The sequence below is a fragment of the Mobula hypostoma genome, chromosome 18, assembly GCF_963921235.1.
Source record: "Mobula hypostoma chromosome 18, sMobHyp1.1, whole genome shotgun sequence".
Classification (NCBI taxonomy): domain Eukaryota; kingdom Metazoa; phylum Chordata; class Chondrichthyes; order Myliobatiformes; family Myliobatidae; genus Mobula; species Mobula hypostoma.
The window spans coordinates 21,323,969-21,428,370 of NC_086114.1; the positions used below are offsets into that span (position 1 = coordinate 21,323,969).

Consider the following 104,402-nt stretch of genomic DNA (forward strand, 5'->3'; position numbering starts at 1 on the left):
CCGGTATTGATTCTCATCCAAAACACCCCCAATCTCTGTACTGCAGTAGTCGCAGCATTGAGAGCAAAGAACAAGTAGAAGAAAACAAAGAGATTGGATTCACAAAGAATGTCAAAGAGTGAAGAAGTTATTTGAGCAATTATTAGCCGTCGACAAATATTTTATATAACATCGCCTGGTTGCCTTTTGTAAATATTCTGTCCTGAAGTTCTAATCAAATTTGAAAATATATTGAATCCAAAGCGCGAACGAAAGGTGACTTCATGCCGAAGGGGAATGGGGTTCATTGTGTTGATTAATGCAGGAACGGTGGGCAGCGAACAGCACGGTATCAGCGTCGGGGAGGGTACATTGACATGGTTGTGCTGTGGGAGACTCGTTCGCCTGCAGCGCCTCTCCACCGTTGGAGGACCTCCGGCTCAGCGCCGCCAATGGTCGGAGGACCTCTGGCTCTGTGCCTCTCCTCGGTTGGAGGACCTCCGGCCCAGCGCCCCAGCGGTCGGAGGACCTCTGGCTCAGCGCCTCTCCACGGTTGGAGGACCTCCGGCTCAGCGCCGCCAGCGGTTGAAGGTCCTCCGGCGCAGCGTTGGCGCTTACCGCGGAGTGTGAGAAGCTGCACGTTTTGTACTGGGGGGTGCGGCCGGAAAAGCGAGTTTAGACGACGAGTTTAAGGGGGCGGCGAGAGAGAGTGAGGCTCGCCTCTAGGTAGTGGAGTGATAGTCCAGAAGCGCTGGGAGTACCTTCCTCCCCCAGTGGAAGGAGGCGTAGTTGTGTGAAAGCTAGAATAATCCTAGTTAGGGAGAAGGATTGAGCCGAGCTGTCCGAACAGGCAAGGCCTAGGTACGATTTATGGGAACTTTTTAACTCTCACTGCAAATAATTATCCGAGTTATAACTCAGTGTAAATGTTTAAACAAGCTGTGTCATATTTATACATAAGTTAATCTTCTCTTCGATTGTTTACCAGTCAGAACTAACTTGGAAGTTCAATTTGCTGTTAAGCATCTTAACATGTTTGTAGGAAGTGACCGAATGGAGTTTCCAAATTATACATAGTAACATCCCATTATCAGTCGTGGGATAGATGACTAGCTAATCAAATTTTGATTATTGGTTGAGGGAGAGATGTTAACCAAGACATTACCTTGATTCTCCTGGTGTCTATTAACATCCTCTTTAAAGGTAGGTGGTTTAACTTTTCAAATGACAAGGTTTCTGAATAAATCAAAACTATTCAGTACTACACGGACAACAGGAGTTCTGCAGATGCTGGAAATTCAAGCAACACACATCAAAGTTGCTGGTGAACGCAGCAGGCCAGGCAGCATCTCTAGGAAGAGGTACAGTCAACATTTCAGGCTGAGACCCTTCGTCAGGACTAACTGGAGGAAGAGTTAGTAAGAGATTTGGGAGGGGGAGGGGGAGGGGAGATCCAAAATGATAGGAGAAGACAGGAGGGGGATGGAGCCAAGAGCTGGACAGGTGATTGGCAAAGGGGATATGAGAGAATCATGGGACAGGAGGTCCGGGGAGAAAGACGGGGGCGGGAACCCAGAGTATGGGCAAGGGGTATAGTCAGAGGGACAGAGGGAGGAAAAGGAGAGTGAGAGAAAGAATGTGTATAAAAATAAATAACGGATGGGGTACGAGGGGGAGGTGGGGCATTAGCGGAAGTTAGGGAAGTCGGTGTTCATGTCATCAGGTTGGAGGCTACCCAGATGGAATATAAGGTGGTGTTCCTCCAACCTGAGTGTGGCTTCATCTTTACAGTAGAGGAGGCCGTGGATAGACATGTCAGAATGGGAATGGGATATGGAATTAAAATGTGTGGCCACTGGGAGATCCTGCTTTCTCTGGCGGACAGAGCGTAGGTGTTCAGCAAAGGGGTCTCCCAGTCTGTGTCGGGTCTTGCCAATATATAGAAGGCCACATCGGGAGCACTGGATGCTGTATATCACCCCAGCCGACTCACAGGTGAAGTGTTGCCTCACCTGGAAGGACTGTCTGGGGCCCTGAATGGTGGTAAGGGAGGAAGTGTAAGGGCATGTGTAGCACTTGTTCCGCTTACAAGGATAAGTGCTAGGAGGGAGATCAGTGGGGAGGGATGGGGGGGACGAATGGGCAAGGGAGTGGCGTAGGGAGCGATCCCTGCGGAAAACGGGGGGGGGAGGGAAAGATGTGCTTAGTGGTGGGATCCCGTTGGAGGTGGCGGAAGTTACGGAGAATAATATGTTGGACCCGGAGGCTGGTGGGGTGGTAGGTGAGGACCAGGGGAACCCTATTCCTAGTGGGGTGGTGGGAGGATGGAGTGAGAGCAGATGTACGTGAAATGGGGGAGATGTTTTTGAGAGCAGAGTTGATACTGGAAGAAGAGAAGCCCCTTTCTTTAAAAAAGGAGGACATCTCCTTCATCCTGGAATGAAAAACCTCATCCTGAGAGCAGATACAGTACTGCACTGAAACGTTCTACACGTTCTGTTCAGTACTACACTGAAAATTTATAGGCAAAATGCATGAACCATATATTTATAATCACCTGATCAATAGGTAGGGTAGTTGAGCCAATTGCATTCAAATTAAAGGAAAGATAAATAATTAAGTTTATATGCAACGCACACAGAATGCTGGAGGAACTCAGCAGGCTAAACAGCATCTATGGAAAAGAGTGAACAGTTGACATTTCAGGCAGAGATCCTTCATCAGGACTCGGCCTGAAACGTGGACTGTTTTCTCTTTTCCAAAGATGCCTGACCTGCTGAGTTCCTCAAGCATTTCATGTGTATTGCTTGGATTTCCAGCATCTGCAGATTTTCTCGTCTTCGTGCTACTTAAATTTATGTGTCAGAATGTGGCAAAATGCTATAAAGAGCGCACATTAGAAGTGTTATCCCTGCTGTAAAGTAGGAAAACAACAGCTGATTCATGCATGGCAGGCTCCTTCATACACCAATGTGATAATTATCAGCTAATCTGTCTTTAAATTAGATGCAATTATTGGTCAGGGAAATACATCTGACAGAGAAGATAGGATATTTAGCACATCTGATGATGCATCACGTCCCCATAAGATTATACAGGAATGTTATCCAATCTTTGGGTTGGAATGGGTCTAACTTGGAGAAGTCTAAATAAATTCTATTCTGGCTTCAGCAGGTACAGGTATTGATTTTAACAGTTTCAGTGATAAACTCTGTCATCTTCATCAGGGATGATGCCTGGGCATGTCTAATCCGGTGGTATTTATATCCCTGTTGTCCATCCCTTCTGATTGGTTAGTCCTCATCCAATCAGGTCTCTGCAGTCCCACCTTGTTTACAATCGAATTCCAGTTCTTAATTGGAGCAAGATCTTTGTCTTTGTTAAAATCCTTTTCCTCTAGTTTTATTTCAATGGCTTCCTTCACCAGCTGGTCCCAAAATCCATTGGTGCGGCACAGTAGTTTTGTGCCGTCGAAGTCGAGCCTATGGCCACTGCAAATGCAATGTTCTGCTACCACCAATTTCTCCAGGTAACCCAAATGGATACACCTCCTGTGCTCCTTGATGCAGGTTTTCACGGTGCGTCTTGGTTGGTTCTTGATTCTCTAAAATATTCTGCATGGAATTTAAACTGGAGGTGGCGGAGGGTGGGCTTAAGAAGGAGAGTTTTGAAGAAGAAAAGCTGCCTTAAATTTAAACGCAAACAACAAGAATTCTGCAGATGCTGGAAATTCAAGCAACACACATCAAAGTTGCTGGTGAACGCAGCAGGCCAGGCAGCATCTATAGGAAGAGGCGCAGTCGACGTTTCAGGCCGAGACCCTTCCTATAGATGCTGCCTGGCCTGCTGCGTTCACCAGCAACTTTGATGTGTGTTGCCTTAAATTTAATTGGGTTTGGTTGTGTGACTGTGGTAGGATGAAGATTATTCAATGCTTTAATTGTGCGGGGGAAAAATGAATTGCTTTACTGGATTCCTGTGTGGCATTCACCGGGAATCCAGTGAACACCAGCTGTCCTGAGCCCCAGGTCATCTTTGACCCTCCATGAGGATGACTTGAACATCCTTACGTGTTTGTGGATGATATTAATCCGGTATTTCTTCAGGATCCTGACAATCCTTCCAGAAGCCGTGGAAATATAGGGAAGACAGGAGAATTCTGATTTCTACTGTGGTTAAGAGATATGCAGCATTTGGCAAGTGTTCAGATTCAGAATCAGAACTTTGTTATTTTACACTGCCTTGCTTGAGGAATTAACTATAAGCATGTTGATTTAAAAAAAAAAACAGCTCATCTCTTTTTGATCATACTGTTTAAGAAAGGACTGGTAACTAGATCATGACCCTCATCCTTGTAGTGAGCCCAGCTGAGTAGCTAAATTGTAATGGATTCTGGTGTAGTTTACTTTGTCACTGGCATGATGCTTTGCACAAAAAACAAATGGGCCATAAAGAATTGTGGAATTGTACCCCAAAAGGAGCTTGAAGCTTCTTAAAAAAGAGAAAATTAAAGCTTACAACAAATCAGTGTCTTTCTTCCCATTCATAGAATAATATTAATGCTAAATTAATTGTAAAAAAAAAATCCTGTTAAAAATTCTCATCTTTTTGATCTTGTGAAGGCTCAGCCAGTTACTACCAACCCCATCTTCCCATAAACATAAAGCATGGAAAGAAGTCACACAGCCCAATACTGCTATACTAGTGTTAATTTGCATGATATCCCTTCACTTCCTCTCAACTACCCTTCAACCTATTGTTTTTTTTACCCTTACTTATCTGCTTTAAGGATATCAATTCTCAGAATCAGAATTAGGTTTATTATCAGTGTTACAGGATGTGAAATTGGTTTAGTAGCGGCAGTACAGTGCAAAGATATAGATTACTATAAATTACAAAATAAATGAAGTGCAAAAATTTAAGGTTTGTAGACTGTTCAGAATTATGATGATGGAAGAAATATGATGATTAAGTATGAGTTGTTTCTGAATCATTGGGTGCGAGTCTTCAGGCTTCTGTATCTCCTCCCTGATGGTGGCAAGATGGCATGTCCCAGATCGTGAGGGGCCTCAAAGATGGATGTACCTGCTTGAGGCAGCACCTCTTGAAGATATCCTCAATGTTGGGAAGGGTTGTGCTTGTGGTGGAGTTGGCTGAGTCTGCAATCTCTTTCAATCCTGTGCATTTGAGCCTGCATACCAGGCTGTGGTGCATTAGGGTTAGAATGCTCTCCACCGTACTAAAGGAATTTGCCAAGATCTTTTTTGTTGACATACCAAATCTTCTCAACCTCCTAATGAAGAGTAAGTCATTGATGTGCCTTCTTCATGATTGCTTCAATGATTGTTCTCTGAGATGTTGATGACCAAAAACTTAAAACTGCTCACTCTTTCCACTGCTGACCCCCCCCCCCCCCCCACCATGAGGACTGGTGCATGTTCTTCCATCTTTTGCTTCCTGAAGTCCACAATCAATTTCCTTGGTCTTGCTGGCATTGAGTGCACAGTTGTTGCAACACCACTCAATCCAGCCAATCTATCTCACTCCTGCCGTCATCTGAGAATTTATAAACGACACTTGAACTGTGCTTAGCCACACAGTCATGAATGTAGAACGAGTAGAGCTGCTATAATATGTTACATTTTGGCAACCAACTACTATCTATAGTTTGGTAAGCTATAGTTATCTGCGGTTGTAAGATTGGGAAAATGAGAGGCAAATAAATTTGTTTTAAGAAAGTGAATTATTTGACCATGTTGGCCCTCTAACAAACAAATGAGTGGGACATCAAAGGAAATCTTTCGAAAAGTCTGATAAATTGATTTTGCCTGGTTTCATGAGACAATCTGCAGCATTTACTCGGGGGGGGGGGACACACAGATCTATAATCATTCGTAGCCTCATGTTTAATCAGGGAGGTTTACTGTAATAGCTAGGCCATCTCGGTCCTATGGGAAAATGGTGCTACTTTACACTTATTTTAAATTATTTTCTGGTTTGGTTAATTCTAAGTTATTGGACTTCAGGATTTGGTAAGGGTTACTATAGTGTTGTTCATTGGGAGATGATTTTTAAATAGGAATTCTAAAGTTAGTACAGATAGTGTGAGGTATTTAAAGCCAAAAAATGTAAAACATTTCCTTTATGTGGCCTATAGAGACAAAATACCTTAAGTGAAACTCCTTCCGGTTACTCAGTCTGCCAGGAAAACTAAGCATGTCCCAGTTTATCAGCTGGCAGTAGGATTGTCCTTGACCTCTACAAAGCAATGATCTAACTTTGTAAATCATGTATCTATATAGCCAATGTTCTTGACTTCCTCTTGTTTTACCCCAAGTTCTAAAGAAGTTTCCAAGTATCTTTGGAAAGTGGAGATTAAAAGAAATTGTAAGTATAAATGCATTTGGGTGGTAGTACTGGAAGATTGAGGGATCATCTTGCAACCTAGAAACGTCCTTTCTTAAGTAAAATCTTATTTCTTTCCCACTATAAAAAGTTTGGCCTTGTCTCTTCCCTAAATAGGTTAAACTGTAGATAGGGTGCTGAGCTGAGACTGTAGTGTTGTGGCCCAATATTGTCTAGGACATAGACCAATACCATTAAGCAAGGAGTCCATGGACCACAGGTTTGGAACCACTGGTCTAGGAGCTTCTTAATGATATGAGGTATTTCCCACAGGTGTTGTAGCTGCATGCTGTTTTGTTTCCCCATTAGTTAGCATGCGTATAAACAGATAGAGAGGGCATGATTTTCTTTGTATCGGGTAGTTTGAAGATAGCATAAAATTAATTTTAAGTACTATGAAGTATTATTTAGTTGTTATTTTTATTTGTACAGTTTGCTTCTTTTGTACATAGTTATTTGTCAGTCTTTATGTGTAGTTTCCGTAAAACTCTATTGTACTTTTTCCTATGAGTGCCTGTAAAAATAAATCGCCAGGTAGGATGAACTAGATAATGAATTTACTTTGAACTTTGATATACATATTAAAAGCCTCACATCTAACATGCCAAAAAGAGATGTTATGGAAGTAGTGGGAGGTGCAGACCTCGATACAATCGCTATCACTAAAGAAGTTCAAAGCAGGCTCAAAGTTTGATAAATCCCCTAGTCATCATGCAATGCATCCTAGGGTACTGAAAGCAACAGAGAAAGTTATAGTTGAGGCATTGGTGATAATTTACCAAAATTCTCTCGACACTGGGCAGGTCCAGTGGATTGGAAGACAGTGAATTTCATTCCACTGGCAAAAGGCAGGTAACAGGCTGGTTAGCTTAACATCTGTAGTTGGGAAATTGCTTGAAGCTATCATTAAGGAAGAAAGAGCAAGACGTCTGGATGGAAATGGTTCAATCATATGGATGCAGCATGGATTCACCCTGTATGACAAACCTACTGGAGTTCTTTGAGGATGTAACGAACACAGTGGATAGAGGGGAACAGGTGGATCTCCTACAGTTGGATTTTCAGAAAGCATTCTATAAGATATTGCATAAAAGACTTATCCATAGGTAAGGATGCATGCTGTTGGGGTAAGGTAGTGGCATGGATTGGTTAACCAACAGAAGGCAAAGAGTTAGGATAAACAGCTGTACTCTGGTTGGCAATCATTGATGAGTATTGGTTGGCAATCAAGTTCACTGCTGGATCCACAACCGTTCCCGATCTATTTAAACAACTTGGAAGGGGGCATCGAGTGTAGTGCATCTAAGTATGCTGATGACACTAGGTTGAGTGGAAAAGCTAATTGTGTAGATGCATAGGGTCTGCAAAGAGGACAAGGTAGGTAGAAGATGTTGAGTCTGTAGCCAGATCAGCCATGATTTTATTGAATGACAGAGCAGGCTTGACAGGCAAGTTGGTTACTCCTGCTCCTACTTCTTATGTTTTTACATGTTGCAATTGTAGTGATAAGATTTCATTAGGGATTTGCAACCCATAAAAAGTGGTGAGTGTTGTGAAACATCCTGAAATGGTGACCAATCTATAAATAGAAGTATCAGATTTTTATTTTGACCATTAGTAAGAGTCTTGGATTATTGGTTCAGTGGTAATGGTCTCTTGACTCAAGAAGTTGTAAGTTTAGACTTTACTAAATGGATTTGAACAGGTAATCCAGTTTGATAATTACCGGAAGTTCTGCAATGTTAGAGGTGTTATCTTTCAGATGAAACATTAAACCAAATTTAAGCAGTGATCAAAGCTTGGCTCAGTTCAGGAAATCTAGTCTTGATGCAAATCCAAATGCAAGCTAATGCATTTTCTAACAAAATATACAATTCATCAACAGGATATTTTGAGGTTATTGAAAGGTCTTGCATAAATGCATGATATTTTTAGTTATATCATTGGTAGTGTTGACTAGGATTCATTTTAATGTCTTTCCCATACGCTTAATGAAGAAATACTTAGTGACTTCTTGCCAAGTAGTCTGGTAGTGTAGTGGTTGGCAATCAAGTTCACTGCTGGACCCACAACCGTTCCCGATGTATATTAACAACTTGGAAGATGGAAATTACAGAATTAAACAAACCGTTTTATTTAGTGTAAAACCATTTACTGTAATTTGGGTGATGTATTTGAAAAATCAAATATTCTGAATCATTTTTATCACTACAGTGGGCCATATTCAAAGATTCAAAGTATATTTATTATGTATGTATGTATGTATGCAGTATACAACCCTGAGATTCATCTTCCCACAGACAGCCATGAAACACAGAAAACCATAAAACCCATTCAAAGAAAAGCATCAAAACCCAATGAGCAAAAAAAACAAGGACCGAATCACGCAATTGGCAAAAAAATGAAAAACACAGAATATAAAACATCAACCATAAAGTCAATGAAACAGTCCAGTTTCAGCTCAGTTCAATTCAATCGAGCACTGTGTCATCTATTGACTACAGGCTGTAGAGCCAGTCTGCCCCAATCAACGACACACAAAATAGCTGCGCTAACAAAATGCTACAGTAATATACTACTGTATATAAGCATATGCCAAATATTTACATTTACCTGCAAGAAAGTGAAACTCCATAAAGACCAGAAGACCTAGCAGCGGAATTTGTCCATTCATCCCATGAAGTCGGCTCTGCCATTCCATCGTGGCTCATTTATTATACATCTCAATCCCGTTCTCCTGCCTTCTCCTCATAACGCAATTTCAGTGTCTCTTCACATGGCCTTGGACCACCTGGACAATACAAACACCTATGTCAGGGTGCTGTTCATCGACTATAGCTCAGCATTTAACAGCATCATTCCCACGATCCTGATTGATGAGATACAGAACCTGGGCCTCTGTACCTCCCTCTGCAATTGGATCCTCAGCTTCCTAACTGGAAGACTACAATCTGTGAGGATTGGTGATAATATCTCATCCTCGCTGACGAACAACACTGTTGCACCTCAGGGATGTGTGCTTAGCCCACTGCTTTACTCTCTCTATACCCATAAATCAAATACTGTCTGTAAATTTGCTGATGATACAACCATTGTTGGTGGAATCTCAGATGGAAGTGAGAGGGCGTACAGGAGCGAGATATAACAACTAGCGAAGTGTTGTTGCAGCAACAACCTGCCCCTCAATGTCAGTAAGATGAAAGAGCTGATTGTGGACTTCAGGAAGGGTCAGATGAAGGAACACAAACTAATCCTCTTAGAGGAATCAAAAGAGGAGAGAGTGAGCAGTTTTAAGTTCCTGGGTGTCAAGATCTCTGAGGACCTAACCTGGTCCCATATCGATGCAGCTATAAAGAAGCAAGACAGCAACTATACTTCATTAGGAGTTTGAAGAGATTTGAAATGTCAACAAAAGCATTCAAAAACTTCTATAGATGCACCACGGAGAGCATTCCGACAGGCTGCATCATTGTCTGGTATGGCGGGGGGGGGGGTGTACTGCACAAGATGGAAAGAAGCTGCAGAGGGTGGTAAATTTAGTCGGCTCCATCTTGGGTACTAGCCTACAATGCACCCAAGACAGCTTCAAGGACCAGTGACTCGGAAAGGTAGTGTCCACTATTAAGGACCTCCAGCACCCAGGCCACACCATTTTCTCATTGTTACCATCAGGTAGGAGGTACAGAAGCTGAAGGCACACAGTGATTCAGGAACAGCTTCTTCCCCTCTGCCCTTGAACCCGTGACCACTACCTCACTTTTTTAATATATATTATTTCTGTTTGTGCACTATTTTTAATCTATGCAATATACATATACTGTAATTGATTTACTTTTATTTATCTTTCTTCTATATTATGTATTACATTGAACTGCTGCTGCTAAGTTAACAAATTTCATGACACATGCCAGTGATAATAAACCTGATTCTGATAAAGTTTGACTCTCTTGCTAATTAAGAACCTATCAACTTCTGATTTAAATATACCCAATGATTAGGCCTCCACAACCATCTGTGGCAATGAATTACACAGATTCACCACCCTCTGGCTTAAGAAGTTCCTTCTGATTTCTGTTCTAAAGGACATCCTTGTATTCGGAGACTGTGCTCACTGGTCCTAGACTTCCTCTCCACATCCAGTTTATCTGGACCTTTCAATATTTATTCATTTCCATAGATGCTGCCTGACCTGCTCAGTTCCTTCAGCATTTTGTGTGTGTTGCTTTCAATATTTGAAAGGTTCAAATGAGACCTCCGCCCCACCGCCACCCCACCTTCAAAACTTCAGTGAATACAGGCCCAGGTCCATCAAATACTCCTCATACCTTAACCCTTTCATTCCTGGGCTCATTCTTGTGGTAGTATATGGTAACATATCAATACTTTGCTAACCAATTTTATTTGAATATCTCGTGTTGTTGCTCTGCCTGGAAGTCCATGCTCATCTGAGTCAGAGTCAAGATATCCAGTCTGGATAGCAACAGGCATTGCTGATCTATTGTACAGTACATGAAAATCTTGGAAAATAGAAAAATGAAATTACTCCTTATTTTAAGTAAGTTGATAGGTTCTTACCTAGCGGGGGGGGGGTTAAAATTTACAGGGCGAAGGCAGGAGAATGGGGTTGAGATGGAAAATAAATCAGCCATTTTAAAATGGCAGAACAGACTTGATGCGACAAATGGCCTAATTCTGCTGCAATGTCTTCTGGTCTCTCTGGAGATTCATCTGAAAAATAGAAAATTGAATTAGTTTTCAGAGATCAGTAGAGATGGAAATACTCTCCATTTCTACTTACTGTAGTAAAAATAGGATCTACTTTCTCTTCATATATCCCATTTAAATTGTTAAATGTTCTATTTTCACATTTCCCTGAAAAATGGATATGTGCACTGTCTCCAATACCCAGGTTGTCATACCTGAACTTGACCACAATTCTTTAACCTTTATTTTTCCCAGATCATATTTCAGCAGCAGAGTACTGCTTTAATTTTGTTTTGGCTTCTATTCAAAGTTTCAGAAAGAGAAAAACAGTGTCATTGTTCAAAACTGATCGTGGGAAATTGATACTTGTAATTAATATAATTTCATTATACTGTATCTCAGTTCAGAGGAGGTTTAGTTAAGTTGAACGGAATACCAGTGATTTGGAATGCCAGTGGAGTGTGTGTTGATATTGGAATAAATGATGCTTATTATTGTTGAGAACTACTCTTATGCTGGATTATGCTTCACAGAACCCTTAGAAAACATAATTGTGAAAACAGAATAGACATCTTTTTATTTCGATGATTGGTGTCTTTAAATCATTTCAAATACTCTTTGCCTGACATCTATAGCAAAAGTGTAATTGGGTTTGTTCTCTAGTTATTATTCCAGTTCATTTAATTTAATTGAATCTGGTTTGACTATTTAAAATGCAAGACTCACAGTTGGACTAGAAGGAAGTCGTAAGGGTAGGGAGAAGAAATTAGATGAAGTACACCCCATTGTTTTAATATGCCCTAGCCTAGTCCCTTTGGTCTGTTGTTCGTTGATACTAACTTGTCAGATACAGGAAGGAGCAACACATACAAAATGCTGGCAGAATACTTGGTAGTGTGGAGGAGCAGAGGGATCTGGGGGTACATGTCCACAGATCCCTGAAAGTTGCCTCACAGGTAGATAGGGTAGTTAAGATAGCTTATGGGGTGTTAGCTTTCATAAATCGAGGGATAGAGTTTAAGAGTTGCGAGGTAATGATGCAGCTCTATGAAACTCTGGTTAGGCCACACTTGGAGTACTGTGTCCAATTCTGGTCGCCTCACTATAGGAAGGATGTGGAAGCATTGGAAAGGGTACAGAGGAGATTTACCAGGATGCTGCCTGGTTTAGAGAGTATGGATTATGCTCAGAGATTAAGGGAGCTAGGGTTTTACTCTTTGGAGATGAGGAGGAGGATGAGAGGAGACATGATAGAGGTATACAAGATAATAAGAGGAATAGATAGAGTGGATAGCTAGCACCTCTTCCCCAGGGCACCACTGCTCAATACAAGAGGACATGGCTTTAAGGTAAGGGGTGAGAAGTTCAAGGAGGATACAGTATTAGAGGAAGGTTGTTTACTCAGAGAGTGGTTGGTGCATGGAATGCACTGCCTGAGTCAGTGGTGGAGGCAGATACACTAGTGAAATTTAAGAGACTACTAGACAGGTATATGGAGGAATTTAAGGTGGGAGGTTGTATGGGAGGCAGGGTTTGAGGGTCGGCACAACATTGTGGGCCGAAGGGCCTGTACTGTGCTGTACTATTCTATGTTCAATGAACTCAGTAGGCCAAGCGGCAGCCAAGGAAAAGAGTAAACAATTGACATTCCGGTCGAGACCTTTCATCAGGCCTGCTGAATTCCTCCAGCATCTTGTGTGTATTGCTTTGATTTTCAGCATCTGCAGATTTTCTCCAGTTTGAGATACAGGAAGGAACAAATTACCATAAATCTGGATGGAGAATTCCAGAAGAGAAAAGCATAGGAGTAAAAGGAGTGGACTTGTCCGTCCTTGCACTTGAGCTGGATATGCTTATTTTACCCCTACCTGGTTCCTAACTTCACAGCCACAGAATCTTCTGGCCTGAGCTCTCCCAAATCTGCCTCAACTTGAAGCAAGTTTCCATGTTATCCCTGCACTTGCTGATATATATTGGTTCCTGAAAAAAAAATAACTCTTGAAATTAAAAATTCTCATTTTCAGGCTTAAATCTAGAAGAGGACTGCCTTCTCTTTTGGCTCAAGGTAAATTTTTTCTCTGATTACACTCTGTGGGATGTCCTGGGACATTTTACTGCACTATAAATGCTCATAAGATGAAGAAGCAGAATTAGGCAATTTGACCCATTGAATTTACTCCTCTATTTGATCATGGCTGATTAATTTTCCCTCAATCCCATTCTCCTGTTTTCTTGTAACCTTTGGTTATCTTATTAATAAAGAACCCATCTGTTTTGCTTTAAATATACCCAATGACCTGGCCTCTATAGGCAGCTGTGCCAATGAACTCCACAGGTTCACCACCTTCTTGCTGAGATATTTCTCCCCGTCTTTGGTCTAAAGGGACATTCTTTTATTTTGAGGCTATAGACTCTTCTCACTGTTGGAAACATCTTCTCCATGTCCACTCAGGTCTTTTAGTATTGGGTAGGTATGATCACTTTGATCATTTTGAGTTTGGATGAGTATTCAAGTGGATGAATCCTACAATTTACTGGACCTGTGTGTTAATAATGGATACTGTGGGTTCTACATTGTTTTATTTGTACCTGACTAAACATTTCAATTCAAGGTCAGGTCAAGGTGCACCTTAAAATCATTGTGCTAATCTATTCAACCATTTCTTCATGTGAGATAGTATGTTAAACAATGCTGAAAACATTCCATGTCTAACAGGCAGCATGTTATTCAGGACGTTTAATGGAAACTTATTATTAATAATTTGAGGGACAGATACTTTCGATTCCCACAAAATTGTGTCAAGTTATGTTCACATTGAATAATATATCTATTTAGAAAAATGACACATGCATTTTTTGTTCATTTTGGTCCATTCTTTGGTGGATTTGTGACCCAAAAATTGTTGCACTCTATAATAATACGTCATATAACTGAGTATGAAAAAGATTTGATAACCTAGCCAGAAATGCACAGTAGGAATGCCTCAGGCAATATTGGTAACTGTACAGTCAGAGACAATTTATGTTCCACAATTCCATATCTTGACCAGAAGTATCCTTGTATGCTTTATGAGAACCAAGGTGCTGTGACTATATAAGCTTTGAGAACAATGCCAGGGAGAAACAAAAAGAGCTAGTATTAAGTGCCCATTCTCAGACTACAACATTCACAACACAATGGTCAGATAGAAAATGTCTGCATTTTATCCCACATAGCTTTTAGAGATACTGGCAAGCAGGAGGACAAACGGTCTTCTGCAGGAACTCGGCAGGTCAAGTAGTATTTGTGAGAGAAAGGAATTACTGATGTTTTGGCTTAAAACACCGCATCAGGCCAGTTCTTTCTGCAGACTGTGCGCTGCAGGTTCTGGCATCTGCAGTGTCTTGTGCCTGGCATGCAGAATTCTCTGTTTACAAACTGTGTGGCATTAGTTTGATTAGACTACAAGGAGTAGGTGTTAGCAATTTTTTTAGAAAGTGCTTTTCCGAGTTAAAATGTATCGAATTGTGAATGTATAATTCACTTAAGTTTCCCTCATGCCTAAAACCTGATTGGCTAACCCTACTGTAACTGCTGAGATTTTGTTTAATCATCCAGAATGCCATTCAAAATTATAATTTTGTAACATTAAATATTGTCAAACAGCTACTAGACAGGAAAGGGGAATGAAAGTGTTTGTTTGGGCCACAAGGGAGAGGGTGTGCAAGACTTAATGTTAGATCAAAGTGAACGATGCTATCTCTACTGTCCAATTGGAAATTGGCTTATTATTGTCTCTGAGACACTGTGTAAAACTCTGGGAAGAGGTGCAGTCGACGTTTCAGGCCGAGACCCTTCGTCAGGACTAACTGAAGGAAGAGTGAGTAAGGGATTTGAAAGTTGGAGGGGGAGGGGGAGATCCAAAATGATAGGACAAGACAGGAGGGGGAGGAATGGAGCCAAAAGCTGGACAGCTGATAGGCAAAAGGGATACGAGAAGATCATGGGACAGGAGGTCCGGGAAGAAAGATTCGGGGGAGGGGGAACCCAGAGGATGGGCAAGGGGTATATTCAGAGGGACAGAGGGAGAAAAAGGAGAGAGAGAGAAAGAATGTGTGTATAAAAATAAGTAACAGATGGGGAACGAGGGGGAGGTGGGGCATTAGCGGAAGTTAGAGAAGTCGATGTTCATGCCATCAGGTTGGAGGCTACCCAGACGGAATATAAGGTGTTGTCCTCCAACCTGAGACCTGAGTGTGGCTTCATCTTTACAGTAGAGGAGGCCGTGGATAGACATGTCAGAATGGGAATGGGATATGGAATTAAAATGTGTGGCCACTGGGAGATCCTGCTTTCTCTGGCGGACAGAGCGTAGGTGTTCAGCAAAGCGGTCTCCCAGTCTGCGTCGGGTCTCGCCAATATATGAAAGGCCACATCGGGAGCACCGGACGCAGTACATCACCCCAGCCGACTCACAGGTGAAGTGTTGCCTCACCTGGAAGGACTGTTTGGGGCCCTGAATGGTGGTAAGGGAGGAAGTATAAGGGCATGTGTAGCACTTGTTCCACTTACAAGGATAAGTGCCAGGAGGGAGATCAGTGGGGAGGGATGGGGAGGTCGAATGGACAAGGGAGTCGCGTAGGGAGCGATCCCTGCGGAATGCAGAGAGAGGCGGGGAGGGAAAAATGTGCTTGGTGGTGGGATCCCGTTGGAGGTGGCGGAAGTTACAGAGAATAATATGTTGGACCCGGAGGCTGGTGGGGTGGTAGGTGAGGACCAGGGGAACCCTATTCCTAGTGGGGTGGCGGGAGGATGGAGTGAGAGCAGATGTACGTGAAATGGGGGAGATGCGTTTAAGAGCAGAGTTGATAGTGGAGGAAGGGAAGCCCCTTTCTTTAAAAAAGGAGGACATTTCCCTCGTCCTAAATGAAAAGCCTCATCCTGAGAGCAGATGCGGCGGAGACGGAGGAATTGCGAGAAGGGGATAGCATTTTTGCAAGAGACAGGGTGAGAAGAGGAATAGTCCAGATAGCTGTGAGAGTCAGTAGGCTTATAGTAGACATCAGTGGATAAGCTGTCTCCAGAGACAGAGACAGAAAGATCTAGAAAGGGGAGGGAGGTGTCGGAAATGGACCAGGTAAACTTGAGGGCAGGGTGAAAGTTGGAGGCAAAGTTAATAAAGTCAACGAGCTCAGCATGCGTGCAGGAAGCAGCACCAATGCAGTCGTCGATGTAGCGAAGGAAAAGTGGGGGACAGATACCAGAATAGGCACAGAACATAGATTGTTCCACAAAGCCAACAAAAAGGCAGGCATAGCTAGGACCCATACGGGTGCCCATAGCTACACCTTTAGTTTGGAGGAAGTGGGAGGAGCCAAAGGAGAAATTATTAAGAGTAAGGACTAATTCCGCTAGACGGAGCAGAGTGGTGGTAGAGGGGAACTGATTAGGTCTGGAATCCAAAAAGAAGCGTAGAGCTTTGAGACCTTCCTGATGGGGGATGGAAGTATATAGGGACTGGACATCCATGGTGAAAATAAAGCGGTGGGGGCCAGGGAACTTAAAATCATTGGAAAGTTTAAGAGCGTGAGAAGTGTCACGAACATAGGTAGGAAGGGATTGAACAAGGGGGGATAAAACCGTGTCGAGGTATGCAGAAATGTGTTCGGTGGGGCAGGAGCAAGCTGAGACAATAGGTCTGCCAGGACAGGCAGGTTTGTGGATCTCGGGTAGGACATAGAAACGGGAAGTGCGAGGTGTGTGAACTATAAGGTTGGTAGCAGTGGATGGGAGATCCCCTGAGCGGATAAAGTCGGTGATGGTGTGGGAGACAATGGCCTGGTGCTCCTTAGTGGGGTCATGATCGAGGGGTAAATAAGAGCAGGTATCCACGAGTTGTCGCTGTGCCTCGGCAAGGTAGAGGTCAGTACACCAGACTACAACAGCACCCCCCTTATCGGCGGGTTTAATAATAAGGTTAGGATTAGTGCGGAGGAAGTGGAGAGCAGAGCGTTCCGAAGGAGTGAGGTTGGAATGGGGACAAGGTGCGGTGAAGTTGAGATGGTTGTTGTCCCGTCAGCAGTTAGCGATAAAGAGATCCAGAGCAGGCAGAAGACCAGAGCGGGGTGTCCATGAAGAAGAGGAGGGTTGAAGACTGGAGAAGGGGTCATTGGTGGGGGTGGAAGAGTCCTTGCCGAAGAAGTAAGCTCGGAGACAGAGACGGCAGAAGAAAAGTTCCGCATCTTGGCGAACACAGAACTCGCTGAGGTGTGGGCGAAGGGGGACAAAGGTGAGGCCCTTACTGAGGACTGCACGCATGCAGAGCTCGTTGACTTTATTAACTTTGCCTCCAACTTTCACCCTGCCCTCAAGTTTACCTGGTCCATTTCCGACACCTCCCTCCCCTTTCTAGATCTTTCTGTCTCTGTCTCTGGAGACAGCTTATCCACTGATGTCTACTATAAGCCTACTGACTCTCACAGCTATCTGGACTATTCCTCTTCTCACCCTGTCTCTTGCAAAAATGCCATCCCCTTCTTGCAATTTCTCCGTCTCTGCCGCATCTGCTCTCAGGATGAGGCTTTTCATTCTAACACGAGGGAGATGTCGTCCTTTTTTAAAGAAAGGGGCTTCCCTTCCTCCACTATCAACTCTGCTCTTAAACACATCTCCCCCATTTCACGTACATCTGCTCTCACTCCATCCTCCCGCCACCCCACTAGGAATAGGGTTCCCCTGGTCCTCACCTACCACCCCACCAGCCTCTGGGTCCAACATATTATTCTCCGTAACTTCCTCCACCTCCAACAGGATCCCACCACTAAGCACATCTTTCCCTCCCCGCCTCTCTCTGCATTCCGCAGGGATCGCTCCCTGCGCGACTCCCTTGTCCATTCGTCCTCCCCATCCCTCCCCACTGATCTCCCTCCTGGCACTTATCCTTGTAAGCGGAACAAGTGCTACACATGCCCTTATACTTCCTCCCTTACCACCATTCAGGGCCCCAAACAGTCCTTCCAGGTGAGGCAACACTTCACCTGTGAGTCGGCTGGGGTGATATACTGCGTCCGGTGCTCCCGATGTGGCCTTTTATATATTGGTGAGACCCGACACAGACTGGGAGACCGCTTTGCTGAACACCTACGCTCTGTCCGCCAGAGAAAGCAGGATCTCCCAGTGGCCACACATTTTAATTCCACATCCCATTCCCATTCTGACATGTCTATCCACGGCCTCCTCTACTGTAAAGATAAAGCCACACTCAGGTTGGAGGAACAATACCTTATATTCCGTCTGGGTAGCCTCCAACCTGATGGCATGAACATCGACTTCTCTAACTTCCGCTAATGCCCCACCTCCCCCTCGTACCCCATCCGTTATTTATTTTTATACACACATTCTTTCTCTCACTCTCCTTTTTCTCCCTCTGTCCCTCTGAATATACCCCTTGCCCATCCTCTGGGTCCCCCCGCCCCCCGTCTTTTTTCCCGGACCTCCTGTCCCATGATCCTCTCGTATCCCTTTTGCCAATCACCTGTCCAGCTCTTGGCTCCATCCCTCCCCCTCCTGTCTTCTCCTATCATTTTGGATCTCCCCCTCCCCCTCCAACTTTCAATCCCTTAATCACTCTTCCTTCAGTTAGTCCTGACGAAGGGTCTCGGCCTGAAACGTCGACTGCACCTCTTCCTAGACATGCTGCCTGGCCTGCTGCGTTCACCAGCAACTTTGATGTGTGTTGCTTGAATTTCCAGCATCTGCAGAATTCCTGTTGTTTGTGTGTAAAGCTCTGTTTGCATCCCATCCAGAGAGGTCATTCCATACATAAGTACACTAAGGTAGAATGAAGCTGGGGAGCGGGGGGGAATCCTGAATGCAGAATATAGTGTTGAAGTTACAGACAAAAGGCAGTGCAGGCAAAGTGCAGTGTCCATAGCAAATTATGTTGGGATATCAATTTAACAGAATTCAGCAATTCCAATTATACCTTGGAAGCAAAATGACTGGGCTACAAAGTTACTTCAGCAGGGGGATGTAATTAGCTCAAAAACCTGAAGTTGAGTCTCATAGGATCATTGTTGGATTGATTCTTGGAGTAGTTGTAAGTATATGTTGAGTTAAGTTCATAACAAGGAGCAATGGAGACAAATGAAATGATATTCTAGTGTCAGCTGTTATAGAAAGACTCCCGTGATTTCTCGACTTTAAGTCACTGTAAAATAAGGATTTTTTTGTCATATAATGAATATCCGTCGTCCAACGTTGCTCTTCATAACTCAGGTAGTGATTCACAAACTCTAACTGTTGTTCAGTAAAGACGGGGTTAGGTGTCTCTGGGTTTGAAGGAAGTTTATAGTTGCCATGAAATATTTTCAATTTCGTATAGAATACAATCATTTGCAGTAGAATGGGGTTTTGCATTATTAATAAGAACATTTGGATTGTCACACTACCATTTTTAATTTACTTATTAGTATAGATTTGAATAGGATTATACCCAGAACAACTATGAAACTGGAATCATTCTGCCGGGTAGTGGGGGATAGGGGGAGTGATGTTGGAGTTCTGTGCCAGGTTTACTGATTCCATAAGGCTTTTGTAGTTTTAGATCAGCAATGTTAATGAAAATTTGTATTAGTGTCCAAATAATTAAATAGCAAATAACAATTCTTTGACAAGTCTTTGCTTCAAAGTCTGTCTTGATTTATTTTGCTTTGTATGTCTGAGAGGACTCTGAGCCATGTCCCCATTACTGATGTTGGGTTAAATGATCCTGAAGTTAGGTTGGAGCTTCATTTGTGTATATTGGCTTCTACATTGAGTTTTTGGAGAACTCCTTTTTGAATATTGTATCAATTCTTAATAAGCAGACCTCATCTTTAGGGTTACTGCAAAACAACAAATTTCACATCATACATCGGTGATAATAAACCTGATTTCGATTCATCAGCTTTTGCTCTAATTTCCGTAAGTATATTTGTAAGGCATTTGACAAGGTTCCGCACGGTAGGCTTATTCAGAAAGTCAGAAGTCATGAGATCCAGGGAAGTTTGGCCAGGTGGATTCAGAATTGGATTGCCTGCAGAAAGCAGAGGGTCATGGCGAAGAGAGTACCTTCGGATTGGAGGGTTGTGACTAGTGGTGTCCCACAAGGATCGGTTCTGGGACCTCTACTTTTCGTGATTTTTATTAACGACCTGGATGTGGGGTAGATGGGTGGGTTGGCAAGTTTGCAGACGACACAAAGATTGGTGCTGTTGTGGATAGTGTAGAGGATTGTCGAAGATTGCAGAGCAACATTGATAGGATGCAGAAGTGGGCTGAGAAGTGGCAGATGGAGTTCAACCCAGAGAAGTGTGAGGTGGTACACTTTGGAAGGACAAACTCCAAGGCAGAATACAAAGTAACTGGCAGGATACTTGGTAGTGTGGAGGAGCAGAGGGATCTGGGGATACATGTCCACAGATTCCTGTAAGTTGTCTCACAGGTGGATAGGGTAGTTAAGAAAACTTATGGGGTGTTAGCTTTCATAAATCGAGGGATAGAGTTTAAGAGTTGCGAGGTAATGATGCAGCTCTATAAAACTCTGGTTAGGCCACACTTGGAATACTGTGTCCAGTTCTGGTCGCCTCACTATAGGAAGGATGTAGAAGCATTGGAAAGGGTACAGAGGAGATTTACCAGGGTGCTGCCCGGTTTAGAGAGTGTGGATTATGATCAGAGATTAAGGGAGCTAGGGCTTTACTCTTTGGAGAGGAGGAGGATAAGAGGAGATATGATAGAGGTATACAAGATATTAAGAGGAATAAATAGAGTGGACAGCCAGTGCCTCTTCCCCAGGGCACCACTGCTCAATACAAGAGGACGTGGCTTTAAGGTAAGGGGTGGGAAGTTCAAGGGGAATATTGGAGGGAAGTTTTTTACTCAGAGTGGTTGGTGCGTGGAATGAACTGCCTGAGTCAGTGGTGGAGGCAGATACACTAGTGAAATTTAGGAGAATACTAGACAGGTATATGGAGGAATTTAAGGTGGGGGGGGTTATATGGGAGGCAGGGTTTAAAGGTTGGCACAACATTATGGGCAAAGGGCCTGTACTGTGCTGTACTATTCTATGTTCTATGTATGTAAATCTCATCTGTCTTCGCACTGTCCATAGACATAACAATGTATGACATGATGTACTGATGTTTCTGTGTGGTCCATAATTTAAATCAGCTTTAATATCACTGGCATGTGTTGTTTTGAGGCTGTAGTACATTGCAATACATAATTTTAAAACTATATTATAGTAAGAAATATATACAAAAAGTAACTTAAGATGCAAAAAGAGAGCAAAAATTATAGTGAGTTAGTGTACATGAGTTAGTCTCTATTCAGAAAGCAGATAGTAATGGGGAAGAAGCTGTACTTAAAATGTTGAGTGTATATCTTCAGGCTCCTGTAACTTCTCGATGAGGGTAGAAATGAGGAGTGTGTATGCCGCAGGTGTTGGTGCTGGGCCTGCAGTGTTTACCATTTACATTGATGATTTGGTAGAGGGGACTGAGTGTAGCATAGCAAAACTTGCTGATGACACTAAACTGAGTGGAAAAGCAAATTGTACAGGGGATGTCAAGAGTCTGCAGAGGGATATAGGTAGGTTAAGTGAGTGGGCCAAGGTCTGACAGATGAAATACAATGTTGGTAAATGCAAGATCATCCACTTTGGAAGGAATAATAGAAGAGCAGATTATTATTTAAATGGTGAAAGATTGCAGCATGCTGTTGGGCAGAGGGATTTGGAGTGCTTGTGCATGAATTGCAAGAAGTTGGCTTGCAGGTACAACAGGTTATTAAGAAGGCAAACGGAATGTTGGCCTTCATTGCTAGAGGGATTGAATTCAAGTGCAGGGAAGTCATGCTGCAACTATACAAGGTACTGGTGAGGCCGCACCTGGAATACTGTGTGTTGTTCTGGACTCCTTACTTGAGGAAGGATATACTGGCTTTGGAGGCAGTGCAGAGGAGGTTCACCAGGTTGATTCCAGGGATGAAGGGGTTAACCTGTGAGGAGAGATAGAGTTGCTGGGACTATACTCTCTGGAATTCAGAAGAATGAGAGGGGATCTTATAGAAACATACAAAATTTTGAAAGGGATAGTTAAGAAGTAGGAAAGTTATTTCCATTGGTAGGTGAGACTAGAGCTAGGGGACATTGCCTCAAGATTCAGGGGAGAAGATTTAGGACGGAGATGAGGAGAAACTGTTTTTCCCAGAGTGGTGAATCTGTGGAGTTCTCTGCCCAGCTGAGGCTTCTTTGCTAAATATATTTAAGATACAGTTAGATAGATTTTTACATAGTAGGGGAATTAAGGGTTATGGGGAAAAGGCAGGTAGATGGAGCTGAGTTTACGGACAGATCAGCCATGATCTTATTGAATGGCAGGGCAGGCTCGATGGGCCGGATGGCCTACTCCTGCTCCTATTCCTTATGTTCTTATGTCTTGGCTGATGAGAGTTCTTAATGATGGATGCTGCCTTTTTGAGGCATCGCATTTTGAAGATGTGGAGCTGTCTGAGTTTGCAACTTTCTGCAGCCTTTTCCGATTAAATATAACCAAACTAAATATAACTGGAACATATATACTGATTAATTATGCAACTTTCTGCAAGCTCAGAATTGCCAACAGAAGAATATTTGTTTTCCAGTATTTTCAAATCCTGTACGTCTTCAGAAGTTCTTTTACCTTAGAATTTTTTTTTATCAAGAATGCTGCAAAATTTTGCGGTGAGTTGCCTTAATTAAAAATTACACAGTGCTTGCTTATTCTGAAGTTGTTTCTCTTTTCTACGTCTTTGAATGAGAGACAAAGTGAAATAACAGCGTTGCCTCACTGGTGAAATTTGATTTTGATTTCCCTGCCCTTCCCTTCCTTTCACAGTTTCCCACCTCCTGTTATCCTGGGAATGGGGTGAAATGGCTCCATGTTGCTGCCAGGTAGAGGACTGCAGCATTTTAATTCAGTGATGGTGAAAATACACGTGCTCATGTCCAAGTCATCATTCCATCTAACTTGAAAGCGAGCTGCAAATAGTGAGATGGTTTGGCATGCAATTTTCTATACATTAAGTTCTTGAAAGCATTTGTATTGCTATGTCAGGAAGCAATTATTTATCAGCTGTTATTAAACTCCACCTAGCAATACAAGATACTTCAATCCTCAGCATTTGATAGTAATTGCCTTCAGATCCTATACTTGCCTAAACTGCTTTCTGCTTACCTAATATTCTAAACTACAGCTGTCAACTTTTATTCTGTTAAGAATTCCTTACTGTCTTTAGGAATGCACATATTTCAGAATTAAAATAGTTAAAATCCAAAGGTACAAGTAGTCAAGTGCAGAATTCTAGATTGCCCCTTTTTGCTTGCATGTAGACTTGCAGGATAATGTACCCAGTATGATATATAAATGTTTTAGTCTATTTGTTAATGTTTAATTTTTGCTAAAGGTTCAAAATGAGTCTAGTGATTTTTCAAATATGCCAGTCCTCAAATAAATCGTTGAGTTAGACAAATGCAGAACTTAAATTCCTCCATATTAATTAACACACACAGAATGCTGGAGGAATTCAGCAGGCCAGGCAGCATCTATGGGAAAAAAAGTACAGTCAACGTTTCGAAATCCTTCGGCAGGACTGGAGATAAAAAGTTGAGGAGTAGATTTAAAAGGTGGGGGGAGGGGAGAGAGAAACACCAGGTGATAGGTGAAACTTGAGGGGGAGGGATGAAGTAAAGAGCTGGGAAGTTGATTGGTGAAAGAGACAGAAGGCCATGGAAGAAAGAAAAAGAGGTGGGGGGAGGGGGAAGGAGCACCAGAGGAAGGCAATGGGCGGGCAAGGAAATGTGAGGGTGGGAAAAGGGGATGGGAAATGCTGAAGGGGGGGGATGGTGAGTGGGAGGCATTAACAGAAGTTTGAGAAATCAATGTTCATGCCATCAGGTTGGAAGCTACCCAGACGGAATGTAAGGTGTTGTTCCTCCAACCTAAGTGTGGCCTCATCACGACAGTGGAGGAGGCCATGGATTGATATATCGGAATGGGAAGTGGGATTAAAATGGTTGGCCACTGGGAGATCCTGCTTTTTCTGGCGGATGGGGAGTAGATGCTTGGCAAAGCGGTTTTGCAATCTATGTCGGGTCTCGCCGATATTCAGGAGGCTACACCGGGAGCACTGAACACATTATATGACCCCAACAGACTCGCAGGTGAAGTGTTGCCTCTCCTGGAAGAACTGTTTAGGGCTCTGTTATGGTAGTGAGGGAGGAGGTGTAAGGGCAGGTGTAGCACTTGTTCCGCTTGCAAGGATAAATGCCAGGAGGGAGATTAGTGGGGAAGGACAAATGGACAAGGGAGTCGCGTAGGGAGTGATCCCTGCGGAAAGCAGAAAATGGGGGGGGAGGTTAAGATGTGTTTGGTGGTGGGATCTAGTTGGAGGTGACGGAAATTATGGAGAATTATGTGCTGGACGCGGAGGGTGGTAGGTGATGACAAGAGTAACCCTATCCCTGGTAGAGTGGCGGGAGGATGGGGTAAAAGCAGATGGGTGTGAAATGGAAGAGATGCAGTTGAGGGCAGCATTGATGGTGGAGAAAGGGAAGCCCCTGTCTTTGAAAAGGGAGGACATCTCCTTTGTTCTAGAATGCAAAGCCTCAACCTGAGAGCAGATTACTTTCTTTTGATACCGCAAAAATATAATTTTTGTTCATTACTCATTTTAACAACAATTCAGTTGGGCTCAAATTAACTTGCATTATCACAACACTAGAATTTATAACTGATGTAATCGTTGATCTGATTTCCATGTTTTGGTGCCTTCAGAATCACAATCAGATTTAATATCACCAGCATACGTCAGGAAGTGTGTTTAACTTTGAGCGTGTGCCTTCATGCCTCTGTACCTCTGCTGATGGTAGCAGTGAGAGCAGGCATGGCCTGGGTGATGGAGATCCTTAATGGTGGACACCCACTTTTTGAGGCATCACTTTTGACATCCAATGCCACCACACACAAAAAGTGACAATATCTCAAACTCTTCTTCTTATTTGTTCGAATTGAATTGACGTTATTTCTTACATCCTTCACATACATGAGGAATAAAAATCTTTACATTACTTCTCTGTCTAAAGGTGCAATGTGCAATCATGGTAACTTATAATAATTTATAAATAGAACAGTCAATGTAACATAAAAATCCACTCATGTCAGCGTGAATTAATCAGTCTGATGGCCTGGTGGAAGCAACTGTCCCAGAGCCTGGCTTTTATGCTGTGGTACCGTTTCCTGGATGGTAGCAGCTGGAATAGGTTGTGGTTGGGGTGACTCGGGTTCCCAATGATCCTTCGGGCCTTTTTTTCACATCTGTCTTTGTAAATGTCCTGAATCATGGGAAGTTCACAACTACAGGTGCGTTGGGCTGTCTGCACCACTCTCTGTAGAATCCTGCGATTATGGGAGGTACAGTTCCCATACCATGCAGTGATGCAGCCAATCAGAATGCTCTCAGTTGTGCCCCTGTAGAAGGTTCTTAGGATTTGGGGGCCCATACCAAACTTCCTCAGCCGTCTGAGGTGAAAGAGGCTTATGTAATCTTGAGTTTAGCTATCTCTTCATTTGTAGCCTCAATTCGGCTTTTTGTCTTGTCTGTCTGAACTCTTGACTGTAAGAAACACTTGATTTTAAAAGACCCCTGCATTTCATGACTTGTACAGGTAAATGCCACACCAAGAGAGCGTTAACAGCCAGAGGACATGTTTCTAATTATGTTAGTCCAGAGAATACATCCTTTGAACATTATTGAAAAAGATTGGATTATTGTAATGGTCTCATCTGAAGACCACATATGTGTAGTGGATGGCAGCAACTTGGTCAGTTCTACTTTGGATTATCAGTTTACATAATATGCTCAACTTTTAATTGAGTGAAATCTAATAACTTAGGGGAGGAGCTGGAGGAGTATGATAGTATAGTGACAAACTGATTCATTTTCCAGTGCCTTGGACTAATCTATAGAAATTCACCACCATGGTAGATAGATAATTTAAATTGTTATTAAATGTGATATAAAAGGTAAGTAATAATAATAGCCATGAAGCTTTCATGTTGTTCTGTCTCAACTTACTATCAATGTATCTGAGTATGTGACTCCAGTTGACCTTTAATTGCCCACCTGACCTGGCAAGTCATTCAAGACCAGATAAGGACGTCAGTCTATTTTCATCAGATCCCTTTGAAAATTATCCAGTGTTTAACACGTAATGAATGATACAGAAGTTAAATACACCAGACTCGTCAGACTATCTTGGGATCTCACAGCTGCACTAACACCTAATGAAAATCAGCCAGAAATCTTGTTTGTGGATTGCAGAAAACTGTTCGGATTCGAGATTCTATGAACGACACATCAAATTTACGCGTTTGCATTTCCATTAATCTTATTTTAACCTCCTCCCCCCCTCCCCCACGCGGCATTAAAATTGTGATGTACGTGAAAGAGTTAACGGCTAGACCGAGTGAGTAACTCCCATCTGTACACTCAGGCAGAGCTGTGTGTTTGTGCGCTCCATCCCCGCTCGCCTCTCGTACCCCCGGCACCCAGTCCGCTGCGCAACACGTCGGCCGTTCAACAGGTAAATATCGAGAAACTTTTCTCCTCTGCCCCTTCCCTCTCCCTAACCCGACCTTCCGTCCCCCCATCTCTCCAGCTCTCACCATGATTTGATTATCATTTGGAGTCCTATCCAAGCGCCCGTGGATTATTCGCTGTCCTTTGACTTCGGCCTTGCTCGGAGCGGCGGGCGTGATTTTTGGTTTTTTAGTATTTTATTGTTTTATGTGTTAGTTTGGTCTTTGCACGTCAAATTACTCGTCTTTAGCACCGCATGTTCTAGCACGATCGTTCTAAATGTCCGATAAAGGACGAATAACGTCGTCCCACAATTTTAAAAAAATGGATTATTGGAGTGTGGTGATTGTCTTGGCTCTAACATTTTCGGGGAACTTTTTTTCTTGGTTTAATGAACAAAGTGCACAAACATTTTACCGTCTTTTAACGGCAGAAATAAAGCATCCAACTTGTTGATATGATCATTAAAGGTGGCTATAGTATTGGTAGCAATCAAACAGTAATTTTAACTTTCGTGTACTTTTAACTACTCTGGGAGTCTGTGTATTTCGGCCACCCCTACTTCCCCCCCCCCGCGTTAGATATTTGCTGCTTCATAGCATGGATCGTGTTGGGGTGGGGAGGGGGAAGGAGGAGGGAGAATACGTGGCAACTCTTTCTCTCCCCCATAAGTGCTGCTCTCGCCTTCTGACCCCAAGCTATGTAGGAAAGTGCACGTACTCTGCAGAGCCTATTTGGAACTTGAGCCCAACCCCGCCGCTTTCCACATCTTCGGCACCATAAAGCTCTTCCCACTTCTCGTCTCCACGCATTAAATCAGAGATGTTCAGAATTGATGAACTCTTAATCATCCAAATGGAACCTAGCCACGTTGCATCCGTACTTATTTTTGTAGTCATAATTTAACATCTCAATAAAGAGACTACCTTGCCTTCCTACAAGCATTGTCAACTCTTTTGGATTTTCCTTTTATTCCTGCTATCCTACAATGGTTTTCTCTTGTTTGTGATCCTGTAATGGTAGCGTTAACGCATGGAGACAACAACCACAAAATTCATCACATAATCCCTTTTAAAGCAAAGTTTTAATTGATGGTATGTAAATAACAATTTTAGATTTCTGCTATTTATATTTGGTTCCATCGTTAATTACAGCATAGTTTCAATTTGTATTGAATTATAATGTATAGATATACATTGTCAATTGATTAATTGGATCAAATGATTCTGGAGCTATTATGTGAAAATGTAACCTTTTTAAAAAAAAGTTGCAGAACTGTTATTATATTGAGGGGTACAAAAGTGTATGTGCATATGAGTTCTTCACTTTGAAGTATCATGTTGTGAATGGAAATGGTATCACACTTTTAAAAGAAAACACTCCTCGGAAGTGTGTGATCCACATTTTCATGGTTGGACACCTGCACTGGTGGCATAAGTGAGCCAGCTTCAACATTCTGGAGAGCTGGCCCATTGACATTACAGACCTACAACATCAGAAGCAATTAATATAGCACAGTGAGATGGGTCCAGTTACAGAGCAGAGTTAGCAAAAGTTCTATCTAATCTATGTAATACAAACAGTGTGCCTGTTTAAATTAACTAGTTTACTTGCATAATGAATTTCTTTCCCTCTACCCTTTGCATTTTATTCCAGCAGAGTTAATGTGAGCTCATTAGTGTCAAAACTACATTCACAGAACTCTAAAGATTTTAGTATTTTGATATTTGTTCAAATGTCCTCTCTGTTTAAAGGTTAACAAAATTATTTCAAGAAAACATGAAGGTTACCTTCATTACGTATGTGTCTGTGATAGAGGAACGGCCATGCTTAAATGACACTTTACATAATTTAACTGATTAAGTAAATGATTCAACTTGAATGCATTGTTAGCACTCTTGCATTTTAATCTTTTAAGTTGTGAATCTCAAATTGCAATCCCAGAAGAGTCTTGGAAGTTTGAGGACTTGTCACCTCTCAGAGGAGGTACTTGGCCAGGATTGTGTCTACTGGTTTAAATGGATGCCAAAGGTCCAATGATGTTTGGAAGGATGTCCTGACCAATAATGTTCTCTCAGCTAATACTGCCAAAATTGACCAGCTGTTTGTCACTTATTGAGGCATCTTTGCTGGTTACATCAAATTAACTCCTTATCTCTGAGCAACAATTCCATTTGAATTTTACCATGTTAGTGTTTTTATATGCATATTGCTATGGTTGAAATTATATAAATTTATCTCTTTCAAAAATAAAATTAAGATATGAGAATGAATATTTTAGCTGATATGTCTATGTTTGAAGTGCTGCATCTTTTGTGGTAAAAGAGAAGGACAACCTGTATAATCGATAAGGCCAGTCAAGTAAAAGAATATCAATGTTGCTAGAGTTCATTCAGTATGGGTTTGGCTAGATACCCTTACTCCAGACTGCATTCATTACTATTTAGTGTTTTTTTTAATAAGGAGTCTATACGATCACGGCCAGTATGTTTAAAATTTAACCCAGATGGAGCAGGCAGGTTACTTTCAGGAGGATGTGGTAAGAAACTTAGAATACAAATGTAGGAAGAAAAATGCAATGTGTTTAAAGATTGCTGAGTTGTGATACACTAGAGGTAAAATGTATTACATTGGAACTGATGAATGTGCAAACAGCCTATCTTACCACTGTGACCAAATAATAAACTATTGCTGATATAGGTTGTGAATAGTCTTTGTTTTAGCTCTTAAGACACTCATGAACCAGCCAAGATCAAAAAGAGTGGGAAATATACAAGTATTTCAGGCTCTGTTTCCAGCCACAAACCTGTGTTCTGGGTCACAGCCTTGGATCAGCTGCGGGTCTGGATCTGGCTGTCCTACCTACAGTCCAAGCCCCCAGCTCACATTCCAAACTAATGAATTTTCAGAAGATTTCTGAATAATCAGATGCAGATCATCAGTTCTACTATTCTCAGCAAGTCTGTGACAAGAGAAACAATCTTAATGTTTCAAGTTGTGACCTTTCATCAGAACCTGGAAAATGAGGAGGAGTGGAGAGAAGGGAAAAGGGATGAAACAGAAATCAAGAAAGTAGCAATGGTGCTGGCTGGGAGATGGGTGGTGAAGATTTGTTAATTATAGATGATCTGTCTGGAGGAGATATAAATAGATGAATGAAGAGAGATGTGGTAGGGGAGGGGGGATGGAATAACATTGCCGGAACTATGAGAAGCAAAACACTGCAGTTGCTGGAAATCTGATAAAAGTTGGTGTTGGAAATGTCCATCAGCCAGGCACAGCATGAGTGGAGGGATGAAACCTGATTTAACTTTGCAGATTAATCACCAGTTATGATACCATTTGCAAAGGCTGGTTATCTGAAGTGTTGACTTCATTGTTGAATCCCAAGGGTACATAAATAGGAGATCAAATGATTTTCCTTGTGTTTATTTTGCCCTTTGTTGAAATGGTTTAGGAAACCAAAGACAGAGAGGTCAGAGTGGCAAGCACTATGACGAAGAAGTAAAATGAGAGACAACTAGAATCTCAGGATCAATCTTGTGGACTGAGCAGAGGTGATTTGCAAAGCAGTCGCCCAGTCAACACTTGGTTTGTCCAGTGTCGAGGAGACAACATAGAAAGCATGTGATTTGTAAGAAGTATGAATGATTTGCTGCTTCACCTAGGAATGTTTGGCTCGCTAGATTGTGGGGTGGGTGGTGTGGAAGTGAGAGATGTTTGGCATCTCCTGCAGTTTCATTGGAAAGTGCCATCAAAAAGAGCCAGAGTGATGTCGAAGATGTAAAAGAGACCAGAGAGTCGTAGATGGAACTGTTACTTAATGCTGAAATGGGAGAGTAAAGTGTGCCAAATATCACATTTAATGTGATGGAAATTGTAGAAAGGTATCTTCCTGATTATAGAGGGTTAAGGAGCAGATTGCGGTAGAAGGGGAGCACAAGGGAAACACTGTTCTCACTCAGAGAGGGAGAAGGGGGTGAATGCTGAAATGTGGGTGATGGAACATATGTAGACAAATGCCCAGTCAACCATGGTGAATGGAATGACATAATGAAGGAACAAAGAAAACATTTTGGAAGCACTGTGGAAAGTGTGGTCAGCAGAGAAACTAGGTAAATGGAGTGGGATCTTTTAGGTGCTGTAGTGAAGGTAGTGATGGGAATCTCTGGGCTTTTGCTAGTAGTTTGTTGCTAACCTATCCACCTAGTTTAAGGAAAAGGAAAGAGAGATGGACCATGTGAAAGTGAGATCATGGTAACAAAGGTAAGGACATTTTGGAGCTCGGTATGAATGCAAGAAGCAGCATCAAGACCATCGCTGTACCAGAAAATGAGCTGAGGAAGGAATCCCAAGTAGGATTGTTCTTCACATCCAACAAGGAGACAGCATAGTATGTACTCCTGCAGGTTTCTTTATTCATACCTTTTGATTTGGAGGCAATTAATAATGTAAAGGTGATGACTGTAAGTCCATGAAGGTTAAAGAGGATGGTCATGGTTAGCATCTGTCCAAGAAAGGGTTGGAGGGCTTTAAGGCCATCCTTGTAATGGAGGGTGATGTAGAGGGGCTGAATGTCTAGGGTGAAAATGAGTGTCTGAAAGCTATCAGAATGACAGGAGATGTCAGATGGATGAGAGAACAGTCGGGGTCAGAGAAATTACTGTGGATCAAGAACATTGAAACAGCAGGCTTACTAAGCAGTGCAACTTTTGGAGGAGTTGGAAATGGGATGTTCATGATTGGGGTGTTCAGGGTTGAAACTTTCATGACAGCATAAGAGGGAATTGGGTGATATTAACTGTCTGAGAGACAATAACTTATAGGATGACACTGATCCTCACAAGTTTGTGTTCAGTATCATCAAACCGTGGAATTTTTGTCCATATTCATTCCAGTCTTCTCATTAGGGCTATACCTTTGAAGACAATATTGGATTGGTCCATAGTGGTGAAGTGCAATAACTCCAGAGAAGGACGTTAGTGAGTAAGTGCAGTGTTAAGTGGGTTATAGCAATATGTAGGTGAACACAGAGTAATAGAACAGAGGGGGAGAACCAGGTTGAAGAAAGCATTCTCAATTTGTTTTGACAAGTCCTACCTAAAGAAATGGCCATTGACACAAAGGTGGCAGAAGAAGACCTCGACGTTGTGCTGGACTTGAAAAATTCACTGAGATGGGGAGCATGGCAGGATAAAGTTAGGGCCTCTGGATGACAAGTTTTTTGGGATCGATGAGAAAATCAGAAGGGATAATGGAAACATGTTGAAGAGTATTACTGTAAGGGAGATGGGGGGTCAGAAAAATGAAAAGTGAGAAAGATGCACAAGAGTATTAGAATTTGATATGTTGAAATATGCTTGAAAGAAAAAATATGTTTTTAAGTACTGAGTGCAGCAGATGATGAATTTGGAACTGCTGGCCAAGGCAGCTTTGTGATAGTGAGGCAATGCTGATGGAGAAAATGATGAAGATCATGAATATGTTGGAACAGAGATTCAAACTAGGCTGATTACTTGAAAATATTTGCTATCATGGGCAGATCTGAAATGTAGTGAGTGGAAGCTGGATCAGTCAGTTATTTATTTTGTTTAGCAATACAGCACGGAGTAGGCTTCCAGCCCCAGAGCCACGCTGCCCCAGCAACCCCCTCCCCCCCCCAACAATCCTGATTAACCCTAACCTAATCACAGGACAATTTACCATTTAACCTATCTGGTACGTCTTTAGACTGTGGGAGGAAAGCAGAGGAGCCAGAGAAAACCCGCGCATTCCACAGGGAGGACGTACAGAGTCTCCTTATTGAACTGCGAACTCCAGGACCCCCAAGCTGTAATAGTGTCACACTAAGTGCTACATTGGGCTTTATAATTATTGTGAGTTATACTGTTGTATCCATAAGCATTGATTTATGCATAATTACACATCTGCTTCTGCACTGAAGTAATTGTAGCTTATTTAGCTTTCCTTTGAACATTTGTATTATCTTCCAACAGTAATTTTGCCCTTTCCATTTTGAGAAGGTTCCAGTCTGGTTTGTGAATGGCAAAAGGTTTTTATGGCATTAAGGGAAGGAATGTAAGACTGTAAATTTGGTAGTAAAGAATAAATATTCAGTAACAAAATCTTTGCATTGCTGCATATGGGGGGGTAGGGGGAGAAGGAACATGCAATGGCAGATCATAGTGAAACCAACAGCAATCTTTGTTGAACAACAATACTGACCAGTTACAACCCAATATTCATAGGAGCCATGGACCAAGAAAGTGGACAGTTTAGGCTTACCACCCATACATATGATCTCTGTCATCCAGAAAACAAGGGAAGCAAGTGCCTGGCAGTTGCACTATCTTAAAGTTTTGTCGCTACATGCTGAGACCCTTCATCCAGAACATTGTCCATTTCCCTCCACAGATGCTGCCTGACTTCCTGAGTTCTTCCAGCAGTTTTTTTTGCACCTGATTCTAGCATCTGCAGCTCGTGTGAGTATGTGTGCGTGAGAAGTTCAGTGGGAGAGGAGCTGTTCTGATATATCCTTCTGGATGGGAAAAATCCTATTAAAGTATTTCAAAAAGCCATTGCTTTGAGTGATGTGATAGGATTTCCTGGTATCTAGTTTCGGATGCAAAACAAACAAGTGATCTGGTTATTTATTATGTTGTTGCTGTGGGACTTGCAATGTGCAAAATATTTCTTAGTTTCTTTCCAAAAAGTAATTAGCTTTCTTAAAAACACTTTATCATGGAAAATCTGAATCCATATCTTTCAACACTCTGCTGCCCTTCCTCACAACACAACCCTCCTTCTCTACTTGTATGCTTGCTGTTAGGATAATTATCTTCAGGTGCAGTTGAGTGGGGGTAATAGAGAAAAGAAATTGATTTATGGAAGTCTGGTTGCACAGATGTTTGTGCCCATATCATATTGGTAGTTCTGCTTATTTATTATTTCAAAGGTTAATTTTATTGTCAAACTATGCATGTACAACTCTGATATGTCTTCCCCAGATAGCCATGAAATACAGAAAAACCATGGGAGTTGTTGAAAGAAAATACATCACCCCACCCAATCGAAAAAGAAAAAGCTACAAAACTCGCAAACCCCAAACCCCCACTCCCTCCCTCACACAAAAAAACAGATCACACATAAGGAAAACAGAAGCTGGAACATCAAACCCCAAGCCCCCCAACCCAACCCTCACACCAAAACTAACAGATCATCCATCTGGAAAAAGGCAGCTAGAGCACCAAAAACCCCAAACTCTTAACCCTCTCCCTCGTGAAAAAGAACAGTGACAATAGCATCAAACCCCAACCCCTTTCTCGCACACAAAAATTAACAGATCGCCCACACAGAAAAACACCAACAAGAACATCAGACCCCAAAATGGTACTATATTTATTATTTGTATTCTGCTCATAGCGTTAGAGTTCATCACGTAAACCTTACTGAATTACCTCAAAAATGTAAAATGAGTAGCATGAGATTAAAGTTTTAGCTTTTGTTTTGGAAACCAAGCTATTTCTCTGGCATTAAAGTTTGCTTTTGGAGAGGAAAAATTATACTAACAGTGGCCAGGATCCTAGTGAGAAAATTGGAGTTGTCGTCCATATTCTTTGCAGGGATTGATGTGGTTGAAACATTTGTACAGATGATGAAAAATATTCCCGATGAAAAGTTTGTAAATCCATTCTGAATAGACCAGAGCTGTCATTGATGGGTTGAGTACAATCTAAACTGAACTTATTGGCTGGATTTTGAAGTCTGTAGCTCAATAGAGAAGGTTATTCATTTCTTCTTACAAAGAACAAACAATGTCCTACTAGAGATGAGCCAAAAAATTTCTACTCAAACATATTTATTCATGCAGAGTAAATATTTAGCAAGTTTTCTAGCATCTCAATACTGGAGTTACATTATTCTTTGGAAAAAGAATGGGTCTTTTAGCCCTTGAAATCTCTTGAATCAATCAGTTAGATTATTGTTGGTCTATACTTCAATTCCATTTACTGATGTTCTAGAAGGTTTCAAATCATCCATAACCACAATTATTTTAGAGGGAGATATCCATGTTTCTACTACTATTTGTGTGAAAAGATGTATGATTTTAATTGTGAATGTCCTAGTTCTTATTTAAAGAGCTTCATATTCATTCAGCAGAGAAAATAATGTATTGGTCCTATTGAATTTTGTTATTCTAAATGTTCATATTGGATTTTCTTAATTGCCTGGCCAGTATGTGAACTAGGGGACAGAGCGAATAAGGAACAGCTGGGTCATGAAGCTTGCATCTCAGCAACAGGCCAGGTCTAGGCTGTTGTCATGTCTGCCCCCTTTGTTCGTGGCACCTCTTTATCAGGATACTCCTTTATTTCTTTCTACCTCATAGACTTGTCATTGAATGTCAAGTGTTAAACTGAATATTGGTCCCAGTAGTCAGGTTGTCCCTCTCACATTCCCACCTAGCATCTGTTTATTCCATTCTGCAGTCTTCAAGGATCAAGGACCAACTTTATTCACATTTGCACACATTAGGAATTTGCCGTGGTGTGTTGATGTGACATACAACAAAAAATAACATTCAACGATTATAAGAATATAAAGAATAATACAAAATAAGCTGAGAGGTTAAGGTACAGATATTGAATAAAATATACATAAATACTAGATCAACTGAAAAGGCAGGGTGTTGGTAACAGAGGCAAGGGTTGGGCCCATTTTGCTCATTGTTCTGCAGTGTTTACTCCTCTCTCCATGGTGCTGAGGGTGTGAGACTACTTCGGCTGCTCTGCGCTCTAGGTCTATGGACTCTATTTGGTTCAGAATGCTGTTGCTTTTATTGTTCACGTGATTTGTGTTTTTTTTTCTTTGCGCATTGGGTGTTGGTCTTTTTTAATTGGATTCTTTGGGATTTCTTGCTTTGTGGCTGCCTGTAAGCAGACAAGTCTCAAGGTTGTATAATTTGTATATGCTTTGATATATTCTTTGAATCGTTATAATTTACAATATAAACAGCATTATAACAAGTGTCTTGAAGTGTTTACAGTGCAGTGACTGAGGTGGGGGTTGGCCAACTAGAATGGTTAATCAAATTAACTGGGGGAAGAAACTTTTAAGGTGGTGTGAGTTTTTTGTTAGCAGCCCTATAGCACTTTCTCAAAGGGGGCTTTTAGAAAAGGCAGTTTGGTGGGTGGGTAGTGGCTTCAATGATTTCTTCTGCCCATGTTGTCGTCCTGGACACACAAGTCCTGCAGTGATGATAGGTTGCAGCCATTGACCTTTTTTACTGACCTTATAGATCTCTGTACTTTACCACAATGCAATCAAAAATTCGGAGTTCAAACCCTCCTCTAATTCTTCAGGGAGAGCTCTGCATGTTGCATCCTCACTGCATATAGTGCTCTCTGATAAGATTAAATGTTTTTAAAAAAAATGCAGATGCTACAAATTTGCAAATGGTGGAAACAGTCATCAGGTTGAGCAGCAGCTGTGGAAAGAGAAATAGAGTTAGTGCTTCAGGTTCATAACATTCGGAATATTTACAGCATTTTTCTTAGAAGCGATTAAATGAAAATTTTCTATGTGACTATAAACTAAACTTATCTGAGGTTTTGATGAGTGTTAAAGGAGAAAAGATGTAAACGAAGATTAAGATCATTCTCAACCAAAACTCAAAATCTCTGGTAGGATATTATGACCTAACCTAACTTACAGATTTAATCTATATTGTCCTATGGGCACTGTACGTAAGTTGTTTGTTACTTTTGACCTTTTAATTTTGCTGTGGATCTTAATTATTTAACCTTTCTGCCTATGTTATTTGGTCTCTTTGCTGCATAGAAAATGGAACTAATAGATGCTGTACAATGAGATTTACAGATTGCGTGGCTTTGCCTGTACATCACTGCCAGATTACCAACTGCTTGAACAGCTGTTGCTTCACATAATTAACACTCATCTGTCAATAGGCTGCCATTGCTATGAAACTTTCACCACTGGCAATAGTTCACTGTCTAGAGAGGAATGATGTAGTTAAGATTGTAGCAACACATCAAAGTTGCTGGTGAACGCAGCAGGCCAGGCAGCATCTCTAGGAAGAGGTGCAGTCGACGTTTCAGGCCGAGACCCTTCGTCAGGCTTGTAGTTAAGATTGTATTTGCTTTATCATTGACATCTACAATGAACTTTCTCCACTAAACATCTATAATGGAAGCCTGTGTAGAATAAATGGAAATCCTGGAATCTTCAACTTTTAAGGTCTCTTTGGCAACCTGTCTCCTGCCCCACCCAGTTGTGTACACTACATTTAGTGCCAGCATGATTGCTGAAATGGTATCCTAGTCAGTTGTCAGTCCACTTGGATTCCAGATTTGTTGTTGGGGTCTGGTCCCCGAGAAGCCATCCCTTTCACAAGGGATATTTGCTTTTAGCTGGAGTTTTGATTAATATGTGCCAATGTGTTTATTACATGTCTTTGAAGTCAGATCCCTTTCAAGTTTCATTGAAGTTTAACCTGTGCCAGTCTATGTCATTGTTATTTGAAGGCATAGGAAAGGACTTGCTGAGTGACAAGGTATGTGCGGACAGTGAGAAACTGTTTGATGTCAGTTTGATTTCTACTATGCAATGGCTAAAAGGGACAAGTGTACTAGTATCCTAGTCCTGACGAAGGGTCTTGGCCTGAAACGTCGACTCTGCTTCTTCCTATGGATGCTGTCTGGCCTGTTGTGTTCCACCAGCATTTTGTGTGTGTTGCTTGAATTTCCAGCATCTGCAGATTTCCTCGTGTTTGCGAAGTGTACTAGTACACAGGCATACAAATTGCCTTAGAGTCATGCACAGAAACAGGCCCTTTGGCCCATCTAGGCCATACCAAATTGTCATTATGCCTAGTCCCATTGACCTACACTGGATCATAATCCTCCTTTCCCCTCCCATCCATGTACTTATCCAAACGTATTAAATGTCGAAATCAAACCTGCATCAGCCACTTCCTCTGGTAGCTCATTCCACACTCACACCACCCTCTGAGTGAAAAAGTTCCCCCTCAGTTTCCCTTTAAATATTCCACCTTTCACCTTTAATCTATGACCTCTAGTTCTATTTTCATCCAACCTCAGTGGAAAAAGCTTGCTTGCATTAACCCTATCTATACCTCTCATAATTTTGTATACCTTATCGAATGATCCCTCATTCTACACTCTAGGGAATAGAGTCCTGACCGAGTCAGTCTTCAACATAAAGCAAAGTAATTCTCTTCACCACATACTAATCTTGACTGCATGTTGTGTGTTCAAATGAAAGTACTTCGCTTCAAGCTCAGTAGTTAAACTTTAGTATGAAGATAGAATTACCCAAACATTCACTGTTTAAATAAAATTCAGGCTGTTTCCTTTTCACATCTTACATTACCATTTTTGTGCCAGAATGAATCCAAGTGCATTCCACTTGATTGTTCTTGCCAACTTATTAGGCCCCATTTCATAGGTCGGCGGATGGGGTTGGTTCTGTTGTCTGTGGGCCTTAAATGCTGTAAGTAAATGGCAAGAAGTGAATTCTCCATTGAAGTTTATTTAGTGAAAATAATTGGCCCACATGATTACCTCATGAAAGTTTAGATTACATCTCCTTCTGAAGATTGAATGTTAAAAATGCTTTCTTGGTATACCATTGGTATAAGTACCAGTATTGACCTCAATTTTGATTTGTGAACTTTTTTTTAATCATCAGTCAAGGATTCCTGGATAGGTCAGTGCATTGAGCACTAACAGTCTTCTGTGGAATTTGGATACGAGAGAGTCATGAAGCCAGAGAATTTCACAGTACAAAATGTCTTTCAATCCATTGCTACCCTTACGGAAGCAGTCTGGTCCACTGATTTCCTCATGAGGGAATTTGCCTTTTTTTTTCCTAGTATGTACCTGACCGCAGACCCACATATGTAGTAAGGGCACTCAGGAATGGTGAATATATTTTGATCTTATTAATGATGCCAAGTCCTGAAAAAAAAGAGCTAATCCACTGTTTTACCCTTCATTTGTAGCTTCATATAATTCCTTAGCTTTAGATTTCCAGTTTCCCTTTAAACAGCTATGGGTTCTTGGTTCTTGAATACCATTGAAACTATTCCCCAAAGGTTGTGGAGGGATGTAAATTTCATTCTTTGGACTAGTGGTCCAAATTTTTTGATGCTCCTGCATTCACTTTAGTGTGCACCTCTACCCTAATATTGTATTACAAAACCATTTTGTAAAACCACATCTCAGTTATTACGAGATTACTGGTAACCAAACACTTCCATTTGTATTGTATTTGAATTTGAGGTGAGATTTGAGTGATTAAGGAGGAGCAAAATAGATGGGATGATTTATGTAATCTCACTATAACCAAACTACATACTTTGTAGCCTACTTTGTCCCTAACACCCCTCCTCCTACACACATTAACTAAAAAGAAATGTAAATTGCTCTTCAATGTATTAATTAATAACAAAAACTGAATAAATTAGTATTGAATATCATTAAAATAGAGACCAGCAAAGAATGCCAAGCATGATTTCTGTATTAACGATAGCCTTCTGTTACGCAATGCAGTGCTATTCAGTTTTTCAGAATTGAGAAGTGCTAGTTTTGAGAGGGTGTTACTGGTATATTGTTACCTGAGAGGAGCCAAGATAATTACAGTTTTATTTCTATGAATGAGATCATGAGGTCAAGGAGAGAAGAAAACTGTCAGCACCATTTCTCGCAGTCTGGTGGTGCAGAGACCATTTCTGTTTTCATTTATAAAATTAGTTGCTTTTACGTACTCCTCATGCAAAAACAGAAGGTTGGCTTCTCACACAAAAGCATTAACTGAATGAAAAACTAATTACTGTGTTCCCCTGTATTAGACAGTTCGGGCAATGTATATTTGTCCTTATGGAAGTCCCATCACTCTCAAAATATTTGACATATAGAATAAAAATTAACTGGTATGGAATTCATGTGAGACTAAAATAACTTAAAAAAACGCAAAATACGAAATAAGTAAACATCATAATTCTTTTTTCAAGGGTTCACTATTTTGGTCACAGCTCCAAATATCATACCTATACATGAAAAGTATGTAAGGTGCAGTCATTTCATGTGGATTTTGGTAGCCTCCTCGTTCAGCTCCCCTCAGTGAGGAACCAGACACTTACAAGCTGCCAATCAGAGGTTAACTTCCCAAATGAAAAATACTCATCCACGTGTTGCCTTATCAGGGTATAATTTTCTAAAATTCATCAGTGACCAGTTACGTTCTGACTGAGGGGAAAAAAAGTAGATCTATACAATGTATGATTAAGATTGGACTAGGATTGAAATGTAAACTTTAAGTAAGATTTAAGCATATACTTGCCACATGAGTGGGAGAAGATATATCTGGAATTTCAAATATGATTATAAGGTAAATAGTTAAAGCTATTTGTGCTTAAAATAAATAATTTCAGGAATAATTATAATCTTAAAATTTTAAAGATTGTGATGAATTACTAAGAAAAATGTAACCCATCATAAGACCAAAAGATATGGGAGCAGAATTAAGCCACTCGGCCCATGGAGTCTGCTCTGCCATTCCATTTTGGCTTATTTATTATCCCTCAGAAAACCCTATTCTTCTGCCTTCTTCCTATGACCTTTTATGCCATGACTAACCAAGTACCTATCAACCTGTGCTTTAACTCATTGACTTGGCCTCCACAGCTGTCCATTGCCATGAATTCCACAGATTCACCGTCTTCTGTCAAAAGAAGTTCCTTCTCATCTCTGTTCTAAATGGACATCCCTGTATTCTGAGGCTGTGTCCACTGGTCCGAGACTCACCCGCTATAGGAAACATCCTATGCTCATCCACTCTGTCTAGGCCTTTCAATATTCAATAAGTTTCAATTAGATTCCCCCCCTCATTCTTCTAAACTCCAGTGAGTACAGGCCCAGAGCCGTCAAACACTCCTCATACATTAACCCTTTCATTCTTAGAATCATTCTCGGGATCTTTTCCAATGCCAGCTCGTTTTTTCTTAGATAAGGGGCCCAAAACTGCTCTCAATACTCCAAGGGTGGTCTAACCTGTGCCTTGTAAAGCCTGAGCATTGCATTCTTGCTTTTGTAACCTTTTGATATGAATGGTGACATTGAATTTGCCATCCTTGCCACCAACTAAACCTGCAATCTGCTCAAGGACTCCTAAGTTCCTTTGCTCCTCTGAATTTTGAATTTTCTCCCTGTTGAGGAAATAGTCTACACCTTTAATCCTTCTACCAGAGTGCAAGACCATGCACTTCCCTGCACTGTATTCCATCTTCCACTTTTCCCATTCTCCCAATCTGTCTAGGTCTTTCTGCAGACTCGCTGCTTCCTCAACACTACCTGCCCCTCCACCTGGCTTTGTATCATCTTTAACCTTGGTCATTAATCCATCAATTCCATCATCCAAATTATTGACATATAGCATGAAAAGAAGTAGTTCCGATACAGACCGCTGCAGAACACCACTTCTCACTGGTAGTCAACCAGGATATGCCTCCTTTATTCCATCTCTTTGCCTTCAGCCAATCTTCTAACCATGCTAGTATTTTTCCTGTAATACCATGGGATCTTATCTTGCTAAGTAGCCCTGCGTGTGGCACCTTGTCCAAAGCCTTCTGAAAATCCAAGTAAACAACATCCACTGACTCTCCTTTGTCTATTCTGCCTGTTTCCTCAAATAATTCCAACAAATTTGTCAGGCAAGATTTCCCCTTAAGGAAACCATGTTGACTTTGGCCTATTTCATCATGTGCCTCAAGAACCCTGAAACTTCATCCTTAATGGACTCCAACAAGTCAGGCCAATTGGCCTATGATTTCCTTTCTTCGGTCTTCTTCCCTTCTTAAAGAGTGAAGTGACATTTGCAATTTTCCAGTCCTCTGGAACCATTCCAGAATTTGCTGATTCTTGAAAGATCATTACTAATGCCTCCAAGTGGGCATCAATTATGGACCTAGCATGATCCAAAAAGTAGCAATAATGTGAATAACCAGTTTACACAAAATTATGTTAATACTCTTTGGTATTTTTCAGCAAAATAGAAATGTGTGGTTTTTGGTCTGAAAACGTTACTTTGAATTGTGTGCATTTTGTGTTGTGCAAAACACTGGCAGGGTTAGTTTAGTGCCATCCTTTTTTTAAAAAAATAGTTGCATATTGGTATCACCTGCATTTATTTTTGGGCTTGGCTATCAAGGCTTGAAGCTGTGTATGAGCGTTATTAAAAAGAATGCATTACAGTGGTAGTGTCACTATCTGACAAGTATACCAACAATACGTTTGCAGTTGGACATTGTATATTTTGGAGGGAAAGTGCTATAGTGGCAGAAATGTTATTTGTCACTTTCAGCTCCCGTGTGAATGTGGATTAGTCCTCATTGTATGCAGGCATGGACTGCTTGATTTGCTGAGTGGCTGGAATCCAACACTGAGCAACCCTCAGACCACATCACCACTTCTGAATCTTACGTTGGAAATGTCAGTTGATAGCACTGTCCATTCGCAACTTCCTCCAATTTTCCAAAGGTTGAAAGTAGATTGATGGGGCCGATAGTTGGCCTTTTTTTTTTGAACAAGATATATCTGGGCAATTTTCCACAGTGTTAGGTAGCTACTTGTATTAGTACAACTTGTCCAGACACACAACTAATTTTGGAATGCAAGTATGCAGTTGGCCAATTAGCCTTTACTATATCCAGTGCTCATGAGCCTTTCTTTGTTTCACTCGGATTGAATTGAATCGAATCCAATTGCATCCTTTTTGAACTCCTTTATATTCTCTCTCCAACTCAAAATCCCTCCTAATTGGGAAACCTGAGACATGATATTTGGACCCCTAAGCCATAATATACCTTTAATTGCCTATCACCCTTCATGACTGGATGTGGTAAAACTGCAGAGTTATTGAAGTAAACCTGGTTGCAAACAGCGTTAATTAAACTCCAATAAAAACAGAACATCCAGAGCAAACTCCATAGGTCAGGCAGCATCTATGGAGAGAGAAACATTTCATTTTCAGTGGCCTTCATTTTTTTAATGAATGAAACCAACATCTTGTGTCTCATTTTGAGAAACAGTTCTGTATTTTTTAAAATCCGTGTCTGTAATTATAGAAAGAAAAGGGTTGAGTTGAGGAAAACTATAATTCATGGATCAAGTTGCTATGATCTGGTTTGCTTGAAAGGATAGGTTACAAAAGATTCAATAGAGCTTTCAAAAGTCATTTATATGCATACTTGAAGGTGAAGATTTACCGATATTTGAAGAGTTGGGAACTGATTAAATGAGAGCTCTTAAGTAGAGAGCTTTATCATTGTAAGATTCAATAACCTGTACTCATCAAAATAAGTAATTTCACAGCTTATCAGTGATGTCATGATAAAGATTATGTATTCAGTTACATAATCTAGAACACTGGAACACGAAGCATTTACTGACTGCCCTTAATTGCCCTTGAAATTCTTTCTTTAATCACTATAGTCCTTCAGGTGAAGTACCTCTGCAGTGCAATTGGATAAAGAATTCTGGGATCACTGAAGTTTTTGTAAATATTCAATCAATAGAACCAATATTCTCTTCTGCCAGGTACAGCTGGCTTTCATTATTGATTCTTTTTTTTCAATGAAATAATCGTTTTTCCTCCATTCCTGTTGTAGGATTGAGCATTGAGTCACTAAAGCCATCATGATGTGCGTGAAGGTTTGGTGTGTCGTAGGACTAGGCATCCTGATCTCCATCACCCAGGCACATACTGATTTCTTCACATCAATTGGTAAGCACTTTTTTGTAGTACTTGTTCTTTAAAGATGTTATTTATCAATTAGTATGCTGAAGCTTGGACAGGTGCTGAGGATCAAATATTAAAGTTCACACAGATGGTTCTTTATTTCTCATTATTTGTAGAAGAAAGTAAAACCTCAGGCACAAACAGAAAATACTCAGCAAATCAGGCAGTTAACCCTGTTTGTTCAACTCAACCTGATCTGTTGGGTGTTCGCAGCATTTGCTTTTTTGTGGTAAATGTAAAAGAATCTTTCATGCTGACTGTCCAGGTACATTTTTTTTGTAACTACCAGAATTTTTTGGATATATTGTACAAGTTATGCAAAGACTGAACCTTTCAATTTAATAGGGCAGATTGCACCATTAACGGAAATAGGGAAAATACTACAAATGTTGGAAATCTGAAACAACAACAACAGAAAAAGTCTGAAATACTGACATTTCTGATTCTACAGTTGCTGTCTGACTTACTGAGTTTTTCCAGCATATTTTTGGTCTTTTAGTGAAATTTTCATTACACAATGCTTGGGTCTTTTGTAGATTGCTTTAAACTCAGCAATACTACTACTATGTCGATACTCAGCAATGATCACTTTAAATAGCAAACAACAACTACTGTCATTGCATCAAGCAACGAACAGGATTGTTGAAACTTAGATGAGGGGAACACACAAAATACCAGAGGAACTCAGCAGGTCAGGCGGTATCCATGGAAGTGAATAAACAGTCGATGTCTCAAGCCAAGCCACTTCTTCAGGTCTGGAAAGGAAGGGGGAAGAAGCCAGAATAGAAAAGTCGGGAGAGGGGAAGACAGATAGTTGGAAGGCGATAGGTGAAGCCAGGTGGGTAGGAAAGGTAAAGGGCTCGAAAGAAAGCAATCTGATAGGAGAGGGGAGTGGACGATAGGAGAAAGGTAAAGAGGAGGGGAGGAAGTAACTGTGTTATCTTGCAATCCCTGTATTCTTTTGAATGCAGTATTTTACTTGGCTTCCCTATGGATAGCTTATAGTTCCAAAACATTGAATGGTTGTGGGCAGTTACAACATGACATTACTTATTGGGATGGTGTGTGGGGAGGGGCGGGGGAAGTAATTATGAAAATTGGAAAGGAATTTTATTTGATACCAACTGATTTGTAAATGGGAGCATCAATGTGTCATCAGGCAATTAGGTAATGCACTCATATACAGTTCTCTAGCCTGAGAAGAAATGTAGTCTTGGAGAAATTGAAATGTCCACATTTCACTACTTTAACAACTGTTTTCCAAAATAATTTTCCCCAGCTCCTTGAAAGTCTTACACAGTCTGTTTTGTTTATCATGAGCAGGCCAGATGACAGATCTCCTATACACAGAGAAAGATCTGGTGACTTCCTTGAAAGATTACATCAAAGCTGAGGAGAGCAAACTAGGTGAAATCAAACGGTAGGCAAATTGTTTGGAATATTTAGAATTTTCATTTTTAAATCCCATTTTGTGTGGTTAATAATTTGTACATTAAATATTTGCAGTTAATTTTAGTTAATTAATAATACCAGGAAAAACCGTTGTCTGATCACAGAGGTAATTTCTTCCTAATGTTTCTCCACCCCACCAGGTGGGCAGAAAAACTGGACCAACTCACTGAGACAGCCACAAAAGATCCAGAAGGATTCCTTGGTCATCCAGTGAATGCCTTTAAATTGATGAAACGATTGAACTCGGAGTGGGTAGAGCTGGAAAATCTGGTACTTAAGGATATGTCAGATGGTTAGTGGCTATTCAGCATCTAGGCACGCTAATTGGCAAAGCCATCTTACTCTTCCTCTAACTCGTTGCTCCTTTGCCTTCTGTTCCCCCCCCCCCCAACTCATTCATGGTATCAAAACAATCCAACCTCTTTGGTAGCACTGCAACCTGTTTAGACTTTGCCTAATCCTTGCAGCCTGAGTGCTTTCATAGGAATGACTTACTGTTTGTCTTTGTTATATATTTGATGAGTGGAAAACTGCGAAAGAGAATGAGAGAAATTGGCCACACCTGTCTGTTTTGTCATTCATTAATATAATGGCTGATCTCTTCAAGTATCACATTTCTGCAATAACCCCGAATTTCTTTTTCCATTAATAACCTAAAACCTTCTGATCTCAAATTTTAATATAATTGGCAAATGAACCTCCACAGCTTTATTGGGTGGGAATTCCAAAGATTCACTACCCTTTAGGTGAAGCGATATCATTTTGGTCCTAAATGGGTGAATTCTGACTTTGAGATTGGGACGTTTGGTTCCAGACATTCGGGTTAGGGAAACATGATGCCAATATCTAGTTATCAAGCAGGATTTATAAACATGACAAAAGCAACATTTCTATTGTCTTGGGGTAAAATATTCGTTTAATTTTTTTTCTAAGCAACATTTTCTCTCCTTTCTATAAGATGTAGGAGCAGAATTAGGCCATTCAGCTCATCGAGTCTGCTCCATCATTCTATCATGGTGGATCCTGGATCCACTCAACCCCTATACACCTGCCTTCTCATCATACCCTGTGATTTCCTGACCAGTCAGGAAACTATCAGCCTTTAATATACCCATGGACTTGGCCTCCACCGCAGTCTGTCGCAGAGTATTCCACAGATTCACCACTCTGTGGCTAAAATAATCCCTCCTTACCTCCGTTCTAAAAAGTTGCCCCTCAATTTTGGATCTGTGTCCTCTAATTTTGGATACTCCCACCATTGGAAACATCCTCTCCACATCCACCCTATCCGGCCTTTCAACATTTGGTAGGTTTCAATTAGATTCCCCCCTCCCCCCCATTCTTCTAAATTTCAGTGATACAGGCCCAAAGCTGCCAGACGCTCTTCATCTGCTCACCCCTTCATTCCCGGAATCATCCTTGTGAACCTCCTCTGGACTCTCCAATGGCAACACATCCTTTCTGAGATATGGGGCCTAAAGCTGTTGACAATACTCCAAATGCGGCCTGACTAGTGTCTTATAAAGCCTCAGCATTATCTCCTTGCTTTTGTATTCTATTCCCCCTGAAGTGTATGCCAACATTGCATTTGTCGTCTTTACCATGGACTAAACCTGTAAATTAATCTTCTGCAAGTCTTACACAAGGACTCTGAAGTCCCTTTACTCCTCTGATGTTTGAACCTTTTACCTACTTAGATAATAGTCTGCACTGTTGTTCCTTTTACCAAGAATGTGTTATCGTACATTGTATTCCATCTGCCAGTTTTTTGCCCATACTGCCAATTTATCTTAAGTCCTGCTGCAATCGCATTGCTTCCTTGGCACTACCTACCCCTCCACCTATCTTCATATCATCCGCAAACTTTCCCACAACGCCATCAATTCTGTTATCTAAATCATTGACAACCAATATGAAAAGTAGCGGTCCCAATGCTGATTCTTGATGAACACCACTAGTCACTGGCAGCCAACCAGAAAAGCCCCACTTTATTCTCACTCGCTGCCTCCTACCTGTCAGCCATTCCTCTATCCATGCCAGTATCTTTCCTGTAATGCCATAGCATTTTATCTTGTTATGCAGCCTTGTGTGGAACCTTATCAAGTGCTTTCTGAAAATCCAAGTAAATGACATCCACTGCCTCTCTTTTGTCCACCCTGCTTGTTACTTCCTCAAAGAACTCTAACAGATTCGTCAGGCAAGATTTCCCTCTACAGAAACTATATTGACTTTGACTTATTTTATCATCAGTCTCCAAGTACCCCAAAACCTCGTCCTTCATAATGGACTGCAATGCTTTCCCAACCACTGAGGTTAGGCTAACTGGCCTATAATTTCACAAACACAAGGAAATCTGCAGATACTGGAATTTCAAGCAACACACATAAAAAATGCTGGTGAACGCAGCGGGCCAGGCAGCATCTATAGGAAGAGGTACAATCGATGTTTCAGGCCGAGACCCTTTGTCAGGTCTAACTGAAAGAAGAGGTAGAGATTTGAAAGTTGGGGGGGGGGAGGGGGAGATCCGAAATGATAGGAGAAGACAGGAGGGGGAGGGATGGAGCTAAGAGCTGGAAAGTTGATTGGCAAAAGGGATTTGAGAGGATCATGGGACGGGAGGCCTAGGGAGAAAGAAAGGGGGAGGGGGGATGCCCAGAGGATGGGCAAGGAGTATATTGAAAGGAACAGAGGGAGAAGAAGGAGAGAGAGAAAAAAATTAATAATAAATAAATAACAGATGGGGTACGAAGGGGAGGTGGGGCATTAACGGAAGTTAGAGAAGTTAATATTCATGCCATCAGGTTGGAGGCTACCCAGACGGAATATAAGGTGTTGTTCCTATAATTTCCTTTCTTTTGCCTTCCTCCAAAGTGACATTTGCAATCTTCCAGTCCTCTGGGACCATGCCAAAATCAAGTGATTCTTGAAAGGTCATGACCAATACATCCATTATCTCTTCAGCAACCTCTCTCAAAACTCTGGGATGTAGTCCACATGGTCCAGGTGACTTACTCACCTTCAGACCTTCGAGTTTGACTAGCACTTTTTCCTTTGAAATAGTAACGACACTCACTCCTGCTCCCTGACACTCACGGACCGCTGGCACACTGCTAGTGTCTTCCACAATGAAGACTGATGCAAAGTACTGATTAAGTTCATTTGCCATTTCTTTGTCTCCCATTACCACCTCATCAGCATTATTTTCCAGTGGTCCAATATCAACTCTCACTTCCCTTTTACTCTTTATATAACTGCAAATACTTTTAGTATTCTGCTATATATTGTCTAGTTTGCCCTCATATTTCATCTTTTCCCTTCCTATAGCTTTTTTAGTTACCTTTTCTTGGATTTTAAAAGCTTCCCAATCTCCCAACTTCCCACTCACTTTTGCTACCTTGTATGCCCTTTCATTGGCTTTTATGCAGTCCTTAACTTCCCTTATCAGCCATGGTTGCCAATCCCTGTCATTTGAGAATAACTTTTTCTGTCAGAAATATCTATCCTCTGTTTTGTGAACTATTCCCAAAAAGTTCAGCCATCTGTGCTGTGCCATCACCCCACCAGTATCCTCCTCAAATCCACCTGGGAAAGCTCCTCTGTCATGCCTCTGTAATTCCCTTTATTTTAATTGTGATATAGATACATATCATGTGCTTCTCCCTCTCAAGTTGCAGTGTGAATTCCATCATATGATCACAGCCTCCTAAGGGTTCCCTTACATTAAGTTCTCTAATAAGATCTGGATTATTGCACAACATCCGATCTTAAGATAACCTTTCCCTGAATAGGCTCAAGCACAAGCTGCTCTAAAAAGCCATCTTGTAGGCATTCAACAAATTCCCTCTCTTGCAATCTGAGACCAACCTGATTTTCCCAATTCCCTTGCATGTTGAAGTCCCCATTGCAATTGTGACATTACCCTTATTACGTGCCTCTTCCAGCTCCCTTTGCAATCACAATCCCACATCTTGGCTACTATTTGGAGGCATATATATGATTTCCATAAGGTATTATTTTTGTTTTTAACCCTTGCAGCTTCTTAACTTCACCCTCAAAAATTCAGTATTCTCTGACCCTATGTCACCTCTTTCTAGAGATGTAATTCCATCTCTTACCAACAGAGAAACACCACTGCCTATGCCTTCCTGCAGGTCCTTTTGATACAAAGTATATCCTTTCATGTTAAGCTCCTGACTATTCTGCCTTCTTTCTGCCATGATTCAATGATGTCCACAATGTCATACCAACTAATCTCTAATTGCGCTATGAGTTCATCTACCATATTCCAAATACGACATGCATTTAAATACAGCACCTTTAATCCTGCATTCTTCGTCCTTTTGAATTTTGCCTTTGTGGTACAATTTGCTCTGTCTCCATTTGTACCCAATCATCGGTTTGTCCTTACTGTTACACCCATCATCTATTTGTAAACCTGCTGGCTCATCCTCAGCTCTATCGTGCTGATTCCCATCCCCCTGCCATATTTAAACCACTCCCAACAGCTCTAGTAAATTGCTGGCAAGAGTATTGGTCCCCCTCGGATTCAAGTGCAACCCGGCCCTTTTATACAGGTCACATCTGTGCCAGAAGTCCAGATTATCCAGAAATCTGAATCCCTGACCTCTGCTCCAATTCATAGGCCACTCATTTATCTGCCACCTCATTCTGTTCCTTTCCTCACTGTCGCATGGCACAGGCAACACGCTTGAGGTCCTGCTTCTTAGCTTCCTTCCTCACTCCCTGTATTTTGTTTTCAGGACATTTCTTGGCATTTGTAAATAACATTTTGAAAATGGTCTGAATTCTGAGGAGACTTCTTTCTGATTGATTCAATTATATTCTTTGTTTTTGTTTTTTGTGGAAATGTTTGATCCCTCATCATGAGGCGCTGGCATTGATAATTGAAAGATTCCCAACAGTTGCAGCTTGCATTGTGACTCTAACACTGTTGCATCCAGCATCATTCATTGCCAGATGTTTGCCTTCTGTTTCCTTTGAAGATTTTTATTTGATTTAAAAAGAAGTAGCTTGTTACTTTGGTTGGGGGGGATGCATGCTCTTGATTGATGTATTGCTGTTTACTTGCCAGCAATTCCTGTAGCCATGTGATCATTGTAGCTGACTTGCCCATCAATGGATTTGTTTTCTTTATAAGTGCAAAGTTCATTGATAAAAGCTTAATGCTCAGAAGTACTTACAAACAAAACTATCCAAGCTATTTAAGGTTTATTTTGTGATGAATAGCTCCAAATTCTATCAGTATTTCCTGACTGGAATGAATCCTGGGTTTCATTTTAGTTATTTATCATGATTTTAGTACTAGGCAAAGAACATTTCACAGGTGGTGACCACAACTCCCTGATCTTTAGTATAACCATTTACAGGGAGATGATTAGACAATGTGAGAAACTTATTTCATTGGAGTGGGCTGAACACGATGGCAGACATCCCACCTCTCCCGGAAGTTCCGGGAGTCTCCCGCATATTAATAGCAGCTCCCTGATGCCCGCAATTTATATACAATATCACGGAAATCAATTTTTTTGAGAGCAAGCGAGCAAGAGAAAGCAAGAGAGAGCGTGAGAGCGATTATGAGAGAGAAAGAGAGCATGCCATGGCAGAGTGTTCCAGAAAAAGAAAATATAAAACGTATGTCACCCAAACTACACTAAAGTGGACCCCTGCCTAATAGGGGTCAAAATAATGACAGTGTTGCTCGCTGCACTATTTGCAACAGTGAATTTTCTATTGCGCATGGTGAGTTAAGACTGTAAAAGACATGTTGAGGTGAGTTTAACAGGTGTCATTCGTTTATTAGCATAGCTAACGATATTTAAACTAGCTGGTTAACTGCTAAGGAGCTACTCTATTGCAGACATCCCACCTCTCCCAGAAGTTCTGGGAGTCTCCCGCAAATTGATGGTGCTACCTCCCTGAAATGAGTTTTTGCAGGGTGGGATGTCTGCGATGGTATTAGGGAGGAACTTGGGAGTATAAATTGGGAACAGATGTTCTCAGGGAAATGCACAGCAAAAATGTGGAGCTTATTTAGGGAGTACTCTCATTGGGTTCTGGATAAGTTTGTTCCACTGAGACAGGGATAGATTGGTGAGGTGAAGGAACTATAAGAGGTGGAACATCTAGTCAAAAGGAAGAAGGAAGCATACTTAAGGCTTAGGAAAAATAAGGCCTGTTGAGAACTGCAAGTTAGCCAGGAAGGAGCTTAAGATGGGATTTAGAAGAGCTGGAAGTGGACATGAGATGTTCTTGGTGAAGAGGATTAAGGAAAATCCCAATGGCTTCTACATGTAAATGAAGAACAGGAGAATGACTAGAGTGAGGGTAGGACCACTCAGGCATAAAGGGGAAAATGTACCTTGGGGTGGTTGGGATAGGGGAAGTCCTTAATGAAAGGTTGAGCAAGCTAGGACTTTTCTGTTTGGAGCAAAGAAGAACGAAAGACAACTTGATAGAAATGTATAAGATTGAGAGGCATAGGGTGGACAACAGTGGTCAGTGGCAGAGGACATCCATTTAGGTGAGTGGAGGGAAGTTTAGGGAAAATGGCAAAGGTAGGTTTTTTTTACACAGTGGTGGTTGCCTGGAACACATGCTGGGGGTGGTGGTAGAAGCTGATACAATAGGGACACATAGATAGGCACATGGATGTAAGAAAAATGTTAGGTTATCAGTTGTGTCAGGAGGGAAGGGTTAGATTGATCATGGAGCAGGTTTATATATAGGCTGGTACAACATAATGACTAAAGAGCCTTTAATGTACTCTACTGTTCTATGATTATGTTTGAAGGATTGCTATTTGCCTGAATTAAGTCGTGTCTGGGTTCTGTAAAAAGCATTCATCCTTAAAAAACTGCAAAAGAAAAACCTTTAAGGAACTTGCATCTCATTTGTGTTTCTGGCTGTGGTATGCCATCAGTTCCCTCTTCAAGTTCGCATCTGTGAAAATTCTTCATCCAGTGAAAAATTTCCAGTTAAATTCCTGGATTTCATATTGAAGTAGTTACTCCTAAAACTAGGAGTCTCTAAATGTGGACAGAGCAATCCAAACCAGCTGTGCAGTAGCCAACAATTTTTTTTTTTACTATCTTGGACTTCTCAATAAACTACTTAATTTGGCAGATGAAGAGGTTTACACAGCAAAAGCTGGCAGGCCAGTTCATACTGTAAACTGGATAGAGAGTCTAGCATGAAGGCATAGTATGCTTTACAAAAGAAAACTTAACGTTTGACCATCTTGCTCTGATTTGTTAATCGAATGTATCTGAGCACTCATTTTTGGTTTTTGTATTTTTGTGCTTTGAAAGTGATGTCATTTTAAAAAAAAAAGAAATTTAGATTGGCAGGCGTTGATCAATCTAGGCTGCTAGATATAGTTAGCATTATTTTCCAACCTTTCCTATCTAAGGATTACTGCCTTCTGTGAATGTAAGCATGATTAATTTCAGATGAATATGTCTAAATCTGATGTGGTTTAATTTTGATTTATATCTTAGTCTGTAAGGTTCTTGCATCCACAATGAGCTGGCATGACATTAGCTAAAGAATTAAAATTGTGAACCATTCAGCCCTATGTGGAAATTGGATGAATCCTCTAATGTAGTCAAAAAATGTTTCATTTTTCTCAAATTAATAATAGTAATTACAGTCTTATTTCTTGTAGTATATAGTAACCAAAATGCACCAAATGCTGTTAAAAATGACACATTAAAAGTAATAGCCGATAGTAAAGGTTACAAGCATTTTGACTCTGAAGTAGCAGTACAATTTCAGATTGATGAGCTCTCATCGGAGCTGAGAAGTTAGAAATCACCAAGCCTTAAGTTGCAGAGAGTGCAAAGGAAATATCTGTGAAGATGCTAATGCCCAGGGAAAGTTGCAGATGCTGAGAGTTTGTGGTGAATGTAAGTTAATCTTCACTGATCTGTCTATAGAAGGTAATTAATGTGAACAAAGAAGTAATGACAGCAAAGAGGAAGGGAAAAGAAAGGCTAGAATTAAAAGATGCCAAACTCTGCTGAGTTTGGAAATTTGAAATAAAACAGAAAACTGGAAGTACTTGGACTAGAAAGCCATTTTCTCTCTACAGGTGGTTCTTGACTTACTGACTAATTCTACCTTTTTTTTGTTTTATCTCAAATTTCTGGCATCTGCAGGATTTTATCTACTAGTATACTTTTCCCCGTTCCTTCCTATTTTCATTGATTTCTTTGCTTTACACCTCCATTTAATTAGCTTTCACCACCATCTTTCAGCCCCACTAGGTCGGCTGGTGGTGCAGTGAGATCAACGTCGGGCTTGAGAACGGAGGTTCCCGAGTTCGATCCAGTGATAGACCGCTCCCGAGCGCGCTCTCCATCCGTGCCGGGTTGATGTTGAGCTCGCAGCTCAACCTCATTTTAAAAAAAACACTGCCACCTCAAGTTTAAATTCCCACATGGAATATTGTGGAGGATCAAATACCCATACTCACTAACCCTCCTGTCATTCAGCCCCGTGATGTTCACCCTATCACTGACAATGCATTTGTACTGTCTATGCTCCCATTTCTACAACTGAAAATGTCTAATTTCTAACTTTTCTCCAATCTGATGAAAAGTCATCAATTTGAAATTGTAGCTACTGTTCCTTCCTCCACAAATTTTGCCTGATTTGAGTATTTCCAACATCTTTAGTTTTATTTAACTCCTCATATTCTTTATCATCATAGGATAGGAAATATGAATTATAAACCATTCTACACAGAGGTTCCATGTAAAACTGAAACGTTTTCATACAGTTCTTTTGCAGCCTCCAAGGAAAGTCCCTAGACCAATGCATTAAATTGTTTTAGTAACCTTTATTGGCATATAACTTGAAATAGATGTAGAAATCTGTCATCTCACAGACACGTGTGAAAACCATGATGTAAGTATGAAATGTTTCCTACAATGGTACGTTTGTAGAAGGTAAAGCTTTTTGAAGCCCTCTGCTGATTAAGGCTATTGATTTTGTTGGGTCAAACAGGCGTGTGGAAGACGATGAGCAGCACCTTTTATAGACCTTGTGCCACATAGAGAGTTGACAACCCCAGGCTGCCTCACCAGCGAGAGTATCCAAGAATAGAAGGCACTGGAGCTAAGAAGGTGGTCCATTGTGAGGATTCACAAACCTGATGTGGATTACTAGAGAAGAGAAGGGAAGTTTAAAGAGTGAAATAAAGAATTAGGGAATTTGCACCTCAGCTGCATGTAAACTCAGTCAAGTGAAGGAAGTTCTCAACAGAGAATATTTTTTCATGGCTGGAAAAGCAGCTGGTGTAAACTAGAACTGGAGGATGAAGGAATGTGGAAAGTCTTAACAAGTAAGCTTATTCCCTGCATGGTTGGACAGCTATCCTGCTTCACTTCACTGAAGCACAGCATTTGTTGTTGAAGCTACAAACATTTGTACTTCATCTTTTGAAAAGTTTGAACATGATCTTTAACTTTGCATTTGATTGCACTGATTCTGATATCTTTGCAGGATTCATTTCTAACCTCACTATTCAGAGACAGTACTTCCCGAATGATGAAGACCAGACTGGAGCAGCCAAGGCCCTCATACGTCTCCAAGACACATACAATCTAGACGCAGACACCATTTCTCAAGGCAACTTGCCTGGTATGTGCTGCAAAGCATTTTGTACAGTAAATTGATAGTGGCACTAACTTGGGGAACAATAGGATCAAAGTGCTTTTGCTTTATTTGCTAAGAGTTATAGCAGGGAGCATCTATGTTGTTTGATTCTGTGTGTGAAGGTGAGTGAATTAGGTCAGATTAAAATACTGTCGAATTAATATCTGCAAAACAACTATACTTAAGTAATTGTAGATATTCTGATTGCCTAATGAATGGTGTTTAATTGCAAAACATAAGATATTGCTGCTAGTTAATTGGTAAGGAATTAGATCGGTGAGTTTCCTTACCAGAAGTTGAATTGTCAACCTTGGAAGGATGCCAATCCACTTGCTAGGAGGGAGAACCTCTTGCCGCATTGCTGGAAACTGTTATCTCCTAGCCATAGTCTGTGCCTCTTTATTGACGGCTTGTTGTGGTAGATGCTTTTTGGATGGGAAACTCATTTTTTTTTTAAATCAAATTTTAAATGTCTTCAAGCATGATGAATTTTTGGAATTTTACCTTGATTGTTAATGCTGCATCAGCCAACTGAAATAAATTGTGTCCTGATTTAATTTAAGATCCCAGTGGTTAGCTACTCTTACTTCGAATTTTCTGTTAGTGATATTATGTCTTCTCAGTCCTAAAGAAGAGAGCCAGTTTTAAAAAAAATCTGACCTTAAAACCAAATATCATCCATAAAACTCTACAGCACCCTCTCTATGCTCCTGATATCTCTTTCAAAATAAGTCAATTGGGACATCAAAATTAAGCAATTACATAAATCATTCAAGGTTCATTTAATGACGTATTGTGATCAAGGTAGGATAACTCTAAAGAAAATTCTTCCTGTATCAACAATTTACTGTAGTGCTTTCTGTATGTTTTAGCTGTCAGGAAAGCTGTATTAACATCTCACATTGCTGTGTCAATATTATGGTTGTTTTTGCTATAATAACTCTAATTACTGCACTTCAGGCAATTAAACTATGCAGCTGTGTTGCCCAGTTACTCACATTGCTTACTCCCAAATAAGCATGAAACAATTGTCTTCTATTTAACTATTGGAGTATTTTATTAAGTACATCTCTTATAACAATTGCCAAGTCAGAATGTAATTGGGAGAGCACAGTGCCTTTCTGCCCACTCATACCTTCCTGAATATTGCCATTTTTCCCCATCTAACTGGAAAACCAAAGAGGGCAAGGATGGAAAACATGTTTAATAAATGAAATCTAATACATAAAAGTAGATAATTTCAAGGACTGTCCACTTTTCTGGGAGTGCTGGTTTTTAGAAAATCAATCTGACATAGATGGTCAATTTTATTTCGCAGTAATATGGTCGAATTTACTTGGGTAACAAAATACCTAAGCAGATATTCTTTCTACAATTGGACATCAATTTCATCTCACAACACAGAACCTCTTCCTTCTGTTTGATGTTTCATGGGTTTCACTCCACTGAGAGAAATAAAGTATTAAATAAAATAGACAGTACATAGAACAGTATAACAGTACAGTCAACACACACCGAAGTTGCTGGTGAACGCAGCAGACCAGGCAGCATCTCTAGGAAGAGGTACAGTCGACGTTTCAGACCGAGACCCTTCGTCAGGACTAACCGAAGGGTCTCGGCCTGAAACGTCGACTGTACCTCTTCCTAGAGATGCTGCCTGGCCTGCTGCGTTCACCAGCAACCTCGATGTGTGTTGCTTGAATTTCCAGCATCTGCAGAATTCCTGTTGTTAACAGTACAGTCACTTCAGCCCACGATGTTCTGATAACCTATCGAAACATACTTGATGATCAATCTAACCCTTCCCTCTTATACAGCCAACTTCCATTTTTTAAAAAAAAATTCATGTGCCTACCTAAAAGTTTTTTTTATATGCTCATATTGTGTCAGGCACCACCACCACCACTCCAGGCAGTACATTCCATCCACTTCCATTCTCTGTTATTTTAAAAAGAAAAACTCCATCTCTGACATTTTCCTTAAACATTCCTCCTTTCTTCATAAACATTCCTCCATTCACCTTAAAAAGACGTCCTCTGGTAATCAATCTGTGCAGCTTCTTTGAGGGATATGGACATGGACTCCAAGATCCCTCTGTTTCTCCACACTGCGAAGAATCCTGCCATCGATCTTGTACTCTACAAGTTCAAATACCTTCCAAAGTGTATCACCTCACACTTCTCCTGCTGCTTCCCTGCCCTTTCCATATTCTGTTGTTACCTACAGCAACCTTCTACACTCTCCACTACTTCTCCAACCTTCATGTTATCTGCAAACTTACTAACCAACTCCTCCGCTTCCTCTTCCAAGTCATTTATAAAAATCACAAAGGCTATGAGTCCCAGGGAGGTCCCTACAGAACACCACTAGTCATGGATGTCCAAGCAGAGTATGCTTCTTCTACTACTGTTCGTCCTTCTGTGGGCAGGCCAATTCAGAATCTATGCAGCCAAGTCTCCATGCATCCTATGCTTCATGACCTTCTGGACAAGCCTATTGTGGGCAACCTTATCAAACACCTTACTAAAATCCATTACCACATGTATCGTTCTACCTTCATCAATCTGTTTTGTCACTACTCAAAAAAAACTTTTGGATTTGTGGGGTATGACCTGCCCTTCACAAAGTGATGCTGACTATCCATGACAAGCTTTTGAGAGCCCTCTCCATTAGTTTTTCCTCCACTATTATTAGGCTCACTAGTCTATAATTCCCAGGATTACCTTTTTTGAACAACAGAACAACATTTGACACCCTCTGATCCTGTGGCTAGAGAAGATACAATTATCATTATCAACGTCCCAGCATTTACCCTTGCTTCTCGTAGCAACCTGGAATATATCTCATCTGGCTCCAGTGACTTAACTATCCTAATCTTTTTCAGGCAGAGATTTTTTTAAATGATGAAGAGAAACTTTTGCATACTTGGATACTTGGTGTTTAACTGCTGGTGATATAAATATTTAAATATTGTGCTAACCACCTTTCATTGAAGATCTCTTTCAAATTAGAGGCAATATTTTTGGTTAAGATATTTGCAAAATTAAAAGGAACCTTCCTTTCAATTTTATTTCTGCCTCATGTCTGCCTCCCTTTGAGGTAATGGAAGTACCAAGGGGTAGGAAGTGGAAACCATTTTACACACTGCTTCATAAATGTCGTCCTTGTGCGTTCTCCTGACCCACTGCAATGTAGCAGAAGAATTTGGATAATTATTAAACAAAATGACACACCTGAAATCAGCTAATAGATTATGTGTGAAGCTGAAAAGCCATTGAGTATGTTTCAATGACAGCATTATCAGCACAAGAGAGCTGATCATGTGACCTTACATGATTGCTAATGAGACCAGCTCAATGTAGAATCTTCTGTTTGGCCTGACTCTTGGCCACTCTTGGGTTTGAAGGAATGAAGTGAATTTGACGTTCCATGGAGCTGCAGCTCCAACATAACCAGCTGGCAAATAACTAGTCAGAAATTCCAGTTCATTTGTTGTGTATTGATCTAGAAGGTGACATAAAACATTGAAGAGTGCTATTTTCAAGCATCCTGATTCGTTAATTACTCTGAAACTATGGTTAACCTTTTCTGGAGTTTTTAAAACTCTGTCATTAGTTTGTTGTTTCAAAGTTTCCTGATTGGAGTTGACACATTTAGACTGATTCTAAAGAGCAGTATTGATAATTCAGTTGTTCATAGATGGGCTGGATTTTTGTTCCACATGGTAGTAGCAAGAGAAGTAAGTGATTTTATTTGATGGACATAATCAAATAACCCAAAGGCTTTCTTCGTAGTATCACAGGATTAGTGATGGAGAGATGGATAAGGCCATAAATTTTTTGTGTGCTAGCATAGTTTTTCAAATGATTAAGGATAAAAATAACTGAAAATCATGGGGAAATACATTCAGATATTAGCAAATGGAAATAAAAAAATATACAAGTAACTGATGAAATAGGCACTAGAGTTCACCTAACAGTGGAGCATCAATACCTGCAGAGAGAAAAACTGTAGTTTCAGCATCCTGACCTTACAGAAAGGAAATCCTAAGCTTTGTCATGGAAATCTGAATGAATTTAGCTAGCAAACCAAAGTATTTGTATTAAAGGAATTGGGGGAAGAAAGGAAAACCAAAAGAAATCAGATGGCAGAGGGGAAGAAGCTGTTCCTGAATTGTTCAGTGTGTGCCTTCAAGCTTCTGTAGCCCCTTCCTCATGGTAGCAGTGAGAACAAGGAATGTTTTGAGCTGAGACCCTTCATCACAGATTTCAAAGTACATTTGTTATCAAAGAATGTAGAGATTATACAACCTTGAGATTAAGGTCTCAGTCCAAAAATTCGGCTCTTAATACCTCTCCATAGATGCTCCTTGAGCTGCTGAGTTCCTCCAGCATTTTGTATGTACTACACTTTCTTTAAGTGTTGGGTTTTACTTGGCATCTTAAGGTGGTGAGATTCAGAAAAGAATCTGAATGACGTGGGGGGCTAAAGGGACTTTGAATGGCACTCCACAGGAGAGTGTGCCAGAAAGGTTAGTGATTAATGAAAGAACGACTATGTCATGGAGAGATTTAAACTTAAGTATTTAAAATTTGATTTGGAGAACAGATTGCAAATGCTGTTCAATGTAATTCCCAGATTCAAAGGCATGATTCTGTTGACATTTTTCCCTCCAGGTGTGAAGCATAAAACATCTCTGTCAGTGGAGGACTGCTTTGAGCTGGGGAAAGTAGCCTACTCAGATGCAGATTACTACCACACTGAACTATGGATGGAACAGGCATTAAGGCAGTTGGATGCTGGTGAGGTATCCACCATTGACAAAATCACCGTACTAGACTACCTGAGCTATTCAGTGTATCAGCAGGGCGACCTGGACAAGGCATTGGAGCTCACAAGAAGGATGTTGAAACTGGGTAAGTATGTGCAGAGGACATTCTTCTGTTTTTAAGTTGAAATGTGAATACAAGAAAAGATACCCATTAAATCTGTAAACTGACCTTGGATGTTGTAGATCCAGAGCACCAGCGAGCAAATGGAAACCTGAAATATTTCGAATATATGATAGCTGACCAGAAAAAAAAGTTGGGTGAATCCCAGGAGTCGAAAGGATCCAAAGCAGGGAGTATCTCAGAGACCAAGAAAGGGCGTCCAGCGGATTACCTGCCAGAGAGACGGAAATATGAAATGCTGTGCCGAGGAGAAGGTATCAAATTGGTAGGTAAAGTACTTGACGAAGGAGGAATTTTCGATGCTCAGGATACATAACTTGCCTTTACTTCTAAAGTCACATTTTAGAAAATGAATGAGATAAGGAGATAGATCCAAGAAATCCATTGCTATCACCTGATTTCAAACCCCACTACGTATATTTAAGTACATCAGCGAGACTAGCAGTTCTGCCATTCATGAAAACGAAATGGCTCACAGCAGTTCTCAAAGAAAATCGTGAGTTTGTGTGGTGATTTGGCTAATATTTGTTCCTTGGCCAACATCACCACCAGAACAAATGATCTATTTATCTGATTGTTGTTTGCGAATGTTTACTCTCTGCATGTTAGCTGCCATGTGACTGCGTTTCAAGGGTTACTTCATTTGATGTCAAGTGCCTGAGACTTTTGGTCGTACCAAGCTTGTGAAAATCTGTTATTTACTATTTTTAAAGTGCAACATATATATGGTAGAACTTTAAAAGTTTCCAAGTGAGAAAGGGGAAAAACTGACCATGTTTTTCCATTGCCGGTTTTGCTTTTTCGTTGTATTGCTTTTCTAATTCGATAGGCTGCTGTCAAAGTGACAAGGAATTAATAGCAAAGCTGCTTATGCCAATAGTCTATGGGAGTGGGGTGGGGGGAATGAGATCTTAATAAAGGAAACAAAATGGAATTCTGTATCTAACTAAGGTAACTTTGGTCAGTGAATTGACTTCATGCTAAATGTTATTACTGATTTTAGAATTATGAAATCAAACACACAAAACACAGTTGTTCGGCTTGTGGTATCTGTTAGTTACACACAAACTTCCTCTTTTGCTTACCCTCAGAATCGGGTTTATTATCACTTCATACGTAGTGAAATTTGTGGTTTACTGACTGCAGTACAGTGCACTACATAAAATACTAAGTTATATAAAGAAATATTTATATTCCTAAAATGATGAGTTTGTGTCTTCACTCTTTTGCCTTTCAACTACAACCAGATCTGCTTCTCACCCCCTTTTTAGAATCTCTATTAAAGAAAAATCCCCTCATTTCCTTTCTATGCTGTAGTCAGTTGTCATTAATTTTGTGTTTTTTTTTAATTGTTGATTCTCTGGCTTATGGAAAATTGTTGCTAGGTTGCTGTTTCCTTTGCAAGTTCTAAATCCAGTATTTTCCTACCCAAGATAACTGTGGCTTCCAGTTTGTTAGTAACACCTGCATTCTATATAACAATATTTCAATTTGTTTATTAGCAAATATTAAACTAATGTAGTCTCTATAAAAACTTATTACTTCCTTGCTTTAGAACAGTCAATTTGCCCCTCTCGACAAAGGCACTCTGAATGGCATTGATTGTTCAATTATTCGTAGATTTGCATGCAAATTATTTCTATATACTGCAAAGCATATTAGTCATGCTATCTTTCATTAATCACTTCATTGTCTTTTTACAGCAGGCTGCTGGCATAATCTCTCAGTTTCTGCCTGTTAATTGGTCTCATTTCGAATTGTTTTCAAAATTGCTTAATGTCATTTCTACTACACAAGCGTAAAGGAGAATGATGTAATTGTTACTCCAGATGCGATGCAGCACAAAACATCACAATAAGATAAAGAGCACAATAATAAAAAAACACAATAAATACAAATACATTAGATAGCTTGTATATATAGATTGTATGTCCATAAAGTGACACTAGGTACAGGAGTGCCTGTATGTAAAGTGACTCTGACAGGAAATGATAAAGTAAAGGTTGGGGGTGTGGAGGGGTGGGTTAGTGGGTGGAGGTGTTAATCAGCCTTACAGCCTGGGGAAAGTAACTGCTTTTGAGTCTAGTGGTCCTGGCATGGATCATATGTGATTTAGTTCCATATAAGTATCCATTTTTATATTCCTGTGCAGACTCCACGAAGGCAGAGAAAACTCTTTTGCCGTTACACAGATGCAGGCAGGAATCCAGTATACATTCTGAAACCAGTGAAACAGCAGGATGAGTGGGACAAACCGCGAATTGTCCGTTACATTGATATCATATCTGATGAGGAAATTGAACGAGTGAAAGAGCTAGCAAAACCAAGGGTAAGATGTTGCATCATCCAAGGTATTCGCGTGCCTTATTGTTCTAACTCTGTTACAGATATTTTGTGTTACTTCTTTCATTTGGAGCCATGCACTTGTTTGAAATGGTTAAATTGAGTGCTTGGCACATTTCAGAGAAAATCTGAGATTGTAACATTAGCTTGCTTGCAGGCTGTCATGCATATACGTACAATGCATAAAAGTAATTTTAGATCAAGACCTGGATACAGATCAGTGGGCTGTCTCCTTGCTCAGCATTGTATTATAAGTGGGACCACCTATAATAAGGAGAATGTACTTTTGTTTTTCAGAAGATATTTTAGATATTGTTAGTGCTTAACCGCAACAGACAATTGAAACATTTTTTTCAGCTCATCTAAAATTTATCCTACTAATGTTCGACAAGTGTCGACAGGGTAAATGCAAGCAGGCTTTTTCCACTGAGGTTGGGTGAGACTAGAACTAGAGTCATAGGTTAAGGGTGAGAGATGAAATGTTTAAGGGGAAAATGAAGGGGAACCTCTTCACTCAGATGGTGGTGAGAATGTGGAATGAGCTGCCAGCAAAAGTGGTGGATGCAGATATGATCTCAACACTTAAGGGAAGTTTGGATAGGTACATGGATAAGAGGGGTATGGAGGGCTACGGTCCAGGTGCAGGTCAATGGGACTAGACAGGATATTAGTTTGGCATGGACTAGATGGGCCAAAGGGACTGTTTCTGTGCTGTACTGTTCTATGATTGTACTAAATGTCAGACATTAACCTTTGGTATTGAATTTTTGAATGAGGTGCTTTGGGCACATGTGACATAATACAGAGGTAATTTGTTTGAAACCTGTGAAACTGATGGAATAATGTGGGAGTATCTTTTAACCAGAAGGATTGCAGTGGTTTAAGGAGGTGACTCACCATATCATCCTCGGGAGTAATTAAAGATGGCATTAAATGCAGGCCTCAACAGCCAGATCCTGAAAAATATGTAAATAGTATTTTTTTTAAAAATTGATCTATAACAGCCATTGATGGAAAACAGATTTTCTAACTTCACATTAGTATCCATGCAGTTAAAATGTTTCCTAATGAACTCGCTGATTTAGTGACAATAAATGCTTAACTAGGTATGATTATATATCATGTCAGGAGCAATTAAGTACTGAATTAAAATTGTGAAATTGAATTCTTGCAACTAAAAGGAATAAAAATAATCTTGAAGTTACCTAATGGTAAGAAGAAATTTTAATGTGTTCTATGTCACCTTTGTTTGCATTGCCTTCACCCCCATTTAAAATAGCACTTATTGTGTTGTTGGGAAATAATTGACTTCTGTGATAAACTAATAGTAAAACTGTAAAATTCATCCTTTTGTTGCTAATGTTTGGAAACTGATCTGAAATTGTTAACCATGCTTCTTATGGGCTTTCTATGAATTTTAACTTTAGTAAGGTAAGATATTGTTACTGCTAACAGCACTCAAGCCAAAGACTGTGGGGAGAGGACCCAAGAATGACCATTCCAGGGTGATGGGCTTAGTTTTTCTCCCCCCACTGGAAGGATTCTGATTGGTCCTGGTTTACATCCAGTCAAGCTGGTAATAATCTGTTTTTTCTGATTGGTTGGCTTCACAGCTGAGACGAGCCACCATTTCTAACCCAATAACTGGAGTGCTGGAGACAGCTCATTACAGAATAAGCAAAAGGTAAGCAAGAGCTGTGGCGCTCCTCTTCACAACAAAGCTGCTGCATCTTGTTCAGACCAGGCATGTTTGGAAATCGGCATCCAATGACATGAAACAGGTAAAAAGATGACGACTGAGAGCAAGGCCGGATTGTCAACACGTCAATCAAATGCTGTCAGAGCCTGTGGGTTCTAGTGAATGCAAGCAGCTTAAACAGGTCATTCATCCCTCCTGGCCTCATCTTGATGTGGAACCTGTCCAAATTTTAAACAATGAATTGGAATGCAGCCCCAAGCACAGTTCTTGCCCTTCTTCAATGTCCCACATCTTGACCAATCGGAAGCTTCCAGAGTTCCACTAATGAGTGGTGATCTGGCTATTCCAGGATTAAATCTGCCCTTTCTCTTTCTTAGCTGAAGCGTGCCACAGTGCATGACCCTCTGACTGGCCAGTTGACAGTTGCAACTTACAGAGTCTCTAAAAGGTAAGGGTAAGTTACGAGGTACTCTCGAACAGTGCAGCGACAAAGGGAAAGGTCACTGCCACCTACGTTGAAGGTGTGGGCAGCTTCATTACCCTGCTGTTTATGATGGGTTTTTATTTTGACCAACCCCTCAGTGCTTTCTATTGAGATTTTGTACTAGCGTTTACTAAATGATGAAAGACTCAATTATCCAGTGCCTGAAATCCCCAAATAGTAAAACCCGCGCAGCACATTAGCACTGGGATTTTAGATGAGAATAGACATTAAATGCTCACATCTGCTGAGGTGTCAATCAATATGAGGAAGCAAAGATTGTTATACATTGTGTCAAGCTTCTAAATTTAAATAAACCCAGAGAATATCTTTCCAAACAAATATTTACAAATTTTTGTTCAGGGTGTCACTTGTGAGATGACGATGAAGATGTGTATAAACTGTGTCTTTATAAGTCATGCATTTCTGAGCACTCTTTGTATCATCTGTTGCAACTTGGCTTACTCTCTAACATATGATATTTTCCAATGTCAGTACCTGATTTAGGTTCATGGTACTTATTGTAGCTGAATGTTAATATCAGTATGAGGTTAACAAGACTTCTTGCTGTAATATTGCCCCCTAGAATGTGCATCTCAAGCTCAACATTGTTGGTTCTTGGCAGGGTGTAGTGAGGGACCAAAATACGTATTTTTTCTAAGGCAGTGTTTTTCACTGTTTAGGTTTATTAATGACAGTGTATTTACAATTAGTTATATGAATTACTTTGGTCACTAATATTGTAGTAGAGACTTCGTAAAGTTATTTGCTGGGGTTGAATGCTTCAGGGAAAGATCATTAGTGTGTTTTGAGAATGAAACTTCAGTGACATTCAGTCTAAGTAACTTGCACAAGGTCTGCTCAACATGAATTTAAGTATAGTAGAGAAGACAAATTTATCTACAGCTCTCCAGATCACATGTGGAAAGTTTTGTGCCATTCTGGTTTTAAACAAAATACTGAAGGACCGAGGAGAGTGCAAGAATGTTAATACAATTGAGAGTATAAAACTATCAAGAAAGATTAAGCGAGGAGTGGATTGCAGCACTTCCCTACAAAATGCAATCCTCTGTTTCAACACAAGTGCAAATTACACAGAATGAAAGAGAGAGGTAGCTTCAAGATTGTTCATTGTCATTCATTGGTATACAAGGGTAAAGGAGAATGAGTGATTGTTACTCTGGATCCATAAATACATAAGATTAGCTTTTATACATAGACTGAAATGTACTTATTTTGTATGTATATACAAAATATATGTACAGTACATAGCTTTGTATGTCCCTTTCTTTTATCCCCAAACACTTCAAGAATGCAGTAGCCTCTTATCACATAGTAACTTCCCTGAAATGGTAATATAATTGTAACTACATAATCAATTTTGATATTGGCTGAGAGTGAAATATTGGCCAGGGCAAGTCTATGTGACTATCCTACTATAACTCAAATCATCACATGATGAATTCTAAGTCCATCAGAGAGGGCAGATGGACCCTCTATTTGACAATAGATCTGAAAGACAGCACCCCTTCAGCACTGAAATGGATTGTCAACTTGGATCTTTGTGCTCAAGTCGCTATACCTTGGTTGTTACCCAGAGCCTTCTGACAAGTGTGAGTTCTATCCATTGAGAAATTGGAACATGAAGATCCCAAAACAGTCATCAAGTCAGTGCCAACCATCAAATATCCATTTACACTACTGGTACTCTAATCCCATTTGATTCTCCCAGTAACTCCCCCATAGATTCTACCATTCAACTTAGCACCAGGGGCAGTTTACAATGGTTAAGCTACCTACCAATCCACCAACCCACACATCTTTAGGAGGAAATCAGAGCACTCAGATGTATCTATGCAGTCACAGGGAGAACTCTGCACAAACTGGACTTCAGGATTGAACCCATTGTTGATGCAGCTATGTAGCAGCTTCATGACTGTTCTGAAAGGATCTGAAAATCATCAGGTTTCTACAGGACTCAAGATTTTATTTTGTTACTTTTTTCTCTATATATTTGATATTTTATCATATTTGTTTGTTAGCCAGTAATGCTTATTGTGGCGATTCTTCAGGTTTTCTTTGGTTGGATGTCGTAGACTTTTGGGAGCGATTGCAGGTTGGCTGTGGGAATTTGTCACTTTCATTAGGCAGTCATGTGCATGAACTTAAAAACTACTACTTTGAAATGGAGCAGAAATAAAGAATAAATTTGAGATGATTTCCTATTCTTACATCCCTCCCCACCTTCACATTTCCCTCTTGTACTCCAGACCCCTAATCTTATCTTGGCAAGGGTTTTAAGACTTCTTTCTCCTTCATTTCCAGTCCTAATGAAGGATCAGGGCCCGACTGTTTATTCCTTTCCATAGGTAATGCCTAACCTGCTGAGTTGCTGTGTTTTGTATGTGTTACTCTGGATTTCCAGATGAGCTGTTTGTGGGAGCCTTGCTTTGTAAGTGTGGCAGTGGTGATCTACATTTCAGCAATAACTGTATTTCACTACATAGCGTGTTGCAGGTGATCTTATAAAGTTCAGGCCTGTTTCTTTTATTGGACTTTATAGAACTACAATTATAGTGGCTGACGTTCTTTCCTAACTCTCAGATCCTTTTGCCCCAAATGATTAACTTGACTGTCCGATCCCTGTAAATATCAAACAAAGTGAGGAATGCAGCTGCTGGAAATTTAAAATAAAAACTACTGGAACTACTTGGCAGATCAGGTGATATCTGTGGAGCGAGAAATAAACTGAATAATTACCACTTTAAACTTGGACAAAATCCAGATTCCTTGTGCCCATCTGTTTTTTTGAGCTTCAGGAAAGTTTTTTTTTATTGTTAGAACTATGTAGAGAGCAAAATTGCTGACGTGCAGCAAAGCACATTTCACAGTATTCTAGGACATACCTTGTGGGAAATAACTGGAGAAAAATCATGAACTGGAGATTTTTTTTAACTTGCCCATCTTCTATGGTTTTATCCATTGTTTATGAGTGCTAATTTGAATACTTTTAAGGATGTGTTTGGGTTTTCCCTGTGAAATGTAATTTGAACAGATTGTGATATTAATTAGATATGCTGACTACATAGAACAGTCCCTGTTCCAAGCCTTCCCTGGTAAAGCTCCCTTACTCATGGACGACTGAATTGGTGCGGCTTTATGCACCCATGCTGAACTCGTCATTTCATCAACTTTGCCTCCAACTTCAACCCTGCCCTTAAATTCACTTGGTCCATTTCTGACATTTCTCCACTTTCTCGATCACTGTCAACCAACATCAGAGATCTCCTCCTTCAAAGTAGGGGGTTTCCCTTCCTCTACTATTGATGTTGCCTCACCCACATCTCCATTTCCCAGACAGTCCCGGCTTACCTCATCTTACTGCTGCCTTAACAAGAATAGAGTTCCTCTTGTCTTCTTCTACAGCCCCAGGAGCCTTTGCATCCAGCACATCATTTTCCACAACTTCTGCCATCTTCATTGGAATCCTATCACCAAACATATCATTACCCCCCCCCACCCCACTCTCCACTTTCTGCAGAGATCACTCCCTCTGTGACTTGTTGTCCATTTATTCCTCCCCACTAATCTCCCTCCTAGCAGGTATCCCTGAAAGCAACAGAAATGCTACACTTGCCTATTTACCTCCTCCCTCACTTCCATTCATGAGGCAATACTTAAGCAAATATATTGAGCTTGTCTACTGTATTCAGTGCTCCCAATGCAGCCCCTCTATTTTGATGAGACCCGATGTAAATTTGAGGACCACTTTATCAGGTGCTCCATCCGCAAAATGCTGAATGTCCCAGGGTCTGACCATTTTAATTTCTATTCCCATTCCAGCATGTTGGTCCATGGCCTCATCTTCTGCCATGATGAGGCCGCTCTCAGGGTGGAGGAGCAACACCTCGTATTCCGTCTCGGTAGCCTCCAACCAGATGGCATAAACATCAAGTTCTCCTTGCAGTAATTTTTTTCCCTCCCCCTTCCCTCTTCTATTCTGGCCTCCCTCCTTTCCTCACCTGCCTATCAGCTTCCCCTTGGTGCCACTCCTTCCCTTATCTAATGGTGCACTCTCCTTTCCTATTAGATTCCTTCTTCAGCCCTTTCCCTTTTCCACCTATCACCTCCCAAATTATTACTTCATTCCCTCTCCCCCACATACCTGGCTTCACCTATCACCTTCTAGTTTATACTCCTTTCCCTCCTCGCACCTTCTTATTCTGGCTTCTTCCCCCTTCCTTTCCAGTCCTGATGAAGGGTCTTGGCCTGAAGCATCAACTTGTTTATTCATTTTCATAGATGTTACTTGACCTACTGAGTTCCTCCAGCATTTTGTGTTTGTTGCATTGAATTACATACACAATTAGCATCTTCAGATTATCAATCTTAATTTTCAGTAATCCACAGTTTGGGCAAATACTTATTTTTGGTGATTTATTTTTAGGATTGTTTATTTGTGTTAAAGCTTTGGGAAATTCTGTCACTTGGAAGTGTGAACATCAAGGACTCTTGCCATGGCTAGCTACTCCCTGCATCCAATAGCTTAAATGAATGAATTTAATTTGGATTTGGTGGGATCTTGCACTCAGTGATACTCATGGTATACAACTGTATGTTTTGTTTAATAGTCTACAGAAATGTGTTTCGTTTTCAGACATCAGACTTTCCTCCTACTTTGTTGGTTTGGAATTGACTCTAACCAATGACTAGCATTTCAAAGTACTGTTTGTGTTCAGAAAGCCATCACTCCTACTCTGCATTTGAAATCCAGTGGCCAGTTGAAGAGTTGCACTTCTTGACATGACTGATTGTAGAGTGTTGTAGGTGTTGTAGAGAGCTGTGGGAAGAGGGGAAGAGTGACAATGAACTGAACCCTGTTCCTTTAGAATGATTCATAGATCCTGTTGTAAATAAACAATTAGAACCTGGTTCTGGCCCCTATACTGGCTAATAGAAGGCAGAGGACAAATCACAAAAATATTTAGTAAATTGACCAACATAATTAAGGTAGCTGGCTTACCCTGGTGTTGAGGAGAACTAAATATCACTGACCATCTTAAGGTTTTGGGAATTTTAGAGTTTTTTTTTAAAGAGAGACTTTATTTGTAGATTCATCTAAATGTGATTTATGAAGGACATATAGATGCGCCAAATCATTTTCACAATCTCTTCAAGTATATCTGAAGTCTGACTTTAAAATATATCAACATTCCTTCAATGTTTCATTGTGGCTCCAGGAGGAATCTTTGTTTCATATACTGCTTAGTCAGTGAGCAACCCCTCTACTGTAGGTACCTCCCACCCTACAATGAAGCTTAAAGAAGGAAATTATGGAGTAATTTTCCTTGAAAACTTGCTCATGTCGGTCAATGTGCCTGTCTAAGCCAGTCTCCTTTGCCATTCGCCCTTGAACCCTTTCCTATTCACATACCCATCCAAGGGTTTATGAACTGCTGTTATTGTACACACTTGCGTTATCATGTTACCTTCTTATGTGATCAGTTAAAGTGGCAGGAAGATAGTACAGATGCTCAATAGGTGATTGATTCTCGGGTTGGCAATTCCAAAGCAATCTTGGTAAAAACTGTTAACTGGAGTTAACCATTTTAAAGCTGTATCTTCCCCGTCGTCAGCATTACTGGAGTTTATTTTGGAATTGCCTTCAGCCACAGGAAACTTGCAGTTGAATGTACTGTAATGGCCTTGCACCAACAGTAAAATTCACTCAGTAGTTCACTTTAACATAGAAGGTAAAGGGTAAAGAGCTGTATAGAATAGCTATTTTATAGACTCTGCATTTGTTGAGTGTGTAAAGTGGCCAATATTGTAACTAATTATGAGGCAATAAAGTTACAAATTTGTCTCTAGTATTGTTGGAAGAAAGTGTAATGAGGTAGGTTTTGCTGTGTAATGAGGTGGAATGCACTGCCGAGGTGATGGCAGGGGATGGTATGTTAGGAAGTTTTTAGACACTTTTATGTAGGCATGTGGATGAAAGAAAAAAAAAATGGAGGGCTGAGTGGGAGGGAAGCGATGGAGTAGCTTACAGGGTCAGTATAACATCATGTGCTGAAAGGCCTGTACTGTGTTGTACTGTTCTATGGGGTCCATGTACATAATCTGAAAGAACAGAAAACAAAAGCCACACAGCACATTCTACTGGATGGAAGATTGCACCTGGACTCCAAGGGCTTGTTATTTACTGTTGGCTGAGAGCAATGATTTACCTGCCTCTGTGTAAATGTGTTGTATCAGGACGGCAAATTCCATGATGTGGCATGCTACCTATGCTGTTTCATAGAGGAGAGGCCACCGCCTCTTGAGGTGGTGAAGTAATTTCAAAGAAAATCACCTTGGGCTGTTTCTGCAAGATCAGGGAGAATAGCTCACATTCCACATATGTATTTAAGCATGTTTTTACAGTAGAGGTTTTAATGTTATTTATGGTGTAGTTTGAAACCGAATGAGTCACATTAGCCTTCCTCCTCTGAACACTCCATTATTTAAACCCGTGAATGAAAGCAAATATTGCCGTAGAACTCTAATCCTTCTCGGAAAACAAGGTAGCCAATCTTTAAGCAACCAAAACATTCCTTGGTTATATTCTCACCCTATGTGGCCAGCTCCCACCTATCATTTATTATATACTCAATGGCCACTTTATTAGGAACAGGAGATACTTAATACAGTGGCCACTGAGTGTACATTTGTGGTCTTCTGATGTAGCCCACCCACTTCAAAGTTCTATGTATTGTGGATGCTCTTCTGTACACCACTGTTGGAACATGTGGTTATCTGAGTTACTGTTGCCTTCCTCTCAACTTGAACCAGTCTGGCTATTCTCCTCTAACTTTGTACTAACTTGGAGTTTTCACCCACTGAACTGCCACTCACTAGATGTGTTTTTTGTTTATCACTCCTTTCTCTGTAAACTCTAGAGCAGGAGTTTCCAACCTTTTTTATGCCGTGGACCCCTATCATTAATCAAAGGGTCTATGGACCCCTAGTTGGAAACCCCTGCTGTAGAGACTGTTATGTGTGAAAATCCCAGGAGATCAGCAGCTTCTGAGATACTCAAACCACCCCGTCAGGCACCAACAATCATTCCACGGTTAAAGGCACTTAGATTGCATTTCTTCCTCATTCTGATGTTTGGTCTGAGCAACAACTGAATTTCTTGATCACGTTTGCTTGCTTTTATGCAGAGAAATGCTGCCACATGATTGGCTGATTAGATAGTTGCATTAACAAACATGGGTTTATCTAATAAAGTGGCCACTTAGTGTACTACACTTAAAATGAGCCTAAGACTTGGATGATCGCAGTGTTGTTCCCATTAATCATATTTACCTGAAAATGGTAAGTGCTGGTTTTATCCATTCATGAGGAACCCCATAAGATGGTACAATGTACAGAGACCTAACTGTGCTGGGTTTTGATAATTTTCTGATAGGTTACTTATGAGATTTCGACAGAATCCTTGCAGCTTATCAGAGCCCACTTTTTTTCCAGGTTAGTTTCAGTACCAGGCAGTTAGGAGGTTGCATATAATTTCCTTGTAAAGGTGGCTTGAATGTATTTTCAAGAAGTCAACTATACATGCCAGAGTTGGTATGAATGAACATTCCTGTCTGCATGTAGATTGCAGATGGAAAATAATTCAGTGTGTGATGAAGTATCTATGGTTGGCACAGATTAAGTTGATTTTATTTGGTGCTGTGCTACGTGTCAATGCAAGCAGCTCAAGCTCAAAGAAAACATGGAAAATAATTTAAACAGCTGTGAAAAGTGGCCTAAATAATCATTCTCAACTTGAATCAAAAGCATTTTCCTTTTCAAAAAAAAAACAGTGAATTGCCCTTTGTCTGCTAGATTTGGCCAGATATTTGTTGATGTTTAATTTAGTATCTTAAGATGAGTTTTCCATTTTCTTGGCGCAATGAAGAGCTAGAAGACTATTCACCTCAAAGATTAAGCACAGTCCAAGCATTAGGATACGTAGCTGGGCTGCACTTTTGAACTTGTGAGATTCTGATATTACTTTGGGAGTGCAGATTTTAGTTTCATTCTTGTTCAAATATAAAATATAACAAATGTATGCTTTTTATGTAAATGATTATTTGAATGGATAGGTACTTCCTTTAAAGATTCTTTCTCCTTCAATTGTTGATAATGACTTTAGTTTTATCTGTAGAAGTGCGGATAACTTTAAAGCAGAGGTCCATTCAAAGAACTAACCTAACATATTTCCTTTGATTCAGCCTTCCCTGAAGGTATTCTTATAGTTTGAGCCTTTTCTCTTTCTCCTACTGGTGGCATGGTAGCCACAACTGTCTTACTATCTTATTATGTTCTTATCAGAATTATTCATTTGTCATGTAAGCCAAAAATGAGGCCAACTAACTTTAGGAAAAAATGTTTAGATAAATTATTTGCTCTTACTTGGAAGTTTAAGCTTTTGTTCTTTGTGAGTTTATTATTGGAACTTAGACTAGTGTTGTATAAAAGTCAGACTGTTCAATGATTCATTGATTCAAACAGATTCTGCTGTAGTGGCTTAAGTATTTATTTACCAATGAGACATGCTATAACAAAACCATAGAATCCAAGCATATCAAACTACTAGGTGAATATATAAAATGTGGTTCTAGGTTGGAATTGACAAGTCGAGGCTAGACTTTATTGCCAGGAGAGCTTCAAAAACATTGGCACAGGAGTGCCATTCTAATAAAGATATTAACGCTTTCAGTTAATATTAGTTAGTTCCCAAAATTAGGAACAATTTTTTGTCAGTGCAATAACAATGTTATTGTTTTTTATAATGCTCAAAAAGTCTAGATTACTCTTGATTTGAAAATTTTGTTTGAAGAAATCTTGTAGTAGAGGTAATTAACATCAAAGTATTTAATCCAAAGAATATCACTATTACTGTGGTATCAATCCTTCAACTTTGATTTCAAATTTACGCACACAAGTTCTAAGATCAGCTTGTAGTAGGATTAAGCTGCTATTTATTTATGTCAATTTTAAAATTCCACATATTTTTGGTGGCTCTCAGTGGTTGTAGGTATCTGAATAAGAGTGGTTTTTAAATAAATACCTCGTACCTCTTACCAAATAGTTTGCCCGCAATAGTTTTCTTGTATTGTACATGATATTTGATGCTGCTACTGTTTATTTTTCATTGCATTTGCCTTGTGTAGGGAGTAGTGTGATGGTGATGTTTCATTCCAATTCAATGATGCAGCCACTTTCTGTATAAAATATGGGCCAATTGTTTTGGAAAAGGTTATACATATCAGCTGAGTCTTGCTTCTCATCGTTCAGTACCAAGAATACACCTTCCTTGCCAATTTCACAAATCAAATCCTTAAAATGTAATCTGAACCTACAAGAGAACGTGCTATCTTAGAGCAACACACACAAAATGCTGGTGGGACCCTTCTCCAGCCTTGTATCCCTTTTGTCAATCAACTCTGCAGCTCTTAGCTCCATCCCTCCCCCTCTTGTCTTCTCCTATCTTTTCGGATCTCCCCCTCCCCCTCCCACGTTCAAATCTCTTACTATCTCTTCTTTCAGTTAGTCCTGATGAAGGGTCTCGGCCCAAAATGTCAACTGTACCTCTTCCTATAGATGCTGCCTGGCCTGCTGCGTTCCACTAGCATTTTGTGTGTGTTGCTTGAATTTCCAGCATCTGCAGATTTCCTTGTGCTATCTTAGATCTGGTCCCATGCAATGAGACAGGTAAAAGTAGTGATCTTGTAGTTGGGGATCTTGGAAAGAGTGATCATATTATGACTGAGTTTTTCATACAAATGGAGGGTGTAATAGTTCAATCTAAAACCAGTGTATGCCTTAACAATGGAAATTACAATGGGATGAGGGAGGATTTGGCTAGTGTGGACTGGAAACACAGGCTATGTGGCGGGACAGGTGAGGAACAGTGGAAGACTTTCAAAGAGATTTTTCACAGTGCTCAACAAAAGTATATTCCAGTTATAAGCAAGGACAGTAAGGATGGGGAGAGCCAGCCTTGGATATCTAAGGAAGTAAAGAATGCATCAAACTAAAAGCTCGTGTATACAAAGTCGCCAAGAGTAGTGGGAAAATGGAAGATTGGGACAACTTTAAAAAGTAACAAAGTACTACTAAGTGGGCAATAAAGAAAGGGAAACTAGATTATGGAAATAAATTAGCACAATATGTAAAAACAGATAGTAAAAGTTTTTATAATTATATAAAGCTTGAAAGGGTGGCTAAAGTGAATGTAGGTCCCTTGGAGGACGAGAATGGGGAATTGATATTGGGTAATGAGGAAATGGCCAAGGCTTTGAATGACTATTTTGTGCTGGTCTTCATGGTGGAGGACACATCTAACGTGCCAAAGGGAGATGTTATGGATGCGAAGGGAGGTGAGGACCCGTGTACAATAGCTATCACTAAAGAGGTAGTGCTGAACAAACTCGTGGGCCTGAAGATAGTTAAGTCCCTGATCCTGATGGAATGCATCCCAGGGTACTGAAAGAAATGGCAGAAGTTACAGTAGAGGCTTTGGTGATGATTTACCAAAATTCTCTGGACTCTGGGCAGGACCCGGTGGAATGGGAGACGGCGAATGTCCCGCCACTGTTCAAAAAAAGGATGTAGGCTAAAGGCAGGTAACTATAGGCCAGTTAATTTAATATCTGTAGTTGGGAAAATGCTTGAAGCTATCATTGAAGAAGAAATAGCAAGGCATCTGGAAACAAATGAATCCATCAGGCAGACACAGCATGGATTCAACAAAGGCAGGTCCTGTTTGACAAATTTACCAGAGTTATTTGAGGATATAATGAGCAAAGTGGATAGAGGAGAACAGATAGACATTATTTACTTGGATTTCCAGAAGGCGTTTGATAAGGTGCCACATAAAAGACATCCATAAGATAAGGATGCACAGAACTGGGGCGATGTATTAGCATGGATAGACTAATAGAAAATGTAGAGTTGGGATACGTGGTTGTTACTCCGGTCGGCAATCAGTGGTGAATGGTGTGCCGCAGGGGTCGGTGCTGGGCCCACAACTGTTCAAGATGTACATTAGTGATCTGGAAGAGGGGACTGAGTGTAGTGTATCTACGTTTGCTGATGGTACTAAATTGAGTGGAAAAGCAAAGTGTAGGTTAAGTGAGTGGGCAAGGGTCTGGCAGATGGAGTACGATGTTGGTAAATGCGAGATCATCCACTTTGGAAGGAAAAATGAAAGAGCAGTTTATTATTTAAATGGTAAAAAAATTGCAGCATGCTGCTGTGCAGAGGAACTTGGGAGAGCTTGTGCATGAATCATAAAAGGTTGGTTTGCAGGTGCAGCAGGCTATCAAAGAGGCAAATGGAATGTTGGACTTCTTTGCTAAAGGGATTGAATTTAAGAGCAGGGAGAATATGCTGCAACTGTACAGGGTACTGGTGAGACTGCACCTTGAGTACTGCGTGCAGTTCTTATGTCCTTACTTGAGGAAGGATATACTAGTTTTAGAGGCGGTGCAGAGGAGGTTCACCAGGTTGATTCCAGAGATGAGGGGATTAAACTATGAGGAGAGATTGAGTCACATGGGACTGTACTCACTGGAATTCAGAAGGATGAGAGGAGATCTTATAGAAACATATAAAATTATGAAAGGGATAAATAAGATAGAGGCAGGAAAGTTGTTTCCACTAGTAGATGAGACTAGAACTAGGGAACATAGCCTCAAGATTCAGGGCAGTAGATTGAGGACAGAGATGAGGAGGAACTACTTTTCCCAGGGAGTGGTGAATCTGTGGAATTCGCTGCCCAATGAAGCAGTGGAGACTTCTTCAGTAAATATATTTAAGATGAGGTTGGATAGATTCTTGCAGAGTAGGGGTATTAAGGGTTATGGGGAAAAGGCAAGCAGGTGGAGATGAGTCCATGGCCAGATCAGCCATGATCTTATTGAATGGCGGTGCAGGCTTAACCAATAGCCCAATTATAATGATGCCTGTTGAAAGATAACTAACATATCTGCAAGGAAGCAGCATCCACATTCTGTCTTCTCGCTGCTGCCATTGGAAAGGAGGCCTTAGCTCCCACATCACCAGATTCAGGAACAGTCACTACCCTTCAACCATCAGGCTCCTGACCCAGTGTGGATAAAACTTCACTCATCTAAATACTGAACTGATTCCACAACCTATGGACTCACTTTTTTGGACTCTTCATCTCATGTTGTTATTATTTGTCTTTTTTTGTATTTGAACAGTTTCTCTTCTTTTGCATATTAGTTGTTTGTCAGTCTTTATGTGTAGTTTTTCATTGATTCTATTGTTTTTTTTTGTTCTATTGTGAATGCCTGCAAGAAAATGAATCTCAGGGTAGGAAATGGTGACACATATGTACTTTGATAATAAATTTACTTTCAACTTTGACCATTAGCCAGGACCCAGCAGAAATCACTTCAATATAGTGCTGTGCAATCCTTTATGTCAGGCTGTGAGGGCAGATAGGTTTTGTTTAACATCTGTGTCAACCAATAATAACAACCACTGCTTGTTTTTTAATGCATTAAAAATGTCCCGAGACATTTCACAGGATCATTTATCAAGCAAATTTGAACTGTTGCAACCTTGATAATTGCAATACTCTCTCAATGCAGCACTTAAGTACCGACTCAGATTATATAAATATCTGTACTAAGGTTAAGGTCATAAGCTTCTGATTTGGGGGAAAAAAATTGAACCTGTAAACCTAGATTCACACATAAATTATAATCTATTGATTAGACTGAACAAAGGCAGTTTATTGCACAGAGGTGTATAGTAAGCCAGTTGTGATCAGACTAGTTCTGGGAAGGTATTTTACATAGAATTTGTATTTTTGAAGCCAGTTTTAAAATTTTGTGAGCAGACTCCATTGTAATTGTTCGTAATGAGAAAATTAAGTTATTCCAGTTGCTTCAAATCTGTGTTAAGTGAATAATGTGCATGAAAAAGATGATGCAGCAACATGACCCCTGAGCAACGTCAGCACAGCATTCATCTTTGTTATCAAAAAATTAAAATTTTCTGTAGTTCATTGGGGTGTGGTAATACTTTAGACGACCAAATTCTTTAAGCATTTCTACTGCGTAAACTAAAGTTGCTTCTTTTTCTCCTTTCCTCATACCCATCCATCTCTTCCCTATAGTTCAGGTCCACCTGATTAGTATTGCAGGTTTTCTTTGGCTTTTGACTCAGTCTTGAGCATAATTGTGGACAAGTTATGAGTCTCCAGTATCGTGATAATGTTGTCCAATCTCTCTGAGTGTTTGGACAGCACAATAAAACAGAAAGTACTGTTGCTTTTGCCCTTGACCCAGACTGATCCTGGCCTCTGGTATTGGCTGTGTGAATTTCACATGTTCTTATGTCCATGTGGATGTTCTGGATTTCCTTCCAAATTGCAAAGAATAATCTGAGTGGTTTGTTAATTAGCTGCTGTAAGTTTCCCCTAATGTAGGTGAATGGTGAAAGAATTGGAAGGGGAGGAACGTCAATGCTAGGTTACAAGGAACTAAATGAAGGAATGGGGCTCTTGGTTGGCATAGATGTGAGCTAGCGAGATGCCTCAGTTATCATTAGCAAATATGAAAATAACCTCACATTGCCATTTATTGCTGTGAATTCATATCTAGGAGTTAGTCATGTAGTTGGAAAAGACCGTGCATTCATCATGGTTTCTTGACTGGACAAATCTCTCTGGACATGACAAGCAGTGGTTAATAAAGAGTTAAAGTGCAGAGGGTGATCTTATTGAGATAGTCATTCAAAAATTTTCAAACTAATACAAATCCAACTGTAGGATAAATGAAGTACAGTACTAGCTAAGAACGTATGAACTCTAGTGAGAAATATTTTTTAATAGAAGTATTGAGGACGTCTGTGTATATAATAAGGGATAACTCAAACACATTTTTGCCTCTGCCCAGTGCTTGGCTGTCAGGTTATGAAGATCCTGTAATAAGTCGTATTAACAAGAGGATAGAAGATATCACGGGGCTTGACGTTTCCACGGCAGAAGAACTGCAGGTAGGTGTTGAACTAAACATTGAGCAAAAAGATCTGAGAGCAAGCCCTCCTAAATAGGAAAGTGAATATTTATGTCAGTAACTACTGCAGACCCTTGTTCCAAATATACATTAAAAATAGCAGATTATAGTTTGGCAATGCTAACAGCAGCATCTAGTTAAGGGAGAACCCTTTCTAAAATTAATTAAAGAAAGAATTTTAAGGCTGCCTCCCTACCCACCTTTAGTAGTGAAGTTAAAGCAAAATAAGACAGATTCTGGAAACTGGAAATAATGTTGAAATAATCAGCACGTTAGGTAGTACCTGTGGAGTGAGAAATTGAAGTTTCTTGTCTCTGAGTATTAGTTATTTCAATTCTATTGGAAGATCTTTCACCAGACACACAAAAAATCCATATTCCATTATGTGAACTGTACCATCAGCATTACCACATAATGTCTTCACACTAAAATCTATCATAAAACTCTTATTTCAACCATTGCTTAATAGGGAATAACCTCATCTTTGTCAGAACTTCAGTCATGTCTATGAATGTTTTTTGTCACTGGAGAACATTGGGCTGTGAAACAGTTTTTGCTCTTCCCCACATTTGCAATTCTCCACGCTTCAGTAATACAAAAGAAAACTGCAGTTAGCCAAGAAGTTTAAAGATATTGGATTTTGTTAGAACAGGTCTCATGTTGATATTAGTGAAATTAAAATACAATGCAAAGCATACATTCCAGTTCCAGTTTAACAAAGCCTTTTGTGCCATCTACTTTATTAATACACATTTCATTATACCTTGATCCTGTGAATTATCCCCTGAGAAATACTGAGCATTTGACTGGTTCGATGTGACTTCTCCTTTTGAACAGGTTGCCAATTATGGGGTTGGTGGCCAGTACGAGCCTCATTTTGACTTTGGACGGGTAAGTGTTATTATTCAGCTCTTTTTCTCCGTTTTTTTTTCCAAGTGGGTCATCATGGTGTTTATCAGCAATATGAGCCTCATCGTGACTTTGCACAGGAAGGCAGTGCTATGAAATTTGCTTCTGCATAGATAGAGCAACCCTAATCAGTATTAATCAACAAAGCTATGTACACAGTAAGATTCTAGTCTTCATTAATCAGGGTACTGAATACAGAAGTAGAGAGGTTATGCTGCAACTTCATGAAGCCTTGGTCAGACATTGACTGGAGTACTACATACAGTTCCGGTCATCATGCCACAGGAAGGAGGCTACAGAGCAGATTCAATGGGATATTGCCTGGGCTAGAACAGTTCTGTTACGAGGACTGACTGGAGACGCTAGGTCTGTTCTTTCTGGGGCAGAGCACACTAAGAGGGGACTTGAATGGGGTATGTAAAATTATGAATGGTGTAGATAGGGTAGGCTGTAGGAAACTTTTCCTCAATATCAGAAGTTGATAAACTAGAGGACATAGATTTAGGGGAAGTAGGGAAGAGATCTAGATGGGATCCAAAGAGGATTTCTTCAATTGGAGAGTGGTAAATATCTGGAAACATCGGTTGAAGCTGGGTCACTGACAGTATTTAACAAGTGTCTATGTGAACGCTTGAATTGCCCAGATTTAGAAAACCATGAACCAAGTGCTGGGGGATGGAATTAATTTGGAAAGGTGATCACTGAATGGCATGGTTGGAGTGGGATGAATGGCCTGCTTCCATGATTCCACAATTCTGTAACTCTAAAGGAAGCACCTAATTTGGGAAAATCAAACTGATTGATCAGCATAAAGTTGGAACATTTTATCATTGCAAACTTGGTGACTGGTTTGTCTTAGTAATTTCAGGAGCCAATATAAACTATCTTTTATCATGTAGCTAAATTCTTAGTGAGATGGAAAGATGTTTTTATTTTGCAAAAGAGAGATAAGTTTTAAATTGGAATACACCATATTTTTGACTTGCTAATTTCCTGAGAGAATTATGAAGGGCATTGTCAATCTCCATATATATTAATATATAGATTAGTGTCTCCAGGTGTATCCCATTTATCAACACCTCTGAGAAGTACCTAATGCTATATGCTTTAACCATTGTAATGTTTATGTGAGATCATTACTGGGTTTCATTTCTTTTACTTCTCACTAGATTGGCAATTCTTTATCATTATGTTAAAATAATTTTTTCCAATGAGCTAATTTTCATTATGCAGTGATACATTCTTAAATGGATGTAGAGCAATGTTGCCCATTAATGCTGACCAACTTGTTTTATGTATTGGTAGAATGAACAGCTATATTCCAGATGCGTGCTGCAAAATTACTGTACTCTTGCTCATTAAGGGTTTTGTTTCTTCTTTGAACGTTATGTATGAGCTACATTAATCATTCGATCCTTAACCTTGTTCTGTAAAACAAAGATGCTGTCAGTTATGAGAGAGATGCTTTGAACAGTGTTCTCTGAGAATGGCAGAACAGCCTGACCAACATATGCCATGTACACTCAGTGACCACTTAATTAGGTACAGGACTGGAACCCAGTGTGGTCTTCTGCTGCTGTAGCCCATCCACTTTAATGTTCAACTCGTACGTTCAGAGATGCTGTTCTGCACACCACTGCTGTAATGCGTAGTTATTGAGTTCCTGTCAGCTTGAACCAGTCTGGCCATCAGCCACTGACAGTTCTCATTAACAGGACAGTTTCACCCACAGAACCGACGTTCATCGATTTTCTTAAAAAAAATTTTTTTTGGTTTGTTTTTTGCTCCATTCTCCACGAACTCTGGAGACTGTTGTGTGTGAAAATCCCAGAAGACCAGCAGTTTCCGTGATACTCAAACCACCTCGTCTGGCCCCAATAACCTTTCTACAGTCAAAATCACTTGAATCACACTTTTTCATCATTCTGATGTTTGGTCTGAACAACAAACATGTCTGAATGCTTTTATGCATTGAGTTGATGCCACATGATTGGCTGATTTGATATTTGCAGAAAAGAGCAAATGTACCTAATAAAGTGGCCACTGAGAGTAAAGCCATCAACAGTGGTCTTTTAATATATTAATTTGGTTGAGTTCAGCACCTGTGAAAGCTGAGTTCTGGCTATTGGAACTTAAGCCATTTGTAAACTGTTGTTACTGATGTTTGTGATGATTATTTATATCCATTATAAATCATAAAAATGCTTGATGTGATTTTTCAGTAAGATTTGTAGTGAGCAATGATTTTATGATTTTGACGTTTAAGTCTGATAAAGTAAATGCAGTAAAGGAAAACAGTAATTGTACTGTAAAATGAAACTTTTAAAATTCAGTGTTGTAACTCCTTTATTTTACATCCCAGCTATACTAACTGGTAAGGTGCTGAAGGTTTTTATCCCACCTTCATTCTTTGTTCTGCTAGTTATTTGTTGGGGTCATGGAACTCCTCCTGGTTATCCTATGTATTCCAGTCAAGGAATGCTTCCCGAAATAATAACTTTAGGGATTACAATCAATGAAGTATGATGGTATTAAAATGTCTGTTCTTGAATAAGAGTGGACCTCTTTCAACATGTTCAGAATGTTGTTGTGTCTGTTTTAATGGGGTATCAGGTGCATGGATGGATGACTTGAATGAGGAAAAACCTAACAATAATTATCCTCCACTTTAATATGATAGAGTATTTTACTTCCGTAATCGTGCCCGACGCCAGCCCCCTAGGCCTGAGTGGACGTTGTCGTAGTAGTAGTATTTTACTTCAAAAGCATAAACGGGAGATGGTAGCTCCCGCATATCTATAGAGAGGAATAGATTTAATGTTTCAGATTGAAGGCTTTCATCAGAACTGAAAAAGAGAGAAAACGGGCCCATTTTGAGTTTCTAGTACAAGGGGGAATATCTGTGATAGGGCGGAGTACAAAAGAATCCAGATGATAGAAGTGTTGTTGGTGCTATCTGGTGCTTAAAGCTTGATAATCATAATTGATCTACCTAGAACAGTCTTTACTTGGGGGAATGATTGAGGGCAGAAAATAAAACAATTTTGAAATTATACATTGCAGAACATATTGCTGGAAATCTGAAATAACAAAGAATGCTAGAAATACACAGCAGGTGAAATAACACTATGGAAAGAGATCTAATGATCTTGAATCAGAACTGAGCAGTTCTGACAAAAGGCTGGTTATTTGAAATTGTTGAATTCAAAATGGCTGGATGGAAGATGTGTAATTGATTATGGTGCATCCCTTAATTTTGTTTGCCCTGCATTGTGCTACTAGAAAGAATTGCCATGACTCTCAAATTGAGTTCTGCAAGAAAATTAATATGAAAGTCTATGTGTATTTGCTTTATTTGCTACTTTATGGAAAGGGGAATTAAGCTGTGGAAGTATTCTCGCATTAGCATTTCTCATTAAAGAGTAGAGAAAGGAATTGTATATAAATCCATTAAGAGATTCTTAGCGCTGGAAAAGAAGCATATTGTGGTTGGAGAATAGACATTGCAACAGCAATAATAAAAGATTCTTTGGTTTTATTATAGAAAGATGAACCTGATGCTTTTAAAGAACTGGGCACTGGGAACAGGATTGCTACCTGGTTATTTTACGTAAGTAAAGTATTTGTTGTGTGCTTGGTTGATGAGGATCAATTAATTTAAGATCCATTAATTTAAGATCCATTTTATGTGAACCATTGCCTACGAATTTAAGAAAACCTTTGCGTCCAGTAAGTAACCAGTTTTATTTCCTGTTTGTGCATCAAAATAAAAGTTGTATTTTAATTGTTAATGTGAGACAATTAACAATTCACTTTAACTTTTCTCCATTCTACCCCACCTGATCCTGTTTTGCTTCATTCCATAGTGACCCCGCAGAAATGTTTATCAAAATTCTGCCACGTTACAAGAGCTTTAACATTCCACATTGATTCTGATTTCCTAAAGTGCAGGACTTTGGCAGAACCACACAAATTGCATCCTTAGTTTCTTCTTCTGCTACTATAGAAGATATTATCAAAGTTTTTTTTAAGCCAAGGGGAATCCAAGGATGAAGTTGGTAAGAAGATTGTGTAACTGAGCAACAGTATGACTGAAGAGTTACAAACAAGATGCTGGAGGAACTGAGTGGGCCAGGCAGCATCTATGGCAGGAAAGGACAACCATCTTTTCTGGTCAAGACCTTCATTTGGACTTGTTGATCCAGTCTCCAGCATCTTCAGTCTCTTGCGACTGAAGAGTTGGTGTTTTGAAAGTATGGAAATAAGCATAAAGATAGGATGGAAATTCCAAGATGCTGAAAGCTATTTCATTGGTGATTAGGTCTGAATGTAAAGAATATATGGGGCCGGCTGGTGGTGCAATGACATCGGCGCCGGACCTGGGAGCGGAGGTTCCCGGGTTCGAAACCAGTCAGGTCCACTCAAGCCGGGTTGAGTGTCAAGATTGCAACTCAACCTCATAAAATAAAGGGAAAAATACTGTGAAAATGTCTGTGTGAAGAGCGGTGCGCCACACAGTCTCTCCCTCTCTCCCTCTCTCCCTCTCTCCCTCTCTCCCTCTCTCCCCCTCTCCCCCTCTCCCCCTCTCCCCCTCTCCCCCTCTCCCCCTCTCCCCCTCTCCCCCTCTCCCCCTCTCCCCCTCTCCCCCTCTCCCCCTCTCCCCCTCTCCCCCTCTCCCCCTCTCCCCCTCTCCCCCTCTCCCCCTCTCCCCCTCTCCCCCTCTCCCCCTCTCCCCCTCTCCCCCTCTCCCCCTCTCCCCCTCTCCCCCTCTCCCCCTCTCCCCCTCTCCCCCTCTCCCCCTCTCCCTCTCTCCCTCTCTCCCTCCCTTGTAAAAGCCATGAAAAAGACATCATCACAGACGCGCACGCACGCAGGCACACGCCAAAAAAAAATGTAAAGAATATATGATTGTTGGCCCATAGGATGGAACAAGGTCATCAAATGCATTTTGAGGTCAGTTGGTACAATTATCATTCTTATTTGAGTAGCAGGGTTTTTCTGGTACCAGGCACACCAGGGAAATTATGCACTGAGGACTTCTGATCTTTCCATTGGATACGTTGTTTCTTTATACTTTTTAGTCAGCCCACATCTTGGCCTTCTGTTTTGTTTTCTATGTAAGAACAAGAATTTTGCCTGCTTCAAAGTTTAATTCAGCAGTGTTGTCAGTTGCATTATGAAACAAAAATACAACTCAAAGAGGGCTATTCCAACACCTTATGTCTGTTTTGTTCAAAAAGAACATGGTTGATCTTTTGCCTCAACACCATCTAACTGGGATTCCAGTTGATTGGGACATATCAGGACCAGGACATTTTGGCCCAATTAAGCAGCTGCTCCAATTAGCCAAAGTTTCATGGAAGTGATTAAAAAGGTATATAAAAAAAAGTACCGATGCTACTATAGAACTGTATATTAGTTCCTACTATTTATTGATGGAGAAATTCATTTATTGTATGCTGCTGCATTCTTTTGATTAACTGTAAATGAACAAAATCAGCTCAAACACCTAGTTCAGATAATGGACTGCCTTCATAGAATACTTTCGATTGCATCCTCCAAATTTTCATTTTCATTGTAACATTCTAGATGATTATTGATGCCTTCAAATTCTTTGTAGTTACCTAACTTGTTGAAGTAATGAAATTGTTTCATTTTCACTGCCAGCCATTTCTTGCATCTCCAAACCTGGATGCTTGAAACCACAATGAGCAAAACAGTCCCTGAACAGTCGAGTTACTGCTTATTTCTTGCCAACTATCAGTGACAAAAATCACTGCTGCTTTCACACAAACACATGCAATTGACAATATTTAAAAGTGCGTTAGCGTCTGATTGCCGCACAAGTGCATGTGACTGATGCTAGTTAGAAACTGTTTGGCAGTAAGCTCCTGACCCAATTAAGTGGCACAGTGTCCCAAATAAATGAAGGGAATCCTGGCTATTTTCTTGATTTTTGTTCTTTAAGTGTTGTCCCAAATAATTGGCTGCCCTGTTTAACCGATGGCCCAGTTAACTGGAATCCACTGCACGTATTCTTTAATTTTGTTAATATCCAGAACTGAAAATAATATTAAATATCGAATGACTGAACATTTATAGAACTGTTGAGTAAAAACTTCCAAAGGCTCACTGTTACCATTTTTGTATTGTTTTTCTCACTGAATTATTCAAACATTCTATTTGCTTCCCTCCTTTGCTGAGCTCTGCAATTTTCCCAGTTCATAGATTTCTGGTTCTTTTTTGTCAACATTCTAAACTTTTTCCATCATCTAGTTCTATTTTTAAACTTCTCATGTTAGCCATGACTGGACTACTTTTTCTTGGGCAGTGGGGTGGTTGTCCATTAAAGGGATCAGTATTTCTTTTATGTATTGATCCTTCAGTAGTTGGCCATTGGTCATTTACTGTCTTACCCTTTTAGTCTACTGTAGCCAAATTACTCCTGGTACTTAAATTTGATTTTGAATCTTGGCTTCAGTCTGTTATTTGCATATCTGTGGAATCTTGATGTAAATATTTCTGGATTTGTGTAAAACACAGGAGAATTCAACTCCAACCTAAAGCTAGATTACAAAAAATGGACTAATGATCAAAAGTTTGGCCAGCTTTTTGAAAGTGCTAAAGCAGTAATTCTCTGTACAATAATAAACACTGACATACACATGGATTTTGGATGTGTAGAAACATTTGTACAATTGGCCTGCACTTAGTTTCTGTAACACAGCAGGATTTTCATGAATATACAGTCTTAGCAAAGCTTCATGGGGCAGTACAAAGCAGAACCAGGTGTTCCACTGGATGAATAGAGAGAGTGAGATGATAAATTAATTATATAACCATTACAGCACAGAAACAGGCCATCTCGGCCCTTCTAGTCCGTGCCGAACTCTTACCCTATCCTAGTCCCACCGACCTGCACTCAGCCCATAACCCTCCATTTCTTTCCTGTCCATATATCTATCCAATTAAACTATAAATGACAACATAGAACCTGCCTCAACCACTTCTGCTGGAAGCTCATTCCACACAGCTACCACTCTCTGAGTAAAGAAGTTCCCCCTCATGTTACCCCTAAACTTTTGTCCTCTAACTCTCAACCCATGTCCTCTTGTTTGAATCTTCCCCACTCTCAATGGAAGAAGTCTAACCATGTCAACTCTATCAATCCCCCTCATAATTTTAAACACCTCTGTCGAGTCCCCTCTGAACCTTCTACGCTCCAAAGAATAAAGACCTAACTTGTTCAATCTTTCTCTGTATCTTAGGAGATGAAACCCAGGCAACATTTTAGTAAACCTCCTCTGTACTGTCTCAATTTTATTGACATCTTTCCTATAATTTGGTGACCAGAACTATACACAATACTCCAGATTTGGCCTTACCAATGCCTTATACAAATTCAACATTACATCCCAACTCCTATACTCAATGCTCTGATTAATAAAGGCCAGCAAACCAAAAGCTTTCTTCACCACCCTATCCACATGAGATTCCATCTTCAGGGAACTATGCACCATTATTCCTAGATCCCTCTGTTCTACAGCATTCTTTAATGCCCTACCATTTACCATGTATGTCCTATTTTGATTAGTTCTACCAAAATGTAGCACCTAGCATTTTTCAGCATTAAACTCCATCTGCCATCTTTCAGCCCACTCTTCTAACTGTCCTAAATCTCTCTGCAAGTTTTGAAAACCTACCTCATCATCCACAACACCACCTATCTTAATATCATCTGCATACTTACTCATCCAATTTACCACCCCATCATCCAGATCATTGACAAGGTTCCACACGGTAGGCTTATTCAGAAGGTTAGAAGGCATGGGATCCAGGGAAGTTTGGCCAGGTGGATTCAGAATTGGCTTGCCTGCAGAAGGCAAAGGGTGGTGGTGGAGGGAGTACATTTAGATTGGAGGATTGTGACTAGTGGTGTCCCACAAGGATCTGTTCTGGGACCTCTACTTTTCGTGATTTTTATTAACGACCTGGATGTGGGGTAGAAGGGTGGGTTGGCAAGTTTGCGGATGACACAAAGGTTGATGGTGTTGTAGATAGTGTAGAGGATTGTCAAAGATTGCAGAGAGACATTGATAGGATGCAGAAGTGGGCTGAGAAGTGGCAGATGGAGTTCAACCCGGAGAAGTGTGAGGTGGTACACTTTGGAAGGACAAACTCCAAGGCAGAGTACAAAGTAAATGGCAGGATACTTGGTAGTGTGGAGGAGCAGAGGGATCTCGGGGTACATGTCCACAGATTCCCTGAAAGTTGCCTCACAGGTGGATAGGATAGTGAAGAAAGCTTATGGGGTGTTAGCTTTCATAAGTCGAGGGATCGAGTTTAAGAGTCACGATGTAATGATGCAGCTCTATAAAACTGTGGTTAGGCCACACTTGGAGTACTGTGTCCAGTTCTGGTCACCTCGCTATAGGAAGGATGTGGAAGCATTGGGAAGGGTACAGAGGAGATTTACCACGATGCTGCCTGGTTTAGAAAGTATGCATTATGATCAGAGATTAAGGGAGCTAGGGCTTTACTCTTTGGAGAGAAGGAGGATGAGAGGAGACATGATAGAGGTGTACAAGATAATAAGAGGAATAGATAGAGTGGATAACCAGCGCCTCTTCCCCAGGGCACCACTGCTCAGTACAAGAGGACATGGCTTTAAGGTAAGGGGTGGGAAGTTCAAGGGAGATATTAGAGGAAGGTTTTTTACTCAGAGAGTGGTTGGTGCATGGAATGTACTGCCTGAGTCAGTGGTGGAGGCAGATACACTAGTGAAGTTTAAGAGACTACTAGACAGGTATATGGAGGAATCTAAGGTGGGGGCTTATATGGGAAGCAGGGTTTGAGGGTCGGCACAACATTGTGGGCCGAAGGGCCTGTACTGTGCTATACTATTCTATGTTATATATTACAAACAACATTGGACCCAGTACAGATCCCTGAGGCACACCGCTACACACCGTCCTCCAAGCTGACACACAGTTATCCACCACTACTCTTTGGCGTTTCCCATCTGGCCACTGCTGAATCCATTTTACTACTTCCATATTAATGCCTAACGATTGAACCTTCCCAACCAACCTTCCGTGTGGAACCTTGTCAAAGGCCTTACTGAAGTCCATATAGACAACATCCACTGTTTTACCCTCGTCAACTTTCTTAGTAACCTCATCAAAAAATTCAGTAAGATGTGTCAAACATGACATTCCACGCACAAATCCATGTTGACTGTTCCTAATCAGACCCTGTCTATCCAGATAATTGTATATACCATCTCTAAGAATACTTTCCATCAGTTTACCCACCACTGACGTCAAACTCACAGGTCGATAATTGCCAGGTTTACTCTTAGAACCTTTTTTAAACAATGGAACCACATGAGCAATACGCCAATCCTCCGGCACTTTCCCCATTTCTAATGACATTTGAAATATTTCTGTCAGAACCCCTGCTATTTCCGCACTAACTTCCTTCAAGGTCCTAGGGAGTATCTTGTCCGGACCTGGAGACTTATCCACTTTTATATTCCTTAAAAGTGCCAGTACTTCCTCTTCTATAATTGTCATACTTTCCATAACTACCCTACTTGTTTCCTTTACCTTACACAATTCAATATCCTTCTCCTTAGTGAATACCGAAAAAAAGAAACTGTTCAAAATCTCCCCCATCTCTTTTGGCTCTGCACATAGCCGTCCACTTTGATTCTCCAAGGGACCAATTTTATCCCTCACTATCCTTTTGCCACTACCATAACTGTAGAAACCCTTTGGATTTATTTTCACCTTACTTGCCAAAGCAGCCTCGTATCTTCTTTTAGCTTTTCTAATTTCTTTCTTAAGATTCTTTTTACATTCTTTATATTCCTTGAGTACCTCATTAACTCCAAGCTGCCTATATTCATTGAAGATCCCTCTCTTTTTCTGAACCAAGTTTCTAATATCTCTTGAAAACCATGGCTCTCTTAAACTTCTAACCTTTCCTTTCAACCTAACAGGAACATAAAGATTCTGAACCCTCAAAATTTCACCTTTAAATGACCTCCATTTCTCTGTTGCATCCTTCCCATAAAACAGATTTTCCCAATCCACTCCTTCTAAATCCTTTCGCATTTCCGCAAAGTTAGCCTTTCTCCAATCAAAAATCTCAGTCCTAGGTCCAGTCCTATCCGTCTCCATAATTACACTGAAACTAATAGTATTGTGATCACTGGACCCGAAGTGCTCCCCAACAATTACCTCCGTCACCTGCCCTGTCTCATTTCCTAACAGGAGATCCAATTCTGCCCCTTCTCTAGTTGGTACCTCTATGTATTGCTGCAAAAAACTATCCTGCACACATTTTACAAACTCCAAACCATCCAGCCCTTTTACAGAATGGGCTTCCCAGTCTATGTGTGGAAAATTAAAATCTCCTACAATCACAACCTTGTGCTTACTACAAATATCTGCTATCTCCTTACAAATTTGCTCCTCCAGTTCTCGGTCCCCATTAGGTGGTCTATAATACACCCCTGTAAGCGTCACAACACCTTTCCTATTCCTCAATTCCACCCAAATAGCCTCCCTAGACAAGTCCACTAATCTATCCTGCCAGAGCACTGCTGTTATATTTTCTCTGACAAGCAATGCAACACCTCCCCCTCTTGCCCCTCCTATTCTATCACACCTGAAACAACGAAATCCTGGAATATTTAGTTGCCAATCACACCCCTCCTGCAACCACGTTTCACTAATAGCTACAACATCATATTTCCAGGTATCAATCCATGCTCTAAGCTCATCCACCTTTTTTACAATGCTCCTAGCATTAAAATAGATGCATTTAAGAAACTCTCCACCTCCCACTCTCTGTTTATCCTTAATTGAGCAAACAACTTTGTTATCTTTTTCTTCCTTTTCCCCTACATCAACCTTCCCTCTCCTAGTCTCCTTAATTTGATTCCCTCCCCCCAACCATTCTCGTTTAAAGTCACCTAATTATTTGTCATCGTACAAAAGCAGAGTGTAATCAGAACAGGGACATCGGCTGAAAGGTCTCTTGTGCTATATAAATTTATTTCTATGAAACCCAGTAAAGAAAACATTATTTATTTAATTGTTCCCTATTGTTTCTGGGACCTTGTCATACATAAATTAGCTGCCACTTTTGTCTACATTTAAATAATGATAATTCCAACTCATTCCTAACTAGTTTTCCTTATTATCCTCACCTTTGTCCATCCCGCGCCCATCACCCCCCATACTTGTTGATTTACGTTACCTGATTAAACAATGCTTTGTTTTAAATTTATCAACTTTTTTTTACCATATCTGTACTCTTTTATGTGTGACTCCTTGAATATTCCTGCATTTATTTGTGGTACTATTGACAACTATAGTTTCAACAACCAGATCCCTAGGCTCTGAAATTTCTTCCTTAAACTCCTTAGCTTTTCTACTTCCTTAAGGTAACTTTTTTGACAACTTTTGGTCATTTGCTCTAAAATCTTGATTGGGATAGATACCAGTTTTTGATTAAACATTCCTATAAAGAAGTTGAGATACTTTACCACATTACGTATATTAAACACATTTTACTGAAAACTTGAACAATCTGTGTTCATCGCTGCAAGGATTCAACCTAGCTTTCGTGCAGACAGCTAGATAACTTGTACTGTTTACTGGCAACTAATAACTGCAAGTCAGCAAGAAAATATACTTTTCATTTGTCCTAAGCTCACAACACATTACAACATCCTTTCAACTTTGTAAAACAAACTTTTAATTAGACAGAAGTGCCTAAGTAGAAGTAGTAATGAAGTCTACAACAATGTAAGATAATTTTTGGTGAATTGGCAGAAGCACAGGGTTTATTTTCAGCACCACCTGAAACACTGTTTTGGAGTGGTTCCCGTCCTGCCAACAAAGGCAAAAAAGCCCACAACAGAATCAGGTGTTGAATATTGTGTCCCCGTCATTTATTTTGTGGTGTGAGTGTAGTTTAAGGAAAGTAGGTAAAATGTGTGTGCCTTAGCATAGTACAGAGCCATATTCATTTAACTTGAGTAAGATTTAAATCTTTTCAGTCCGAGAGAATCTTTTGCAGTGTAAGGCTAACTTAAGGGAAATAGATAATATGTGGTACGTCTTGAAGAGTCAAGGTCATATATTTTTAAAGCAAGAAGGACTCAGGTCTCCCCACTCCTAGAAAATCTGTGTGTTTTATAAGCCCCTTTTTTTTTCCTAATAGAAATTCTGCTCTGTGCTCCCTTTTCCTTAATTCTTTCTGGTAAAATTGGCAGAAAGAGAGTGGACTGAATCCATGCATTTGAACCATTGACACACATGGTCCTTAATTATCTAATTCAAAGTTCGCATCCTACATTCCGAAATATCAAACATCTGGAATAAAGGCAGTGTGGTCTATTAATTTTTATTTGGAGAAATTGTATTAATCCTATGAACCCGGGACTATCTTTCATTGTACTCCGAGCAGTGTCGAGCATTTTTTTTCCTGTGCTCACTATTATCTGATACTAATTTTCTGCCTTTATTCTGCCAGATGAGTGATGTAGCAGCCGGAGGAGCCACAGTTTTCCCTGAAGTAGGAGCAGCTGTTTGGCCACAAAAGGTATGATTGATTCACATCTCTCTCCTTTTCCAGCCAGGAGGCCTGTGCAAACACCTGCTTCCTCTGCCTCACACATATGTTCGTCCCCCTCTCTCCCCCTCTCTCCCCCTCTCTCCCCCTCTCTCCCCCTCTCTCCCCCTCTCTCCCCCTCTCTCCCCCTCTCTCCCCCTCTCTCCCCCTCTCTCCCCCTCTCTCCCCCTCTCTCCCCCTCTCTCCCCCTCTCTCCCCCTCTCTCCCCCTCTCTCCCCCATGTGCTCTCCCACCTAACAGTCTTTGTTAGCAGGCCATGTCACAAGTTCAACAGTCACATCTGTTCAAAGCATTTGTCTAATTAAAGCAAGATAGCTAGAACCTGGAATTTTTGTTTTTGAGCAAATCTACTTGATCATTGAGTCCTTGTTTCATTGTGTTCCAGCAAGACGAGCATTTCAGAGAGCACTGGAGCAAGCTAACAGAGATGATGGATATCTGAAATAAGAGCCAAAATAGTGGAAGCACTGAGCACTTGTGGCTACGGAAACAAAATTAATGATTTCAGCGGAATTTATTATAATAGCCATTATTTATAGCACAGAGAATTACAGCACATATACAGGCTCTTGGGCTCCTTCAAGTCTGTGCCGAACTATGGTTCTACCTAGTCCCATCATCCTGCACATGAATGATTATCCTCCACGCCCTTCCCATCTAAACTTCATTTAAATGTTGAATTGAACCAGCATCCACCTCTTCTGCTGGTAGTTTGTTCCACACTCTCATTGCCATCACAGTGAAGAAGTCATTTCACCTTTCATCCTTAAACTATGACCTCTAATTCTAGTCTCCCCCAACCTCAGTGGAAAAAGCCTGCTGCCTCTATCCTAGCTATACCCCTCAACTTTGTATACTTCTATCAGATCTTTCTTCATTCTCCGACGCTCCAGGGAGTAAAGTTCTAACCTATTCATCCATTCACTCAAGTCCTGGCAACATAATTGTACATTTTCTCTGTACTCTTTTTCAATTTTATTGATGTCTTTCGTATAGGTAGGTGACCAGAACTGCTAACAAGATTCCAAATTGGGCCTCACAACGTCTTATACAACTTCAACAATACCTTAAATATCTCAGCTGGGGCCCCTGCAATTTTTGCACTAGCCTACCACAAGGTCTGAGCAAACACCTTGTCATGTCCTGGGAACTTACCCACCCTAATTTACCTCAAGATAGCAAGCACCTCCTCCTCTGTAATCCATAACTTCACTGCGTTTTTGCCCCAGTTCTATAGACTCTTTGTCTGTCTCTTAAGTAAAAAGTTTCTCTAAAAGTTAAGAGTAGCCTTGTAAATAACATGGTACTCAGTTTCTGTCGGTTATTTTAGCACAGACTAAGGGGATTTAATGAGTATCTTAGCGGGAAAATGGATGAAGGCAAGGCAGTGGATTATTTTCCTTAAATATAGAATAACATTAGAAAAGCAAAATAAGGAAGAGTAGGAGGAATATTCAAGAGAGCTTTCAGAAGTTTTTATTATGTAAGTTTCCTGCCACAATGGTATTGTAGCTACTATTTTTATTTAATACATTTAACATCAATTAGAACCAGTTTTCCAGTCTTGATACAGCTTCTTGCTGCCAATTTTTTCTCTCTCTAGTGGGGAGATAGGGAACATTTTTAAGTAATACTGCTATTTATAAAGAGACCATAATCATTTCAGACTTTTCTAAACACTTAATCTAAAAGGGTCAAACATCATCTGTTGTGCATGATAAACGTAGCCAAGAAAAGCGGGAACCTTTCTGAAAGCAATGGAGTCAACGAGCAGTAGCATTTGTTGGAAAGCCATTGTCTTTGACACAGTGGAATATTAAAAATTATGATTTATTTCTGCACAGATGTTTGGCGTTTCATTCAAGTGACAGCACTGACATGAGTGCAGCATTTTCTATTGGTAATATATGCAGCTTGAGCCTAGCTGTAGATGATGGTCACTGTGGATGCAGTGTTTTATTGCAATGCCAATTCAGGATTAAACTCCATCTGCTATTCTCTGGCCCATTGGATCATTATTATCACAGATAAACTTCATCAATCTTTGTTAATTTTATTGATAGAATTAGTAACCATGCCACCTATGTTCTCATCCAAATAGTTAATATAAATGACAGACAACAGTGAATCCAGCGCTGAACCCTGCAGCACACCACTGGTCACAGGACTCCGGTCTGTAAAAGAACCATCCACCACAACCCTCAGTCTCCTACCATCAAGCCAATTGTATATTCAATTGGCTAGATTGCACTGAATCCCACGTGACTTTCTGGACGAGCCTCCCATGTGGTATCTTGTCAAAACACTAGTGGCACGGTAGCGTGGTTAGCACAACGCTTTACAGTACAGGCGACCTAGGTTAAACTCCTGCTACTGTCTGTGAGGAGTTTCTACGTTCTCGCCATGACCATGTGGTTTCCTCCAAGTGCTCCAGTTTCCTCCCACAGTCCAAACACGTACCAGTTGGTAGGTTAATTGGTCATTGTAAATTGTCCTGTGATTAGGCTAGGTTTAAATTGAGGGATGGCTGGGCAGCGTGGCTCAAAGGGCCAGAAGGGCCTATTTCGTGTTGCATCTTAAAAAAACAAATAAAGTCCCATAGACATTGACTATTGCACTTCTCTCACCTTTTTCCTTGGTCAACTCATTTCAAAAAAAAAAGCTCAACCCAATTTGTGAGGCATGATTTTCTACTCAAGACAATGCTGACTATCCATTATCAGTCCTTGCCTTTTCAAATGCATGTGGAGGATCAGAGGGATCTTGGGGTCGAAGTCCATAGAACACTCAAAGCTGCTGCGCAGGTTGACTTTGTGGTTAAGAAAGCATATGATGCATTGGCCTTCATTGATCATGGGATTGAGTTTAGGAGTTGAGAGGTAATGTTGCAGCTATGTAGGACCCTGGTCAGACCCCACGGAGTACTGTGCTCAGTTCTGGTCGCCTCACTATAGGAAAGATGTGGAAACCATAGAAAGGGTGCAGAGGAGATTTACAAGAATGTTGCCTGGATTGGGGAGCATGCCTTATGAGAATAGGTTGAGTGAACTCGGCCTTTTTTCCTTGGAGCGACAGAGGTTGAGAGGTGACCTGATAAAGGTGTATAAGGTGATGAGAGGCATTGATCATGTGGATAGTCAGAGGCTTTTTCCCAGGGCTGAAATGGCTAACATGAGAGGGCACAGTTTTAAGGTGCTTGGAAGTAGGTACAGAGGAGATGTTAGAGGTAAGTTCTTTTACACAGAGGGTGGTGAGTGAGTAGAATGGGCTGCCAGCGGCGGTAGTGGAGGTGGATACGATAGGGTCTTCGAAGAGACTCCTGGATAGGTACATGGAGCTCAGAAAAATAGAGCTCTATGGGTAACCCTAGGTAATTCCTAAGGTGAGGACATGCTCGGCACAGCTTTATGGGCCAAAGGGCCTGAATCGTGCTGTAGGTTTTCTATGTTTCTGAGTAGATCCTATCTCTCAGAAACCCTTCAGTGATTTATCCCCCATTGATGTTAGGCTCATAAGTCTGTAGTTCTCTGACTTTTCCTTGTAGACGTCTTTAAATAAAGGTAAAACCTTAGACACCCTCCAGTCTGCCTGTACCTCACTGATGGCTATTGATGGTACATGGCATCTTCGGCTTGGATTTTGGGCAAAAGGGCCTGTTTCAATGCTGTACACAGACATCTCTGCAAGAAACCCTGCAGCATCTTCCCTAGCTTCCCACAGTGTCCTAGGATATGCTTGATCAGGCTCCAGGAATTTATCTGACATTGAGTTTTAAGATACAATTAACATACTCAGTTCAAAATAAGACTATTTTCTTTCCAATTAAATTCTTGTTTGTATAATTATAGATAAAGTATGCTGTATTTATATGATTGGTTTACTCTTTATAATGAAGTTGCTCTTCAGCCCATCAAGTCCAATTTGGCAGAAGAATCCCAACAGGTTCAGGTACAGTTATTGCCCCTCAATCATGAAGCTCTTAAAACAAAGGGGATAACTTCACTTGCCCCATCATTGCAATGTTCCTACCACCTATGGACTCACTTTCAAGGTCTCTTCATCTCATGTTCTCAATATTTATTGTTTATTTATTTGTTGTTATTATTTTCTTTTTGTATTTGCACATTGGTTGAACACCCAAGCTGGTGCGGTCTTTCATTGATTCTGTTATGGTTATGATTCTATGAATTTACTGAGTATGTCCATGTAACAATGAACCTCGGTGTTGTATAGGGGGACTTGATAATAAATTTACTTTGAACTTTGAACAGTCTCAATCCTTACCCCCCCCTCCCATCCTGTAGCCCTGCTACTTGCTGTTTCCCTTGCATGCCCTGTCAGCTTCCCTTCAGACTCTTTTGCCACTAATGTGATGAGGAGTAATTTCCAGTAACCAATTAACCTACAAGTGTATCTCCAGTTTTAAAAAAGGAAGAAAGTTCCAAGTATCCTGCAGGTGTGCATACATGTATTCAATAAAAGTTCAAAGGAATTGCTTTTGGGTCAATGTGCTTAGCTCGGTGTGTATGTTATTTTGCCAAATTTGCTTAAAATGTCACAAAATACCATGGGCGGGAGGTTACAGGGACTTTGGGTCCCCACACCATAAGGTTCAGGAACAGTTATTACCCCTCAACCATCTGGCTCACTCACTTCGTCACTGGACTGATTCACCTATGTATCACTTTCAGGGACTTCACAATTCCTGTTTTCAGTATTTTTTTTACTTTTTTATTATTTGCATAATTCGTCCTCTTTTGCACATTGGGTGTTTGTCAGACTTCATGTATAATTTTTCATAAATTCAATTGCATTTCATTTTCCTGTAAATTCTCACAAGAAGATATGGTAGTACATGGTGATATACTTTGAATATAAATTTACTTTGAACTTTAAAACATAACTCATAATCTGTCAATCAGCCTTCTGGCCCTTGCACCTTATTTGACTCTGTGCACGGCAACACTAGGTTTAGCTTTTCAGGTTCAAGTTTATTGTTATCTGATTGTGCATATACACAACTAAAAGAAACAGCATTCTCCAGACCACAGTGCACCCACAATCCAATTATCACACACAGAACATAAAACAAAATATTACCACAAATAAGTTAGTGGAATATAATTCAAAATGCATGTGAAGTGCACAGCACAGCTAAACAGTAAACAGCTCACTGTCCTAGTGACGAGACCTCAGTGGTGGCAAGGTAATGATTAGTCTCTCAGCCTGGGGAAGAAGCTTTTAACCCGTCTGGCAGTCCTCATCCTGATGCTTCTGTACCTCCTTCCTTGACAGTACTGTGTCAAAGAGATTGTGGGTTGGGTAGTAGGGATCCCCAACAATATTTCGGACCCTTTGAATGCAATGCACCTGGTGAATGTCACAGATTGTTTTCCCCTTGTACTACCTTGATATATTCATCTCTCTGGAATGCAAAATACAGCTTTTCCCTGTATCTCAGTAAATGTGACAATAATATACCAATTATCCGGTACTTGTCTTTCAGGGCACAGCAGTGTTTTGGTACAATCTGTTTCCCAGTGGAGAAGGTGACTACAGCACACGGCATGCAGCTTGTCCAGTATTAGTTGGAAACAAATGGGGTGAGTACACTAGTATTCATCATCAGTTTTGGAGGATATGTAGATGTGATAGAAAAGTGGACAGCTACATGGGAGGGAAGGGTTAAATTGATCTTAGAGTAGGTTATAAAGTTGGCATGACATCATAGTCTGAAGTGCCTGTACTGTGCTGATGTGTTCTGTGTTTTAGTCACAAATGAAAATCTTGAACTTTCAGATCTTACTGTTTACTTAGTAGTACCAGACACAATGCAACATAGCAGATAGTAACCACATCTTTCTCTTTTAGAATAAATGATGTAGTACTGTAAGTAGCTTGAGGTCAAACAATACAATCCCAGTGAGTCTTCTAAAACTACTCAGTCTTTGATGTAATGTGGAAACATACAATAAAAATCAAGCATTCATCTTTATTGTATATACTGTAAGAGGACTGTTCAAGACTCGTAACAGTAGGGTAGAAGGTGTCCTTGAGCACCATTGGTAAATATTTTCAACCTTTTGTATCTTCTGCCCGATGGCAGAGGAGAGAAGAGAGAATGATCAGGGTGGGAGGGGTCCTTGATAATGTTGGCAATTTTCCCAACGCAGCAGAAAGTGTAGATCCATGGAGGGAAGGCTAATTTTTGTGATGGACTGGGCTGTATTCACAACTCTCTACAATTTATTTGGGTCTTAGGCAGAGCATCCAGATAGGATACAGATGATCGTATATCAATGAATCTTTAACAGAACCTTTTTACCATCAAAAAAAGCAAAATAGCAAGGGCATGGGAATACCACCAGCCACTTCCAAGTTTCTTGACTTAAATACGGTAGTTGCTCCTACTTTGTTGCTGGGTTAAAATATCTTCAAGAGTTTCTTACCAAACAGCAATGAGACCAGTACATTCATTACATGGACAGCAGCAGTACAACAATCATCACTGTTTTAAGAGCAATTAGGATTGAGTGTTGACTGCTGGACTTGCCAGTAACACCAACATCTCTCACTGAAGAGGAGAATTTTTCACAATTTGTGTCTTACTGAACTTGCTTTATAATATGTTGCTATATTACAGTGATTATGAAAAGTATTCACCCCTTGGAAGTTTTGATATTTTATTGTTTTGCAACATTGAATCACAGTGGATTTAATTTGGCTTTTTTAAATACTGATCAACAGAAAGAGACTCTTTAGTGTCAAAGTGAAAACTGATCTCTATAAAGTAATTTAAATTAATTACAAATATCAAACACAAAATAATTGATTGCATTAGGATTCACCAACTTTAATATGACACACCAAATCATCACTGATGCAGCCAATTGGTTTTAGAAGCCACACAATTAGTTAAATGGAGATCACCTGTATGCAGTCAAGGTTTCAATTGACTTTATTAAAAATACACCAGTATCTGGAAAGTACAACTGCTAGTGAGTCAGTATACTGGCAAAAACTACACCATGAAGAGAAAAGAACACTCCAAGCAACTCTGCAAAAAGGTTATTGAAAAGCACAGGTCAGGAGATGGAAATGGGAAAATTTCCAAGTCACTGAATATCCCTTTGAGTACAATTAAGTCAATCATCAAGAAAGGGAAAGAATATGGCACAGCTGTAAATCTGCCTAGAACAGGTCATCCTCAGAAACTGAGTGACCGTGCAAGATGGGGACTAGTGTGGAGGCCACCAAGATACCTATGACAAATTCAGTTATTTTTATAGCCAATTTTTACTTCTGGTTTTTGTGTGATGCTCACTATATTCCAGTGTATATTAACTGTACATTCCTGGTATCACTGTTCAATGTGTAATTAGAAATTGTATTCCTCTTTTGGATATTTATCTTCTTCCAGCTCACATTGTGAAGGATTGAATGGGGCAATGAATGATTGTGTTGTGTGACCTAAAAATGATTATGTAGGAATTAAGTTAATTCTGTGTGATTGAAATGTTAACATGAAATGACTGAGTTACTGTTAAGCACCCATCCCAGTTTACTAGTCCTTTAGGGAAGGAAAGAAGCCATTCTTCTGTGCCTTTGTTATCTAGAAGAAATGGGGACATTGATAATAAAAACATGGATACCTCAAAGGCCACCAGCAGTAGGTAACAAGAATTAGATGTATCAGTTTCCTGGCCCCAATGTTGTGGTGAAAGTTAACTAGCCATCTGAAATGTCTTTACATGGTTTTTAGGCCCAGGACAGTTAGACTGGACAATAACCAAAAACTAACTTGGTCAGTGAAACCCATATTCCATAAATTAATTATTTTAAAATTAGGCTGCATAATTTAATAAATCATATCAGTCACTGCACCCAAATTATACTGATGAATTTCAGTTTTGAGAATTCCAGTATTTATAGGGTCAATGGGATTTGTATTCCTAAAGCTTTTCATCCCAGTAGCTAAATCGTTGCATACTCCATATATTAAAACAATGCTGGATGTGGCCAACCTCCACCAGGATAAAGGAGCCATATTTAAGAAAGTGAATACTTGTCTTCATCAAAATTAAAGCATGCAGCAACTCCTCTGTTGTGGTTGAACTGTAAAATGGGTGAACCCGCATCTGATAAGCTGCAAAGGACTGCGTACTAGGTTTGAAGCTACTTCCGGGTAAGATATATAAACATTTGGGCTGCAGTCTGTGGTATAAACAATTGGTGGTCTTGTATGCTATAGCACAGGACAGCACAGTAGTTAGCCGGGTTCAATTCCGTGACCGTCTGTAAGGAGTTCGTCTGCTGTCCTTGTGACTGACCGGGTTTCCTCTGGGTGCTCCAGTTTCCTCCCACATTCCAGTCACCCAGGTTAGTAGGTTAATTGGTCACAGGGATATAATTGGGTGGCACAGGCTCGTTGGGCTGGAAGGACCCATTACTGTGCCATATCTCTAAATAAAAATGTATTAACTTAAACCATGTGATTTTATTTAAAGGATGGTCGAATGGAATGACCAGGAGTGATTTTGCCTGTGAAGCAGGATCCAGGTTGCTAAGGGAGTGGAGAAATTTCATTGTTTATTGACACATTGTCCATTTGGCTGTTTTGCAGTGTCAAACAAGTGGATCCATGAGCGTGGGCAAGAATTTCGAAGAAAGTGTAACTTGACAGAGATGGACTGATGTGCTCACTGTGAATTGCTCCCTGTCCACCTCACCTTCACCACAGCTCAGTCCTGTTTACATTCCTATCATTGCTCCTAGTCTTTGTTCTCCACCCTCATGACTTCACTCTGACTCAAACATACTTTTGTTTTAACACTAAGTGAAGACCTGGGCTGAGAGGTTCACATTTTCCATTGTCAGGTTTTATTGAACTAGACTGAGCTGGTTAAAGTGACAGGAAATATTCCTCTAAAATCATGCAGTTTGTCATTTTATTTTCCCACATGTTATATGGCTCTTTTCTCTAACTAGGTTTTTAATGGGGGTGATTTCATGTTTTTGAAATTGCAACGTGAAGCTGCATTCCTCAGCAGGCAATGAGATCTTTTCTGGGAGTGAGTATTCCTCACTAAACAAAGCTTTACTTGGGCATTTGTTGCAAGATGAGACTTGGAATTTGGTAAACTTTATAAATCCCATTTCTGGAAGAGCAGCGCTTCATGTAAGCCTGAATAACGAAGCATTTTCCTGAATGGAGTGTAGGTATGTTTGCACATAGTTTAGTGTGTATATTCAATTATATAAATGGTTCTCTGAAATCACATGTTCACTGACAAAAGCCATACATGATGTTGACATTGGAAGTACATATTCCTTTTTGCTAAATGTAAGAAAACCATTTGAAAACTTGGATATTATGAACAACACATACAAAATGCTGGAGGAACTCAGCAGGCCAGGCAGCAGCCATGGAAAAAAGTACAGTCAACGTTTCGAGCCGAAACCCTTTGGCAGGACTGAAACGTCAACTGTTCTTTTTTCCATAGATGCTGCCTGGCTTGCTGAGTTTGTCCAGCATTTTGTGTGTGTTGCTTGGATTTCCAGCATCTGCAGACTTTCTCTTGTTTGGAAATATGAATCATGATTTCAGATAAAATTAACAAAGTACTCTGAACACTTTTGCAGTATGTTTGACCATGTGTGTGGGGTATAACAGAAGTACCATTCAATAGTAACGCACTCCATCTGATGCACTCTGAATGCAAAACTTATGCTTATTAAACACAGGGCAAACCCCACTTTTACTCCTTTCCCATGAATCAATCATTTGTTGCTTTCTTTTTAATTGTTAACTACCAGATCCTGCATAGTCTATTACAGCATAATAGCTGCATCCATAGCGATATCAGTTCATTGTTCCAGTATTATCAAGCATCCTTGACATAATTTGGCTTGGCTTAGGCACCTTTGAAATTTGGCCAGATGATGTCAGAACACTACAGACTCTTTGGCTGTATATATTGTTTTCATTAGTTTTTAAACAAGTGTATATTACATAAAAAGTGTTGGCCCTTACCCCTTTTTTTAAGCTGACTTGCATAATTATGTTTTTAAAAAGAAACAATCAGTGGCTAAACTGTGTGGGGGGGAAACCTTAAAAATGAATTTTTTTTAACTAAAGCTTTAGGGTGGCTGAGAGATAATGTGATAAAATAACACAAACAGCGTGCTCGAGGATCTTTTTCAAAGGAAAAGTGCTTTTCTGTGCTATCAGTGGGAAATTTTGTATTTATATATCTTTATTTTAATAAAACCTGCCCTTTTCTGTTTTCCTAAGTTACCATTTTCTTTAGTGTCTCATTATATATTTGATTGCAAGGGTAGTTCTCAACTTTGTACAGTTGCCACACAACTGTAGTCTCAGGAATGAAATAATCAGAGCCAAATGTCCTCAACTTGATTGCCTGAATGACAATGCAGGATGGAAACCGATAAGATTTATTTTGTGATCTACACACCAGCTCACATCACTGTTATCTACTTAAAAATGGGAAGCAGTTTATTCCAATCAGTACAACTTCACCTAATTTTTAAATAGAAGCTTATCAGACTTCAGCCTGTGGTTGGGTACTCAGTACTGTGATGGAGAATTAACACAATTAAATGTGAAATCCCAGCCAAATAGGGGAGGTAGAAAGAAGTGCAGACTCAAAATCCTATCACATGAGCAAATCAGGGGGAGACAAAGTGAGGCACAGCACCCAAATCCCACCCCATGAACAGCAGAAGAGTCTGGCTAATTTGTCAATCTACCAGCAACACACTCCCTTGTCAAGAAAGTGCTGTATGCAGGATTGAGAACAGGCGTGTTCTCTTGCCCACCTCCAAATGGTTTAAGAATCTCTGCAACAAGTGCTAACCATCTCAAGATTGATCAATTACTTGTAATTTTTTAAGAAATCGAACTTTAAAGTTTCTATTCCTCCTATCCCAGCACCTTTCACCCAGAAAGGGGGCTCCCTAAGTGTGTTTGTAATGCAGCAGCCATCGACCCCCTGCCCTGTGTTAATCAAGTGAGTGCTGGCCTTTTGGGTATTAGAAGCACCTACCTAACCAATAATGGTGATCCATCAGTTTGGAACTTGACAAGTGCCATTGGATTTAAATTCATTTGCCTGCTTTTCTATGAAGCGGGGCCACTGGACTTTGGCACCTTTAATCATTCTTCCCTTCTTGTAAAATATTAGTTTATATATTTGCAAAGCTGTAGAAGTTGTATGAATGACAGATTTTTTTTTAATTCTAGAATACAACTTTGTTAACCAAGTGCTGCTCCTATAAACCTGAATTTAATTTCCAGTATCTGCAGATTTTCTCTTGTCAATGTTTTCACTCTTGATTTTGTCCTTGTTCCAGTGTAAGCACAAATGAGAAAATAAAGTCTCACTGTGGCAGCAGTGACAATTTCTTCTTTTAAGCACATTTGTTGCCTTTTGATTTTCGTGGTATCTTACTGAGCTCTACCACTTTCTAAACTCTGCTTGAAGAGCCTGAGGGAAGTGTGGCAGATGGTAGTAAAAATTAATTGGAACTAGTGCAATACAAATTTTGAGATGAGGCTGTTTAGGGAGAGAATTCCATACATTGATGGAGCAACAAAAATGGATTTTTAAGACCAGCATTGTTAGAGCACAGGTCTGAGGTTTGTGGGACTGGAAGATATTAAAGGAAAGAATGGAGAAATTTAAAAATAAGACTGCAAATGTACAAACAAAAAAATAATAAATAATACTAGGAAAATGGGTTTTAGGGTTCTTGAAAAGTAAGTCCATGGGTTGTGGAATCGATACACTGTTGAGGTGAGTGAAGTTAGCCATACTGGTTCAGGAGCCTGATGGTTGAAAGGTAATAACTATTCCTGAAACTTTACAATGAACAAATGCAAAATTTCTGTTGCTTATTGCATAAAAACAAGATTCTAATCCCAATCTTTTGCAGTTTGTACTCATTTCCTTCGTAGGAAAATCCTTGACCCATCCATCACCCTCTGATCTTTGTACCTTTTTGTCTCCTTAGTACTTTTTGCTTCTACCCTCACTTTACACCCCTCTGTCTCTCCAGTTTGGCAAAAGAATAAATCAAGGAAGGTAGTGCACCCGTGGCTGACAAGGGAAATTAGGGATAGTATCAATTCCAAAGAAGAAGCATACAAATTAGCCGGAGAAAGTGGCTCACCTGAGGACTAGGAGATATTCAGAGTTCAGCAGAGGAGGACAAAGGGCTTAATTAGGAAGGGGAAAAAAGATTGAGAGAAAACTGGTAGGGAACATAAAAACTGACTGTAAAAGCTTTTATAGATATGTAAAAAGGAAAAGACTGGTAAAGACAAATGTAGGTCCCCTACAGACAGAAACAGGTGCATTGATTATGGGGAGCAAGGACATGGCAGACCAATTGAATAATTACTTTGGTTCTGTCTTCACTAAGGAGGACATAAATAATCTTCCAGAAATAGTAGGGGACAGAGGGTCCAGTGAGGTAGAGGAACTGAGCGAAATACATGTTAGTAGGGAAGTGGTGTTAGGTAAATTGAAGGGATTGAAGGCAGATAAATCCCCAGGGCCAGATG

At 40.3% G+C, this 104,402-nt stretch overlaps 1 protein-coding gene across 7 annotated transcripts; it reads left to right on the plus strand.

Annotated features, from left to right (window-relative positions):
• Window positions 1-587: 587 nt before the first annotated feature.
• p4ha1a (prolyl 4-hydroxylase, alpha polypeptide I a) lies at window positions 588-103,269 on the plus strand. Of its 7 annotated transcripts, none has more exons than XM_063070552.1 (16): window positions 588-840; window positions 13,113-13,153; window positions 43,437-43,552; window positions 44,891-44,987; window positions 45,160-45,311; window positions 54,545-54,682; window positions 59,374-59,613; window positions 59,712-59,914; window positions 61,802-61,978; window positions 63,606-63,676; window positions 78,140-78,239; window positions 79,097-79,150; window positions 82,713-82,778; window positions 91,718-91,786; window positions 97,323-97,419; window positions 100,440-103,268. In XM_063070552.1, the coding sequence occupies exons 3-16, from the start codon at window positions 43,465-43,467 to the stop codon at window positions 100,508-100,510; spliced, it is 1,623 nt and encodes a 540-aa protein (XP_062926622.1). In that variant the 5' UTR covers window positions 588-840; window positions 13,113-13,153; window positions 43,437-43,464; the 3' UTR covers window positions 100,511-103,268. The 7 variants fall into 7 exon arrangements, with proteins under 7 accessions (XP_062926622.1, XP_062926623.1, XP_062926624.1 ...); XM_063070554.1 differs by lacking the exon at window positions 588-840 and adding an exon at window positions 878-1,182; XM_063070553.1 differs by lacking the exon at window positions 13,113-13,153.
• The last annotated feature ends 1,133 nt before the right edge of the window (window positions 103,270-104,402 follow it).

Bases quoted from the DNA above. Each gene is read 5' to 3' on its own strand.
- p4ha1a (XM_063070552.1), top strand. From the start codon at position 43,465: ATGATGTGCGTGAAGGTTTGGTGTGTCGTAGGACTAGGCATCCTGATC. The intron at 59,915-61,801 runs GTAGGTAAAGTA...ATTCCTGTGCAG, and splicing joins GAGGAGAAGGTATCAAATTG to ACTCCACGAAGGCAGAGAAA. The intron at 91,787-97,322 runs GTATGATTGATT...CTTGTCTTTCAG, and splicing joins CAGCTGTTTGGCCACAAAAG to GGCACAGCAGTGTTTTGGTA.